This window comes from Salvia splendens, chromosome 3 (assembly GCF_004379255.2).
Source record: "Salvia splendens isolate huo1 chromosome 3, SspV2, whole genome shotgun sequence".
NCBI classification, from domain to species: domain Eukaryota; kingdom Viridiplantae; phylum Streptophyta; class Magnoliopsida; order Lamiales; family Lamiaceae; genus Salvia; species Salvia splendens.
Window position 1 is genome coordinate 32,149,707 of NC_056034.1, and position 144,179 is coordinate 32,293,885.

Below are 144,179 nucleotides of genomic sequence, written 5' to 3' on the forward strand. Positions count from 1 at the left end.
AAGTATGAGCAGATCAAGTGATAAGAAGATGCGTTCCTGACTGGGACCAGAGGGATGTACTAACACATTGTCATTCCTTGGCTTGTGGAGGACACTTCGGTCCCAAGAAAATGGCAAGAAAGATTCTGGACAGCGGATTTTATTGGCCAATTCTCAACAAAGATGCTTATGAATTCTGTAGAAGTTGTGAATGTTGCCAACTGACCGGTGGGATCTCTGCACGAGATGAAATGCCACAAGTACTGGTTATTGTTTGTGAGTTGTTCGATATATGGGGAATGGACTTCATGGGTCCCTTTCCTCGTCCTATGGAAACCTGTATATTTTAGTCGCAGTTGACTACGTCTCTAAGTGGGTAGAAGCCAAGGCCACGAGCACGTGTGAGGCGAAAGAGGTGGCTAAGTTCCTCAAGAGCAATATTTTAAGTCGGTTCGGAGTACCAAGGGCCATCATATCTGATCAGGGAACCAACTTCTATAACCACACTATCGAAGCCCTGATAAAGAAGTACGGTGTTCACCACAGATTATCTAGCCCCTACCACCCACAAGCGAATGGCCAAGCAGAGATCTCTAACCGAGAGATAAAGAACATTCTGGAAAAAACTGTCAACCCTTCCAGGAAGGACTGGAGTGTGAGGCTAGAGGATGCTCTGTGGGCGTATCGGACAACCTACAAAACTCCTATAGGAATGTCCCCGAATCATTTTTGGGAAGATGTGCCACTTACCAGTGGGGATCGAACATCGAGCATACTGGGCAGTACAACAAGTTAATATGGATGCTAAGACCTGTGAGGAGGAAAGGAAGCTGCAGCTACAGGAGTTAGAGGAACTTAGATTGGAGTCGTTCGATTCTGCCATGTGGTATAAAGAGAGAACTAAATTGTGGCACGACAGAAATATAAGGACCAAAGACCTCCATGTTGGCCAGAAAGTACTACTCTTCCAGTCCAGATTGAAGCTAATGCCTGGGAAGCTCAAGTCGAAGTGGACCGGACCATATGTCATAACTGCACTCCGTTCTAATAGAGCAGTGGAGATTTCAGGGAGTACTCTTAACTCTGAACCCTTTATCGTAAATGGACATAGGCTGAAAGTGTTTAGGGATAATACTGATATGTGTGTAGTGGAAGAGATTCCACTACAATCACATACTTAGGTCTCGTAATGACCAGTAGGATGGGAATTTGGAGTTCCACTGGGCTAGTTTTCTTTTGGCAAGGTTTGCATATGCTGGCCAAGTAGAATTCCAAATTACCAAGAGTAAAATGTAAATATTGTAAGTACTTGGTAGTTAATAGTTTAATTTCTGCATCCAATTAGAAATTAAAATCCAAAAAATATTTTTCGGACCTTAAATATTAATTTGGAGTACATACTGACCACAAGAATACCAATTCGGTGAAACTCCAAATTATATTTAAGTGTCATTTTTACTCTGTTTCCATACTTAGAAAATATGGGGGGGAAATGATAAGGGGGAGATTTGAAAAAGATAGGATGAAATTTGAATTTAGTGTTTGGTGCAGCTTTGCAGGAGAGGACTGCGACTGGGAGGGCGCGTGGTGCAGAGACCAGGCAGGCGACGTCCAATCAGAAGGCAGCACTCCCAACCGTCTCCCACATGAAGCGGCGCGACCTGGAAACCGCCTATTGCCGGTTAAAACCCTCAACTGCTCAATTCCACTCTAAAACGCAAAACGCCCATTCCCCTTTACCTCACAAACCCTTACCTGCATTCTCTCTTCCAAAATACCCACCGTTATTCACGAAATCAACACCCACACTACCACCAAAATTCACCAAAAACCACCGACTCAAACCATGGGGAAGAAGAAGATGGCCAGAAAACAAGCCGAGGAGACACCCCCTTCAATCCTCCGAGATGAAACCCCCGAGTTACAACCGCCGACTGAAGAGCGGCCGCCAAACCCACAACCACAACCACAACCACAAGAGCCGATTCCTCAGGCTCCGGCGATGGTTCCCTTGAACGTACTGGCGGAGTTCCTCAGGTAGCAGGACCCGAATAAAGATTGGGCGGTTGCGTTGGCGGGTTTTAGCCAAATTGGAGGCGGATCAAGCATGACCGGAGGAACCCCGGTAGTACCAAACCCAGAAACAAATGTTCAGCCCATGGTGCACCCACAAACCTCCATTCCGACTTCCTCAACAACCGCACCAGAAAAGAAATCTCCCTCGACGACCGCACCATCAGAATCCTCGAAACCCTTCCCAACTCACCAACAAATCGAACCAATGGATGTTGACCCCCTTTCCGCCTATTATGACTCGGACCTAGAGGAAACCGAAGGGAAAGAAAGCGAAGGGAAGAAGAGCCGGGAGGAAGGAGATGAATCGGAGAGAACACCGGTAGCGGGACCCATTCCCCAAGGAATGGGAAGAGAGGAGATAGATCTGAACGAAATGGCTAGAAAGCAGGGCCTTATGACTGATGAGGAGTTTGAGGCGCTTTTAGATGAGGTGACCAGGATGGAAGATGGCACTGCTGAGATGGCTGAGGGTCTGGACCTCGCATCAAAGGCAGTAGGAGGAGGTGAAGAAGCTAGCACGGTAAGCGACTCAGAAGGCATTGCCCACCAACCAGGAGACAAGGTGGAAGAGAAACAGGCCGAAGATGAAGAGCCGAAGTCAGTGACTCCCCAGCCAGAAGCAGGGGAGAGTGATACACACATCGAGGAGTATGAGACCGAGGTACAACCAGCGGAACCAGAGCAGGTGGTACCACCAGTATTGAAACCGAAGGTAGTTAAAAGAAAATTGGTGTTGAAGGATGATCCGAAGGAAGAACGACCAAGGCTAAAGAGAGTATCGCAAAGATGCCTCGGGAAATGGACATCCAGCAAGGCATGAGCAAACACGGCAGCAAGTGCAGTGGAGATCTCTAGTGAAGAAGAAAGGACTACTCCTACAAAACCTGGGGATGAATCCTTGTCAGCTACCAACTTGAAAGATGCCTCGACAGCAACCGAAGTGGTCTCACCTACGCCGAGTGACCAGAGAGAGGAAACTGACAAGATGGCTGAGGGTCTAGACCTCGCATCGGAGTCAGTAGGTCACGCAGAGCCAGTAGATGACAGTACCCATATCCGCGTGGAGACCCAGCCTGCTGCCTAGAAGGACCCTTCGACACCAATAGAGGAGAGACTGGAGGAAGACGAAGACGGAGATGAAGATAGGTACCTCCAGGAGAGGAAAAGGAAGGGGAAAGCCCCTGTTACAAAGAAGCCAAGCAACAAGAAGCAACGCACGGTCAACACCGGCATCGTCATCACAGAGTCAGATCAGAGAGCCCCAACGCGCCGAAGGGAGCCGAGTGACAGTGAGTATACCGCCAGTGAAGAATCAGGGTCAAAAAGTGAAGTCTCCCTAGAGGACGAGGAGTATGGTGAAAAGTAGCTCCCACACAACCATCGTGAGTTGATGCATCCTCCAGTGGAACGATTGAAGTACCAGCGTTGGAAAGTGAAGCTCACTGACGAGCTAATTGAAGACATGAAGCATTTCAACACCAAAAAGCTTCAGGATGCGTTTGATGACAAAGATGATGGCAGCAAGCAGATTAAGAGCGGGAAGAGACCCGAGTATACCTATTAGGTTGGCAAAGGAATTTTTCACCACCTTTAGATTCAGGGTCACTACTGACCTGGATGAAGAGTCCATAACCTTTAGGGTATTCGGGAGAGAAGTGAGGATGAGCTTGATCGAGTGGACGGTCAGATTGGGAATGTGTAGCTTAGAAGAGGCCATAGGGCCAGAATGGAGAAGTAGGGAGATGGGGATTCCCCGGAGGCACATCGAATTTGAACCCCAGGAAGCGTGGGTGGAACTAACTCACCCAGTTGCTGGGCAGTTTTCATCTACCATGTCCCACTCTATTCATTTAAACAACCCCATCTTGCACCTGGTCCAACTCTACCTGGACTTCAATCTGCTAGGGCAGTCAAATTCGGCCGTCCGTACGTCCATGACCAAACTCTACCTCCTCTGGTGCGCCAAGCGCGGGAGGAGAGTGCATCTGGGTTCTGGACCGCTTATCAATGCCACCTCATTGCCACACACCCTGCAAGAAATTTGCCTCTCTGCCACATATTGGGAGTCTTTGTGAGAAACAACATTACTATTTTGGAGACCGGAGGTTTATCTCCCTTGTATATGGTGGACCCTCCTGGCCCGTTTGATACGCCTTTCTTCGTCCGCACGAATACTGTCTTCATCAGAGAAGGAGCCTCGCATTTTTACGCCATGGGTGAAGAAGCTATTCGTGCTGGATGCGTAGCAGCAGGCCAAGGCACGCAGGTTCAGGCTCAGAGGCAAGCGAACCTGGAAAGGGCGGTAGCAGAGTTAGCAGAGGAGAACAGGCAAGCCAGAGCGGAGTTGTGAAGTGGGGGGGAGACAATGGCCAGTATGACATGTATATATGTGAGGGCAGACACTTGTGAAGTGGGGGGGAGACACTTGTGAAGTGGGGGGGAGACAATGGCCAGTATGACATGTATATATGTGTGGTCTGTGTTAACTTTATGTGCTAGTGTTTGTCTAGGTCTAGGATTTGTATATACGTGTTGATTGGGCTTAAAACTCAACTGCCTCGAACTGACGGTGAGGGGAATTGAGGGAGATAAGGCACGCTGGACAATGGAAACCACCCCCCTTAGTATCTCCTAGTCAGTATAGATGATGCAAGTATGAGAGAAAAACTCATCCTTAGAGCCAGATACAAAAGTCCTCTTAAATGGTGAGTTATAAGCCTAAGTGGAACCACATTCTACCAATTTAGAAAAGAAAAGAGTGGTTGCCACATGATGCCAAGGGTAAGGTGACCGCGGGTAGCAAGTCCTGAAGGCAGTAGGAACCCCCTATTCAAAAAAAAAACCACCCTTAGAACCCCTCTTTCTAGCCAAATCTATACCCAGATATAACCCACTAGCCACTGGGACTGTGTGTGTGCGAGGCATAAGGCAAGAAGGCGACTGGCCAGGAGGACATACAGGAAAAACCAACTGGAGAAAGAATTCGATGGGCAAGGAGAAAATCGACCAGGAAAAAATCTCAGGTCCAAAAAAATAAGAAGGAATAAGGGTGGCGAAGCCACATAAAAAAACGTTGAAGAAAATGGTCAAAAACACTTGACCACAAAAAGAAGGAAGAAGGAATAAGGGTGGCGAAGCTACAAAGAAGCTACTGACCAGTTGAAGTCCAATATCAGGAAACGTCCAGCCAAAAAAAAGTAACAGCCAAGAGCCCAAATGCACACAGTTCCCCCACATCAAAATAAAGTAGTAGTTTTTGAACCTTAGAGCCTTGGGAACATCCACCCCAAACACTACAAACCAATAACCCCATTACAAGCCTTAAAGCCCTTCAGGAGCCGCACGTGAGATCTGAGTCCGAAGCATCTGTGGTTCAGCATTTTGAGAGAAGACAGTCCTGACATCCCCGGTGAGGAATGAGTGACTGAGCGAATCTGGTGTTTGGGTGATCTTGACGAGCATATATACTGACTGGGAAGGAAAAAGGGGCCGGCAGAAGTTCAAGGCTGTCTAAGGCCGGATTGCACCTGAACCCAAGGGGAGGGATGGTTGAAAATATAACCCGTTCAATGTGTTTAAGTGCTTGTGTGTCTGTTTATATGTGTTTGTACGTCGTTTATGTGTTTTTCTTTGCGTCAAAGTTTAGAGTCTAGTATACGATAGAGTCGGTCAGCGGAAGCGTGCGTAAAGTCCGATCACATAATTTGATCTATTTAGCAGATTATTTAGACAAATTCTATTCACGTAATATCACATGTATCATGCTCATAACTTGAATTAAAACATGCTTTAGCATATAAAATCCCTAAAACATGCTTACTACGGAATTAGCCAATTAACCTCGTTGATTCAATCAAGAATCGATGATGGCTTGCTCCGTCTCCATGTGAAGATCTTCAGTACTCGACCTCGGATCTTCTGACTGGTGTCCCGGACTGTACACTGATATTTGTGTGGGCAAATCTCACCAGCGTACTAGAACTTGAATAACGAAGACAGAACTCTGCTCACGGAGGAAGCAATTTTCGAACTCTCTCTTTCTCTAGAGGGGGACGAAAATTCTAGCAATAATAATTATTGTTATTGTCGTTGTTGTCTGTTTCTGTCTCCTTTATTCTCCTATTTATATAAGTCACATATTGGGCCCAGTCAGGGATCTAAGGAAGAATTTGGATCAGGCCTCACCCAATTAGCTTTTTACTAATTAAATTGAACCCACAATTTAGTATAAGTTTATATTGGAATATTACAAGCAGTCACTACAGAAGTAATATTGCACTGCCTCTACGAGTGTTCCGGGTTTCCTTTTTAAGTAAGTAATTTATTTCCCGTGCTTAAGATGGAAACATCCATTAATTAATTAATGTCTGCTATGGACTTAATTAATTAACATATTTTAATCTCCAAGAGTGGACTCATCAAGAAACTCTTATTTATTATTCATAGAGTAAATAAACTCCAACTAGCTTGGTTCCGAATAATAAAACCTTGTTTCGAGCTCCTCTCGTGGATGTTATCAAACGAGACTCTCCTCGCGCACGATTCAACGTAATGGCAATCCTAGCACCGCTAGATAACGATCACCACTACCCAATATACCTGGATCGTTGGGTGACGAAAAACCCGCACCTTTGGTAAGTCAAAGTAGTAGATACTCAATATCGTATGCTCAATGCTAACGTACATTGATTAAGAAATTAATTATCAAGACCTCGTCTTTCAGTAGATAGCATAAAGACATGTCTTGCTGTTAGATCCATTCAGTGTTATACCACACCAACGTCATCTTATTTCAATAAGGCTTAGAAATAATCGGACTGACATTGCAACCTTTCACGATAGGTAGTCTAGGCCTATCTGGGTTGTGAAATTATACTTTTTCTTTGTTCAGAACTGACCGTGTTACCTTAAATTGGACGACGCCCACAACCGGTCTACTAGAACAAAGACTTAGACTTTGTTACGTTCTTATACATTTAAATATGCAATAAACAACCATTAAATATAAAACATAACAACATTATAACAAAAATAATATGTTTTATTTATTGGAAAATAGCTTATAGAGTTTTACAGTATTCAATCACTCGAAAGGTGATTTCTAGTATACAAACTCTAACAAAAGCAAGGGCCGGCCTCCTTATAAAAGGAAGCCACTTGGAGAAAAAAAGAGATCATCATCATCATCGACTTTCACATTTAGTTAGAGTATTCTCTCTCGGTAGATCAGTTTCTTCAGCATAATCCAAGATCTTCTTATTCCTCGCCACAACTATGGTCACCTGAAGTTCCATCAGTCTACCGGAGATTCGCCTTCCACCGTTCCAGCCAGTTAATTTCGTAGTTATAGCAGTTTCATCGCCCGGAGTGGCAAAACAATCTTTACTCGATTTCCTAGTTACTCTTTACTTGTTATCGTTTCGTTGGATCTGTTGCATTTTCCGTACTTGCTATCATTTTGAAGTGTTTTGTGTGATCCAAACGTTTTACGCAATGAAGTTGTTTTTATGCATCTCTTTCGGTTTGAATCTGTTTCATTCTACCTAGGTAGCTTAGATCTAGTTGTTGCAGTAATTTCTAAGTGTTGAAAGCATGATTTCATTTGGAGTTGCTTGATCTGAGATTGTTAGTTAAGTTGTTGTTTAGATTTAATTTCTGTAGTGATTAAGTGCGAAATCTGAGTTTACGTGATTCTACCACCTTGCATGTCGTCCAGTATGTGTAGTTCTTGCTTTCACTCGTTTAATCTTTAAATTTTAGTGAGTTAATTGTGGATCTGAATTGTGGAGTTGTTAATCTGTAATTTCATCTATGGAATCTGAGTTTGTTTGATTTTGTTCATGCTTGTTGAAGAAGACAACATCCACATCCAAGTTTGTGACCACTTTTGCTTTTTAGTTGCTTTTGCTTCTGTCATTTGCTTTTCTGCTGGTACCCTACAGATCTGACAGTGTAGCCACCCAACCACCACTTTTTTCTTTGATATTCCGTTTAGCCTTTTATAGTAACCGAGTACTTTCCACATGTCCCTGAAACACCTTGTCCCCCACTCTCACGTACACAGCCACATGTCGTTCACTTTCACACCACCCAGTCAGTAGAGTACCACCTTTAATTCCTGTCTAGGTAGAATCTCAACCCAAGCGTGGTAGCTAACCAACCACCTCCAAACTATCACCACAATTACCCAAAGCGCATCCATCTCCGTGGGATTCGACCCTTATCTCCACTATACTAGCCAGTAGAACTGGGTTGAGGAATTTCTTTGATGCCAGGTTCAGGTTGGCTGGGACTTCTATCCTGATCAGGTGGATACACCCTTGCTTGACACGACACCTGCAAGCCTGCGAGCTTTCATTCATCACCGGTCCCTCAACCTATTAAAGCTATAGTCCCTACGGAAGAAAAGAGGGTTCAATATTTTAAGTGCAATGGGGTATGATCATTATGCACGTGAGTGACCCAACCAACGGTAATGGTTATTGGGAAAGATGGTAGCGTGTATAGTGAGGAGGACGAATGGGAAGGAGAAGTTGTGGGAACCAAAGATGTGAGCCCAGACACCGACATAACTTTCTCTAGTGGTGAGGATGAAGATGCACCCTTGAGGGCCTTGGTTGTACTTCGAATGCTAAATGTGCAACCTAACCTTGAGGAGCATAAGGAGCAAAGGTGCAACATCTTTCATATGAAGTGTAAGGTGAAGTCCAAGACGTGCTTGGTTATCATAGATGGAGGGAGTTGTACCAATGTGGTGTGTGACCGGTTGGTGACTAAATTGGGATTGAAGGTCCTTAACCACCCAAACCCCTACAAATTGCAACGGTTAGGGGATTCCGGGGAGTTAAGGGTGAAGGCTCAATGCAAGGTTCTGTTGAAGATTGGGGAAGTTGAAGAAGAAATCCTATGTGACATGAATCATATGACGACATGTCATGTTTTGCTAGGAAGGCCATGAGAGTATGATAGAAGGGCCTACAAAAATGGCTTCACAAATGAGTATTTCTACATGCTTAACGGGGTGAAGGTTCGGTTGAAACCTTTGCTACCAAGTGCCTTGTTTGAGGCAAGTCAACATCTATAAAAGGAAAGAGAGAGAGATAGGGGAAAAAGGCTAGAAAAAGAATGTGAGCTGAAAAAGCCAAGTAAGAGTGGGGGTGGTGAGAGAAAAATAAAAACAGCCAAAGGAGAGCACCCACAAACAAGAGATGGCAAAGAGTGTTTGTTAGCTAGTAAAACCGACCTTGGGTGGGCACTAAACAATCACCTCTTCGTTCTCCTTATGATCCGTAAGGATTTGTGCTTATCTACTGACTTTGACCCTTGTCCTTTGAGTGTCCAAAGTGTGTTGCAGGAATTTGAAGATGTATTCCCGGAGGAACTCCCAAGCGAACTTCCTCCCATGAGGGAGATCGAGCATCAAATTGATTTTGTGCCAGGCTCGTCACTTCCAAACCGGGCCGCATACAAGGAGAATCCCAAGGAGACACAAGAGCTACAAAGGCAAGTCGAGGAATTCCTTGCCAATGGTCTAATAGTGAATCTCTATCTCCTTGTGTCGTACCTGTCATTCTTGTACCTAAGAAAGACGGTAGTAGGAGAATGTGTGTAGATTGTAGGTGTCATTAACAAAATCACCATCAAGTATAGGCACCAAATTCGCATGAAAGAAGGAGATGAATGGAAAACCGCTTTTAAAACCAAATTTGGCTTATATGAATGGTTTGTGATGCCTTTTGGTTTGACTAATGCCCCTTCTACATTCATGCGTTTGATGAATCATGTGCTTCGTCCTTTTATTGGGAAATTTGTGGTGGTATATTTTGATGATATCTTGATTTATAGTCATAGTGTTGAAGAGCATGCTAGTCATCTTAGGGATGTGCTTGAAGTGTTGAGGATGCATACTTTATATGCCAAGTTGTCTAAATGCACTTTTTGTATTGATAAAGCTGTGTTTCTTGGTTTTGTTGTGGGAAAAGAAGGGGTACGGGTAGATGAAGAGAAGGTGAAAGTCATTAGGGAATGGCCAACACCAAGGAATGTGAGTGAGGTTAGGTCTTTTCTTGGCCTTGCTAGTTTCTATAGGAGGTTTGTTTGGGATTTTCCACAAAAGCTTCAACCTTGAACCATCTTGTTAAAAACAATGTTGAGTTTAAGTGGGGGGAAGGGCAAGAAAGGGCGTTTAACACTTTGAAAAATGATCTCACACATGCTCCCTTACTTGCACTTTTGAACTTGAATGTGATGCAAGTGGTGTGGAAATTGAGGGAGTTCTCATGTAAGAGGGTAAGCCCATAGCTTACTTCTCGGAAAAACTAAATCAAGCCCAATTGAACTACCCCACATACGACAAGGAGTTGTATGCTATAGTCCGTTGCCTTGAGAATTGGCAACACTATTTGATGCATAAGGAGTTTGTGATACACACGAATCATGAGTCTATTAAGTTCCTAGGAGGGAAACATAAACTTGATAAGAGGCGGGCTAAGTGGAGTGTTTTCCTTGAGACTTTTCCCTATATTATTGTATAAAAAAGGAAAAGAAAATGTGGTTGTCGACGCTCTTTCTAGGAAACCTTTTGAAGCCTTGCATGATGGTGTTCTACTTGTGAGTGATACCATGTGTTTGCCACGTGTGCCTCCGATTATGTTGGTTTTGAGTTTATTAAAGACCTTTATGAGCATGATCATGACTTTTCTTCTATTTATGAAGCTTGTGAAAAAGGTGTTTTTGATAAATACTATAAATTGGTTGGCTATCTTCTTAGTGAAAATAGGGTGTGCATACCTTCATGCTCGTTGAGAAATTTGTTGATTAAGGAGGCTCACCTAGGGTGGCCAAATTGCTTAAAACTTTTGACATACTAAGTGAGCATTTCTTTTGGCCTTGCATAAAGAAACATGTTGAGAAGTTTTGTAGTAGTTGCTTAGAGTGTAGGCAAGCCAAGTCTAAATCTAACAATTATGGTCTCTACACCCGTTTGCCTACTCCTACACATCCTTGGGTAGATTTGTCCATGGACTTTGTTTTGGGTCTCCCAATGTCTACTAGAAAAAATGATAGCATTTTCGTAGTGGTGGATAGATTTTCTAAAATAGCTCACTTCATTACATGTCAGAAGACAAGTGATGCCAAATTCATTGCTAGTTTGTTTTCCAAAGAGGTGGTAAGAATCCATGGGGTCCCAAGAACTATTGTGAGTGATAGAGACATCAAATTTTTGAGTTTCTTTTGGAAAACACTTTGGGGTATGATGGGTACCAAACTTCTTTTCTCTACCACCGCACACCCCAAACAAATGGTCAAACGGAAGATGTAAACCGTTTCTTGGGTGCTCTTCTCCGTGCCTTGGTTTTTGAAAATAAAACTTCTTGAGAAGAATGTTTACCTATATCCGAATTTGCTTATAATAGGACCATTCATTCTACTACCCAACAATCCCCTTTTGAGGTTGTCTATGGTTTCAATCCACTCACCCCGTTGGACTTGTCCATGGCCGATTTGCCTTTGTCTTATATGGTTAATGTAGGTGGGATGGAGAAGGTCAAATTTTTACAAGACTTGCACATCCGAGTGCAAGAGCGAATCTGCAAGATGAGAGAACAAGTAGCTCAAAGGGTGAACAAAGGGCGGAAGAAAATGTTGTTCAACCCCGGAGATTGAGTGTGGGTGAACCTCCGAAAAATACATTTTCCCTACAAGGAAAGATCCAAGCTCGCCCCACGAGGGGATGGTCCTAGAGCTAGTGAACAACAATGCTTACATTATTGACCTTCCAGGCGTTTGCACGTTGAGCACCGTCGCCATTTCAGAATGTTCGCCCGGTCGGGACAATCCACATCCCCCGAACGCCCGACCCGACGTTTGAGCAAAAGTCCGCGGAATCCAAAGAGTTCGCCCCGGCATTTTTACTGCTTTACTCGTTTTTCACTTATTTTGGACCCTTTTCTTGGGATTCCAACCCTAGCTATAAATATTATTTTGTAAGACTTTTGTTGGCAGACTATGATGAATGATATTTTGAAGACTCCTTTGAGAGCATCTCCCTTATGAGATTTTTATCCAAATTCCTACTTGTAGGTTGTTTGATTTGGTCTTTTAGATTAAGTCAGGTAAAGGAATGAATTATGAATAATTAATATGTTGATTCTGCCAAAAAAATATTTATTCAAAAATATTTTTGCCAAATATTTTTCTTGTGTGCGTATATGTGGTGTGGTGGTAGTGTGCGCGTGCATGTGTTAGTGTGCGTGCGTGTGTGTGTGGTGTGTGTGTGTGCATATGTGTTAGTATGTGTGTGTGTGTGTGTGGTGGTGGTGGTGTGTGTGTGTATGTGCGCATGTGTGCGTGTGTATTTTTCAACTATTAAGAATTTTATTTTTATTATAAAATTGAGATGATATTAAATTTGAATATAATATTAAATAATATTTATATAATTTTGTTAAATTTTAGAATAAGAAGAAAGGAAAATGAAATGAAATGGAATGGTCATTCCTTAGCTAAATGGATGGAATGGTGACTCCTAAGAAAAAAATTTACCAAACAAAGGAATGGAATGGAGGTAGGAATGTCATTCCATTCCCCCATTGCATTCCACCATACCAAGTAGGGCCTAAGTATCAACTGTAGATGTGAACTACAAATATGCAGTCCCAAGTTGGTCAACTAGCTGCAACATCCAATATTAGACAGCCCAAAGACTTACCTAGTGATATTGTGACAAACAGGGGCAGACGCAGAAAAAATTTGTTGTAGGGGCTGGGCTCCACTATATATATATTCCCTACGTCCAATATAAATAAGTCATTTATGATTGACAAGGGTTTTAAAGCGTAATTAATAAAGTAAGAGACAGAGAGAAAAAATAGTTGAAAATGTGTCATAGATAGTGGAACATATAAATAATAAAGCAAAAGAGAAGGAGAAAAAAATCGTCAATCGCAATCCTAACAACTACTGTATAAAAAAATGCATATGTATTTACAAACTAGTCCAAAATATATCTAATAAAAATAACAAAAAGACTATATCATTAACTAAAAAAAATAAAACTCAACTTCAAAATAACCATTGTTATAATTGTTTTACAAGCTTGCAACTATTCTCTCAAAATTTTAAAAATAAGAGATGGAATACAAAATTAACAAGTTTAATAAATTCTTTACCCCACAATTTGTGTAGAATTTGAAATTTAATTCTCTAATGTCTCAAAAGGCTAAAACCCTCCTGTTCACCATTTTGTATGCCGCTCCTCTAAACTCTTTGCTTTTTTTTTAAATTGCAATATACAAGTAGAGTACTTAAATTTTATTAAGAAGACAAATTTAATTGAAAAAGGAACAAAATTGATAGCACTTTATAAGTTTGAAGTCTCTTTTCAAAAAGTAAAATACTTGTCAAAGTTATTAATGTGGGTCAATTTGACTTTTTTTTATATTAGTTAATTTAATTTTAAGTTAGTCATCTTCTTCCACACATCCAGCAGCGCTATTATTATACATTTTCTCTGCAATTTTTCACTTTTTCCTTCTTTAAATTTTCAGCCCCTTACAATCATTCGTTCCAAGAGAATTTGTTCTTCAGTAGCATTATTTGGTAAGGGCTTAACATCAATTTCTAAAATTTTAAAAAATTTAGAAGTAGAAAATTACAAAAAATGAAAATTGGGTAAGGGCATAAGCCCTACCCTTCTCACCATGTGCGTCCGCCCCTGGTGACAAATGTAAAGGACGTGGAGCATTGTAAGGCATTAAGAAGTGCAAGAGAGTTAGAGGCAACCTCAGTTAGTCCAAACACTTCACACGTGGGTGGACTACTGCTGTGCCGCATGGAGAGGAGCACATGCAAGAAAAGGTTGCAGCTGCAGCAAGGGAAAAGAAGAAGTTGAGCCCAACACGAGATCCAAATTTCCTAATCATTTTCCACTCCCATTGTTCCCTTTCGCAAATAAAAAGCAGCCGCACGGTTTTTTATGGATGAACGAGATTCTAAGAAAGGTGAATGTTGAAGTCTCCCTTATTAATTGACGCATTTTCCAAAAGTTTTTACCATGCGCAAAGACTTCATTTCAAGCAAATGAAAATTGTCAAAAGGAAGGTATGGTTCAATTAAGTGCTCATTATTCACAAATTTTGACTAGCTAGATACCTTCAACCTCCAAAATTGAGAGATTCGGGAAGCTGCCATATCCCATGTGACAGAGATAATAATAAGCAGTTTTCGACTGTTTACTTGATCAAGAATCTAACACTTTGTCGATGGCTCTAAAGACTGCAGAAGAAATTGGTCTTCTTAAAAGAATGAAGAAGTCAACAAACATACATCTCCAGCTAGCTGATCAGTCTATTATCAAGCTGAGAGGAATGCTGAAAGATGTCCTACTGAAAGTTGATAAGCTCATTCTATATGTGGAAATTTAAATTTGGATATGGAGGAAGACAACAAACACATGCTTATTCTGTTTAGGCAACCATTCTTGGCTATTGGGGATGTGACACTTCATGCAAGAGAAAAAACACTGACATTTAGAATAAATGGAGATGAGGTAACGTTGAAGGGAGAAGAGGCTATGAAAAAGCCCATGGATGCTAAAGCTTGTTCTACAATAGAAGGTTGATCCTGAACCTGATTACGATGATGACATGCTAAAATCAAACCTTTTTTTGTTGAAAAATCAAATGAAGAATCCTCCAAGCTTCAGATTAAGCCTCTAAAAAATTTAAAATATTTGTTTCTGGCACGGCACAGTGTAGTCAAATTGCATACTTGGAAGTGAATGAGACTATTCTGCCCTTTTATATGCAACATGTGTTTTCTTGTTTGGTAGCTCCCCATAAAGGATTCAGATTTGGGTTCCAGAGGCTTGTGGATTTCGCAACTGGGGTTGACAACATAAGAGCATCAATAACGCTAGGGGCCGGGCTGCAAAAAGCGAGTCCTAGCCCGGGCATTGCGTTGGACGAGCGGAAGTTGCGGCCTGGGCCGGTCCCGGGGTCCGGCCCGGGCTAGCGTTGGAGGGTTCGGGACGGGCCGCAAACCCCCAAAAAAAATTTTCTTTTTCTTTTTTTTTTTATTTTTTTGCCCATTTATACCCATTTCTTCAACATTCTTCCACAAATTTCTCAATTTCTATCCTCTAAATTATTTCAATATATTTTCTAGGACTTGTAATTTTTTTATTTTTTAGGGCTTAATAAATTTTTTTTCTAGGATTTGTAATTTTTTTTCCTAGGATTTGTAATTTTCTTTTTTCGACTGAACAATAAATTTTCCCGGTTTGAATTATTCAACGTATTGCATTTACAAGTAAAATAGGTTGAAGTTGTGAATAGTGTCATTTATTAGTTGTGGCCCGGGTTGGAGCCTGCAGGGTTAAAGCAGTTGGGGCCTGGGCCGCAACTATAGGGGAATGATGACGTGGAGGGGACTTGGGGCCTGAAATGGGGATGGGGTTAATGATGCTCTAAGAGATGCAATACCCTTCCCTCGAGCACCTTGATCAGCTGATTTTTTTTATTTTTTTTTTGACATTTCAATTAGAATTATTGTAACTACGTCCTCATTGGAACACCAAGATTTTGCAATTTGCTGTAAAATACGTCAAATGCCTACTATCTTAAATGTAATCGGTATCACTTCTTGTACCTGTCAGGGAGTGAATGAAACAAAATGTTACCTCTTATTGAACTGTTATAACTTACCAAAAATTTCGATTATTCTTCTCTCAAATAAATAAACAAATCAAATGTACAGATCACACACTATTACTTTCCCGATACTGTAGGTTACCAGGTAACAAACTAACATTTAACATACAATGTTAAAAGCATTACACATATAATTGGAGAATTTTGGGTATAAAGAAACTATAAAAGAAAATAAAAAAGAAAGAAAATTTGTGGATCTGTGAATTGAGCAGGCTCGGCGGCTGTATGGCAAAATTTGTTATGTACATCTCGAGGGGTTCAGAGTTTGATTTCATACTATTATTCTCCGAAACCACCACCATTCACGGAGGAATCTACTAATAAAGTGTCATTTGGCATGAAAGAAGGAGGACGCATACTCACCGACTCTCCTGCAGGTTGCGTCCTATTTGGAGGGCTCATTGCATCATTTATGCTCCCTCCCCACGAAACAGTACGCCGTGAGTCTGACGCAAAGGAACTATCACTTGCCCCTTTGTTGTATATGTTATTCATGCTTCCAAATCTTGGCATGGGCGCCATGGGAGATGAGGGACGAGGCGAATAGAATGTCTCATTTGGAGGGGAGGAAGAAGCATCTTCGTAAGTAGTGAATGAAGTGTTTTGCTTTTGTTCTACATGCGTGTCAACAACTGGCTGCTCACCATGGGATACTGGTGCCGGAACAAAGAATTTTGGGTTGGCACCACCCGCAGGTTTTGCAGAAGGTACAGAAGGCGAGAACCCACTTACTGTATTCCCACCACCTCTGTTGAAAGTGTCAACATACCTGGCCATTGAAAGAGAGAACTAATCAGATTGAGCTCAGTACTTGATAGCTTCTCTTTCAAACAATTGCAACATTAGTTCTCTTGGTATCAGAAGAACGTTGCTACCTAGAAAGCAATGGTTCAATAGAATGCCCATGAGTTTTTGGGAATACTAGCAATACAACTCCGACATCCCAGAATAACAATAACATGGAAGATAAAAGCTGTGAGTGAAGCTAAATATAAGTTCAGTCCCAGATGCCTGAGCACCAAACAAGTCCTTACCTGAGCATTATTCTGCAGTTTTGTTCTGTTTCACGATGAAGTATAAAAGTAGTGGTAAGAATTTACCTAGAGCGAACACCCATCCTTCCACGTGCTGAGTACTGATTGGCTGTCGGAGGAAGTGGGGGCATTCCTGAACTGTTATCCATAGTGCTTGGGCTTATAAATTCTTGATTCCCATTGTTATGAGGAGGTTCACTTTGCAAGAAACTCTTTTCTGATGCTCCATTCTGAAAAACAGAAGCCTTGGGTGGTGGTGGAAGAGCTGCTTCAGGTGCAGGAGGTTCAACACCTTCCTCCACCCATCTCTTGAGTTTTTCATCATAATAAAACTTATTTGTATCACCCAATTTTGCCTAGGAAAAAGTGCAAATAGGGATCAACCAATCAATAAATGTATATTCACATTATAAAATAAATCCCAAGACATCTTTTGGGAACAGGGAGCTCATTCAATACCTGACGGCCTCGTGGTTTGAGTACTAAACCAACAGTCTTCTGAAATAGCTGAGATCCAAAACTAAAACGACCCAAGCGAGACGTATTGCCTGCAGCTGGTGCTTTGTCCTGTGTGCTAGCAGAACTAGTTTCTTTTGGTGGTTCAGCCTGACTCTACATGTCAAGAAAAGGTAAAATGACATTATTTGTAGAAACATGACATCATAAATCTATCTGAACAAGCCTCTACGGGAAAAATAACAAATATAAGGTTGAGAGAAACCTGCATTGGACTCCTTTTAAAGTCAGGTGCTGAAACACTTCTTGTGTGCATAGTCTTTTTGTTATCAGCTGCCCATTCATTTATAGGCTCCATAGATTGAGAAACTAATGAAGACATAGCCATTGTTGATTGACTACTTGATACTCTGGGTCCGGCGGACTGATAATTATTCTCATTACCATGAACTGCACCGCCTTGTGTTGGTATAGGGGGTGGCAGGCCCCCAACAACCCGATGTGCAGTGCTATCAAAAAGGTTTAGCAATTTACCGATAAATTCCTTGGGAGCTGAGTTTACAGAGAATCCTCCCTGCATCACAAGAAGTTCCGGTTCTAAGAATCTACCAAAATTTACTGATGTAAAGAAGAGGAAGCACAGACTACCTGTTGATGAGCTTTAATCCTTTCCTCAAGGGATGAAACTAAATTCCTCAGATTCTCCAGCTCCGGTGTTCGACCAGTTTTAAGCGATTTTAGTACCGCTTGACAGTACCTACATCAAAATCAAAATAATTTTTAGAAAACAAAGACAAAATTAATAAAACAAAGATATGGGCATTTAGGTATAAGATATAAATACTTCAGTGCATCGGTCGTCCTTCCAACTTCAGCCAACATGAGTGCATATACATACTTATAAGGTTGAAATGGAAGTAGGAAGAACTGAGAGTTCCCAAGTGTCTTTGAATACTCATATATCTCCGTTCTCTGATCAAATACACAAAGGTCAAACAAGCATTTGGGGCTAATATCAATATGCTAAACACAAATCGAGAACAAAACTATCATTTATTATGCTTCTGCAAGTGCCTAGAAGAAACAGTTTGCATGGCCTTGAGAAATTCTACCCACACGGAATAACTCAAACAGAAAAAAAAACTTCAAATTTGTTAACACTACAAATAGTTGACCTATATTGATATGTACATTCTTGGTGCATTAAAAAGAACCCCTGCTTTAAAGGGAAGTGCTAAAAGATAATACTACATACTCAACACCCAGCAACACAAATGTAAGAAAAGTGGAATTTTAAACTCCGATATTTGTACTTTTCAAATAGAACTCCAGCCAGGCTAATTTGAAAACTCAGGACCCTAGGTAGTAGGTTACATGTTGTCAAAGTTAAAGACTGCTCTGTCCAGTAATGGTGACTCAGGCAAACCTGAATTGCTTCTGGACTTGCGTACGTCCGTGGCATTTTCCAGTGATCTGCACCGATGAGACACAATCTTGCACTGTCTGAATACGGCTCAAAGCTAGCTTCCGCAACCAAATAGCATATATGAGCAGCAATTGTCTAAACAAAAGCAATTCCATGAGTTAGGAAGGATTGAAAGAACGTCCTAAAGTAAAAAAGGAATAGTTTGAGAGATGCTAGGCATACATCAGTTCTTTCCTTCCACAAACAATCACCAAGATGAATAAGCACAAGTTCGTCGTCCTTTGTTCTATTTGCAGTTATCACAGCCAAATTTTCTTCCCAGTCATCCAGCATGCAATTAGCTCCAAACTGGGTATTTGGAAATACAAAACAAAGGAGATATCGATTTTACCTTAATACGCTGCCAAAATCTAGGAAGATAAGAAACAGAGGGAAATAGATCAAATATCCAACTAGATCTTCTAGCAATTCATAACAGCACACTTTCAACCCTTAGAAATAAAAATATAGTAGCTAACAATTCCAAACTTATATCAAGTTATTCAAAGCATCTACTCCACACCTGTGTAGGTTGTTGAGGCACATTTACAGAACCAGCCATGTTGTTAACAGCTGTAGTATCTGCAGAAAAGACATCAGCTGGTTGGCCAGCAATGAGCAGGCACAATGTTCGCAAGGGTGATCCAGCCATTAATTGGCAAAGTGCCATTTGCTTGACAGTTTCACCATAGAACTGCATAGGGTTATTTCATCAAAATGTTATCATAAAGATACATAAATAGGACAAGAGAGGATTCTACTACCTCCGTCCCGCATTAACTGTCACATTTACTTTTCTGCACTCGTTTTGTAAAAATGATAATAAATAGTTAAAGTTGAGAAATAATAAAATAAGACAGAGAATAAAGTAGAAAAGAGTCTTCTTTACATTATTCTCTCTTTTACTTTACTATTTCTCCACTTTAACTATTTATTATTACTTTTACAAAACGAGTGCAGAAAAGTAAATGTGTCAGTTAATGTGGGACGGAGGTAGCAATTTTTATCAACTGGAAACAGGTTTGAGGTGCTTATGAACTAACTTGATCACTAAGTTGAGCAGCAAGAACAAGGGCAGGACCCCACAACTGTCCCTCCTGTGCACATTGTAAAGCCTCCTTCTTTCTTCCAGAAACCAGAAGATTTTGAACCTCGGCAGCAGTGGCCTGAAACAGAACTATATCTGTCATATATAGAACTATTGATTAATGAATTGTCATGCATTTGCATGGTAAGGGATTGAATACCTGCAACTGTCCTTCAGATGGAAGTTGCTGCAGGCATTGGGTAACATTGCCATACTGATTAAACTGTAAAGCATTTCTTTTAGCAGAAGCAAACAGTTTGGCAACTGCCGATTCTGGGGCATCGTTTTCCTGCTGGATAAAAACAATGAAAATACTGTCAAACAAACCGAGACAATGACATGCATCAATGCCCCAAATGTATAAGCAACTAATTACTGTAAATTTGTAATAGAACAAATGTTATAGAAGGACGTAACAAATAAATACCACCCAATTTGATTCAGTGGCTGTATAGAAACATAATGTTGATATCTTCAGTATACATAAGGCTTAGCCACCACAATAGTTTATTACAATTGACAGGTTATCCATGACCAACAGAGGTGATGAAAGAATAATTACAGAAATTACCATAGCTGACATGGTATTACCCACTACACTGCTAAGCTAAATGGTTTCTTAGGACAGGGCTTAAGATTTCATTTCTTTTTATGTTTAACTGGTTGAAATATATAACTATCCTGTTACATAAAAAAACAGACAAATCACTCCCCGAGAGAAATGTGAACATCATGAGAGCTACAACGTACATACAGCAGATATCATTGTCAAGCAGCTGCTACGAAGTATATTCATGGAATTAGTGAAAAAATTTCAGAGACTACCTCATTTCTGAAACAGAAATTGATGACATAAAGAAGCAAGGTTATGCATATAATTCTAAATAATCAAAAGCAAATCAATTCCTCGTTCACTAGTAATCTACCTTCATCACAGCATCCGTGCCATAAGGAGATCGAAGTTTTCCATAATACTGACAGGCTATTTTTAATAGTGACAGGAGCAGCCTCAATACTTCAGCCTTTCTGTAATCCATATCTGCAGGCTCAGAATTTGATAACCTTTCCTCAATCCATTTATTCAACTCCTTAGTGGCCACACTTCCACCAGTTAGAGGACCTGGAAGAGTGTGCTGGTAGAGAGCCTGGAAATAAGTACTTACACCCCTTCCATGGTTTACAGTATCAATGTTTCCAGTCAAAACTTCTGATAAGTTGAGAACAGATATTGAGCCGGCCAAAGGATTCTTCATATAAAATAAAATTTTATAAGCACACAATGCTAGGTCAGTTATTAATAGAACCTATGAGAATGGCAGACACATACCTGGCTCCCAAAATTCAAATTTTCATTAGAGCAGTTATGTTTCATCATAATGAGCTTGCCACCAAAACCAAAGGCAACTAAAGCATGAGCCGGACGACCAGCAGATGACCTTCCCAACGCTGGATTGTATGTCACTTGAGGATTCTGATTCTGTTGCTGAGAGAAGTTCAAGGGGTTTTGATTATAATAGTCATTTGAAAAGTATCTCTGGTCATTTTGCTTGACTTTGGAGTCATTGAAATGTTGACTGAAGTTTCCACCAACAAACTGGGAAGGCATGGAATAGTCGTTTTGATGCTGGCTTAGATTCTCATAATATTGGACATTACTTTGTTGACTTCCATGCAGACTTGAGTTCTGTTGGTTGTAGTTGTTGACTGATCCCAACCAATTCTGATCTGGGCTTTTGCTGCCAAAGCCTAGAGGATTGTAATTATTACCTTGATCATACAAACTGCTTGCCTTCAGAGTGTTGTTTTGAGAAAATGTATCAGTAGATGAATTATCATCCTTACTCATCTGATCGTGAACTTGTGCATTAGACTGCGCTGATTGGGTGTATGACTCCAAAGCCCGCCATTCTTGGGCAATAGTATCATAGTACCATCCAGGGTACTGAGGATCAAAGACCATATGAGCTGGGTAACCATTATTATAATTAGAAGCCTGATTCCAGTGTGCTGAAACCACACTGCTATCACCACCAACTTCTGACACCTTATTCCAGTTTGTCGTTTCCATGGCATCACTTGCCAGAGAGGTCTGATTCCAATTAGAAACAGTCTCAGTTATAGCGGCCTCTTCCCATGTAGAAGTTACATAAGAGTCGGCATTTCCTTGCACACTAGAAACACCATCATAGCCATCAATCTGATACCATTGTCCAGTATTGTGGTCGTACTTCCAACCTGGATATTGATTTTCCCAGTACAGGGTGCTATTCAAATCCTGCACAGATGAACTCTGATCTGCTTCAACACCACCATTCTGTGCATTATTGTACTGCCCGCAACTGTCTACATTACCCATATAATTGGATCCCTGTACATCATTTCCAATGGCATCCTGTGTCCCATTCTTTGAAGTAACCCCTGATGTGTTGCTAAATGCATCAATGGGACGGTCCCCTTCAAATTCAGTGAAAAAGTCTGAGTATGATCCAAAGGCATTACTATCCTTCTGAACCAAATCCTCCTCCAAGGAACCCCAAGCAACTTCTTTCACTCCAGTAGCTTCTAATCCGCTACTAGTCTCGCTCAGCATTGGCATGTCAGAGACACCCACATTATTAGTATTACCAGTATCAGCATTGTGCGAAACATTAGCACCGTCATCTTCATTTCCCACTTTTTGTACCAAGTTACTAAATTCAAATGAATCAGCTGATACTAAAGGAATTCCCTTTTCATCCCATGTTTCCACTTTGCTAATCTGTTCAACAGTCTCCCCTTTTGCACTTAAATCATCAACTGCGCTAAGATCACTACTGGAGACCTGTTCAACATTGACCTCACCATGATCTTCAAGCTCATTGATACTCAAATTGGCAAAAGCATTAGCCTCATCTGATTCATTCCCGTCCGTGAAGGCATGATGGCCCCCAGATTCCGGCGATGTGGTGGCTTTAAAATCCACATCGTCGTCGTCATTCACTAATTTATCGAAAAAATCTTCGTCTGTATTATCCTCCACCGAAAATGGAGGATTCGAAGCCATCCAATCAGACCTAACCTTAATTGATCCGAGCTAGCTAATAAAGCGTAATTCCACAGAACACAACCCGAACCAATCCAAATCGAACAGGATCCGGGGTTTTACCACTCCATCAACACGTGACGGAAATTCTGCAAAATTGTGAATCAATTCAACACACACGACCTAAAAAAATACAGAATTGGTGCAGAAAAGTTTGGACTTACAGATCAAAAATGAAAATTGAGGAAACGGAAGGAATCGCCTATACATACATACATACATACATGCCGTTAAACGTTTATATCTAGAGAGAGTGTGTGTGTGTTTGTGTCTGTAAACTCAGAAGAGAAGAGAAGAGAAGAGAAGAGATTGGCTCTATTCCGATCCCCACCGAAAACATCATTTATTTTACCCCTAAATTATATAAACACAGCTTTTTTTGGCAGCGAATATATTTTGATTGAGAAATGTTTTAGAGACATAATGGTAATGCCATTATGAGGTTAAAATAGTAATTTGGTATTATATTATATGTATTATTAAATCTATGTTTTACATAAATACTATTTTACCCTTATAGTTATAAAACGTGTATTTCTTTTTAATTAAGGAATGTGAGTGTTTTAATGAGATTTGTTAAATTAAGTGTCTTGCATTTAATTACATTTCAAACATTTTTATTTCATTAGTTGTCAAGTTCCCTCTCCTCTTCTCTAATTATATGCCTATCAATATATTATCACTTTCTTCTTCTTCAATTATAATTCTTTTATTAATGAATTATAATTTTCTTCTTCTCCAAATATAATTCTCTATCAACAAAATATCTCTTTTCCAATTTTCTCAATATTGATTTTCTATAGTAATTAAAAAAAATTATTTACATCAATTTATCACATACAGATTACGCATTTGATAAACTCCCTTTGCTTTGTCTCTTCCCAAATTAAAATTCTTTATGTAAATTAAAAATCCGATTTGATCTATTCATTTCCCTCTGTAGCTTCTACTGCAAATTTCTAAATATGATTCCCATAAACAAATTTTGTCATATTTGATTCTCAATTATAATTTTTTTTATAACAATAAAAAAACTCATTCACATAATTTGTATCTCATAGTACAATTTATAATATGCATGATCAATTCTCTTTGTATTATTTTTTCTTAATTAAAATTTTCTGTATAAATTACAATACTCCTAATCTAGTCATTTTCCTATGTAGCTTCTAGAGCAGTTTTTAATAATTACTATTATTTTGTCCAACTTATAATAACTTGATTCTAAATTTTTTGAGTGCACGTTCGAAACTCTACCATAAAACTAATCACATGTTGTTAACCCATTTATTTAATATTTTAAGTTATATAGTTAATATATTTGCTTTTCTTTAAATAATAGAGCTTTTAGCTCAATTCATAAAATTATGAAACAAATTAAAATTTGATGTACGATATGTTAATACTAATTGAGTTTACAGTTTCAATTTATGAATTTCATAATTTTTACTCATTTGAATTCTTTGCTTTCCGAAACTATAATTTCTTTAAATTCTCAACTTTTTGGAATGTTACAGTCATACCTGATAAAAAAAATAATGACATGTTCTTGACTCATCTATTTAATATTTAATAAATGAATTAATATTTTTTGTTATAAAATATTAGAATTCTTAGCTCAGTTCAATATAACATGCAACACATTTATATTTGATATATGATTTATTAATTCTAAATGAGTTTACAATTTTGATTTTAAGAATTCATAATTTTGATTCTTATTATTTACGTTCCAAAATTTTAATATCTTTAAATGTCTAGTTTTTTGGAACATTACAATTGGACATCAATCAAAAAATATAATCACATGATCTTAACTTGTGTATTTAATATCTTAAAAATATTAGTTAACAGTTTTCATTTATTTATAAAATAGCGTTATTGGCTCAATTCATATGATGCAACTAAAAATTGATAGTATATGATTTATTAATACTAATTGAATTTACGGTTTTAAGTTTACGAATTTCATAATTTTATATTTAATTCTTTACTTTCCAAAATATTAAATTCTATAAAGTCTTGATTTTGGAACGTTACGGCGAACCTCTACCAAAAAATTGTCACATATAATTTTAACTCATTTATTAAATATTTTAAAGCTTTATAGTTTATATTTACTCTTTTTATAAAATATAGTAGTACTACAGTCTTAGCTTAATTCATCATGCAATAAATTATAATTTGATATATGATACTTAGTATATTAATAATAATTGAATTCACACTTTTAATTATAAGAATTTTCTAATTTTGATTTTAATTTTTAGTTTTTATATTTTTAGTTTTTAATTCTTAAAATTTAAAAAAAGGAGAAAGATTGTAGTATACAAAATTGTAGAATAGTACATACTAAAAAAATACGAATAAAAATATAAAGAGAAAATGAAAAAATATGTAGTTACATTAATTAGATACCACTTTAATTTATCATATTAATTGAAATTTTCTTCACATTAAAATTCCCTAAATTAGAATCATCCATAATTACTTTATAAAGGATATATTAGTCAAGATATAAATTATACTTATGGAAAAATGCCATAGGGGTATTATGGCATGGATACATTATGTCTCTAAATCACTACTCATTTTGATTTTTCAACTTGTATTAACTTCTTATTCTAATTTTAGTTTGTCTTCTTTTTTCACTTTAGAACTTTGTTTAGTTTGGTTAATAGAGTATGCTACTACAAGTTAGTTGTGTACATTTAAGTTTATAAGCAATTGTTTTTTACGTAACAAGGAAAGTAAACTAAGGAAAATGAGATCCTAACTATATTTTGCCATTTCCAACAAAATCCTAGCGAATATTAGGAAAAATTCTATTTTTGGTAATGCATGTTAATGGAATTCCGTTTTAATGAAGGGTTTTAGTCGTATTCCGACTGAGGGAGTGACGCATAACCCTTATGCGTCGTTAATAGAGAGACGCATAACCATCATGCGTCTTTCCCTAGCGACGCATAACAATTATGCGTCTTTCGCTAGCGACGCATAACACTTATGCATCTTTCAGTAGCGACGCATAACCCTTGTGCGTCTTTGCCTAGAGACGCATAACACTTATGCGTCTTCGATCGGGTTTTAAAACAAGCATAAGGCTTCGCACATAGCAGAAGCAGCGAAGCAGGAGCAGCGAACGAACAGGCGTCTAGGGTCGACAATTTCCGACGAATCCCAGTAATTTCCGGCGAATTTCCCTCATTTTCGAACATATTCTGGTAATTGTTCTTCAATTTGGCTACATACATCCTTTATTGCTTAATTTGTGTAGGTTTTCCGTAATTTAGTAAAATTAGGGTTTATGATGAAATTGATGGATTTTTGCTCGATTTTTGTTATTTTGTTGCCTATTTGTGTATTTCATATGCATATAATTTAATGGGTAGAAGTAAGTGATTAAGTTTTTGTAATTGCGCCCCTTTTCTTGCCTATTTGAATCTTGATTATGTCTCCAAATTGGAATATAGCTTGCCGTTGTCAATTGAAGTTGCAATTTAGTTAGATTGTTGAGTTTTTATAAAAAAAATTTAATCTTAGGTGAATGTTTTGAAGTAGATGGCATTTGCAAGTTCCCAACAGTTATGTTATGGACCTGAGGATCCATCATTACTATTTCATCAAAACGAACACATTTCAGCCTCATTGTTGGCAAATGGCACAGCAAATGTGTTGAGAGTTCGTAGGACGGAAAGTAAGGTTTGGGCAGTGCCAATACATGAAAATGTGAAGTATTGGCTTGATGTATGGGGTTTCAAAGGCGTGGTGGAATGTGGAAGGCCGATGAGGATGGACAACGAGCTTATAACTGCCGTGATCGAGCGCTGGAGGCCTGAGACACACTGTTTCCACCTACCAGTTGGAGAAGTGACCGTAACCTTACAGGATGTGCAAAGTCTGTGGGGTTTGAGAGCAGACAGTCGTGTTTTCACTGGCCGTGACTACCCTATGAAGATTGGCCCAGCAAGTGTCGAGATGTCTTGGGATGGATACCTGACGCAGAAACAGAAACGAAGCAGGGTGGTTTGTTGATGACATCTCTGATCCACCAAGCGACGATACCTTTGGGTGATGGGCTGCATGAGTATGCATACATCCAAAGAGCACGTATACATGCTCTGATCTTGTTAGGGGGGCTTATTATACCGGACACCACAGGGTGCAAGGTCCCCTTTATGTGGTTAAATGCCTTTGACGATCCGGAAGAAGTGGCTAATATCAGTTGGGGTAGTGCTGCTTTAGCCTTTCTGTATCATTATTTGTGCGAGGCTTCTGTAGGCAGGCAGAAAAGAGATGTGGGTGGACCTATGGTTCTTTTGCAGCTGTGGGCGTGGGAAAGAATGTCTACATTGAGGCCAGCCTTCTTGATATCGCATATGCACACGTCGTATACCCCGTGTGGAGCCAAGTAATGTATTTTTTACATTAACTCATCGCATCACAGATCATTGCTACCAATTCAGAATAGGAAACACATGAATTTAATATGATGGAGCTCCTCGCACGAGGTGGCTCATAACCAATACCCATATGTGGTAGTTGAACTACTCTACCACCCCAATACAAACTCACAAATACTTGCATGATTTCTGCATCAAAAACATTTAAAACAACAACAATTATGGACATTTTTCCTACAAGCCCTAATTTAATAAATTGGGTAAAACTAACAAATGAAAGCAAAATAAACATGAATAATGATGAATGTAGCTTAATTGATGAACAAATTACCGGATCTTATGGAGATAACGTTGGAAATCGCCGGAAACCCGAGAGAGGAATTGAAAGTGTATTATGTGCGCTGCTTCTGCCTTCTGTGTTAAAAGCTGACTGAAAGACGCACAACCCTTATGCGTCTTTCGTTAATGACGCATAAGGGTTATGCGCCATTAACGAAAGAAGCATAAGGGTTGTGCGTTTCATTAATAACGACGCATAATTCTTATGCGTCACTCCTCAATTCGGAATAAATCTAATCTCCTTCATTAAAATGGAATTCCATTAATGGGCTATAACAAAAATAGAAAGAACTCTGAATATTACAGAAATTGGCAAAATATTACTCATGTAAATAGCTTAAACACAATCAAACTAACTTAAAAAGTTTAAAAGAGTAAAAGCATCAAATGCATAAAAACAAGAACTAAAACAATCGAAGAGAAGTTTGAGTTCAAAAGGCATGATCACTTACCTAAAACATAAACATATCAATATTTCTATAAGCAATGAAACAACTCAAATTATATATTGTTTGGAAATCACAAGGATGAGAAATAGGACAAGGCATGCATGGTGTTAGGTAATAATATCGGAAATTATTCCTAGCACGCTCGCAATAGAATTGATCAGATCTCAAACTCTGATTGTTTAGGTTGTTGCTGACAATGTAGAAGCTTCGAACAGGGCTGTCGGCGTTAGACACCACAACAATGGAATTCGGAACCCTTTCTTCATGAGGAGGGTGATAATACGTTGGTTGCATCATGCACCTCGTCGGGTATGTGTACTCATTCTCATCATTTTCGCCAACTTGGTACATGAACTCTGCCCTATTAAGGACTCCTTTTATCCTCTTTTCTTGCTCAAACCATCCTCGCATAGCCTTATCCATGTCTCATTTTACGCCTTAAAACAAAGCAACCTTCTCACAACAAACTCAAGAGAAAAGAAAAGACAGACTCTACATAACTAAGTGAAAAAAGGCAAAAGACAAAACTAACCGCAAAGACTCGAGCAAGAAAATAACCCCAAGCACATGAAAAGTACTCAGCTCTCGAGTAATTTAAAATCTGAGCCATACCATCAACCTTTTCTCAACAAATTTTAGTAAAAGAAAACAGACAAAATACAAAACATAAAACAAGGAGTCGAGGAAGAAACAAAACAAAACACATGAAGTTTTACCTGCACCTGGGTGTGCACAAGGGTCACGAATCGCCGGTTCAGGGCCATGAACCGGCGGTTCAAGGTTCAGGAAATGCTTGAACCTGAACCGGCCCGCCTAGCTCCCGGCGATTCCGGTTCAGGTTCAACAAACCGGCGGTTTACGCGGCGGTTCAAAACCGCCGGTTTTCGGTGAGTTATCCGAGAGTTATTCTCATATGGGCTATACAATTAATTTATAAAAATATGCAATCATTCAAAATAAAGATAGGACACTCAGCGACTGCAACAGCCACAAAAACTTGTCCGTCCAGTCAGCACAGCCACAAAAAACTCTTCCGCCACATCATCACAACCACAAAATAAAATCACATTATTAATTAATAAAATTATAAAAATAAAAAATAAAAATGGGATCGGCGGCAGCCGCGTTGTGCTTGGCCGCCGCGGCACCGCCACCGCACCGTCCACGCCGCCTACGCGGCGATCGCGTTGTGCGCAATTGGCCGCCGCGGCGCCGCCACCGCACCGTCCACGCTGCCTACGCGGCTCTCTCCTCCGCCGCGGCGCCCTCCATCCCTGCAATAGACCGCCGATGCGCCCATGGCGGTCCCACTGTGGACACTCTTAGTAACTCATGTAGGTCTTTCACTCTAGGACGCAATGAGGCTTGGTAAGATATTTCAATATTGGCCAGACCCTAGATGTCCTAAGATAACCAAAGAAAAGTTACTTTTCTGTTGAAATCGTTGTATGTAAAATCATAAGGGTATCCACTATGGGGAGCCCGCGGCTATAGCCGCGGGTTGGGGCGGAGGGCGGGCGGCTATAGTGGAGAGCGCGGGCGGATACCGAAATGGGGGCGGTAGGGGGGCGGACGGGCTTCAGCCGACTCCGGGGCGAGGACGCGGCTATAGGCGCGGCGCCTATAGTGGCGGCTGTTAGAATTGGTATACTGAAAAACATATTTCGAGCATGTTGCACGGATAGAATTGCTTGTATACAATAAACTCTACAATCCACTTTTATCCCAAGGTGATAAGAAGTAATTTTGTCGCATTGATGTTTGCTTGTGCATTTATAAGATGTATCTCAAACATTTAAATGTATAAGAAGCAAATAAGCCTAATTCTTCTACATAGTAGACTGGTCGTGAACGACGTTCACAGAAGGTGACGCAGTCGGTCCTTTGTAGAAGAGAAATAGAATTTCACAACCTAGATAGGTTTTGGCTACCTATCGTGAAAGGTTGCAGTGTCAGTCCGCATGTTTCCTTACCTTAGGAAATAAACGACACTGGTGTGGTATAGCACTGAAGGATCTAACAGTTGAGATAAGTCTTTCTTGCTATTTACTGAAAGACGAGGTCTCGGTGATTGTTATTTCTTAATCATTGTTGATATAACATTGAGCATACGATATTGATTATGCACTACTTTGATTTATCAAATGGTGCGGATTTTTCACAATCCAAGAATCCTGATATCTTGGGTAGTGGTGATTAATGTCTAGAGGTGCTAGTATTGTTATTGCAATGAATCGTGTGCTGGGTGAATCCAGTTTGATAATATCCTCAAGAGGTGTTCGAAAAAGATTTTATTATTCAGAAACCCGGCCGGTTGGAATTTATTCCAGAATAATAAATAAAGATTTTGAACTAGACAACTCTTGGAAAAAGATATTAATTAATTAAAGTCAAATTGCAGGCTTAAATTAATTAATGGATATTTATATCTTAAACACGGGAAATAATAAATTAAAGAGGTAAAGCCCGGATTACTCGTAATTTGGGATTGGACGGGCAGTCAATATTATTATACTATAGTGGATGATAATAATATTCTGTTTGGATTTAAATTAAATTGGGGCTCAATTTGATTAGTAAAAGTCCAACAGGTTTGGCTCAAGTCCAACCTCCATGGATCCCTAATCTGGCCCATCATAACTCTTTATAAAAGGAGATTAGAAAGGAGATCAATTAAGATTTTTATCATTAATTTTCGTGCTCCCCTGTGGGAGTGGACGAAAAATCGGTTTTTGAGAAAACTGATATTCTGTCTTCTTTCTAATCTAGCCCTTTTCGATTCTGATAAGCTTTGCCCACCCAAAGGTCAGATTCTGAGTCCGGGATACAGATTAGAAGATTCGTGGTTGAGTACGAAGAACATCACGTGGAGAAGGCGCAAGCAATCGTCGATTCTTTGGAGAATCAGATCGGTAATTCTAAACCGTAGGAATTCATGTTTTAGGTTTTAATTCCTTTTACATGAATTATGTGCGTTCTTGGATGCAATTCTGTGTTTAACATGTAGTTAATTAATCTCATAATCGGTCAAATAGATCCGTAGATCTGATTTATTTGTGAATGCATGACTTCCGCTGTACAAGTGGCTCCAAACCCCAGCAATTGGTATCAGAGCCAATTTTTGGCTCTGATTATGTGGATTAATTTCATGTTATGTGAATTGCTTGAATGCCTGATTTTCTTCGTGGCTTGTTCGTTGTTTTTTTTATTTTGATTGAATGAACAATGAATGACGAAGAGTTGCAATTTGCCGTGTGTACGCGTTCGGTTATTTGGGAAACTAATTCCCATATATGTAATCTAAACTGATTTGTCTTTTTAATGTAATGATTACATGGAAAGATTGTTTCAATCACTTAATTCAATTGTGATTTGGTAACGTGAATTCGCTTTATGGATCTGTCCAATTGAATTGATCGCGTCTGTTCGGGATTGACGGCGATTCATTCGCGATGGCGGCGGCTGTTTTTGATGGCTGTTCATGGTCGAGAATCCGGAGGCATTGCAGCAGTGACGAGCACGACGCTGCAGCAACGGCAGTGTCGTCGTCACGCAGGCTGGAGTCCGGCGAGGCACGACGAGCGACGTCGACGCAGCAGCGTCGGAGGCGTCAGGCTCGTCGAACCCAGCGGCGGCTGTGGAGAAGTTACAGCAGCGGTGGCGGTTCGAGTGGGAGCCTTTCGTGGGCAGTTCCGGGGCTCGGATGAGGCTGTTTTCACAGCAGCTGCGAAGCAGTAGGTCCGATCAGCACTCCAGCAGCAGTGGCGGTCCGAGTGGGAGCTCGTTGGTGGCGTCTCCCGGGCTCGTGTGGGCGGTGCAACTTTCTGAAATTAGTTGGGGTTTCCTAAACCCTAGGAACTAACTTCGGAGAAATATTCAAAATTAGTTAGGATTTCATAATCCTAGGAATTAGTTTTGAATATATTTCAAGATATAATTTAGAATAAGTTTTGAATATATCAATTTAATTGGATTATCTATAAATATAATTTTTTAATTAAATTATGGATTAATGTGATTTTTATCCTTATTTTATGGATTTAGATAGATTAAATTCTATCTAAATAAATTCTAGATAAATTAGGATAATAATTAATTTTATTTTGTCTTATGGATTTATATAGATTTAATTCTATGTGAATAAATCCTAGATAGACTAGATAAATAATTAATTATATTTGGTTTTTATCCTTATTTTATGGATTTAGATATATTTAATTATATCTAGATAAATCCTGGATAAATTTGGATGATTAATTAAATTTATTTATGTCATATGGATTTAGATAGATTTTATTCTATCTTGTTGAATCCTTGATTGACTAAGATAAATATTAATTAAGTTTATCCATATCTTGTAGATATTGATAGATCTATATCTATCTAGAATATATCTTAGTAGATTTGGATAATAAAAATTCATGTTTATCTTTATCTTGTGGATATTTATAGAATTAATTCTATTTAGAAAATATCCTAGTAGATTTAGATAATTAAATGTATCTCTATCTTGTAGATATTGATAGATTTATATCTATCTAGAATATATCTTAGAAGATTTAGATAATTGTTAATCCAGTATTGTAATTATCTTTTGGATTTAAGATAGATTTAGTTCTATCTAGTTAAATCCTAGTTGAATTAATTAATATTAATTCTAGTTTATCCTAATTTTATGGATATAAATAGATTTATTTCTATTTAGAAAATATCCTAGATAAATTTAGATTAAGATAATACAAGATAATCCTTATCTAATTGGATTTTGATAAAGTTAATTTTATCTAGAATAAATCCTAATAGATAGTATGATATATTCTAGTTTCTTATTCAAATAATCTAAGATTTTCTTAAATCTTAGAGTGATTGGATTTTATCTTCATCTTATGGATTTGGATAAATTTGTTTCTATCCTGAAATATCCTAGTATGATTTAGATAATGATAATCTAAGATCAGTCTTATCTTGAATTTTAGGATTTGATTTTATCCATGTAAAATCTAGAATAATCCTAAGAGGATTTAGATAGATTCCATTCTATCTAGATAAATCCTAAATTAGTTTGGATAGTCATTATCCAAATAAATCGTATCAAATCCGAAATTCCTATTTTGGATAAGATAAGGAATTAATTATTTAATTAAATCTCCCTAGATTTATTAAATAATTTCAATAATTATCCAGTGTGATTAATTACCATAAAGTAAATAGATTTATCTGTTTATTTGGTGTTAATCTGGTTTAAGTGGATTATCTGCCTTTTCTGCTTATGTGATAATTATGCAAAAACCATGTTTAAAATGACTAAGCGATAATTACAACAGTGTGTTGTATATGGTCTTCATAAATTGGTCTATATATGAAGCCGTTTCTAATATTATCGCGACCCACCTTAGTGGGAGCAATAATCCTACGAAATAGCAAGTTCATATGATTAGACTTCTTAATAGTAAATTGTTTAAACTAGAAGCGAGTTTCTAATATTATCGCGACCCACCCTAGTGGGAGCCATAATCCTGTGAAATTGCAAGTTCATGTGTTTAAACATATTTATAAGATAGCTATGGAATTTTGTTAGTGGCGTACGACCTTCCCTAGAAGGAGTATCAAAACAGAAATGAAATTCCTAGATGCTAATATTTAGGGTAAACGCTTAGGCAATATTTGGCGGCCATGCCACCTTAGTGGTCTCTGGACTATCCGTCGGTATTGTGACCAGGAAATTGTTGGAATCCGAATTTGTATGACCTCCCTAGAGACGTACTTATTTTGGTTTTCACGGTTGCGAGATACATAAATTGTTTTGTGGTTGTTTGCAATTATGTATCAAGCATAGTATGCGATAAATAGTTTTATTTCTTCTCAGCCAAATTCTTAATAATGTCTGCGAACCTTAAAGAAATCAAACTCGAAGGCCAAAATTATATAGACTGGAAATATAAAATGGATAAGATTCTCATTGCTGAAAAATTAAAGTTTGTACTCACCAATTCATGTCCTCCATTTCCTTGACAAAATTCTAGAAAGAAAGTTTAAGAATGCATTTTATGCGTGCACTTGGCAAGTTCTTTGAGATAGAAGGTCAAACTACTTTCTTTTAAGTAGTAAGACACGTCTTGGTTTATATTGATGAAAGAGGGATATCCAATGAGGACGTTGTCCAGATTCTGTTGAAGCATCCAAAAGAGTTAGAATATTTTGAAGAATCTTCTGATTCAGTTACTCAAATAGTTTTTATACTCAGTTCATCGCCAAATGTAATAAGAAGTGAGTACAAGAAGGTTGTTACTGAAAAATTGGAAACCTTCAGCATTGTATTCACTTTATTACTTTTGGAGGAAGATAACATGATAGTTGACGAATTCATTAAGGCTGCATCTTTCCTATGTCTTAGTTCAATCGAACAGAAGACTAGCAATGGAAAGAGGGAAGAGCTGAATTGTCATCAATGCCTGCTAGAAAGCAAGAAAGGCAAGAAAAATTTGGTGAAAAAGCAAAGAGAAGATGCATTGTAAGTCGGATTGACCTCTTCTATAGAAGGACAATGACTTAGATAACAATGCAATTTCTAAAAGAGAGATCTAGATCCAGTTGGGCAGTTGTTGCAGTGGGAGCTATTTTTTTATGCTCACTTTATTGTTTTGTTTTTATGTATAAGACTTTGTTTTATTGGTACAGTTTAGTTTGGAAAGAATTCAGTTTCAGTTTCTAAACTTGTTAATGATTAAATGATGTTCGATGTCATTTGATAATGCGTGCATTATTGAGAAATGTGGATCGAATATCTATCATAGTACCATAGAAAAACTAATTATACATCATAGTATCTAAACAATATAATTGCAAAAGATTGAGTTTAACACCACAGTTCAGCTTCTTAAACAATGAATGATAAAGTATTTATGGTACTTAATCATAAGGCCAAGAAAGTACTTAGTAATTGTTCAAACTGATTTTGTCTAACTCAAGTGACTATCGAGATTTTAACAACTTACTTGTTAAATAGCTTGAAAGTCAGGTAAGTCTGGTTGATGCACAATAAGTTAGAATCTTTTGGTGGATCAAGGATTCAGAATACTTATAGAGGTGCGACATAGAAAGACTAGCAAGTCTTAATGGTTTATACCATAGGAGACGAGCAATGAGTTAAGATCAGTAGTGGGAGCTAAATCCTAGTTGACTACTCCAAGCATTCTTCTAAAGAATTGGATAGTCATATAAGAAGATATTGAAGTCTCTCGAAGACAAGTTCGATAAGTGAACAGTTTTACTCAATAACACCTTATCATTGATGGGATATACGTTGGAAACACCGAGTTATACCTTAAAGAAACTACCATAACATCAGTACCTTCTACAACACACGAGTTGTGGACTAGAGGTAAGTTTAGTCCAACACATCTCAAGGTGTGGAGTTATTCCAAGACATGTTTTGGAAAAGGTATCCAAGTAATTGGAGTTGTGTACTCAGGTATGTTTTAAAGTTGTCCCAAATTATAGAAAAGGTACAAGTTCTATAATCTTCACGTCAAGATATGTGTTTGTTTACACGAATACTAGATTCTTTGATGAAGATTATGAGGAGAACTACAAGCTTAACAAACATGATAATTCTCAAGATAATGAGAATATCTATTTTCCATCTTAACCAAGAAGTCATACCATTAGAAACTTATGCACTACGAAAATCAACGTTTGTACCTAAGATTGTAAGAGTCGTATCGTAGTGGGAGCGTTCTTAGCGAACATAATAAGTTCATGGGTCTAAAAGAGTCTTAAGACTCAGTCTTAGATCAACTTGGACATAATCCCTGTAACTACAAGGACGCAATGACTTTTTCAGATAATCATTCTTGATAAGATGATAGATTCTGAATAACAATCTTAAATAGACAAGAATGTTTGCAAGACTTGCGATACTACCCATAGACTATTTCAGTCAGTGGGAGCTAGTGTACCTGCAAGTGTAAGCATGGATCTCAAAATGCTAGAATAATGGCAAAGGGTTATACCCAGAGAGAATTATATTCTCGTCTGCCATTTTTGCCTAAGTCGATATGTATATTGTCTATTGTAGCCTACATAAATTAGGATGTATGTACTATGATTGTCAAGACAGTTTTCTTTAAGTAGAAGTCTTGAGGAGATCATCTGCATGGAACATCTTAATGGTTATGTAATACATGGCAAGAAAGTTGAAAGTGCCCTATATTTGGTATTCATGGTACTCTACGATGACGACATCTATAAAAGTTGATAAACAACTAAGAGGGTTATCTAGCGTAGGAAACTGGTCGTCTACCCAGTTTAAGGATGATGGATTTAAGATAATCTAGTTACATTCTAAGCATCTGTGTCATTAGATTGCTAGATAAAGAATGTATGTTTTCTTAAAGAATCCTACATCTACATAATACTTAGACACTTTAGCATTGAAAATTCCAAGAAAAGGTTTTTCTTTTTCTAGACGGAATTATTTTGTCTCTAGTCAAGTGTTTTTCGACATTGAATGAGATCAAGAAGAATGAGACAAGTTCCATAATTGGAAGTCTTATATATGCTATGAAGTGTATTAAGTTAGATATTAGCTTTGCCGTTGGCATAGAAGCATGATATCATTTTAATCATGGCCAAGGACATTGGATTGGGTAAAGAATATACTATAGTACTTGAAGAAGACTAAACGGTATGCTTTAGTTTACCAGACATCCATGTTATGTCCTTTAGGTTACATCAACTTGATTTTATAATTGATTGATGATCGAGTTATCCTCTGACTATGTGTTAACGTTAGGAGTTGAAAACTGAGTCATGAAGGAATGTGATTACATCACAGACTCTATCATGAAAATTACAAGTGTAGTTTCTTCAGAAACTACTAAGGTAGTTGTTCATCTCAGTAATTTCCTAATAGCTTTGACCGTGAATCCGAGTATGCCTATGAGTATTATATTTTATTATGATTACTCTAGCCGGGTGTCTAACTCGAGGGAAACACGATCTGATAAAGCTAAGCAATCACATTGAGATGAAGTATGAAATTAATTAAGGATTAATTGCGCAACAAGACGTTATGGTTTCCAAGATATATTCAGAGAACAACCTGGTAGAACTGTTCACAAAATGCCTATATGGCAACATGTTTTACACATGAGGTGAAAAGTACGGTAGTTCGATGTATAAGTGGGAGAGTTTTGGCAGTGGGTATACTCGAAAGCATGATTTTGAGTATAAGTGGGAGATTGTTAGAATTGGTATACTGAAAAGCATATTTCGAGCATGTTGCACGGATAGAATTGCTTGTATACAATAAACTCTACAATCCACTTTTATCCCGAGGTGAGAAGAAGTAATTTTGTCGCATTGATGTTTGCTTGTGCATTTATAAGATGTATCTCAAACATTTAAATGTATAAGAAGCAAATAAGCCTAATTCTTCTACATAGTAGACTGGTCGTGAACGACGTTCACAGAAGGTGATGCAGTCGGTCCTTTGTAGAAGAGAAATAGAATATCACAACCTAGATAGGCTTTGGCTACCTGTCGTGAAAGGTTGCAGTGTCAGTCCGCATGTTTCCTTACCTTAGGAAATAAACGACACTGGTGTGGTATAGCACTGAAGGATCTAACAGTTGAGATAAGTCTTTCTTGCTATTTACTGAAAGACGAGGTCTCGGTGATTGTTATTTCTTAATCAATGTTGATATAACATTGAGCATACGATATTGATTATGCACTACTTTGATTTATCAAATGGTGCGGATTTTTCACAATCCAAGAATCCTGATGTCTTGGGTAGTGGTGATTAATGTCTAGAGGTGCTAGTATTGTTATTGCAATGAATCGTGTGCTGGGTGAGTCCAGTTTGATAATATCCTCAAGAGGTGTTCGAAAAAGGTTTTATTATTCAGAAACCCGGTCGGTTGGAATTTATTCCAGAATAATAAATAAAGATTTTGAACTAGACAACTCTTGGAAAAAGATATTAATTAATTAAAGTCAAGTAGCAGGCTTAAATTAATTAATGGATATTTATATCTTAAACACGGGAAATAATAAATTAAAGAGGTAAAGCCCGGATTACTCGTAATTTGGGATTGGACGGGCAGTCAATATTATTATACTATAGTGGATGATAATAATATTCTGTTTGGATTTAAATTAAATTGGGACTCAATTTGATTAGTAAAAGTCCAACAGGTTTGGCCCAAGTCCAACCTCCATGGATCCCTAATCTGGCCCATCATAACTCTTTATAAAAGGAGATTAGAAAGGAGATTAAATGAGATTTTTATCATTAATTTTCGTGCTCCCCTGTGGGAGTGGACGAAAAATCGGTTTTTGAGAAAACTGATATTCTGTCTTCTTTCTAATCAAGCCCTTTTCGATTCTGATAAGCTTTGCCCACCCAAAGGTCAGATTCTGAGTCCGGGATACAGATTAGAAGATTCGTGGTTGAGTACGAAGAACATCACGTGGAGAAGGAGCAAGCAATCGTCGATTCTTTGGAGAATCAGATCGGTAATTCTAAACCGTAGGAATTCATGTTTTAGGTTTTAATTCCTTTTACATGAATTATGTGCGTTCTTGGATGCAATTCTATGTTTAACATGTAGTTAATTAATCCCATAATCGGTTAAATAGATCCGTAGATCTGATTTATTTGTGAATGCATGACTTCCGCTGTACAAGGGGCTCCAAACCCCAGCAGCGGCACCGACAACCGCGGCTATAGCCGATTTTTAATTTTTTTTTTTACATTTCAATTCACCTATAAATACACCCCACTTCATTCATTATTTTTACACCATTCCAACTCTACATCTATAAAAATTTCTCTCACTACAATTTGGGGTCGAAAATGAACAATTTGTAGAGAGACAGCTGGAATGCTCTGATTCAACAGGTGCAACACCAGGCCGCCCAGGAGGAAGCGGCCCGTTTGGCGGAGGAGGCGGAGGATGCGATCCCTCGTGCCATTACTCATCGGTGGACAATCCCACGAGACCACGTCGGTGCGCACCATCGTCTAATGGATGATTACTGTGTGGATAACCCCCGTTATCCACCCGAGATATTTCGCCGGAGATTCAGGATGTCGCGACGGCTGTTCAACTATATAGCGATGAATTTGGCGGAGCGTTACCGGTGCTTCACCCTCCGGCGTGATGCGGCTGGCCGGATCGAGCTGTCTACGCAACAGAAGTGCACCGCTGCAATCCGGCAGCTTGCCTACGCCGGACCAGCGGACATGTTCGATGAATACCTATAAATGGGTGAGAAGACTGGCCTCACGGTGCTCAGGCAGTTCTGTAAGGGGATCCGAGAAATTTTTGGTGGGGAGTTTCTACGGAAGCCCAACCCGGATGAGTGTCAGCGCCTACTGGATATGCACGGTTCGATGCACGGGTTCCCAGGAATGTTAAGAAGCATCGATTGCATGCATTGGGAGTGGAGGAACTGCCCCGTGGCATGGAAAGGCCAGTTCACTACTAGATTCAAAAGCAAACATCCAAGGATGATTCTGGAAGCCGTTGCGGACTACCGTCTGTGGATCTGGCATGCGTATTTCGGTGTGGCAGGTTCGAACAACGACATCAATGTTCTTCAGTCATCGCCGCTCTTCAACGAGGAGTGTCGGAGGGAGGGTCCAGAAATTAGCTTCGTAGCCAACGGTACGCAGTGCAGTAGTGCCTACTATTTGGCATATGGGATATATCCGCGGTGGCCCGTATTCGTGAAGACTGTCCGCCACCCGGTTGGACCGAAGAAACAATATTTTGCGCGCAAACAAGAGAGTGCTAGGAAGGATGTTGAGCAGGCTTTTGGTGTCCTCCAACCGCGGTGGGCTATTATACGGTGTCCGGCACGAGTTTGGCACGAAGATGATGTCGCGAATATTATGTTAGCATGTATCATATTGCATAATATGATAATAGAAGATAAAGGCTTTGCGGCAGAGCGATGGACACCAGAAGAAGGCGCAAGTACAAGTCACGGTGTTGCCTCCGCGCCGATCCAGATGGGCGTACCACGGAGCAATGAATATTTGATCCAACGCTTCGCTGATATGCGCAGGACCACATCACATAACACACTGCAGGCCGATTTGATTGAAGAAGTGTGGGCACGTAGGGGAGGTGGTGGCGCAGTGTAAACATGTTAGTGATTTGTACTAGATTAAATGTGGTGTGTAATTTTAATTTTAATTTTAATTTTAATTTTAATTCTACTTCGTATAGTCGTGTTCTTCTAATTACGTATAGCCCGATAAATTTGTTCATAATTACTTGAAACATTATAAAATGAAAGTTGATTATAAAATTTGGGGGCTATTGGAGGTGTCCACTATAGTGGCAAACACAAAATTTTGGGGCTATGGACAACAAAACTGGGGCTATGGACAAAAACTGGGGCGGGGCTATTGGGAGTGTCCGCCTTATAGTGGACACTCTAAGCATAGTGCTATATTGCTCACCTGAGGCTCATAGTGTAATATTGGTGATTATTTTAAAGAAAGGTTGAAAATCAATATAAAGGTTGAAAATCAATATATAGAGTATTTAATACTAATTTTCAATTAATACTCTATATATTGATTTTCAACCTTTTAGAGGAGAGTCTCTTTTATATTATTCTCTTTTTTATTTTACTTTCTCTCCACTTTAATTATATATTATGATTTTTCAAAACACATGAAAAAATGAATGGAGTTATCTTAACTGGGACGGAGGTAGTAGTATAATACAACATTTGTGCATTACCTCGGTCTAGAATAACTTTAAATGTTAGCTCATTCTGGTTGAAAATCCACCAAATTTTGAATTCATTGGACAGTTGTTGAAGAATTCATAAACTATTTATTATCCCTATGTCCCACAATAGGAGTCACACTTTGTCGTTTTGGTCCGTCCCATAATAAGAGTCACACTTCATTTTTACCATAAATGGTAAGTAGGTCCTACATTCCACTAACTCATTTCACTCACATTTTATTATAAAACCAATATAAAAAGGTGGGTCTCATATTTCACTAACTCTTTCAACCCACTATTCTATATATTTCTTAAAACCCGTGCCCACAATAAGGGTGTCCACAATATGATGGACTTGTCCAAGTCCAAGCCACAAAAACTTGGCCAAGGCCAAGAAAGGGGAAAATTATACAATAAAAATTATCGCATATAATGTTGTGCCTCCTCCCCTACGTGCCCAGAGCTCTTCAACCAAATTAGTCTGCAGTGTCGTATGTGATGTTTCCCTCCGCATATCGGTGAACCGTTGAATCAAGTATTGATGTGTATTTTTAGAGCTTTAAAGTCAATATAAATTTGACACTCAAGTTTAAAATAATAACTCTAAAACTACAACTTAACTGCAAGGATACAACTGTTGTTGTAATACTTAGGGTGTCGAACCACAGGGAGCCGTACGGTTATTTAATTAGAAAGCAAGTAATTTTGGAATTTTTAGATTAAGAAACTAAATTGAAACAAAAACAAGTGAAGAAATAAAACGACAACACAAAATATAACCAAGAGATTGAGAACATTGCTCCAATATGCTTCAGATGTGAATTAACTTAATGGACCAATTAACCTATGGATTAAAGATTAATCTAATGAAAGTTGTAATAATCTCGTTCATTCTACTCACACTGACATGTTCATAGAGCTTGAACTTAACCTTGCTGAACACTAAGATAAAATTCGTACTCATCGGATTATCACTCCTACTGAAGCCTAGTAAGCTTTAACCCAACTTCTAAGTTCCAACGTACATGATTCATTTAAAAAATCAATTGAATATTCCTACGAAAGCACAGTAAATGTCCAACAATTATTGTAACGACATATAAATTAACTTATCCAAAATTCATATGCTGAACACGATACAAATCTCAAACTCTTTATCTTCGTTTTCACCTTTTAACCAAGTTAAAGAGACATTGGCTAAAAGACCTGATTGAATAATAAATCAGGCCGGAATTATTGTTCAATGTAAAAAGCACCGTAGAAAAAGATTAAAAATTAATATTAATCCATAGAATCCAAGAGTAATTCACATCTTTCACAAATTAAGAGCAACGTAAGAGTTTAGTTACACATCCACAACCAATAAAGAAGAAGCATAGAACTCATGAAATTGATGTGTAGATAGTAGCAAAACTCCTCCGGGATGATGGAAGTTGAATAATTGCACCTCCAATCTTCCTCTCTTCCTTTCTCATCTCTTTTCCCCTCATTTGTCGTCTGGAATATCGGAATAACCCTACAGAAACTGCTCCAGAAACCAATTTGAAGACTAAATTCGGCACTTTCCAAGAACAACGCCCGACCCGGGCATTTTTTATGCCAAACCGGGCGTTTCTACTGGACCCGGGCATTTTCGCCGGGTTCGCACTACTTCGCACAACCTTTGTCAAATGGCCATAACTTCTTCATCCGAGCTCCAATTGAGGCGTACAAGGTACCCACGCGAAACTATTTCAAAAACGAAGATAACGGTGTTAGGATAAAAGAATTTGGACATTGTATTAATAGGCAACGAACACTTTGAATCAGACCCCACCGCTTTGGCTCATTGTAGTCACTCCACATGTACATCTATCAACTAATATATAATAATCACACTTTAATGATTAATTAATAGATGATTTTAATATAAAAAATAGGAGAAATCTTGGAGTAGAATTAGCATCATTTGATTTACATCAAGTATTCATTAGTACATGGTACACCCATTTGCAGGGGGGGCGGTGGTAATACCGTGACTTGTACTAGCACCCTCTTCCGGTGCCCAACGCTCTGCAGCAAATCCTTCATCATCTATTATCATATTGTGCAATATGATGCATGCATACATGATGTCAGCCACATCATTTTCGTGCCAAACTCGTACCAGACACCGTAGAATGACCCATCGATATTGGAGGACACCAAAAACTCGCTCAACATCCTTCCTAGCACCATCTTGTTTTCGCGCGTAATAGGATTGCCTCGGCCCAACCGGTTGTCGGATCGTCTTGACAAACACAGGCCAACGAGGGTATATCTCATCGGCCAAATAGTATGCCCTGTTGTACTGCGTGCCGTTGGCCACGAATCTGACCTCCGCATTGAAGAGATGAGATTACTGTAGAACGTTGATGTCGTTGTTCGACCCTGCGACACCAAAATACGAATGTCAGATTCCCAAACGGTACTCAGCAACGACTTCTAGGATGATCGTGGGGTGTTTCCCTTTGAATCTAGAAGTGAACTGCCCCTTCCAAGGCACCGAGCATTTCCTCCACTCCCAGTGCATGCATTCGATGCTGCCCAACATCCTTGGAAAATTGTGCATCCTCCCGTGCATATCTATCAATCTCTGGCATTCATTGGCATTTGGCTTCCGTAAATACTCCGAACCGAAGATAGCCTGGATGCCCGTACTAAACTGTCTCAGCACCTGTAGGGAAGTCGTTTAACCCATATGTAGGTATTCATCGAACATGTCAGCGGGCCCGACATAGGCAAGCTGCCTAATTACAGCGGTACACTTCTAATACGTCGACAATCCGAGCTGGCCGCTGCCTGTACCGCTGGTGAAGCGCCTGTACCGCTGGGCCAATGACGTCGCTATATGGATGAAGAGTCGTTGTGACATTCTGAATCGCCGACAGAAAATCTCTGGCGGATAACGGGGGTTATCGCCAAAGCAGTCTTCCATCAGCCGTCGGTCGGCCCCGGCATGGTCACGGCGGATTGTCCGCCGATGATGGATCGGCCGAGGGACCGCCGCCGCCGCCACTTCCTCGTTAGCTTCACGTTGCACCTCTTCAACCAGTTTATCAAACGCCCGATCGATCATTTGTTCATACTCATCGTCGGTATTCATTTTTTGAAAGTAGAAGTGAGATAAATTGAAAATAGTGGAGATTAGAATGGGGTAAAAAAATGACAAGAATAGGTATATTTATAAGAAATAAATAAGAAAAATAAAAAAAAAAACTTAAACTTGGCCTGGGTCGCGGTTCTCGGCCGCCACAATAGGGCGCCGCGGCTCGCGCCCAAGAGCCTGAGCCAGGCCGACTGCTCGGCGCGCCCATGGGCTACCCCCCCCATATGCATTTTCCAATTTTGAAAACTCTTTTCTCTCTAATGAGGTGAGACTCGTTCCTCACTAACAATACTATAATTACTTTTTCTCTCTACATTTCTCTTACTTTTCCAATTTTGCATTAAAACTCATGCTGAACCCAAAGTGCATATTCTTTAGGGACAGAAGAAGTATTACATAATTTGTAATTTAAATAATTATATTATAATTATTTGATATATAATTAATTATTAGTATAATAATGATGATAACAACTATAAATAATAGCAGCTTAATAATAATACTAATAATAATAATAATAAATTATCACTATTATAGGGAGTAATAATTATAGATATAATTATAATAATTATTGTAATTATGTGTGTGACACATAATTTTGAGTTATAATAAAAAAAAGCTAAATTAATTATTGTTTAAATAATAAAAACAATAATAGTAGAATGAAATAATTAAAATTATACTATTAAATACCTAAATATGTAAGTTTCCACAAATTGGGAAACATAATAATTATGAAAAGCTTGGGAATCACAATCCTGGAAAGTTGTACAACTTTCCTTGTTTTCAAAATTCTGATTACTTTCTTAGTTTCATTAAAAATCAAACAAACAATAAAATTTAAAAATTCAAGGAATCAAATTATTTCCCTGACAAAAATCCTGCAAACAAACATGGCATAAGGGATTGTTTGGAACAAGTTACAAGCATTATGTAGTTTTAATTGCATGGCTGGTACTCATATTAGCTAGAGTGAATAGCTCGTGTTATTTTTTATAGCCTGACAAAAACCATCTTGATGCTCATGTTTCAACATAGAAAATTAACCCACAATTTTGGTAGGTTATATTAACAACTTTGGAAATTGAACCAAGACGGTGGAATAAAGTTATTAGAGCATCAGCAATGGCGCCCGTCCCGACGGACGTCCGACCGGCGTGCCGGATGTCCACGCGGGAGAGGCACGGATACGGACGTCCGATGCGGACACCGGAGTTCCGCAGCGTTCCCGGGACGTCCGCGCGGACGTGGGCCATTGCGTTGACACGACGGACGTCCGCACGGACGTCCTAATTTTTTATTTTATTTTTTATTTTTTTAAAAAACTCTATATATGTTAGGGAGATTTGTAAGGAGTTTCGAAAATTGCAAATCAGTCCTTCGACTATCAGAAATTATATTTCCGGATGAATTTTCTACACAGCTCGACCCCAGTCAGGGGCTCTGCCCCTTGGACCCCGCAACTCGGGGGCGCTGCCCCCGAACCCCAGTCTAATCATAATGAATTCAAATAAGTGTGCACTCCGCACTTCCAAACTTATATGATGTCTCATTATGACAATATTGATCAATGAAGTTAATCCAATTACACTAAAATAACCAACACGACATGCGCAAAAAACAAGCTCATATTCGACTCCAGAACGATATAATTGAAGAAGTATGGCAGCGGAGGGGTCGTCGTTGATGGAATTTGTATTTATTGAAGTGTATTTTTTTACTTTTTTTTGTTGAAATGTACCTTTCTTTTTTTTATTTAATGAAAATTTTATTCCGTAATCGTGGCGAAATTTTAATTCCGTAAATTGTTTAATTCTGAAAATTGTTGAATTTGTGAATTTTTATTATTGTGGGAAGTCCGTCGGGATGTCCTTGGGGATGTCCGCCATTGTGCAGTGGGATGTCCGTATGACGTGGCATCCGCAGTGGGATGTTCGTATGACGTGGCAGGAGGTGTTTTTGGGATGTCCGCGGGGATGTCCGCCGGGACATCCGCACCACTGCTAATGCTCTTAAGTTGTTCTCTATCTTTCCAAATCTCACTTTGTGCAGATATAACATTGAGGTTATTTTAGTCCACGAAAAATAGAGCACATTTGCCATTTTTTGTTGTCCACAAAAAATAGAGCACATTTGAAAAATGAAAGTTTTCAACAACTTCTCTCTTACTTTTTTCCCTTCTCCCTTACTAATAAAATAGACCTCGCATTCCACTAACACTACTTCTCTCTTATTTTTTTCCCTTCTCTCTTACTAATACTCCCTCCGTCCCAGAAAGATTGTCACATTTCATTTTTTCACATTCGTTTTGCAATAATAATAATAAATAGTTAAAGTAGAGAGATAGTAAAGTAAAAGAGAGAATAATGTAGAAAATAGTCTTACCTACATTATTCTTTCTCATATTTTACTCTCTTTCAACTTTACCTATTTATTACTATTATTTTTGCAAAACTGAGTGCAAAAAATGAACTGGGACAATCTTTCTTGAACGGAGGGAGTAATATGCACCCCACATTCCACTAACACTACTTCTCTTTTACTTTTTCCATTCTCTCTTACTTTACCAATTCCACGTTAAAACTCGTGTCATTCACAATGTGTCCTATTTTTCGTGGACGGATGGAGTATGATATTGTATCTTTTGTACCAAACATATACCCCCTTCGTCACACTCAAAATGGCCACATTCTTAAGTGGCACGGGATTTTAGTAAGTGTTGTTTGGTGGAATAAAGTAGAGAGGAAAAAGGTAGTTGAATATTTTAATGAGGAGAGAGGAGGTTATTTCCAAAATTAGAAAGTGATTTTCTTAATTAGGACAAATAAAAAAAGGAAAGGTGATCATCTTGAATGGGACGGAGGGAGTACTATTAGAGATAGCTTAACATTTTAAATTAACTATCAAACACACCACTTAGAAATATACTCCGTAGTACAAAGCATGGTATATATCATAGTTATTATCCTAACTAGTTGTAATGTAGATAGTCTACTAAACGAGTCCTAACTATTTACATCAAACTCAAACTTAAAAGAATATTTGTTATACACTTATTTTTTATTCTCATAAAATTTTGAAAAAATGGTTTAGATTTTTAGTAGCGTAAACTCAAAAATGATTATATATATTTGAATAATCAAAAATGAGATAAATTTTGCAATATAAAAGATGTTTTTTTACTACTTTATTTTGGATTTTGCAGAACTATCACGGGATGGTAAAATAATAGAGAGGTATAAACTCTTACATCTTCGCACTCATATATTGAAGTACCCGGACACAAGACGAATATAATTTAAATTTCCAAAATAATTAACGAAAAATGTATGCCACATAAAATCTATAAAGTTCAGTAAGCGACCCGTTAAGTAGTACTTAGGGTCGAACGCAGAAATGAGCATTGTAGGGGCTATATATATTCAAAATATTGTTTGAAAACAATTTTCTATGTGATTTAGATTACTAACAAGGGCTTTAATATAATTATATGTATAAATTATGAATAAATTATAAAATTTTATAAAAGAAAACGTTAAAAATATAAATTCATTAGGGGCTAAAGCCCTACCCTCTCTCCACATGTGTCCGCCCTTGGTAGTACTTCCTCCATCTCACGAAAGATGACCACTTCTTTGGGCTGCATGAGATTTTATGCAGTTTTATTTTGTGTTAAGTGGAGTGAGTAAAGTAAGAGAGAAGAAATAAAGGAGTTTCTATTTTTAGTAATGTGTGGCATCTTGGATGGGATAAACAAAAAAGAAAAGTGGGTCATCTTCGGTGGGACGGATGGAGTATACAAGTGGCCATATAAGTTCATAATAATAACTATTTTGTTAAACTATAATTATTCTATTTTAATACTATCAAAAGTTAAATATATATAAAATTTACTATACATTTTACAAAATTTTAAAAAATCTAAAACTACTTTGAATGAACAGTTAGTCTTATCATAGTTATTAGAGCATGCGCAACTGCATCCCTTAGGGAGCCTAGTCTCGTCCCATCGAGATGAGCCAGTAAGAGATGACAATTGCATATGTCTTGTCCCATAGGGCTTCCCTTCGTGAGGGGTGAAACTCGATCCAGCAGGCCACACGCCCACCCCACGTGGATGCCTCAGATTGGCTCGTGAAACCACTTGCCCCCTTAATAGTGAGCTACTTTTTCCTTGATTAATATATATATATATATATATATATATATATATAGGGTTTTGATCTATGCAAAACTAGATTTAAATACAGAAACGCAGAACAATATCATAATTAGGTCACTTTTAGGTCATAATTAGGTAATTTTTAGGTCATGCTAACAAAGCATGACCTAAAACGATCTTAGCATGACATTAAACTCAAATATTATAATATGACCTAAAATTGCTTAATTATGACCTTCCGTGTTTTAGGTTAATTATTGACCATTAGATCATCTAATCCTAGGGCCAAGATTTGGTCTGCATTTCTGGATTTAAACACATACTTATTTTGATCATCTCCCTATATATATATATATATATATAGAGGAATGTGATCAAATGCAATTGTACAAACTCTAAACTATGATCTGGACCATTAGAAAATAGCAACAGATGATAAAATAATAGCAACATAAAATGTCAACACAATGTCAACGGTTGATGTTGTGTTGAAATTGTGTTAACATTGTACTGACATTGTGTTGACATTGTGTTGATATTGTGTTGATAAGTTTGGAGTTTGTACAATATATGAGTTTGCATTTTATCACTACCTTATATATATATATGAACAGATATTTTATAATAAAAATTACTCCCTCCGTTTCTTCATTAGTTGAGTCATTTTTCCATTTCGGGAAGTTTTTTCATAGTTGAGTCATTTCCATATATGATAACTTTCCTCTCTCTTACTTTATTCTCTCTACTTTATTCATTTTATACTTTATTCTCTTTATGTTTTCCTCTCTCTTACTTTTTTATCTATTTATTTAACATACTGATAAACTCGGATTTTAACTGTTTTATTGGACATTAAACATGATCTTTTGTGTGCTTTCATTGTATTATCTTAGAGTTTATGTCCATATTTCACTATAAATGTGCTTTGATGAGTTTATCTAGTGTTTGAAGTTAAAATAGGTAAAAAAGGATCAAAATGAGCCAAGATGAGGCTGGGGTCTGCTTCAAACATTAATCTGCCTATTAAGATGGGGTCCAAATCCTATTTTGAGATGACCGTTGTCTTCATCATCGAAAGAGCTTCGCGTGAGTACCTCACACGCCCCAATCGGAGTTCGGATGAGAGAGATATGGCCGATCTACGAAAGCCGCGCTTTCCAAAAAATCTCACGCGGCCGGGTGAATTATTACCCTATAATTCCACCCGGCCGGGTGTCGCAAATTGGTCAGAAACTAGTCGAAAATCATCACCCGGCCAGGTGATTTTTACCCTTTATAATTCCACCCGGCCGGGTACGTTGTTTTGGCGTATTTTTATGCCAAAAATGCGATTTTTTGATGGGGATTAAAAGGAGAAAAAGCCTAGGGTTCAAGCATTCTACACCTACCGCCTCCAGCACTCACACACACCCCAAGCACACCTTTGAGAGAGAGAATTGAAGATTGAAGACTTCCAATCGGGAGATTGAAGTCGCCTCTCCATCGATTGATCTCACAGGAGTCTTAGTATCTTTACTTCATGTATTTGTTGAATTCTTTTGTTTCGAACATGGTTTTCTCTATGAACATGAGTAGCTAAACATCTCTTGTAGAATTTTTGGTGATGATGCACTGATTTCATAGTTTTTATCTGATTGATTTTGTCCCTGCCTTGCTCTTGTAGTTATTTGATTATTCTTGGGTTTATTCATTTCAATTGCTTGATCACCAATTGCTTGTGTAGGATTAATTAGATTAATCGGGAGATGAAATAATTAATCTGGAAATAAGAATAATGCACACCTTAATACAATAGAACTCGGGAGAGTTGAGGTTTTGAGTGAGGTCATTGACCTAATCGAGCTTGTGGGAGTTAGGAGTTTAGGATTAGAAGGGGACTTCGATCCTAGAGCCTAATCTACAGGTTTCTCACCTCGGGAGGAGGTTTAATCTATAATTGTGGTCGGCTTAGTAACTCTAGAGACACCAAAAGGTAAGGCGAATCAATAGGATAAGAGCTTGGAATTGTGCATCGGATCCTTGAATTCTGCAATTTTCTCCATATTATCTTCTCACATCCTTTTCACACCGTGTTTCCTTGTTCTTAATTGTTACTTGCTTACTATATGTTTTTATTAGTTGTTAGAACAAACCAAACTTTTCTTGATTGTCTAGATAGTAGTTGATTTTTGTTCGTGGTAGTTAAGTTGATACAAAATTGTCTTTGCGGGATACGATACTCTTGCTTACTAATTGCTACACTAGCCCCGTACACTTGCAGGTATCACTTGTGTTAAAATAAGTTGAGTCACATACCCAACATTTCTTTCTAAAACTCTGTGCCGAAAAGTTTCGCCTCAACTATGAAGAACCGGAGGGAGTAATATTTAATTATAAACAATAATTTTTTATTTAAAAATTTAAAAAAATTATTATTTCACATTGATCCTCTTCTTAAAGTCAAATTTGTGAATAAGTGAAAGATTATATGTTGTTGTATATAATAATATAATCATTCATATTTGAGGAGTAGATTTTGCGTTGTTTGTGTGAACCTTTTATAGATTGGTTTTCAATTCTTTGCGATTTTGATTTGGGACAAATTGGTTCTTTTATAGATAGGTTTTCAACTCCAACACTCGTTGTAATTTCGATATAGGACAATTGGTTACACTTAATGCGAGTTTTTATTGTTTTATACTCCCCCCGTCCCATTGAAATAGACCATATTTAAATTTTGTCGGTCCTATAAAAATAGTCATTATCCATTTATGACAATCTTTTTCTTTTCTCTTTTTCTTTATCATTTATGGGTTCTACTTTTACACAATTTCAACTATTTTTTCTCATTCTCTCTTACTTTACCAATTACGTATTCCCGTGTCAATACTAAATGATCTATTTGCATGGGACGGATGGAGTATATATAGCATATGGTGGCGAAAGATGAATAGAATTAAGGGGGTACAACTATACCCTCAAACCTTAATAATAATAAGATGATTCATTTTTAATCAATTGACGATAATGGCCCAGTGGTAGTGTTCTCACCTCTCTACTTCTAGGCACGTGTCCAACCTACAACAATATCATTTTATAATTTCCTACTCTCTTGAGATTAATCTTTTCTTTTTTCCCTTACTAGTGCATTTAAAATATATAATGCCTCTAACGTTTTAGTATTATATAAATTTTTTAAATATTCTATTCATATAATAAATTTTATTGTCTTTTTCATTTTATTCTCGTTTAAGTCTTTTGATATATTTAATTTTTTATATTTTCTATTTGTCATGCATTAAATTTTTTAAGTGTTTTTTACTTCTTTTAATTTATTTATTTTTATTATTTTACAATTATTATATATTGTGGACAATGAATCTTCTTACTGAAAGAATAATGACAAAGGAAGATAAAAGATTAATTCTGAAGCTCTAAATCGGTATAATAATATCGTGCCTTTAGATCGAAAATTCTGGATCCGCCAATTGGTAATAGATAAATTTGTTTGATTCCAACATAAATTAATGTTTAGACTAGTGGTAAATATGCTTTGATGAATACTAGAGTTAATCGGTTCAAATACCAAACTAATATTTTGAAGTAGTATGGGATTTCTGAATAGTGTAATTAAGAGATTGATAAGGAATAAAAATTGAAAAGAGAGGTTGTTGTGGATGGTCTTAAGTTAACTCACTAATTTAACACACGCGTGCCGTACATTTCAACTTAAAAAAAGAGCTCAAACCACCAATCAAATTGACTACTAGTATCTCAAAATTGAACACTTGTATCAAAATTGAAAAGTTCAGCACGAGGAAATTATCAAAGTCAAATTAGGCTTTTATTAGCATTAGAAAAATCTCAACAATTAATATCTATAAAACCCACCACAGCCACTTGCTAGGTCTGAATCATTCTCAACAATCTATTTGTTCATCATGTCCAAAAATCTAGAGCCGTCGTATGGAAAGATCAAAGCAGTAGTATCTCCTTTGTTTTTTCAAGTTCGCTTAGTTTGGTAAATCACTTTTCACTCCTCCTTCCGTCCTCATAAATTTATTTTGAGCACGAAATTTAATAAATTCATATTTATTTAAATAAAAAGAAAATAAAAAAGAATTAATTAAATATGAGATAAAAAGAAAAATATAAAATAAAAGAAAGAATATGAGATATAAAGAAAATGTAAAAAAAGAAAATAAAGTTTTTTTTGCTAAAAAAAGAGTATTTTGGATGGTATGATAACAATTCTCTATCATATTAAAAATGAAACGTTTCGTAATAAATGGAAATAACACAATCTCTATTTTCTCCTCTTTCTTACTTTACTCTCTTTATTAACTCACAAAACAACACTGTATAGAATTTCATGCCAGAAACCAAATGTTTTCATCTGTCCCTTAACAATAGAAATTATTTTCATTTTGGGTTGTCCCTTAAAAATAGAAACTTTCTAAGCTTTCTATTTTAAGACGTGGACCCTATGATTTACTAACACCACTTTCACTTCTTTTTCTTTTATCCCGTCTTATTTTATCCATTTTCTCATCTTCCTTCTTTCTTTACCAATTATTTTATTTTATTTTATCAATTGTGCATAAAAATTCTATCTTGTTTCAAAAGTTTCTTTTAAAGACAAAATAGTAGAAGCATTTTTGGCATGATAGGAACATAGAGCAAGCTTGGAAGCAGATAATGAAGAGAGAGGAAACTTAGTGTTACTTTTTTAAATGCTTCTTTTTGCAGACTGAACAGAAATCAGAGATCCCAAATTATTAACAGCTGGAAACAAAGCACAAAACAATGCTTGCAGCTCTGGACACTCAAGATTCTTGTGCCTTAAGCCAGTCTCCAAATGCATGTTACTAAATCTCTGTTTCAAAGAAAAAGGAGAAGAAAACTTGGAGTCATAAATCACATGCAACATCAACTTGCTTCTATCTCCATCACAAAACAACCAATCACACAGAAAAAAATAATCTCTAACAAACAAACAAATAAATGCTCCAATTTTCCAAACAAATAAATGCTCCAATTTTCCCCTGAAATCCCCATCTCACCAAACAAAACAGAACAACCTAAAATAATTTTAAAACTAGTAAATGAGATAGCATATATCCAACCTCCAACAAAACTTATCGGTAGATTCAACCAAGAATTTCTTCATTTACAGCAGGTAGATTAAGATCCACCAAATTTCCGACAAATTTCGGCGCTGGCAAATGCGATCGCTTGTGGCCGCCGAGAGCAGCGGATTTGAAGATTCTAGGGCACATTGAACACTCCCCAACAACTTCTCCCTTCTCTCTCCCCTGAAACGAATTCCTCATCCTCTTGGAATGGCTAGCTTTGTGGCTCCCCAATCCCTGCGACGATTTGAACACCTTCTGGCATTCCTCGCATCTGTGGATTTTTCTACTCGAACAATCGGAATTCCTCCTCCACACATCTCTCGACAGCATAATCAGACACAACGCCACATCACGCTCTTCTTCCATCTCGAGATTGATTCGTCTCTGCCGCTTGAATCTCGAGCTGTTTTTGGATTTGGATTTGGATTTGCCTCCGCCGCCACTGCTGCTCTCGGTGTCGTCGGGGTGGTGCTTGGGGGGGAGAGGGAGGATGGCGTAGTGGGAACGCATGTGAGCGCCTAAGGCCTTTCCGTTTGAGAAGCTCTTGAAACAGAGCTTGCAATCCATGGTGGTGATGGTGATGCTACCTATCAATTGATCATTCAGCGAATCGGAGATCGGAATTGTGTGAAATGCGTGTTGTATGTATGTGAAGATGGGGTGTGTTGTGTTGGACGCCTACTCATGCCCCAGTCGTGCTCCTCTCTCTCTCTCTCGAATTGTGGTTTCTGTTTTTGTAAAAGCTTTTTGAAAGGGAAGGCTAAGAGCATCTCCAATAAGCACGGACGTCAAATAGCCATCAAATAGCCTTCACACTGCCACATCATCAGCACTACAATTCTCCTGCCACATCAGCTTGCCACATCAACTGGACATCAAATAGCCCTCACATAGCCTTCACACTACCTATCCACATCACTAATAACAATTATATAATTTAATTTACACTTGTATCAACATACGGAATTTAATTTACGAGACAAATACGGGAAATTCGAATAATACTATTAAATTTAGAAAGTACATTAATTTTAAAAAAAAAGTACAATAATTTAAAAAAAGTACAAAAATTAAAAAGTACAATTAAACAAGTACAATATTTCTATATGGAAACATAAAACATTCAATGATGTCTCTATAAAAGAGAGACAACCTAGAATGATTTTTGTCCCACATCGAATGTGAAACATAAAACATTCAAGGATGTCTCTATAAAAGAGATACAACCTAGAATGATTTTTGTCCCACATCGAATGTGGAACATAAAACATTCAAGGATATCTCTATAAAAGAGAGACAACCTAGAATGATTTTTGTCCCACATCGAATGTGAAACATAAAACATTCAAGGATGTCTCTATAAAAGAGATACAACCGGGAATGATTTTTGTCCCACATCGAATGTGGAACATAAAACATTCAAGGATGTCTCTATAAAGAGAGACAACCTAGAATGATTTTTGTCCCACATCGAATGTGGAACATAAAACATTCAAGGATGTCTCTATAAAAGAGAGACAACCGGGAATGATTTTTGTCCCACATCGAATGTGCAACATAAAACATTCAAGGATATCTCTATAAAAGAGAGACAACCTAGAATGATTTTTGTCCCACATCGAATGTGGAACATAAAACATTCAAGGATGTCTCTATAAAAGAGATACAACCTAGAATGATTTTTGTCCCACATCGAATGTGGAACATAAAACATTCAAGGATATCTCTATAAAAGAGAGACAACCTAGAATGATTTTTGTCCCACATCGAATGTGGAACATAAAACATTCAAGGATATCTCTATAAAAGAGAGACAACCTAGAATGATTTTTGTCCCACATCGAATGTGAAACATAAAACATTCAAGGATGTCTCTATAAAAGAGATACAACCGGGAATGATTTTTGTCCCACATCGAATGTGGAACATAAAACATTCAAGGATGTCTCTATAAAAGAGAGACAACCTAGAATGATTTTTGTCCCACATCGAATGTGGAACATAAAACATTCAAGGATGTCTCTATAAAAGAGAGACAACCGGGAATGATTTTTGTCCCACATCGAATGTGCAACATAAAACATTCAAGGATATCTCTATAAAAGAGAGACAACCTAGAATGATTTTTGTCCCACATCGAATGTGGAACATAAAACATTCAAGGATGTCTCTATAAAAGAGATACAACCTAGAATGATTTTTGTCCCACATCGAATGTGGAACATAAAACATTCAAGGATATCTCTATAAAAGAGAGACAACCTAGAATGATTTTTGTCCCACATCGAATGTGGAACATAAAACATTCAAGGATATCTCTATAAAAGAGAGACAAGCTAGAATGATTTTTGTCCCACATCGAATGTGGAACATAAAACATTCAAGGATGTCTCTATAAAAGAGAGACAACCGGGAATGATTTTTGTCCCACATCGAATGTGGAACATAAAACATTCAAGGATGTCTCTATAAAAGAGAGACTACCTAGAGTGGTTTTTGTCCCACATCGAATGTGGAACATAAAACATTCAAGGATGTCTCTATAAAAGAGAGACAACCTAGAATGGTTTCATAATTCGCAAGCCCATTAAATATATATGGGCTATTACGAATTTCTTGTATAAATTTATTTGTAAAAATTGTTTTTAAATATTAAAAACAATTTTCATAAATAAATAGTATTTTTAATTTTTTTTTAAATTCGAATTTTTAAAATTCGAATTAAAAAGAAATAAAAAATTGACGCCGGTTTGGCGCCGATCCGGGACGCACAATGGCGCCCGTGAGGATCGGCGTCGGAACCGGCGTCAACGCGGGAATCGGCATGGCGACGCCGATTTTGACGCTGATTTCGCCCACGCCGGTTCCAATGGTTCGGCGTCAAACCGGCGTGGGCGAAAAATCGGCGTCGCGGTGGTGACGCCGGTTATTGGAGATGCTCTAAGCCGTATAGCCCTCTCTATTGACAGCCATTCTTCACCTAAACAAATTGGTCTTTCCTTTTTTACTATACAAAATCAAGATTTATTATACACCCTCGTCCGCCAATAAAAGAAAAATAGTTAAAATTGTTTTAATGTGAAAATGATAAAGTAAGATATTTTTTTTAAGAAATATAATAGCTTCATTTTATGAAGGAAAGTGAATAAAAAAGTTAGTGGGGTGTGGATCCTACTTTTATATATATTTCATGTGTCCTATTAAAAATGATACTTTTTTTTTTATTTTCGGGTTGTTCATTACAGAAAAATGGTTTCTAAAATAGAAGCAACAATATCCAATTTTTTATATGTTCTTTTCATTAATTCACAAAATAACACTACATAAAATCTCATGCTGAAAAATAAACATTTCGTATTTAATGGGATGGAGTTAGTGGAATGTAGAGCCGCTTATTAAAATTAGTAAAAGTAAAATTAAAAATTTGTTGGGGTGCGTCCAAATAAGGACATATAAGACATTTAAGGTTTAAAGAAAGTATAAATGCGACTAATTTTGAGGGATGGGCAAAAATGAAGAATGGACTACTCTCTCCGTCCACAAAAAAATAGGGCACTTTGTGAATGATACGAGTTTTAATATAAAATTGGTAAAGTAAGAGAGAAGGAAAAAAGTAAGAGAAAAGTAATGTTAGTGGAATGTGAGGTCCATATTGTTAGTAAGAGAGAAGGGAAAAAAGTAATAGAGAATTGTTGAAAACTTTCCTTTTTTGAATGTGCCATATTTTTCGTGGACAACAAAAAATGGTAAAATGTGTCATATTTTTCGTGGACGGATGGAGTATTTTTTATGGATGGAAAGAACATTATGTTTTTATATAAGTTATATAGTATGAGCTTTATGTCATCTACAACTAGGGGTGACAAATCAGGGGGGTTGGGTTGTTATTGGGTAAACCTAATAACGACCCAACCCAATAAAGTCTACCAGAACTTGACCTATAAAGGGTTGGGTAGTTACTAGGTCACACTAACAACTCAACCCAATAAGGTCTAACATGCACCTGACTCGAATCAGTTACATATACATTATAATATGGATTGGCACGACACGATAATGACACAAACATGATTTACATTATTAAAATGCGATATTACACTATTAAACATGATTTATACTATTAAACCCCGATATTATTCTATTAAACCTAATTTTGTAACTTAATTTACACGATAAAAATACAATTTACATGATTTAAACCTAATTTACTTGAAACTAGAAAATAAAATTAAAATTTTTTTACAAAAAATAATAAACAATAGTTAAATTATAATACTCCCTCCGTTCAATAAAAATATATGCATTTGAAATGGCATGATAATTAATGATCAGTTGGTAAAGTAAGAGAGATGATGAGAAGGGTAGTTAAAATAGTGTTAGTGTATAGTGAGACCCGCATTATTATTAGTGTTTAATGAGTTGTAGTGGTGGGTCATAGTTAAGCATGCACAAGGGTCATGAACCGCCGGTTCAAGGTTCAAGAAATGCTTGAACCTGAACCGGCCTGCCTAGCTTCCGGCGGTTCCGGTTCCGGTTCAAAAAACCGGCGGTTTACGCGGCGGTTCAAAACCGCCGGTTTTTGGCTTGAACCGCCGGTTCGACGGTTCGTCGACCTTTTTTTTTTTACATTTTTCAACTATTCAATTTTTAATCAAATTACATTACACTTTCAAAGTTGTTTATGTATGAAATGTGAGTAAATAAAATTGAAAAAAATACGACTAAAGTTGCAATTTTATTGAAATTGCATGTTTACAAGTTACAACAATTACAAATCGAAAACATATGCCGGTCTTGAAGTCTTAAACAAAATTTAAATACAAATGAGACTACTAGTCAACAACTAATTACAAATGACAAGAACGACGTTGAAGTTCTTAAACGTATAAGTGTAATATATATATACTCTTAACCGGCGAAGAAGATCTTTCTACATAACTAAATTAAGGACACCTTTAGCAATTCAACTTTAAATGTTGAGTTTCGTCTAACAATCAACAATTATAGTAGAATTGTCAAAAGTTTCCCTCATTTAGTCGTATAGAGAAATATACTTCATCGACTAGAGTATATACAAATACAATTATGTAATTGTATTTGCATATTTTTAAAGTAGGAATTAATGGGAAAAAAAAAGAAATAAAAGAAAAAGGACTTGAGCTCAACTTAAATTTAAAATTTAAGTTGAGGTGCCTACGTATCCCAATTGCTCATTTGCATTAGGGAATCAAAGTCCACGTAGTTCTCTTACCTTACTTACCTATTTGGCTTGGCCGGCGGCGGTTGACGGTTGGCCTAAGCTTCATCCCCGGTGAATTCATCTTGTGATCCCTCTTGACGATCATCCCAATCATTTTCTTGTTCTCGGACGTCAGCTTTGGCCCAATCATCAAGTAACATCACGGCTTCCATATTTTTCGTCGAGAGCTTACTTCTTGATTCATCCAACACGCGCGAGCCAACACTAAAAGCGGACTCGACGGCTACGGTGGAAGCCGGAACAGAAAAAATCTCCTTGGCCATTGAAGCAAGGATGGGAAAATCTTTCTCGTGGGTTCCCCACCAATCGAGGACGCCGATTTGGGCGGGAGGAGTAGGACCTTCATCGCCAAAGGAAAAGAGTGAATCAAAATATAAATCTAATTCACTGACCATACCTGAGGACCTTCCGCCGGTGCTGTAGTTGTATAGGTCGGCTAGTTGGGATTGCGCGTCGGGGTCATCGTAATCGGCTTGAAATGCAAAGCCATAGTTATGTTGTAGAGGATGGGGTCTTCTGACTTGGTGAGTGGTGTTATACTTGGTTTCATATTCGGTATAGAGAGAGCGCAAGTTAAACTCGAGGTTTTGTTGCACCGGTCCGGGAGGTTTATTTGAAAGGTTTCTGAGAGGTCGACTCCAAATTCGTCACTGGTATCGGATTGGATTGCTTGAAGGGGACCAAGATCAATTGAACTCAAATTGTTATAATAAAAATCTAAAATTCTAGAGGTACCTGCTAATTTCCATTTTGGATCCAATACCTTTGCAATCAATAACACGTTATGAATCTCACTGAAATACTTGAGCCATTTTTCAATCATATAATACAAAATGCACATTAACTCGGGAGAAGAGGAAGCATTTTTCATTACAGTTTTAAAACCAAGGGATATGTACATGCAATGCTCCAAAACACGAACAACAGTGCAATAATAAACACCCGACAATTCAACAGTAGCATTTTTAAAATATTTGAACAACTTAAATAAAGCCAAACTGTTATCCCAACAACTATGCGAAAGATATAACTCACGGTAGGGATTAGTTCTATAAAAATCACATAAAGCATCTTTATGTGTCAAAGTAGAATTCAGACAATCATATGTCGAATTCCATCTATGAGACACATCCATAGTAAAATTCGTGTACCTGACATTCTTTTGATGGCAATATTTCTTCCATGCTTTGCCAATAGGTGGCTTTTGATGGATTAATCTAACTACATTTCTAATAGGAGAAACATGCTTTTGCCATAATTCAAGCGCATCCTGTACACATAAATTTAAAATATGGCAAATGCATCTTTGATGAAAATACTTACCTCCAATTACCGGTGTACAAGCCGCAATCAAATCGGCGATACTTGCGGTGTTGGCAGTTGCATTATCAAAACCAATAGAAAATATCTTGTTGCATAACTGAAACTCATTCAACACTTGTATAATCAAAGAAGCAATTTCGGGTGCATTGTGTGGAGTTTCAAATTCTCTAAAGCCAATTAAACGCTTGTTCAAAGTCCAACTATCATCCACAAAGTGAACCGTAATACCCATGTATGAATGACGGTTAAAACAATCCGTCCAAACATCTGAGCAAATGTTCACCCTGTGGCCCAAGTTAACTAAATAACGTGATAATTCTACCTTTTTCTCCAAGCATTGCCGAACGGTAGATCGTTGCACGGTCATTCTACCTATTCTTTTGATTGCTACATTCAAACCACTTTGCATAGTAACCTCAAAACTTTTGTCATAAAAAACATTAAAGGGCAAATGCTTCATAGCCGCCCATCTAGTCATTGTATCATCAAAATTCTTTTTCTCATATTTAAATAGAGGCGTACCTGACGAACCCGAGCCGGCAGGTTGGAAGTTTAGTTGGCTTTGGGTAGAGGTAGTGCCGCATTCTATCGAATGCTTTGTCACCAAATGGCGACGGAGGGTGCCATATCCACCACCGGCGGACCATTTGTACACTTTATCGCAATAGTTGCAGTAAACATGAAACTCCGAAGTCTCTTCTTGAGAGTTCGGATCGTGAGGACTTGGAATCACCACCGGGACCTTCTTGTAGTGTTTGACAAAAATGTCCGATTTCAAAGCTTTTGCCGGGTTAGCGGGTGGAGGGGGAGGCATCTCCTCATTTCCGCCGGTGCTAGAAGGAATACGAGAATGCGATCTATCCTCGTTGTTGTCCAAGTCCAACGATATAGTAACGTCGAACTCCTCATCTTGTTGGGAACGACCTCCCCTACCCTCACCTTGTTGCATTTCAGCAAGTAGCATGGCGTTCCTATGATCTTCTTCCATCTACAAATATTATGTACGTAGAAGTTAAAAGTATGAACGCAAAAAAAAATTATGAAATTTTGAAATATGAATTGGAAAACAAATTTTTCATTACTTACTTGCATGTGTTCAGCTTCCAGTCGGGAAACCTCTTCCATAACATCTTGACGACTAGGAGGTTGAGATTTTGAGAGACGCGAAGTACATTGATCTTGGGCTATTCCCTTGCCCCGATCACCACGTCCCGATCCACCACGAGAAGAAGACATATTGATAAATGAAAGTAGTATGGACTTGGAATGAAATATGTATGAAGTATAAAAGAAGTGGTAAATTATGAGCACAACAACAAATATAGTAGTGAGTAGAAAGTGTAGAATTGAAACGTAAACTTGCGCAATTAGAGAGAATGAGGAGAGAATAGAGAAATGAAGAAAAAATTGGAGTAAGGAAATATGAAGGAGAAGTGGGGTATTTATAGGAGTAAAATTGGATGAAAAAAAAATTTGAAATTTTGAAATCGGCCGAACCGCCGGTTTACCGCCGAAACTGGCGGTTCTAGCCTAAACCGGCGGTTCGTCCACGGTTTGGATCAGAAAACTGGCGGTTTATGACCGGTTTTTCAGGCCTAAACACTGCACCTACGACCTAGCCTCTGAAAAGTCACCGGAACCGGCGAAAACCGGCTGCCAAACCGGTGGTTTCTGACCGAAAACCAGCGGTTTCTGACGAAAACCGCCGGTTAACCTAAACCTTACCTGAACCCCTACGAACCCCTAGCCTACTGTACACTATTTGATTCGTTGAACCAGTGGTTCAAACGGCCGAAACGCCGGTTCACGGTTCAATAAATTGGCGAACCTGAACCGGCCCTTACGACCCGAAAAACCGCCGGACGGTTCAAACCGCCGGTTCCGGGCCCGGTTCCAGTTCATGAACCGGCGGGCCCGAACCGGCGGTTAACCGCCGGTCCGGTTCGGTTTGTGCACGTTTAGTCATAGTGGTATAAGTTGTAAATAAGCTGATATATAGGTTTAAGCTGATATATAAGTTTGAGTTGGGGACAACTTTCCATGAATGAAAATGTCCATATTTTTATGGGACGTGGGAAATGAAAAATGCACATATTTTTATGGGACGGAGAGAATATTCGTTTAGTAAGTTACCTGAACCCAATCCAAAATTATCGTGTTTCCAACGGGTCAAACCAATAGAGACAAAACCCAATAAGACATCACCCAAATCCATTAATTTCGAGGATGTTTGTGTCGGATTATCATGTTGTGTTGAAAATTAATATCCATATCAACAAGACTACAATCCTGTCAGGCTGTCACTATTCATGAGTCTCACATCACTATTGACTCCATTTCTTATTTAAGAAATAACATCTACAATCCACTACTATGTTTTTAATTTTTAGTGAGTCTCACTTATTCATTTTATATTTATTTTTTAATTTAAATTGATTTATTATGTAGTATTCTATTGATATTATTTTTTCAATTTAGTTAAAATACAAAAAATCATAAAATATAATTAAAATTTTAAAATAGATTCATGTACATAATACTTTTATATGTGAACATGATATTAAAAAAAACTAAGAAGAAACAAAAATACGGAGTACAAAATGAAAGAACATAAAAAATGGAATATAAAAAAATTAGAGAATTAGGTTTAAACTGTTACAACCACGCAACAAATGATAATGGGATGGCCGAGGGAACCAAGCGGTAGCCCTTGGTGCACCCCCACAGCCCATGCGGGCAAACGTCGTCGATGGTTGGTGTTGCTCGATTGAGGAAGTGTAATGGGTGCGGCTACTGCACCAGGATGAGCGCAAACCATGAGCATCATCGGGTGAACAATTAATGGATGACACTTAGTGAATGGGAGAAGTGGCCGGTAGCCAGTCTGAGGAAAGCGAAGGGTGCAACCTATGCGGTAGCACGAACACACGACCCACAAATGCTCTCAGCCGGATCTAATCGGGTGATCAAGCGAGAAAGCGAGCGTTGGGTTACCAAGTCCTCTCGTTAATGCCATTGCAGCCGCTCTTAAGAAACGATAGGGAAACGGACACTAGGAAGACATTGAACAAGAATCGTTTGGCCAACTTCAGTGACATGATCAGTTCATGGGTACGACAAACTTAGGCACCACACAAGAGTTGGCCAAGCATCGCTTGTCAGTAGCTCTCGGTGTCTTCAGCACGACGACGCTCAACAAGTCTTGGGAGACACGCTTGATCATTTTCGGCCACATGAACCTCGTCACCCAATGTCTCCTGGTGGATGAGAGATGTGGCTCGGCAGCGGTCAAACTACTTTTAGGATTAAAAACCACTCGCAAGTGTACGAGGCTAAGTTATTGGTGGCAAGTGAAATTATCGTATGCATAAGGACTAGATAGACAGTTACCGTGACTTGATTTCAAACACTATTTACACTACAAAATATTGTTTTTTGGTCTTACTACTTAACTAATTAGAGATACAAACAACTAAAGCCAATAAATCAAGTAAACGGTTTAACAAGTTGGAGAACGTAGGGTTTAGGATCCAGTTAGAACGGGAAAGACATGAGACCTACTCAATTATTGTTGCACCTCTAGGAAAGTCAATAATTTATATTAGGCCCTCTCTTGAGTGCATTCAAACCGTGGATTAACCTATAATATTGGAGTCTTCTCCTAATATGTCAAAGCTAACCCTTAAAATCCTAAGACTCATCCCTCTTGTAGGGATCAGATCATTCAGGGTTCACTAATTACCGGGACCTCTTTGATTACACCGCGTGTCGGAGATGGTCAATCTCCTAGGAACACAGACCAAATACAATCAAAGGCAATCTATACTATACTATCTAACAGTGAGATACAAGTTACAGAACCCTAGCTCTAGTCATAACCCTTGACCGGTCTTGATTCCGAGCTGCTACCGGCTGGAACTTCACTTGCACACTAGGAAGAAGTATTAGTATAACAATAAGTCAGATCTCTATAGATCTAAGTTAAACCCTAAGAAAGTAAAAGAGTCAGAAGATGTGGATCTGGGCTCAGGTTGCATATGCAACTTCACAAAGCCAACGATCTCCCATATCTTCACCAATATGTCAAAACCCTAAACCTTAGGGCACCTCTGATTGCTACTTCGCACCGGCTATCTTCAACACGAAACCGAACAATACACTTCACAACCACCATCGAAGCACTAAGAAGTCACAGATCTCTCAACACACATGAAACTACTCACAGATCTACACCGAAACAATAGATCAGAACTGTAACCATTCGATCACCACTAGATCCACCACATCAACACGGAAGTTGAAGGATCTCACTCGGATCTCACATAAAACAGAGAGAGTGTGACCGGAGGAGATGACCGGAGTCATTTTCAGAAGAGAGTGAGAGAGAGGGAGTTCTAGAGAGAAGGCGGAGGAATATCCAGAAGGAGAGAGAGAGTGTATCAATGAATGAATAAGGAAAAGAAAGGGAGGTGTTGCACTTATCTCAGCAAACCAACACACCCTGAATCTGACGGTCCTCATTCACAATCCTCGTGGAGTGTCACGCGGCAACAATCGGAGGTGTCTAGGTAAGTAATGGGTCAACACCCAGTTGGGCCATCACCAAGGATACGGGCCACATAATTAATTTAGCCCAGCCGAATTAATGCTTAGGCCCAATCCCAATTTGGGTCCGTTTATCTCACACCTCTCACAAGACATTCCTTCTCTTGAATGTAAATTAGCAAGGAGTTATCGGTTAATATATCACGCTCAATCAAAGTATCTCTCGATTATAAGTAATTAGGCAAGAAAACCCAATTGGTAGCTAGACAATTGAATTGTAAAAACTCAAATTAACCAACAAAGCGAGCACAAGAGACAGGCAAACACAAAACATTGATTCAACCCACAAATCCCATTTTAATCTTCACCAAAACCCTAAAGGAAACTTAGCTACTCATAATCAATCTAAAAACATAGAAAACACCCATGGAAATTGAAATAGACATGAATAATTATCTAAAATACACTCCCACGAGTGAATTGAATAGTGCTTGTTGATGTATAGGACTTCTTGGCATGTTAATCTTCTCTCAAAAGTGTGGAATTTGGATCTGGGTGTGTGGGTGAATGAATGGCATCGAAAAACTCGCCAACTCATTTAAATAGTAAATAAATGGATGAAAATTATGAAATGAGCTACAAATCACTAAGATATCCATGTTAAACATCGAATACGACATGAACCATGAGTTCAACAGTGGTACATTTTTATCAACCTTCATATCTAAAACCACAAAGTCAGTAGGAAAAATAAAATCATCTACTTTTGTCAATACATCTTCAATGGTTCCTACTGTCACTTTAGGCAGAGCTATCGGACTATAGTTCGCCCTATAGCCCATCCTATAGCAATTTATGTCATCCACGTCAGCATTCTATAATTCTACCCATTCACCTGCAATGGGACGAACTATAGCCCGCCCTATCTTTTTTAACAACTATTTTGTATTCATTTTAAATTTTTATATTTTTGAATATATAAAATAGCAAAATAAAATATCAAAACAGCACAAATTAAAGCCAAAACCTACATTTACTTAGTTTTAAAAAAAAGTTACAAACATTGGAAAAGAGGAAAAAAAGAAGTGCACTACGGATAATGTGGAAGAGCTGGTCCTGTCCATTCCCAGCTGGCGTTGGAGCTGGTCGATCATTTTCTCGAGTTACGAGGCTGGCGGTTTAAGCTTGCTGTAGCGTTCCACAATGTGTTCCCAGTATGCAACTTTCCTCTGGTTTGGAGTGGACCGGGTCCTCCAATATATCGATCCAACACTTCGTTAGAAGCATGGTCTCGTCGTCATTGTAGTTTTGCCACCCTGGGGCGTATTCGCCATTCTGCTCGACCTCCGGAAACTTCGGGCTTTCACCTTCACCTTTTTCTTTCTGGCCTGGGAAGTAGGGCTCAGCTCCATGTCATTGAGCCCGTACGAATCCGTGGTGAAGTTTGGATCGTACTAGTTTTTCAGATCAAAGTTGGACTAACCAGGTGTATCAAATGATCGGAAATCGTCAGGTTCATGGCCACCAGGCACCACCGCCGTCAAACATTGGCATTCCATCGGGCTATTCGGGTTTGGGACACCGCTGGGATTCATCTTCGAATAATGAGAGAAAATGAGATGGGTGAAGAGATTGGAGTGAAAGGTATGAGAATGAGATGAAAATTGGGGTATATATATTATATAGAGTAAAAAAAGAAAAAAAATCAGACAACCTATCGTCCGGACGCCCGCGATGGGGCGGGCGATAGGCCAGACAATGATCGTTATATAGAGTAAAAAAGAAAAAAAATCAGACGACCTATCGTCCGGATGCCCGCGATGGGGCGGACGATAGGCCAGACAATGATCGTTCGCCTCATTGTCCGCGGATTAATCGTCGGGCGTGGGCATAGGGCGCGACATCGTCCGCCCACCCACAATGGCAGACGATGCATCAGGCGCGACATAGTCCATCCCATTGTGGATGCCCTTAGGTATAGTAATTAACATATTTTCTTTGTCCGTCATTTAATGTCCCATTTTTTTCTTTTTTATCCGTCCGCAAATAAATATTTCATTTCACGTTTTACTATATTTGGCAAAGGGAACTCACATTCACTAACTCACTTCACTCAAATTTTATTATAAAATCAATATATAAATGTTGGACTTACATTCCACCAACTTTTTCTACCACTTTTTTTATAAAATCAAATAATTTCTTAAAATCTGAGCCGATAAAAAATGGGACATCTAATGACGGACGGAGGAAGTATTTAATATGCTATTTTTTATTTTGAGTAGTTGATTTAGTTTAGTAGATGCCGTAAATGTAAAATATTGAAAAAAATTATTAATTTGCATGATTGATTGATTTAATTTAGTAGTTTTTGGTTATAGTCTTTTTAATTCTTGTTAAAAGTTATAGTTATATTTGTTTAATAACAAATAAAATTAACTAATATATTAAAAAATTAACAAAAAAGTAATTAGAATAATAATTATGATTGATAAGAAAACTGACACGACATATGATAGGAATTAATATGAGATTAATTCCTATTGAATATATTATATGAAAAGAGAGCACAAAGGTAGATTGGCGGTTTCTCCAAGAGGGAGAGCCGAAGGAGAGAACGAGATTAATAATTTAATTCTTTATTCTGCTTGATATTAATAAAAGATTCCACACATATTTATAATATGTGTGGTACAAAAAGATCGCCTATAAAGCAAATCAAATCCTAACCACTATGGAAAATAAATAAAATCATAACAACTAAATAATACTAAAGCATAAATAAACTAAATAAATATACGGAGAGAATCCCTTCCGGAATAAAATAGAATATTATGTCCCTATCAACATATCACAAGCAACTAAATTATTTATGTGTTGTGTTCCTTATTTTTGCAAGACATGGATACTCGTTCTAATCAACTATTGTGTATAACAAAAATGTAAATATAAAATTGGTAAATAGTCCATCTGGTCCTTATAAAATTTCTCATTCTTTCTTATCTGCACAGTCCCAATAAATCTCTTATTTCACTTTTACTATATTTTTGTACTAAATTCCATATTCCACCAACTCATTCTACTCACAATTATTATAAAACTAATATTATACTCCCTCCGTCCCTGAAAATTTGTCACCTATTTCATTTTTCGTCCGTCCCTAAAAATTTGTCACCTTTCACTTTTACCATTTTTGGTAGTGGACCCTACATTCCACTAACTCATTCACACTCACATTTTATTATAAAACTAATATATAAAAGTATGACCCACATGCCACCAACTTTTTCAACCCACTTTCTATTATATTTCTTAAAACTCGTGCCGGGTCAAATGGTGACGAATTTTGGGGGACGGAGGGAGTACATAAAATTAGGGCTCACATTCCACTCACTTTCTTTAACAGAGTCAAACAATTTCTAAAAACTTGCACTGGTCAAATATATATGAGGCATTTAATATGGACCGAAGGGAGTATATATTTTATAACATACTCCCTCCGTCCGCGAATAGGAGTCTCGTTTTTCCATTTTAGTCCGTCCGCGAATAGGAGTCCCGGTTCACTTTTACCATAAATGGTAATAGGGTCCCACCTTCCACTAACTCATTCCACTCACATTTCATTTAAAACTAATATATACAAGTGGGACCTTTATTCCATTAACTTTTTTCCACCCATTTTTCTTAACATTTCTTAAAACCCGTGCCGCCAAGAAATGAGACTCCTAATGGCGGACGGAGGGAGTAATTAATAAAAATTATGTATATTAAATAATAATTATTATAATATTATACATATTATTAATTCTTCTGTCCGACCCCAGGAGCTCTATTTTCTGGATCTGACATTTGTTAAATGGGTTAAATGAAAATAAAATAAAATAGGAGAGAGAATAAAGTAAGAGTGATTAAATATTTTATTTTTTTAAAAAAAATAAAGGAACACGAGTCAACTTAGTTGGGACGGAGAGAGTATCGTATAAACTCAATGAAACTCTAATTAATGCAATTATATCTGTCAAAACAGAGAAAGTTCACTGATATACAATTTAACAAAAAGGGATCAACAAAGAGATGCACATACAAGAAGATAGAAAAACAACTAAAAATGTAGAGTTGAAAGAAAAGGCGTATACAAGTATATCATATGCATTATTCTTGTCATTGCAAGTAAATTATGTATTACTACATTCTGATGTATAAGAAGAAGACAATCAAAAAATGTATACTTTGACAAATGAGTATAACATAATAGTATATACGTATTAATTCAATAAAAAAGTGTTGAATTTGGGTTTAAATCCCATCATCATTACCATCAACTCATCTCAGTGGTTGAATGAATTCCCATCTGCAACCACCCTCCATCCAAGTTCACATCTCTCAAAACGCTTAGCTTCCTTAGCTTCATCCCACACCCCTCTTCGCCAGGTTTTGGTTGATGCAAGCACAGTCTTGTCGATGCCTCATTCTCACGAGCTTCCTCGGCATCAAGAAGATGATTAGGATCATCGCGTTTTTTATTATGCTGCGGTGGTGCAGGAGGGAGGTTGAGATTGAGATCGAGTTGATGATCATGATCAAGAATATTGTGGTGTTGTTGAGGTGGTTTTGGGAAGAGTGGTTTCTTGCAGAGTTGTTGGCTCCTGTGATCGTATTGGAAATCATGGAAATTTGGGATGAACGCATTGTCTGTGGAGGTTGTGAGCCAGTGGCATCGCTTGTGTCCGCCTAGGGCTTGGCCGGAGGAGAAGACACGACAGCACACAGAGCACTCGTGCATCTTGCTCCTCTTTCTAGTGGAGGGCGAGGGGCAGAGGAGGGTTGTGTCATGCTCGGGCGGTGGAGGCGCCTCTTGATTATTATTATTATTATTATTATTATTATTATTATTATTATTATTATTATTATTATTATTATTATCATCATCATCCTCTTGAATGATCGAGTCTTGATCGTCGATGTTGTTGTTGTCTTGGTCGTTGAGGCTGTCGTTCTTAGATGCGAAACAGCCTTTAACTTTCTTGTGGCTTGCTCTGTGGCCCCCTAATGCTTGGTGGGAATTGAACACTTTTTTACATGCTTTGCATTGGAAGGTGCTCTTTTCCTCTACTTCCTTCCCCTTGAAATTACTCATCTCCTCTTTCTCGTGGGCGCGGGATTTGTTTGACAGCATCACGAGGCAATTAGCAAGGTCTTCCTCTTCGCTTAAGCTCATGTAGTCCTCGAATAGTGTGTTTTTAGATGGTGGAGAGGGCAAGAAAGAGGAGCCTCTCTCTCTATCCATGCCTACTTTATTCACCGGGGACGGCTTCTTGAATTCCCCGTCCTCTTCGCCTGCATGAAACCCTAGAAATAGAGGCGTCTTGGCACGGAGGAAGTGGGAATGCTTATTGTTAGAAGGGTGATATTGTGGCTTCATCCATGTCCCTTGATTACCAGCATGATGCTCGTGGTTGTGGTTGTGGTTGTGGTCGTGATTGGTTGCGGTTGCATGAGGTCTCATTTGGCCCCCAAACCCTAACCCTAATAAAACTCACCTTGCAATATTACCTCAATTCATTCTTGTCATCTTGATGCTCATTCTCCATCATCTCTCCCCACACTCATCACTCTTTGTGTGAGTGTGTTGCTTTTGTTTCTCTAATTTTTATTCTAGAAGTATATGTGTGGATAGTGATAAATGGTGAGTGGAGATGGATGTGTGTAGTAGTGGGACCCGTGGTTATATATATAGAGAGAGTGTTGAGTAGTTAGTAGATTGAATGTATGTAAGAATGGGGAAGTCCTACTTTTTAGTTGAACTTTGGTTGCTTCTGTGGAGGAGAGGGAGAGACTGAAATGAGAGTGCTGAATAGACATTTGGTGGTAGAGAGGCGTTGTCTATTAGTGTGTGGTTGTGGATTCATTTTTCTAACGTTTAATTTGGTTACATGATTAACAATTGGTCAACGTAGACTTATATCAATATCAGTATATACTAGTCATTTATTTTCACTTAGTGTAAGGGTGTGTATATATTAACAATAATTACTCATTTTAAGGTACTCTATCCGTCTCATAATAGATGTCACACTTTTCTTTTTAGTTTGTCGCACAAAAGATGTCACATTTCCATTTTTAGAAAAAGTTATCTCTCACGCAAACATAAAAATTACATTTTCTCTCTTCATTTAAAACACAAAACAAAACCTCCTAAAATCATGTGCCGTCCCACAAGTGTGACATCTTTTGTGGGACAGAGCGAGTACTACTTTTATCTATATCTTTGAAAATGTGCATTACAACTCCATTTGTCTTAATCCTAGCTTTTAAGTAGTGATGTGACTTCAAACAAATTAAGAGAGGCGAAAATGACATACTGCATAAATATACTTGACTCTCAAGTAAATTTAAACTTTTTTTGCGTAGTTAATATAGAAACTGAAATATCAATAGCTTCATGATGTGAATTAGTCATATAATGTATTTTGGTACGTAAGATTGAAGATATTAAAATTAATGGTAATCAGGAGCGGAGCTAGAAATTTCTAGAGAGTGGGGCAAATTTTTATATGAAGGAATTTTAAGTATTTTTAAGGAGGGGCATTTAGTAAGAGATTGGATGAAATAAAATTTATAATAGGTAATATATATACATGTGTTGGAAAATGAGGAGGGGCAAATACCCCACCTAGGCATAATGTAGATTCCCCTGATGGTAATTTGAATTGGCATTTCATGTGTTTCTCATACTAATTGTTAAACTTAACGGTGATCTAATCTTTAAAGGTAATTTGTTTAATTTTTAATCTTTAAAGGTAATTTGTTTAATTTTTAAAATCAATTAGTAGTACTTCATCTATCCGCTATTATGAGTCTCATTTGAGTTTGACACGAGTTTTAAGAAATATATAGAAAAGTGAGAGAAAAGATAGTGGAATATGGAGCTCATTTTTATATATTAGTTTTATAATAGAATGTTAGTGGAAAGTGGAGTCGACCTACCATTTATAGTAAAAGTGAATTGGAATTCGGAGACTGAGAGTATCATTTTATTATTGGATTTTTTCTTAATTGAGTTAGAAATTTAGAAATGTAGACTTTACTGTAATCTCGTTTATCATCATAATTAGCTGGGAATCATTTTATTTTACACTCCCTTTGGTCCGCAATAGAAATCCCAATTTGACTGGTGTGGGGTTATTAAAAATTATCTGGCTAATCAGATTGTAATTTATTGGTTAGAAATTTTGAACCCTAACCCTGAACGTTTTGGTTCGGGCTAACCTAAAAGGCTAATCCAGTTGCTAGCGATAAAAAAAATTAACATGTGATCAATGCAATGCATAATGAGGAAAATAAGTTATATTTATAAAATATAAAATATTTAATTACGAGAAGTTTGGGATATATGTTTATACTCAAATCTGATTAAATATTAATCCCCCCGTCACTTTAAAAATAACTTTTGAAGGGACATGGATTTTAATGTATAATTGGTAAAGAGAAAGATAGAAAAAAAAATATTGCATCATGAATTGAACATCTAACTTTAAAATTTTAAAATTAAATTAAATAATAAATACATTTTGATAAATTTTAAAGTGTGTTTTAGAATTCGAAAATGTTTATTACAGTGAGTTTATTTTTCCAATTCATTCATATAATATTATAGTACTATTATATAAATTAAAATATACTAACATATATAATTTTTAAATAAAAACGAATGGTTAATTGTTTTGTATATTTACTTATATTATAAAAGTCATCATTAAATTGTCCAATTGGTTCAAACAATACATATGAATAGAAAAAATAGTGTACCTAACCTAGGTCCAACCTAGCAGTTCAACCCCTTGGATTCAAATAATGAATCACAATATATTTTTATGTACATTTGAACAAGAAAATTTGTTAACCTTTAAAAGTTTGAAAAGAAGTAACGAAGTCGAAAACTAAATAATGAGAATTAATTCATTTAGTCCCATTCCAATATGGCTTAGATTAAATTGGATTGCATGCTACATTGCTACTATAAAGTATAAATCCTGGTATTAAATTATCAGGTTGTGAGCTACTCCCTCCGCCCACGAAAAATAAAACACATTGTGAATTATACGAGTTTTAATGTGAAATTGGTAAAGTAGGAAAAGAGAAAAAAGTATAAGAGAGAAGTATTGTTAGTGGTATGTGAGATCCATATTATTAGTAAGAGAGAGAAGGGAAAAAAGTAAGAGAAAAGTTGTTGAAAACTTTCATTTTTTAAATGTGCTCTATTTTTTGTGGACAACCAAAAATGGTAAATGTGCTATATTTCTTATGGACGGATGGAGCATTTGATTTAAGGTTGCTAGTATTAACACATGTGTTATGCACGGGACATAAAAGTTTAAAATTATAAATACAAAATAAATGAATATATAAAACCATAAACCATGTATGGCTATATCTTTCACCCAACTATTACATTAGTACGCACAAAAATAAAATGCATATACAAAATGCACAAATACACACAAAGTGACAAATGACAAAAAAAACACTAAACAAACATCTAAATTTAATAGACGTTTTATTTTGTAAGAGATATATAACAAAGACACATTCAATAAAAACACGTGTAAGATGGGGAGAATCCTCTGTTGTGTTATACTATAACATAGCGGGGGTTGCTATGGTTAAACGTAACCACTGTCATATGAAAAGCAGTAGGATGGTAGATTGAGTGGCACATAGTACTCTAATTCTATTTCTCTCATTGTTTTTTTCTCCCTTAGATTATAAATTAAAATTGCACAAATGTTTCATTAACTGAGGAGTAGTAAATTCTTCATTTTGAGTGAGACAAGATAAGTACATTTCTGTTTTTTTAAATCTCCATATTGCTTTCAATTCTTATTTTCTATATATTTATTATATTTTATATTCATTATTTGAAACTCTTATGTCCCGTGCATAGCTCGGGTGTTAATGCTTGAATTTAAATTCTTACCTATGTAATGAGTATTAAATATCTAGTATTAACACTGGTGCTATACACGGGACATAAGAATTTTAAATAATAAAGTGCAAAATATAATGAATATATAGAAAATAAGAATTCAAAGCAATGTAAAGATTTACAAAAACAGAAATGTACTTATCTTGTCTCATTCTAAATGGAGAATTCACTACTTTTCAATGAATGAAACATTTCAAATTAGGCAAATAATTTTATACAATTTTAATTTATGATTTAAGTGGAGTAAAAATAATAAAATTTAAGATAAAGAGAAGATGTGTGACTAATAATAAAAAAATATCAGTTAATTAAAATAAGATATACAAATAAAGAAAATATGTGTAGGTAAAGATCTAAAGTTATTACTTTAAAATTTTGAATTATTTACAATGGCATTTACGTAAGTTTCTAGAAAATTCCCCCTTTATATATGCACATATATTTAAAACATTAAATGGAATAGAATACAATGTTTAATGTTATTTTCAAGAAGCAAAAGATAGTGAATTAAACGCATATTTTCTTCCTGCTTTTTTTTAATCTACATTTAATTTTTTTTACTTTTATAATGTACTACAGTACTATTTTAGTAATTTATAAAAAAAATTGTGTAATTAACAGCTTTCTTACCAATCATTTTAAGATTGATTCATATTTTTATTTCTTTATCCATATTTTTAAACACTTTTTTATTCTTTTAAATACTAAATTGTGTAGAATTTTTGTATAGGTTTATCTTTAATAATTACTTTCTTATGAGTATTTTTTAAGATTGACGACTTCATATACAAAATTGATGTGCCAAGCTTTGAAGCTTTTAAACATCAATTATAAAAATGATTAATACTTTAGAATATTCTGTTGGGTTACAAACCCATCCCACATCGGATGAGTAGGGGAAGTTGGAAGGTGTATATAATTCCTGTCCAACCCCAATTAGTCTGAGGCCATTTGGGAGTGACCCAAAAACAAATCCGTGCGGGCTTGACCCAAAGCGGACAATATCAAACTAATGTTGCAGTCGACGATCCTAACAAGTGGTATCAGAGCCCAGGTGGCTATGGGTTGTGCCTGGATGAGCCCCGGTTAGGGTCGGGCCCTGAAGGACTCAGAGTTAGAGTCGGGCCCAGGATGACCCAGGGGCCAGGGCTGGAACGACCCATGTTCGTGTCGACTGCGTTCCCGATGTGGTCTCGGTTTGAGGGGAGGTTTGTTGGGGTACAAACCCATCCCACATCGGATGAGTAGGGGAAGTTGGAAGGTGTATATAATTCCTGTCCAACCCCAATTAGTTTGAGGCCTTTTGGGAGTGACCCAAAAACAAATCCGTGCGGGCTTGACCCAAAGCGGACAATATCAAACTAATGTTGCAGTCGACGATCCTAACAAGTGGTATCAGAGCCCAGGTGGCTATGGGTTGTGCCTGGATGAGCCCCGGTTAGGGTCGGGCCCTGAAGGACTCAGAGTTAGAGTCGGGCCCAGGATGACCCAGGGGCCAGGGCTGGAACGACCCATGTTCATGTCGACTGCGTTCCCGATGTGGTCTCGGTTTGAGGGGAGGTTTGTTGGGTTACAAACCCATCCCACATCGGATGAGTAGGGGAAGTTGGAAGGTGTATATAATTCTTGTCCAACCCCAATTAGTCTGAGGCCTTTTGGGAGTGACCCAAAAATAAATCCGTGCGGGCTTGACCCAAAGCGGACAATATCAAACTAATGTTGCAGTCGACGATCCTAACATAATCAAGAATTCCTCCCACTCGCTCGCGTCGCCTTCCTCACCCGTTAGCTGCCATGCCTGCTCAACTGCGTCCCCAGCGAGCGACGCCAGCGATTCCCTCCATTCAATGACGGACCCAGAAAATCCAATTCGTGGGGTCGAAAAATAATTAATAAATATAATATATGTAAATAATTATTATATATTATATTAGTAAATTTTAAATATTGCATTATTTTTTTATTTTCAAGGTAATTAATAAATGTGAGTAACATATTTTTTAAAATAGAAAAAACACATTAAAAACTTTATAAAATTTAGTTGTTTAGACTGTTATAAATTTTTTTTAATGTTTCATGCATCATTTATATGATCTAAATATGCTTTTGCTAACGTCTAAGTTTACTACTCTCTCCGTCCCACACTGTTTGTCCCAGTTTGACCCGACAGTCCAGCACGCATTTTAAGAAATTGTTTGACTTTATATTAAATGGATGTGTGTAGTGGAATGAGGGTCCCACATGAAGGAGATTGAGAATGTATTTAATGTCTATTTTTGGAAAGGTTTTAATTGGGAAAAACTTTATGAGACAGACAAAAATGATAAAATGAGAACAACTTTATGGGACAGAGAAAATATTTAGTTTTAATTGTAATTTTACAAATATTATTATTATTTGCAAATCTAAATAATAATTAAACTCAAAATCAAATCCAATCAAATTAATGAATCATACTAATTTAGTAGTTATTGACAATTTTAAAAATATTTTACACGAATTTACTTGGACTGTAATGATAAAATACAATTTAAACTAATCAAACACATCTTATCTTATTAATTAAGTTTACACTTAAACAAAGAAATAAAATTACGCCGCATTAATCAACATTAAAATAAAAGTACTACCTAGGTTTACTAAACAAATTTAGTGAACTGTGTCGTCGTTCTTCTCCATTGTCTTCTCTTTTTTTCTTTTCAATTTTCTCAAGAAGCTTATTCTCCTTAGTGAAACTATTTCACCTCCCCCATTCTCTATTCTTCTAATTATCTTCCTCTTCTCTCTTCCATGTCGACGAAGCAGCCATAGCGCGGGGTAGGAGTCCGGCCGCCGCAAGGCACAATACCTCGCTCGCTGCCTCTCTCTCCCTCGCCGCCCCGCCTTCCTCACCCCTCGCGCTGCCCCGCCTGCACAGATGCGTCGCCGGCGAGCGACGCTAACTCTTCTCTTTATCTCTTTCTTCTCTTCTTCTCATCTCTCTCTCTCTTTCTTAAGCCAGAGCCGTTGTTGCCGTCCGCTTCCGCTGACGAAATTCCATGATAGGGAGATGGAGGTGGTGGGTCTGCACAGTCGTCGCCACCGGGCTTCTCTCTTCTCCCTTCCTATTCTTTTTCTTCTTCTCACCTCTCATTTGACAGCAAGCACAATTAACAGTGCTTTATTATGTGTAATTTCCTTGAGAAAGCTTTCATTCTATTGGATGATTATTTGCCCAACAAATTTTGGAGAAGTGAGTTATAATTCTGTAAAAAAAATAAAAAAGAATGATTATGCAGATTCGAGTCCATCTATTTAAAAGTGTTTCAAATCTTCTTTAAGAAGTTTGCATTTGGTTGGGCTATTTGAGAAGCCACTATTGCTCCATAGGAGCTGCCTTTTTCTATCCAATGGTTGTCATTTCTCAAAATGACCAAAAGGGCAAACAAAATTGCTTCACAATTTACCCCAAAAAGGGCAATATTGACTTTCCATCCAACTGGCACTTTAGATTAGTATAGATTCGGATTGTAATTTTTTCAAAGATGAGTATAAATTTTCAACCATAATACTACTATTACATTATCGAGCAATTCATTAGGTCAACCAGTGAATTTCATGTTAATTGATGGCCTTATTTACTATTGTACATTTAAAATGTCCATTTTTTTTACCATTGTTACGTTTATCGAAAAGCATGCAACATGTCGAAGCATGTTTTAAAATTACATCCATAATTTGGTTTTAGAAAATGCACACGCGTTAAACATTTTACATTACTCATAAACTTTAATAAATCATACCTCAACTTCATATCATCAATTCAAACAAGTTACAATGGACATCATACACATTTAGCTTTTTTTTATGAGTAAATGAACATAAAACTAAAGACCACGACAAAGAAGATTCAAACCTAAAACTTTTGACATAAGATATTACCTTTCTACCACTTGACAAACTCACACGCAAATAGACATTTAGCTTTTGTATCAAATATGGCCATACTTGTTTGATGTATGTGTATGAATTAACCACTTACCACAGAAAAATTTCAACTGCATCCCATCTATCGATATTCACCCGTACAAAATGACATGGTTCAAAGATTTTCCCGATAAAGGTTTATTAACGTTAACAATGTATTAAATTTAACTAATATCCTACCCACAAAAATGCAGATAACGAATGGGCAACTAAGCCTAAAGAGCAATCCAATAAAATGATCGAGTCAAAAGTTGGTTTTCCAAATAGCAGAATCAAACTGCTCTGTTTTTGGTAGAATCAAATAGCAGTGAGTTTGGATTTTGCCTTGTAGAATTCAGCTGAAATTATGAAGCAATAAAATATCCAGCCTAGCTTTCATCCCGGTCACACACGATGACAACTTCTCAACTCTGTAAGCAATTATCTCACCTTGGAACTGATAGACCAAGCTCTAGCATAAGAAACAAAAAAAGAAGCCAGTATCAGATCACTTGTTCCGTGCCACCAACCTGTGCTATAGAAATTTAAAACAGCAAGATACCTTGCGAATGTAATAAGAATGGTGCAATAATATTTATACACTTGTTGATAAACTACAAGCTAGGTCAATATGTGCCAATGGTCACTTAGTTGATTATCAAGACATGAAAGATAAGTATTGAGAGTATCTTCAGAAGCAACTCTAAAGCAGATGACTAAGCCACACCTTTGAGTAAGTTTCTCACGTCCCATCAGTTTCATCTGGAAAAAGGAGAACTGATGTTACCATGTTTGTTAACCCAGCACACATTTTGACAGGGAAAAGTAACTGACAAGACCAATTCAAGGGCTGAGACATTTGGACATTCAGAATGAATCAACGGAAGGGAAGTTGGGCACACTCGTTTTAGATAGCAATTGAAGTGGTTCACGGATGAATTTTTTCAATAGACTTCCTCTGACGTAAAATTTTTAACTTCATTCCAATATTAGGCTACGCACCATTACAAGAACCTAAAGTACACAGCAGTTTTCTAAATCTGCTAAATGGCTCCCAAGACTAATGGTTGAGTGCGATAATGAACTCAAACTTTACTAGTCAAATCCAACAATCACATTTTCAAGCATCAATGGACCTATAAAATGAATTGAGACTATAAAATCTGACCCATTGATCACATTGTTCAGGCATCAGAGAGACTAGATACGCACTCAGATATGAGACGAGCACAAATAATAACACTCATGAAAATCAAACACCTATCAAACTACAACCATCATACAAATATAAGTCCTAGCTTCGCATTTCATTTGCTTAATTTTCAAGATATAGATCATTCAACCAAGAATATTGCAGAAACAAATTATTAACAGCCCAATACTACAACATAAAAATAGATGCATCTTATTCTCTATTTTTTAAATGTATGCAGGTACTTTGGTTGGTAAGAGATTAATTTATTATCTATCACATCAATACTAACTAGCTGCTTTAGTACATTAATTAAAGCACCTATACATAGTGTGTAATTCAATGAATCATAATGGAAGACCTTGTAAATTTCTTGTGTTTCTTTCAACCATTGGAAACTCATGTGCCTGCAGGAATCAAATATCCCAGTCAGAGAGCTGATCATTACCTCCAGGTAAAAAAGAAAAGACCGAATTATTGTTAGGGAGGTCGTAGAAGAGATGAGGGTTGAGGTAAACAACCATGACTGAGAAAGATCCAACCAATAATCCAATTAAAAATCAAGGTGTATGCCAGGACTGAATTGATGTTTACTTCAGGAAATTAGAAATTTTCTAACAAGTTTCAGATGTTATTAGAACTTCAAGGAATTTCTTTATAATCTATAAGTGAAAGACTAAGAATTCTTGTAACTTAGCTTTCTGGTGATTTAATGACATGTGACAATAAGTAGATTTGTATCACTGAAAATTGGTACATGTATGGTAAGGTACTATTGAAACACCTTCTGGAATAGAAAGGTGTTATCAGCGAACTTCCATAGTTAGTCTACGCCTCCCATGAATCAAATAAACATAATAGTGCTTATTTGGGATTATGAAGGCACAAATAAATGAACATATAACATTCATCCAAACATAATTGTTCCAAGTCACAGATTGGCCACAGAAGTTCAAATTATAAAATGTTCTGTTTTCAGAACATATGAAGATTGAAAACATTCATAACTAGCACTAGTTTGAGATGAGCTATGGCTCACATGGTATCACAAAAAACTTAACACAGAAATCAAGCATTATGCATAGATTAGGCACTAACAGAAAAGAAGCAAAATAATCAAGATGAATGTCAACGTCATTCCATATTTATTAAAATGCAGACAAAAAACTGTAAAAATCTTAACACGCGTAGATATACAATGCAGGGAAATGGTCATAAACATAAATAACCCTCAACAAGGGTACATCAAAGCCACAAAACTAGGTAGATGTACAATAACAGAAACTGCATACATTAATAATGAGGGTTTTTGCAATATCTAGACGAAAAATAGTTACACCATTGCCTGAATTCCAATTTTTTAACAACTAAAATAATGAGATCACTGAAACTGCTACTTTCACAACCACCTTCCTTATGGTACCATACCCAAAACCAAAAACAAGAAAAGATAAGCTGTTGGAACAGATACAAGATTCCCAAGACTACACATAATGAATGAGGAGCTTGAATAAATAATCAACCAAAATCTAATCAGGGTTATATTTAGAACATATTCTAGGGTAATTTTTTATACTCCCTCCGTCCCACTCTATGTGAACCATTTTACATTTTGGGATGTCCCACTCTAAATGACACACTTCTAAAAATAGAAACATCACTCTCTCAACTTTTTCTCTCACTCTTACTTTTATTCTCTCCACCTAACTCACAGAACAACACTACTAAAATCACATGCTGTAATAGAAATGCTCCACTTAGAGTGGGAGTAGTAACGAACAAAAATCACTTAATATCACATTCCCTAGGTCATCATAATAGGATACTTACGCCATAGCTCCTTCAACTACTAGTTACCTGAATTATACTTTTCCCAGAATTAAGAAGCTTAATTTTAATAAAGTGTTCTGGACTAACATCCTACCGCAAGCTCAATCGTTTACATAAAGAAACACAAAGCAGCATGAACATTAACTACAAAAAATATTCATGACAAGTAAACAAAACAGCAAAAAAAACATACTAGAGATCTGGAGAAGTGCAGCAGAGTGTACCCTGAGAAAGAGCCCGACAACTCCTGGACGACGAGCTCAGGCACGACGTCATCCTCGCCGTAGCCACCGCACTGTGCAGTGGCAGCAACGACGCCACACCTCCCAACTCCGACGGCGCCCTATCACACCCTTATTCATTTCAATATTATAGCAAACAGAGACTAAGCAGGAAAATTGAGAATCTAGGGTCTACCTTGAGAGAGATAACCGGCGAAGGGGAGAGGCCACTGGAGTAGTGAATAGAGGTGGCCTATTGGATGGGGCGGTGGCTGATCTGTTGAAAGAAGAAGAAGCTGGCTTCGAAATGGCCGATTTTAGGGCAGAAACAGAAGATTTCTGGAAAATTCTGCTGCATCTGGATGCCATTTTGTTCGCACACCGACGATAGAGATAGAGATAGAGATAGAAATGTGATCGATTTTGGCGATAAAGATATTAGGGTTTAGGGTTTACATATAATTAGCTCGATAGTCCCTCAACAAAATGCCAATTACTCCCGGCATCCGCATTAGCCAGAGTTATGATTGAGTTATTATTTTTAGTTCAATATTCACACACAATCCTTGTGTTTAAGTAAGAGCATCCAGTGTTTAAGTAAGAGCATCCACTACGCTGTCCCATCACCGTCCCTTAACCATCCCTTAAACTACTATTAGAGGATTCCACTATACTTTTTTACTCCATTCTTAACTAAGAGCATCTCCAGTGGGCGGACATCCCACTAGGACATCCACTAGGACATCCCAAAAACACGGGACGTCTGTATCCGACCCTAAACGCCACAATGGCGGACGTCCCGGTCGCCCGTCGCGACGTCCGACCGGATGTCCGACCGGACGTCCGCCATTGGAGATGCTCTAAGGGACGGAACCTGCAACGCTCCGTCCGTTAACCGTCCCTTAAATTACTATTCATTCAATTTCATTTTTTATTTTTATTTCCTACTCAATTAAATTAAAACAAACACACTTCATTAAAATTAAAATAACATTACAACATAAAATAAAAATACAACTTAAAATTCAAAAAAAAGATATAATTAAAATCCTAAAAAATAAAAATGACATAATTTAAAATACAATTTTATAGAGACATCCTTGAATGTTTTATGTTTCACTTTCGACGTCGGACAAAATCATTCAACGATGTCTCTATAAAAGAGAAACAACCAAGAATGAGTTTGTCCCACATCGAAAGTGATACATAAAACATTCAAGGATGTCTCTATAAAAGAGAAACAACCAAGAATGATTTTGTCTCACATTGAAAGTGAAACATAAAACATTCAAGGATGTCTCTATAAAAGAGAAACAACCAAGAATGAGTTTGTCCTACATCGAAAGTGATAAAACATTAAAGGATGTCTCTATAAAAGAGAAACAACCAAGAATGATTTTGTCCCACGTCGAAAGTGAAACATAAAACATTCAAGGTTTTCTCTATAAAAGAGAAACAACCAATAATGAGTTTGTCCCACATCGAAAGTGAAACATAAAACATTCAAGGATGTCTCTATAAAAATCCTGGCCCCTTAGCTCAAGTGGTTGAGGGGTAAGGATACCGCTCCATCCTGGAGGTAACGTGTTCGACCCCTGATGGCGCATCTTGGGGATTAATTTCCCCTGGGGGATTCTTGAGTCACTGGCCTGGACCCAGGCGCTGGGGGAGGTAGCCTGTTCATGGCGTCGCCTGGACCCGTGCTTGGGGGAGGTTGGTTATACAGACTCGTTCCTTTCCAACCCGACAACGAAGCGCAGCTCGGTGGTAAGCTGCTTCACCTCCGACCAAGAATGAGTTTGTCCCACATTGAAAGTGAAACATAAAACATTCAAGGATGTCTCTATAAAAGAGAAACAACCAAGAATGATTTCATAAATTCGCTAGCCCATCAAATATATATGGGCTATTACGAATTTCTTGTATTCATTTATTTGTAAAAATTGTTTTTAAATATAAAAACAATTTTTATAAATAAAAAGTAATTTTTTTAAAAATTTAATTTTTTTAAAAAAAATTGATTTATTGCGTCAGCGTGACGACGCCCTGATAAGGTTCCTTGTGAGGGAAACCTTCCATGTGCCCAAGAAATACCCAAAGCGGTGTTTGATTTCAATTTTTTTGTGTTTTCAAAGATAAAGTAAAGATAAGTTGAGCTAGCCACAAAAACTAAACTCAAAATGGTTTTGGATGGAGAGAAAGAAGGTGAGAAGAAAGTGTAAAGAAGGAGGAATCCTCTTTGAGGACCTATGACCTCCCACAAAAAGATGTGGGCAACCCTAGGCTACTTTCACCCAAAGCAAATACTCCATTGGCTCCACATTAATGACTACACAACCATAAATGCATACCTATACTTGATTTAGCCAAATGAACATAAAACAAGCAACCTACAATGTAGGAATTTGGATAGAAATCTCACATGGGAGATGCTCTCAAAGGAGTCTTCATAATAACATTCATCAAAGTCTGCCCTTAAAGTCTTACAAAAAGGATATTTATAGTTAGGGTTGGAAACCCAAGAAAAGGGCTAAAAAAACAAGGAAAAACGGATGTAAAAGTTGAATCGTCCGGCCGGGCGTTTTGGGAAAGTGAAATCGCCCGGTCGGGCAAACTTTCTGGATTCGGCGCTGCTTCTTCAAACGCCCGGTCGGGCGTTCTGGGATGGTGAAATCGCCCGATCGGGCGAACTTTCTGGACTGTGGACGATGCTCAGCGCACAAACGCCCGGTCGGGCATTTTGGAGGTGTGGATTCGCCCGACCGGGCATTCCATCTGCCTCCTCCATTCCCCTCCTAATGAAGTTTGAAACGCCTTCCCGAAGCCTTTGTCTCATTGATCTCGTGACGGGTCTTCTGGGCAGCTTAAGGGGAGTCGTGGTCGGGTCAGCCCGAGCCTTGGACTTCCCGTTTGTATCATCCTCTCCCTCTTGAGAAGGATTTGTCCTCAAATCTGGGTCGTCCCCTACAAAATCAAACGGGCTCAAGTCAGCCACATTAAAAGTACAACTCACGTTATACTCACCGGGAAGATCAATGATGTAGGAATTGTCGTTCACACGCTCTAGGACCATAAATGGGCCATCCCCTCGCGGGGCAAGCTTGGATCTTGCTTTGTCCGGAAAACGTATTTTCCGAAAGTGTACCCACACCCAATCTCCGGGGTTGAACAACATTTTCTTTCGCCCTTTGTTCACCCTTTGAGCTACTTGTTCCCCCATCTTGCGGATTCGTTCTTGCACTCGAGTGTGCACGTCTTGTACAAACTTGGCCTTCTTCATCCCACCTACATCAACCATATAAGACAAAGGCAAATCGGCCGTGGACAAGTCCAACGGGGTGAGTGGATTGAAACCATAGACAACCTCAAAAGGGGATTGTTGGGTGGTGGAATGTATGGTCCTATTATAAGCAAATTCGGCTATAGGCAAACATTCTTCCCAAGAAGTTTTATTTTCAAAAACCAAGGCACGGAGAAGAGTTCCCAATGAGCGGTTTACAACTTCCGTTTGACCATCCGTTTGGGGATGTGCGGTGGTAGAGAAAAGAAGTTTGGTGCCCATCCTACCCCAAAGCGTTTTCCAAAAGAAACTCAAAAATTTGACGTCTCTATCACTTACAATAGTTCTCGGGACCCCATGGATTCTTACAACCTCCTTGAAAAATAAACTAGCAATGAATTTGGCATCACTTGTCTTCCGACATGGAATGAAGTGAGCCATTTTGGAAAACCTATCCACCACCACAAAGATGCTATCATTTTTCCGAGGAGACATTGGGAGACCTAGAACAAAGTCCATGGACAAGTCTACCCAAGGATGTGTAGGAGTAGGCAAAGGGGTGTAAAGACCATAATTGTTAGATTTAGACTTGGCTTGCCTACACTCTAAGCAACTACTACAAAACTTTTCAACATGCTTCTTCATGCAAGGCCAAAAGAAATGCTCACTTAATATGTCAAAAGTTTTAAGCAACCCAAAATGACCCATTAGGCCCCCTAGGTGAGCCTCCTTAATCAACAAGTTTCTCAAAGAGCATGAAGGTATGCACAACCTATTCTCTCTAAAAAGATAGCCATCCAACTTATAGTATTTATCAAAAGCACCTTTTTCACAAGCTCCGTAAATAGAAGAAAAGTCATGATCATGCTCATAAAGGTCTTTAATAAACTCAAATCCAACATATTTGGAGGCACACATAGTAAGCACACGCTTTCTCAAACACACGGTATCACTCACAAGTAAAGTGCCATCATGCAAGGTCTCAAAAGGCTTCCTAGAAAGAGCATCGGCAACCACATTGTCCTTTCCCTTCTTGTACCTAATGACATAGGGAAAAGTCTCTAGGAAAACACTCCACTTAGCATGCCTTTTATCAAGTTTATGTTGACCTCCTAAGAACTTAATAGACTCATGATCTGTGTGTATCACAAACTCCTTGTGCATCAAGTAGTGTTGCCAATTCTCAAGGCAACGGACTATAGCATACAACTCCTTGTCGTATGTGGGGTAGTTCAATTGGGCTTGATTTAGTTTTTCCGAGAAGTAAGCTATGGGCTTACCTTCTTGCATGAGAACTCCCCCGATCCCCACACCACTTGCATCACACTCAAGTTCAAAAGTTTTATCAAAATTAGGGAGTGCTAGTAAGGGAGCATGCGTGAGGTCATTTTTCAAAGTACTAAACGCTCTCTCTTGCTCCTCCCCCCACTTAAACTCAACATTTTTTTTGACAAGGTGGTTCAAGGGTGAAGCTTTTGTGGAAAAATCCCTAACAAACCTCCTATAGAAGCTAGCAAGGCCATGAAAGGACCTAACCTCACTCACATTCCTAGGTGTTGGCCATTCCCTAATGGCTTTCACCTTTTCCTCATCTACCCGCACTCCTTCCTTTCCCACAACAAAACCAAGAAACACAACTTCCTCAACACAAAAAGTGCATTTAGGTAACTTGGCATATAAAGTATGCATTCTCAACACTTCAAGCACATTCCTAAGATGACTAGCATGCTCTTCAACACTACGACTATAAATCAAGATATCATCAAAATATACCACCACAAATTTCCCAATAAAAGGACGAAGTACATGATTCATCAAACGCATGAATGTAGAAGGGGCATTAGTTAAACCAAAAGGCATCACAAGCCATTCATATAAGCAAAATTTGGTTTTGAAAGCGGTTTTCCATTCATCTCCCTCTTTCATGCGAATTTGGTGATATCCACTAGCCAAATCAATTTTAGAGAAACATATAGAGCCACAAAGATCCTCTAACATGTCGTCTAACCTAGGTATAGGGTGTCTATATTTGATGGTGATTTTGTTAATTGCCCTACAATCTACACACATCCTCCAACTTCCGTCCTTCTTAGGTACAAGAATGACGGGTACGGCACAAGGAGATAGAGATTCACGAATTAGACCTTTGGCAAGGAGTTCCTCGACTTGCCTTTGTAGCTCTTGTGTCTCCCTGGGGTTCGCCTTGTATGCGGCCCGGTTTGGGAGTGATGATCCCGGCAAAAGGTCAATTTGATGCTCGATCCCCCTCATGGGAGGGAGTTCACTCGGGAGTTCTTCCGGGAATACATCTTCAAATTCCTGCAACACACTTTGGACAATCAAAGGATACGGGTCAAGGTTAGTAGCTAAGCACAAATCCTTACGGACCACGAGGAGAACGGAGAGGTGATTGTTTAGTGCCCACCCAAGGCCGGTTTTACTAGCTATCAAACATTCCTTTCCCCCTCTTGTTTGTGGGTGCTCTCCTTTGGGCGCTTTTATTTTTCTCTCACCACCCCCACTCTCACTTGGCTTTTTTAGCTCACATTCTTCTACTAGCCTTTTTTCCCTATCTCTCTCTCTTTCCTTTTGTAGATGTTGGCTAGCCTCAAACACGGCACTAGGTAGCAATGGCTTCAAACGAACCTTCAACCCGTTGAGCATGTAGAAATACTCATTCGTGAAGCCATTTTTGTAGGCCCTTCTATCAAACTCCCATGGCCTCCCTAGCAAAACATGACATGCCGTCATAGGAATGATATCACATAGGATTTCTTCCTCAACTTCTCCAATCTTCAATGGAACCTTGCATTGAGCCTTCACCCTCAACTCTCCGGAGTCCCCTAACCATTGCAATTTGTAGGGGTTTGGGTGTTTAAGTACCTTCAATCCCAACTTGGCCACCAACCGGTCACACACCACATTTGTACAACTCCCTCCATCTATGATGACCAAGCACGTCTTGGACTTCACCTTACACTTCATATGAAAGATGTTGCACCTTTGCTCCTTATGCTCCTCAAGGTTGGGTTGTACATTGAGCATTCGGAGTACAACCATAGCCCTTAAGGGTGTATCTTCTTCTTCGCCACTAGAAAAAGCTATGTCGGTGTCCGGGCTCACTTCTTTAGTGCCCACACCCTCCCCATCTTCTTCATCTTCCTCACTATACACGCTACCATCTTGCCCGATAACCATTACCCGTTGGTTTGGGCACTCGCGTGCATAATGGCCATACCCCTTGCACTTGAAACATTGAACCTTCTTGTCTTCCATAGGGGCTATAGCTTTAATAGGTTGAGTACCCGGTAAAGCCTTCGCGATCGGCCTCCCTTGGGTGTTTGGATTGGCCATGTTTTCCACCTTCTTGCCGGGAGCACTCCACTTGCTAGTCCCCGTCCCTCCGGTTTGGCTAGACGCCCATTTAGCCCGGCTAGAAACTAACTCCTTACTTTGCCTCTCAAAAGTGTCGGCAAACCCAATCACCTCATCCAAGGAAATTCCCCTCAATGCCTCCACTTGCACCTTGTGCTTCAAGTTGATGTTAAGGCCATGGATAAATCGATCTTGAGTCGCCTCTTCTCGCTCCTCCACCCCTACCTTGCTCATCAATGATAGGAGTTCATAGTAGTACTCCATTACGCTCTTCGTCCCTTGCTTCAAATCTTGAAACTCCCCTCGAAGTCGGAGGAAATAGGACTTTGGTACAAAGGTAGTCCTCATGAGCTCACACAACTCCGCCCACGAACCCACTTCCCCTCCCCTAACCATCCTTCTCCTCCTCATCGTATCATTCCACCATGTATCCGCATTGCCACGAAACTCGGCTATTGCCACCTTCACCTTATCACCTTCCGAAAAGTTATGGAGTGAGAAAATTTTGCTCATTTGTGACTCCCATTCCAAGTAGGCCTCGGGATCAAACTTGCCGTGGAACTCGGGAAATGTGTGCTTGATAGACTTGGTGGGATCATCATACCGCGGCTCCATCTCCTCCTCATAGTTTCTATATCTTCCATGCCTACCATTCCACCCATGATGCCCCATGTTTCCATTCCCTCTTCCGCCCATCATGTTCCCGAACCTACCATTCCTATTCCCATTCCGTCCTCCTCCTTGTCCCCCACGCCCCCCATGATCGTACCAACCATATGGCTCTTCCTCTCCATTACTCCCCTCGGAGGCATCATGATGTGTGTGATTGCTCCTAGGGGTGTTTGACCTTGATAGTCGCACGGCCTTCAAAGCGTTGAGCTCGTCGTGGAGAAAAGTTTGGTTTTCATGGATGGATGCTTGGTTCACCTTGAGTTCCTTCAAATCCCCGAACATAGCATCTTGAGTGACATGCATTGTGGTTTGGCCTTCTTTTAGATCCCTCAAATCCGTCATAATTTTTTCCATCAAGTTTTTCAACTCATCCCCCGCCACACTAAGACTCGTGCTCGCACCCGGTTGCGGATCCCCCATCGTGGTGGATCTAGTACGAGGTGGCATTCACAATGGTACCTACAATAAGAAATAAAAAAAAACTAGGATCTAGTCCTAAGGGTTAGTAAAATCCACACTCACACACACAAGAAGGGGAGATTTTAGTAAGAACTCACTTCCCAATTGGTAATCCCACCCCCAATTCACTCACCAATGTCACTCGGAAAAAGGCTTAGAATATAGTGAGGGCTAGGTTCACTCACTCTCAATATCCAACTTCCAAAATGCAAGCGCTAAGACAAATCAATCAAGGTATACACATAGGCAATATAACCAAGCAAGTAAAGCCAATCAAGCATGTGAAAGTAAGGTTCAATGCCTAAGGAAGCTAACAAACAAACTTAGTTGAGCTGAAAATTTATGTAACACTTGGCTGATCTTTAGGAATTTTTTTTTGATATGGCTACCCAACCCCAAAATTGATGAAACTTGGTAGATAACAAGATTAAAGGGTTTAGAAAGAGGGAAAAATATCCCCAATATAGCAGGTTTTCGAGAAGACCCTCGATTTTACGTTTTCCCCAAATCTGACAAACTAGGGCACAAAACAGGGCAGCAACTTCACACATTAATTTGACCTATCAAATGATAGAATTTTTGGCTGAGATTTTTCAGGAAAATAGTTCATATATCAAGGTTCATGCACACCAAAAATCAGCTCAATCCTACAACAATTGACCAATAAACAAGCAAAGACTAAAACAAAAGAAATAAGGAAAAATAAGGAAAAGGAAATTTCATAGAGGTTTAAAATCAAACACTTGGTAGGCACCTAGGCTCTAGATACCAAATGATAAGGTTCCTTGTGAGGGAAACCTTCCATGTGCCCAAGAAATACCCAAAGCGGTGTTTGATTTCAATTTTTTTGTGTTTTCAAAGATAAAGTAAAGATAAGTTGAGCTAGCCACAAAAACTAAACTCAAAATGGTTTTGGATGGAGAGAAAGAAGGTGAGAAGAAAGTGTAAAGAAGGAGGAATCCTCTTTGAGGACCTATGACCTCCCACAAAAAGATGTGGGCAACCCTAGGCTACTTTCACCCAAAGCAAATACTCCATTGGCTCCACATTAATGACTACACAACCATAAATGCATACATATACTTGATTTAGCCAAATGAACATAAAACAAGCAACCTACAATGTAGGAATTTGGATAGAAATCTCACATGAGAGATGCTCTCAAAGGAGTCTTCATAATAACATTCATCAAAGTCTGCCCTTAAAGTCTTACAAAAAGGATATTTATAGTTAGGGTTGGAAACCCAAGAAAAGGGCTAAAAAAACAAGGAAAAACGGATGTAAAAGTTGAATCGCCCGGCCGGGCGTTTTGGGAAAGTGAAATCGCCCGGTCGGGCGAACTTTCTGGATTCGGCGCTGCTTCTTCAAACGCCCGGTCGGGCGTTCTGGGATGGTGAAATCGCCCGGTCGGGCGAACTTTCTGGACTGTGGACGATGCTCAGCGCACAAACGCCCGGTCGGGCGTTTTGGAGGTGTGGATTCGCCCGACCGGGCATTCCATCTGCCTCCTCCATTCCCCTCCTAATGAAGTTTGAAACGCCTTCCCGAAGCCTTTGTCTCATTGATCTCGTGACGGGTCTTCCGGGCAGCTTAAGGGGAGTCGTGGTCGGGTCAGCCCGGGCCTTGGACTTCCCGTTTGTATCACGCCCACTCGCCGGCCCGAGAGTGGGCGTCACGGGTGGCGCAGGGGCGCGCCACGTCGCCACGGCTCTTGGCGTGACAGCCCGTCCCGTGTCTCGCATGCACGGGTCGCGAGACAGGATCAGGACGGGCGCGTATTGTCAAAAAAGGATTGTCCTTCCAATGTCAAAGAAAGAAAACAACCCTAAAAGGATCTCATATGCTTCGGCCATATGATCTATTATGTATGCCATGATATTCTACTAGGTCAGATGGAGATTATGCGCTTAGCATGATAGACATTGGAAAAATGTGAACACTATTCGTCAGTATTACTCCCTCCGTCCGGGAATAGGAGTCCCGTTTTTCCATTTTAGTCCACCCATGAATAGGAGTCCCGTTTTTCCATTTTAGTCCACCCGCGAATAGGAGTCCCGGTTCACTTTTTTCATAAATGGTAATAGGGTCCCACATTCCACTAACTCGTTCCACTCGCATTTCATTTAAAACTAATATACACAAGTGGGACCCCTATTCCACTAACTTTTTCCACCCACTTTTCTTAACATTTTCTTAAAACTCGTGCCGCCAAGAAATGAGACTCCTAATGGCGGACGGATGGAGTACCTTAGAAGGACAATGACTAAAAAAATACTCCATCCGTCTCATGTTACTTGCACTTTTCTATTCCGGCTCATCCCAAACTACTTACACTATTTCTATTTTAAAAAAGAATTAGGGTCCGTCTCATAAAAATATGGGCATCTTCATTTATAGAAAATTATCCCAATTTATTACCTCTATACATCAAGTTATTTACTACTTATACCACCATTAAAACACTAACAATAACAGGGTCCCACTATCCACTGACATTACTTTAACTACCATTCTCCTCATCTCTCTTACTTTACCAAATTTGTGTGAATTCATGTGCCATATCATATGCCCATATTTTTATGGGACGGAGGGAGTAGTTAATTAAGTGTTCACTTATTAAGTGATTTCTCATTACGCTTAAAATACTAATTTAATTAAAAAAAAATCAATCTCAAATTTACGACCTAAAAAGAAAAGTGCGAATAAGGTGGGATGGAGGGAGTACTTCTTAGTCTATTGTGGACAACCAGAACGAAAATCCAAATGAAGAACGATGCATGAAATAAGAATCCCAAATCGAATTAATTGACCGACACTAAATACAACTCTCAATCGAATCAACCACACTTTGAATTAGTTCGGTGATATCTGGTTTAATGTTACCTGAATCGAGCTGAAATCAGGATGGAGAGCGATTTGGTATTAAAATTGAGTGAAGAACGAATCAAATGTCGTTCTTAGTTGTTTAAAATGTTAGGGCATGCAAAACAACGCTCATTCACAGTCATAAAATCGGTTTCCAAGTCATATTTACGGTTGTCCATGTTGGATAATTTTCCAACGAAAAATTTATATGTATTTAGGTCAGACTAGGAAGAAGCAAATAAATCAAAAGTTCAGTTTTAAAATCCAATTCCAAAACCAAATTTTAGAGTTTATAGTTTTTGGAGCCAAAAAACCCTTTTAATAACCAATATTGAAGTTTACTAAATAAACTAATAAACAGAGAAGTTCTCTAAATTCATGATATTACAGAGAATTGAATTGTTCGTTTTTCTTTCTTTTTTGAGAAAGATTCTGTATCCAGTATCCACTTTGTCAAATTTGAAGTCCAAATAATATTTATTTTTAGTGAGAATTAAATGCCACGTTAGGATTAAACTTTATGTTAGATTAAACATTATAATTCTCGCAATTAAATGAACCCTTAAGAGAAAAATCTCGTTATTAAATGAGAGTTAATAAATTGATTAATCAAGCTTTCTCATTTATTGAGATCCTCTCTCTCTCCCTCTCCCTCCTACTACTCTACACAGCTGCAATTTTCACTGCAACAAAAACGACATCAATTCGAGCAGGGTTTCCACCAATTAGCCGAGTCAAGTCATTTACACTGCTTGATTTTGTCCCTAATTACTATGAGAAGTTGCGGAGCAAGATGAAATGGGCGTGGCTAACAAGGCGTTGAGGTGCGGCGGCGGCGGCGGCGGCGTTCTCGTGAATAATGTCATTTTGCAGCAACAGAAGCAGAAGCAGAAGCTGCAGCAGTCTCCGCACAGCCAGCAGCATTATTGGACTTATATGCACCTCGGGCGACGGCAGGCGGTGCCATGGACGGTCGTGTGCGGGCTACTGCTCTTCGCCGTTGCCCTCATCTCTCTCTTCACAGGCCACGTTGCGTCGGATCTTGAGTGGTACTCTAATCGCTTCGTGAAACCGACTTGGTACAAGAAGGTAAGTGAGATTTTGAGTTTTAACCCTCAATGTGTGTTTCTGTGTGGAATTCGATTGTTTCTATCCTGATTTTCACCCCTTAATTGGAATGTAGATACGTTTAGCAATGCAGCTATTTTTTAGCAATGCTTTGTTGAATTGAACACTTAATTTTGACTGATTCGAGTTGTCTAAGTGGAACAATATTTTCTTCTCTTGAGATAATATGGTGTTTCTATCTTTGATCTTCCCTTCTTTCTGATTGCTATCCAACTTTGCATCTTTGATTAGTTTTCCAGCTGACTTTACTTTGGGGAAAAAGTTTTCTCTCAAATGCTAATCTTTCTGAGTTTTAGTTACTTTATTCTTAACCATGGAATTAAATGCAACCTAGTGTAGACACATTTCTGGTTCTGCATAAATCCATGCCTTCTCTTTTGTTTGCTAATATGAGAGGTGAGGGGCTACCGAGATGGACAAAAACCTTTGGCCTTCTAAATTTAGTGACGAGGAGACCTTTAGTGATATTAGACAAAATCTTTTAAACTAAGGGACTATGATGGTGCAGTAATTTAATTATGTCTTCTCCTTATACTTAAATCCATTGCTTTCGCTTTCACAATGTAGAGAACTATAAATGTAAGACAAGGTTATATTAATTGCAAAGCAAGACCAGTTAGCAGCACATTGTGCTTGTTTGAAAGGTTATTGGGGCTTTCTGTGTCTCATCGATTGTTTTCTATATGATCCTGATGTATTCTTTATGTCCTTAGGAAGTTTCGTTAACTATGCTATTATTCTTTTTAGATGTGTTTCCATGTAATTTTACTGATAAAAGGAACCCCATGAAATTAAATTTGTATGAGTGGAATGGAGAGGAGCAACCATGTTACATATCACATCCTCAGGTTATACTTACTTACAGTCAACACATAATTCAAGCTACTATGATGATCATTGTCGTGATTTATAGTACGTCATTCCTGCATTGTAGAGCATGGATGTTCATAGTAATTTTTTTCTGCTTGTATTTAAGAAAATTAGCGACCGAAATGTGATAAAAAGGATTATATTACTTTTAGTGTAGACAAATCATGTCTCTGTAAAAAGTGTGTTTTTGGGTTTATTTTACTGTTAATATGTATATATATATATACATTGTGTAAGTAGGTCTGGAAATAAAGTGCATGGTTTAAATAGAAGAAGACTTGCTAAATTTCATGGAATTAGCTGTCATTTATTGACTTCTCTTATTTATCTGGCAGTTGAATAAGTTTTATTAGTTGGTTTGTTCTCTTTACGCATATTAACATTGTTAGTCATTGTTTTTGCTAACATAAAGACATGAAACAGAGGTGAAGCTACAATTGATTCAAATGACATTGATTTTTTTCTTTCTAATCTATGGTTGGTCTCTATGAACTGTTTGATGATTTCATTTATTCTTATCCCTAAGACATGCCACTAAACTGAAGTACAGTGGCTGCAGTAATTAAGCATATTTTCTGATTGCATGTGTACATTACTTCTTCCCCTGTATAAGATACTTTTACCATTATTTGAGTATATAGAAATTGTGACGAAACTCTAGCTGCAGTAATTAAGCATATTTTACAATACTTCTTCTCCTCTGTTTCATTTATTCTTATCCCTAAGACATGCCACTATGTTAAATTGAATGTAGGATAAAAGTTATCAGGTTCCAGTTGATATATGGAAATCCAAGTTTTCAAGCTTTTATTATGGTTGCAGTGAAAGAGGACCCCACTTTGCACGTAAGTTTGTCTGAGTATTCTATATATTGCAAGATGGGTTTTTTTTGCCATTAGTATGAAGCTAGTTTTTTTGTTTGCACACAATTGCTATTGGTTAAAGCATTAAAGATAAAATTTACAATTTTGTCTGAATGTTGTAGCTGCTTTTGATATGGAGTGCTGATGTTGGCATTTGATTAAAAGTTGTTCAGTTGAGTTTTTGGTAATTATAAACAATCAAGTCTCAGATGCTTAGGATGGTTATAAAAGCTTTAGGAGATAATGGGCCATCTGGTATCATAAAAAAAACTACTAATATTTGGTTTCTTATTTAAATAAATGGTGCTTCACCTTTTTTTAACATATCAAGTTATTTCACTTTGGTTTTCAAGAATATCAAGGATATTTATCATGAACCAGATAACTTTTAGCTGAGTTAAGATATGATAACAAAATTTAATTCCTTCGCCAGCTTCAGCCTTTTCCCCTACATTTTTTTATATTATTATTATTATTATTATTATTATTATTATTATTATTATTATTGTTGTTATTGTTGTTGTTGTTGTTGTCGTTGTTTACCCTTTATTTAATGATGATCAATAATAGCTCCTGTACGGGAACGGTTTTCAAATGGATACTTACTTATTGCAACTAGTGGGGGGCTGAACCAACAAAGAACAGGAGTAAGTTGCCTCATATTTTTTATCGTTATGCATATATCTAATTTAGAGTATGAATTTGTTTGTGCTTATTAAATTTCTTCGTTTCAGTTACCTAAAATTGTCCTGTCCACTTTGCATTAGTTTTAGTTGTACGATTAAATGCCTATAATTTAATATTTTCTTTTGATCTACAGATAACTGATGCTGTGGTTGTTGCAAAGATTTTAAACGCTACTTTAGTTGTGCCAGAATTGGATCATAATTCGTTCTGGAAGGATGAAAGGTTGGTTGAGATGAAAACTGACTTATTTTAGGGAAATGAACTTCAGTTATCCGGGCATTATAATTTGCAACCTATTTCTTAAGTGCTGGGACTAAACAGTTCCTTTTCCTATTGGATTTCATTGTTTCAGTAATCTAGGTATGGTAGTTATTAACCCAGGGTTAGAAATGCCAATTGGCAATACTTACAGTATAAATAATGTAAGATATCAAATTTAGTTTCTTCTGACAACCTCCTTTGTTAAAGAGATTCAAATCCTGTTAGGTAAGATCCCTAACCTCACTTCTGGTAACTGAAGCATGATGCCAATTCTATACTAAGAGTAGTTTCTTTTCTTTTGACTTAACTAAGTGAATCCCCGTCTCATCCAGTTATTACTTTGTTATGCAGTGAGTTTGCCAACATTTTTGATGTTGATTGGTTCATCTCTTTCCTTGCAAAGGATGTACCTATTGTGAAAAGAGTTCCAGAAAAGGTGATGAGGTCAATGGATAAACCACCATATACCATGCGTGTTCCTCGAAAGTCAGAACCTGACTATTATCTGGAGCAAGTATTGCCCATTCTATTGAGAAGACGTGTAAGAGGATAAATTTATGCAATTACAATTGATTAATTTTATGATTGCTGCTTCTGAAATTCGATGCCTATATAGTAAAATCTAGCCTTTTTTATATTTTGCTGTCATGTGCTTGACATGAGTATCTCTTAGAGCTTTGGTAGAGCAAAAGTTCCACAATTGTCTATATGCTGAAGAATTGAGCAAATAAGAGTGTTTTATAAGTTTCCCCCTGCTTTTTCTTAGGCAGTAGGCACATGTCCCTTTTAGCTCCTTTCTCCTTTCCTCACCATCAAACAGGTCACTACTGCCCATCTTACAAACATTATCAATGAGGCACACATTATTTAGAGGCTGTACTATGTAGACAAGACCAATTGGATACTTGGATATCTAGGATGCACAAAAGTTCAACAATTGTCTATATGCTGAAGAATTGAGCAAATAAGAGTGTTTTATAAGTTTCCCTCTTCTTATTCTTAGGCAGTAGGCATATGTCCCTTTTACCTCCTCTCGCCTTTCCTCACCATCAAATAGGTCACTATTAGCCCAGCCCATCATCCAAACAGTATCAATGAGGCACACAACATTTAGAGGTTGTAGTATGTAGACGGGACCAGTTGGATACTTGGATATCTGGGATGCACAGTGCACTCCGGTAACCATGTATGTACTATATCTACTCTATACTGGAATGAATAATCAAGTATGATAATCCAACCAATGTTTCTTGGTTTATCAGTCATCATAACTAAGGTTGATAATTTTCCATCCTTAGTTCAACTTTGTTTCAAAGACTGCTACCAAGAAATTCAGAAGCATTGCATAGAGCTTAGATAAATAATGGTAATGACTTCAAACATCTGAATCTTTTAAGTTAGCATGGAAGTACGGATGCCGTTACAATGTTGTATTTTGACAGACTGTTCGGCTTATAGATTTTGCAATTCCATTTCCACTTGAAAATCACAAATGAGTGTCTGTTTCCTATAAATGTAAGAGTATATTCTTTCTTAAATGACAACTTTTGAAAAAAGAGCATATTGTGAAAAATTAAATGTGTACATAGAACTAAACCCTAAACGTCATCATCTCTCTGTTAATTATGGAGCCTAATTTATCTCCTACCATGTTTAGGATTTGTTTCCTTGAAGTATTTTTTCCTTGTGATATATGTTTCCTAGTTTGACTAGAATTAAGGCTCTCTAGTTGCTTATAAATAGAGGTGCTCCCTCATTGTTAAATTATGCTTATTCTGAAATTATATAGTGAAATTCCTGGCTTGGCTTCGCCCCCAGACGTAGATACACATTGTATCGAACTGGGTAAACAATTTCTTGTGTTCATTCTCTTTCATATTCGTGATTGAATGTGTTTATTTCCCAACAACTGGTATCAAGAGCCTAGGGTTTAAGAGCCAGAATCACGATGGGGATCAATGAGAAAATTGCTGTAGAGAAGTTCGACGGATCTGATTTCGGATTTTGGAAGATGCAGATTGAGGATTACCTGTACGGTAAAGATCTCTGGAAGCCTTTAAAAAACAAACCCGAAAAGATGGAACATGAGGAGTGGGAGCTGCTGGACAGAAAAGCGATGAGCGCGATTAGGCTATCGTTGTCCAAGGATGTGGCTTATCACACGACTGCAGCAAAGTCGACAAAGGAGATGATGAAGATCTTGGAGGACATGTATCAGAAACCATCAACGGCAAACAAGGTACATCTGATTAGACGATTGTTTAATTTTAGAATGCAAGAGGGAAAGCTGGTGCAACATCTCAACGAGTTCAACATGATTACTTCGCAACTGAACTCGGTTGATATAAAATTCGATGATGAAATTCGTGCCCTGATTTTGCTATTGTCTCTGCCTGAGAGTTGGGTTGGCACAGTGACAGCAGTTACTGCTGCAGAGACAAACCTAACAGTTGACAGAGTAAGAGATCTGATGATTGGTGAGGAAGTTCGCCGGAGAGAATTAGGATCTTCTACTTCGGGATCAGCACTGAATACAAAACAGAGAGGCAGATCGAAGGGAAAGCAAAATCGTGGAAGATCAAATTCCAGAGGAAGGAGCCAATCCAAGAAGGATTTGGATAAAGTTAAATGCTGGAATTGTGATGGGTTTGGGCATTTTAGAAATCAGTGTGAGGCACCGAAGAAGTATAAGAATAAGGATCAGAAGAACAAGAAGACAGCAAACGCTACCATGTCTGATGAGGATGGCGAGGCGTTGGTCTTGAGTGTCAGTAGTCTGATGGAATCGTGGGTATTGGATTCTGGAGCGTCGTTCCACTCCTGCAGCAATGTGGAAATAATGGAAGACTACGTTTCTGGCGATTTTGGGAAGGTACATCTGGCTGATGACGAGCCCTTAGATATCGTGGGAAAGGGAAACGTGAAGGTAGTGACGTCCAATGGATCCGTGATAAAACTGAATGGAGTCAGACACATTCCTGGATTGCAGAGAAGTTTGATTTCGATTGGGCAGCTTGATGCAGAAGGGTACACCGTGACGTTTGGCTGCAACAATTGGAAGATTACCAAGGGAGCTATGATAGTAGCTCGAGGTAAGAAGGAGGGTACGTTGTATACCACAACTAACTCCAAAGATTGCATTGATATTGCAAGTGAGGCAAATAATGCAGATTTGTGGCACTGTCGTCTTGGCCACATGAGCGAGAAAGGGATGAAGATAATGTGCTCAAGAGGTTTACTGCCTGGCCTGAAAACTGTTGAAGTTGGCCTGTGCGAGGATTGCGTGTTTGGGAAACAGAAAATGGTGAGTTTCTCAAGAGGAGGCAGAAAATTGAAGACACAGAAGTTGAAGATGGTCCACACGGATCTATGGGGACCAGCACCTGTGAAGTCCCTAGGAGGCTCTGAATATTATATGACTTTCATCGACGACTCTACTCGAAAGCTATGGGTTTATTTTCTGAAGAGTAAATCCGATGCGTTTGACGCTTTTAGGAAGTGGAAAGCCCTTGTTGAAACTGAAACCGGGCTGAAGGTGAAGTGTCTAAGATCCGATAATGGAGGAGAATATGAACTTACAAAGTTCAAGGAGTTCTGCGCCGAGAATGGAATCCGCATGGAGAAAACTGTGAAAGGAACTCCACAGCAGAATGGAATCGCAGAGCGCATGAACAGAACGTTGAACGAGCGAGCAAGATGCATGAGATTGAAAAGTGGATTGCCAAAGAGTTTTTGGGCAGATGCAGTCAACACAGCTGCATTCCTAATTAATAGAGGTCCATCAGTTCCCTTGGAGTTTCGGATACCCGAGGAGGTTTGGACAGGAAAAGAGGTAAATCTATCTTTCCTACACATCTTTGGTTGTGTTACTTATGCTCATGTTAGTTCCGTTGAGAGAAGTAAGTTGGATGCTAAATCTATTAAGTGTACGTTCATTGGTTATGGAGGCGATGAGTTCGGTTATAGACTCTGGGATGAGCAGAACCGTAAGGTTATTCGCAGTAGAGATGCCATTTTCAATGAACAAGTATTGTACAAGGATAGATTGGAGGCGTCGAGTCCCAGCAGTTCTGAGCCACAAGTGGTCGAGCTAGACATCTCAAACTCGAGTGGGAGCAAGGAGAGTCAGAATGCTGAAGAGATGCTTGAAGAAGAACCAATCACTCCACCACCGACTATTCCGCTGCCTAAATCGACTAGAGAGCGACGTGCACCTGATAGGTACTCGCCCTCTAATTTCTATTTGTTACTTACTGTTGGTGGTGAGCCCGAGTGTTATATAAAGGCAAGAGAAGGCCCTGATAAGCGAAGGTGGAAAATTGCCATGGATGATGAGTTTGCCTCTCTTCTCCTGAATGGCACATGGGAGCTTGTGGAACTTCCTAAAGGGAAAAAGGCATTGCATTGCAAGTGGGTCTATCGAATCAAATGTGAAGCTGATGGTAGCAAGCGCTACAAGGCTAGGCTGGTTGTCAAGGGATTTGAGCAACGATACGGTATTGATTATACAGATGTGTTCACTCCTGTTGTGAAACTAACTACTATTCGTCTAGTGTTGAGTATGGTAGTTGCAGAAAATCTATTGTTACATCAGATGGATGTAAAGACGGCATTCCTTCATGGTGATTTGGAGGATGAGTTGTACATGACACAACCTGAAGGATTCGTAGTAAAAGGAATGGAAAATCTTGTGTGCAAGTTGAAGAAGAGCTTGTATGGTTTAAAGCAAGCTCCAAAGCAGTGGTACAAGAAGTTTGATGGATTCATGATGGAGATTGACTATAAAAGATGCTACGCTGACCATGGTTGTTACTACTAGAGGTTTGACAAGAGCTATCTTATCCTGTTATTATATGTTGATGATATGTTGATCGCAGGAGGTGATCAAAAGGAGATGGATAAGTTGAAAAGGCAATTGTCTGAACGATTCTCCATGAAAGATCTTGGAGAGGCTAATCAAATTTTGGGCATGAGAATCGAGCGTGACAAGGCGGCAGGAAAATTGTATCTTTCACAAGCTGCTTACATTGGTAAGGTTTTGGAAAGATTCAACATGGATAATTCGAAGCCAGTAAATGTGCCTTTAGGCATTCACTTTAAGCTGTCAAAGAAGGAGTCGCCGAGTACAAAAGAAGAACGTGCTGAAATGAAGAAAATTCCTTATGCTTCAGCAATTGGCAGTATTATGTATGCAATGGTGTGTACGAGGCCTGATATTGCACAAGCAGTGGGAGTAGTGAGCCGGTTCATGGGTGATCCGGGCAAGCAACATTGGGAAGCAGTTAAATGGATCCTTCGATACTTGAGAGGTACTACAGAAAGTGTCTTATGTTTCAATGGCAAGTATGTCGAGCTGGCAGGTTATGTGGATGCAGACTTGGCGTCCAATGATCTTGATGGGAGAAGAAGCACAACCGGGTATGTATTTACTTATGGTGGTACTGCTATTTCATGGACTTCTAAGTTGCAGAAGACCGTTGCTTTGTCTACTACGGAGGCTGAATATGTAGCTGCGACAGAGGCAAGCAAGGAGATGGTGTGGTTGCAGAGTTTCTTAGATGAACTTGGGAAGGAGAACAAGAGTAGCATACTCTACAGTGATAGTCAGAGTGTTACTTTCTTGGCGAAGAATCCAGCGTTTCATTCTAGGACAAAGCATGTGGAGTTGAAGTATCATTACATCCGACACCTAGTGGAGATGAAAATCCTGCAACTTGTGAAGATACTTGGAAGTGAGAATCCTGCATACATGTTTACTAAGGTGGTGACCTTAGAGAAATTGAAGCTATGCATAGCTTCAATTGGCCTTGGAACTTGAAGAGAAGGTTAGGCGATGCTAAGCGGATGAAGGGATGAGATCACGAGGAAATGGTTGTTTAGGAGTTGTTAGTCTCCAAGTGGGAGATTGTTAATTATGGAGCCTAATTTATCTCCTACCATGTTTAGGATTTGTTTCCTTGAAGTATTTTTTCCTTGTGATATATGTTTCCTAGTTTGACTAGAATTAGGGCTCTCTAGTTGCTTATAAGTAGAGGTGCTCCCTCATTGTTAAATTATGCTTATTCTGAAATTATATAGTGAAATCCCTGGCTTGGCATCGCCCCCAGACGTAGATACACATTGTATCGAACTGGGTAAACAATTTCTTGTGTTCTATATGGGATACTAGATTTTTTTTAAAAATTTTATCTAACTTATTGTTTTATAACGGTGTACCTCTAAACAAAATGGCCTAATCATCTCCTTTTGCTTTAAAACGATCTCTTGGAAATATCTAGTGTGAGCCAGGTTTGGTTAACATATAAACCTATTAAGTTTTTCTGCAGGTTGTTCAGTTGACAAAGTTCGATTATAGGCTTGCTAACGACCTTGATGAAGAGCTACAGAAACTACGTTGCCGGGTTAACTATCATGCATTAAGATTTACTAAACCTATAAGGAGTCTAGGCCAGAAGGTTGTCACACGCATGCGGAAGATGACAGCACGCTTTATAGCTGTTCACTTGAGGTTTGAGATCCTTACTAAGCTATGAATACTCTTAATGCTCATGAACTTTTTATTTGCAAGCACTGGAAGCAGACTGTAAATGTGTATATTACCTTGATTAGTTGTTGAGATTGATGTCCAAGTTTATTACTTATGCAAGTCGTGTAATAGTAATACTAATGCCCCTTTGGACTTCAAAAGGTCAAGGTGGTTCTTTGAACACTTCAGAATTGATTTTTGCATATTATGGCCAATGTTGTGGAAAGCGTGCCTTGGGCACGGGGCGCACGAGGCGAGACTGGAATCGCCCCCGTATGGCTGGGGCGAGCAAGATCAGGGGGCACGGGTGGGGAGAGGCTGGGGGTGCTGTGACAGATAGTGAAGTACACATGCGTACCTTTTACCCTCCTTTATAATTTTATATTTAACCCTCCCAATCTCTCCCTCTCCTTCATTACTATGTCACACTATGGGGACCCTAAACTCATATATACCTCTGCACCCAACTTTATATTGATCCTCCCAATATTTCCTCTATCCGTCTAACTGGTTGACAGTATAGGTGTCATTACTCATTAATATGTGTTTTACTCCATTTTCGCCATTAATGTGTCAAACCATGAGGACTCTATATTCATTTATACCTTTGCAGTTTGCACCCTCATTAATGTTTGCTTACTCATTTATACCACCCTATATACATCCAAATTCGAACCATTAATAAATACTGTTGTTTCTTCCACAAATTGCATTAGTGCACCTCGATTTGGCTGTGTGCCCATATTTTACCTATTCACCTGACCTTGAGCGCCCCACGCTCCCAACATCACTGATTGAATGATAGAATTTGATATGCTTTCATCTTTTATAGAATTGAAAGAAGCTTTTTATGTAAGTAAATGAGTAATATCAGAAGCTCTTGTCAGTTCACCCTTTATTCATCAATGGAATGTAAATATTCCATGCTTGACCATCAGTAGCTTCTGATTAGATCTACTTATATTGGCTTTTGGTTAAGGATTTCTAATATATAAAAGTGGTACCCAGGTACCACTAACTTTATCCATCCACTTTCTCGCACCGGGTCAAATCGGGACTTCAAATCGTGGAGCGAGGGAGTATTGTTAATTTAGTTATCTTATAGAGTGAGAGTTCGATTAGGAGTCTAATTGTTATCTTTTGAGTTAAGAGTCTTCATTTGTCTTGAAAATGAATTCTGTGTGAATCTGATGTGTTGGGAATGAGTAATGGATAGCTGTTCATTTTGAATTTCTGTTTTATTGATTATCTATTCACCTCGGAATATCTGATATGGTTATATTGTAAAATGTAAATTGCCATTGTAGTGTGGCTTGCGTCATTATACGTGGAAAACTCTTCACCTTTTTATTTCCATGTTCCTAAATGCTGGGAACCTAGTGTACTGGATATTGTCCAATGCTTCATTCCTTGTGCATCAATGAAGTTGTATTACTGTATATAATCTGATATGTGCAGCTTACAATGCTTCATATTGTGACCTATGTATTGTAGGTTTGAACCTGATATGCTTGCATTTTCTGGATGTTACTATGGTGGGGGTGATAAAGAAAGACACGAACTAAGTGATATAAGAAAGCGATGGGAAACGTTACCTGTATGTTTTTGGAATTTTTTTGTTCTCATCTTTCTTTGAAGCATGATCCATTAACTGAAGCCTATTTATTTTATGACATATAACAACGATCTGCGATTTGCTTCTTCAGGAATTAAGCGCAGATGAAGAGCGAACTCGAGGGAAGTGCCCTTTGACCCCTCATGAGGTGGGATTGTTGCTGCGGGGCCTTGACTTTGACAATAACACATATCTATACGTTGCATCTGGAGAAATATATGGCGGAGAAGAAACTATGAGGCCGCTTAAAGAGTTGTTTCCAAATTTTTATACGAAAGAGATGCTGGCCAGTGAAGAGTTAAAATCACTTCTTCCATTTTCATCTCGATTGGCTGCCATTGACTACACTGTATGTGATGAAAGTGATGTCTTTGTCACTAATAACAACGGGAATATGGCAAAAATCCTAGCCGGTCGAAGGTAAATACTGAGGAAGATAAGCATATTTCACTTCAGCACACAAGTTCAGATTTATGCTATGATTTTTCTTATCTTTACAGCTTTGTGAAGCAGAACCAAGAGATATTCATGCAACTAGATTGACTTCTAGGGAAACACTAGAAACTAGAGGCCAACTCAAAATAAAAAAGAGGTGCCCATTAGATAAATGTTCAAACTAAAATGTTAGCTGTACTCAGACCAGTCTGGGTAACTGATCGAATACATCCTTGATATGTATGTCTAAATACTCCATATTTCGACTGCAGGACGGTTGATAGAGATCAATTGTTCCCCGCATATCCTTGCAGATGAGCTTTAAGTTATCCTTATTTGTTAGTTTTTTAATGTTTTAACGAGTCTAGTTGTTAAAGACATGTTTTATATTGTAGAGTTAGAATTGAATTAAGAGTGTTCTTCTGTGTAGGAGTCGCCTCTCAGTAGTTACCATAGTTCAAATTTTTGTTCAGTTTCTATCGAGTTCTGTTCGTTCTTTTTTTGTTCTTACTGTTCGTTTACAGTCATCCTCCACCTTTAACAAGATTTCTAAATCAATATGCAAATTAAGAATATTTTCAAAAAATTTCATTCACAGCGCCACGTGCAGGGTTGGAGTGAAATAGTTTGAAAATTGCATAAATTGATGTTCTGGTGCAACACAAGAGTTGGCCTTTAGTCGTTATAAAATGTTCTGTTTGTTCTCAAGTACATCAGTTTTAGTAGTTTCAAACTTGTTTGAATCCTTCGTCTCGTTTTTCTTGTTAAAGGAGGTATATGGGTCACAAGAGAACAATCAGACCGAATGCCAAAAGGCTCAGCTCTCTGTTTGCTGCACGCGACAAAATGGACTGGAGTTCTTTCTCAAGAAAGGTGAAACTATGCCAACGCGGGTTTATGGGAGAACCTGAAGAGATGAGACCTGGAAGAGGAGAGTTTCATGAATACCCTTCTACTTGCATATGCCAAAAACCATCTAAATATCTTGCTGCAATGAAAGATGGAACTACTTTTCTCAATGTTTCCGCAGGTGATGCTAGAGATGATGACATTGTCAGAGGACAGACTGTGCTGAGACGTGAAACGGTGCAGCAGCAGAAATACCACCGTTCTTCTGTCTAAGCAGAGCTTGTTTATATCGATGTGAAACAGTGTAGCTGCAGAAATAACACCATTTTTCTGTCTGAACAGAGCTTGCTCATCGACATTTCCCCCACCCGAACCTGGGTTGCCAGTGGAGTTATGTGACCCACCGGTGCTGCTGCTCTGCTGCAAGGAAGAAACAGCACTCTTGATCAACCTATGTAAGAATCAGTTAACACTGAAGGGATTCATGTACAGCCTCATCTGTAGCATGTGATCTTCACCTAATTGTCCATATTTATTTATTAATGCTGTGTCCCTTTTTTCAACTTTGTTGCTTTCATCTTTCAATTACGAACTGTAACCAACAAAATGACAACGCAGTTTTATTGTTGTTTTTTTTTCCGAAATGCAGAGAAGCTGAAATATTATTGATGATTATTTCTTTGTTTCTTTTTAGAAAAGTGTAGCTCCTTACTAATGTATAGAGTAGATTACGTAACCAAATTAGGACATCAATCCAATTTAAAGGGTGATTAGCTTATTTAAAGGCTACAAATTTAAAATGCCCATTTTTACAACGCGCCTATAAAAAAATGTCCATTTTTTGAACATATGTAAATCACTAATGCCTGTTACATAACTCTGTATTTTTAGTACAAAGTCATGTACTATTCGACATGTTCCATGTTTTTATTTCTTTGGTTTGAGAAACGAGGAAGATTATTCTCTTTGTATGACTTTGAAGTTGAAAGCAGAAATAACTCAATTTCAGAAAGAAAAAAAACTTGTAAAGCATGAGAACTATGGAGGGACCTATTGAGAAAGTGTCCAATTCATGGATTCGCCAAAGAGAAGCATGTGTGCATTTTCTAATCTTGTCATGGAATAAAAGGCATTTAACCGGAGGATTCCTTTTGAATATAGGATACGAGGCAACAATCAAGTGAGATGGGATATTGGTTCTTAAAACCACAAACTTTGACTCAATTTTGTTATATCCCTCCACCGTTTAAACTTGTCTAAAGACAAGTTAAAAGTTAAAACCAAGGTAGCTGAATCATTTCTTTTAGACACGAGATTTAAGAAATTGATGTGTTAAAAGTCCCACTGGAGAGAGTAAAGTATGAGAGATGATATAATTTTTACTAAAAAAGAAATGATCCAACTACCTTAGGACACCCGAAAAAAGAATACGACTCAACTGCATTGGGACAGAGGGAGTACAAATTTTATATTTTGTGAGTTATTTCCCAACCCGAATATGAGATCTTAGGTGAAAACCTATTCTACATGGGAAACCATGAAATGTAATTTTTTAGACTGCTTTTAAAGTTTATGTCAAGTAGGATAAAAAAACCACATAAGCCAGTCGGATATGACTATGACCAGCAGTGGAAAATAACACTATAAAATTTGGGGTATTATTAGACTACTTTTATAGTTCGTGGGATATATTATAACTGAGTCAAAGTTCAAGGTTTTAGAGATAAATATCCCTTGAAGATATAACCTCTAACACCCAGGCTTGGCAAAATGAAACGCAGATATATAAGATAAAAATTTAAAAAGTCCAAAATTTTGCATGGTAGGGAACACCAAATTCAGCTCAAACATCAAACGTAGTAGCATTGATTAGTCTCGTCTTGGCAGAAACAAAGGGAAACTGTAAAATAAACCTCATCAGTCATGATAGTAGCAAACATGCAAATTTGGTTAAATTAGACTTCTCTGCAAACATTTACGGCAAGCTAAGACATGTTCCATATACAGCAATCTATTCGCGCGAAATGGATAGTCGAAACCTATTTTCTGTATGCCAACTAAAACACCGATATTGACATCTACGGCCTAAATTTTACATCTGCAACATAGGAAACTGAGCATTTGCATCCTCAATTATTCATGACAAATAAATCTACAGAGAGAGCAACTACACGAGGACAATTCGGCCATTTACCAGCCACAAAGAGTTGTCGTGATAATGTCCCTGTCAGCCACGATTGTTATTCCCTAGCAAGAACAAAACAAAAATATTGATATTCTTCTCTAGAGATGTAAACAAGATACTTATCAGTAGAATGTGGTAAGCCTCAAGTATTTCTTACCTCTGACTGTAGCTTTGGTGCGACTCCTGTGCCCCTTGTCATGAGAAGACGATGGTATTTTTGAGATTATCAGCGAACTTTGCAAGCCTTCCAACAGCTGGTTAAGAAAAGGTTAAACTGATCAGCTTGCGATGACAAATTATTTATCATTGCACTAACCATCTGAAACATGAGGGGATCTGACAAGAGTGGCACTCCTGGCCAATATCATGATTCAATAAGGCATGATTTGAATTTCAAGTGAAAGATCCAGACTTAGTAATCCATATCACATGCAGCAGTTAGCTTTGAAAATTATTTACAAGAAGTTTATTGCAGTTTCTCTTCAACTTCAAAGTCAATAAAGATTGCCAAAAGATTCGAGTAAAGTGAAACAAACAATTGTGATGTGACCCCATTTACAATTGCATCCAATATAGTACGTTTGGAGGATGCCTAAACATGGCTATACATGCATACTCTAAAATCCTACAGAAGTAAACCTAAAATCTTCAGGAGGTTCTTAATAATGGAAACCAATATTCATGTTTTGGACAGTTATTAACACCAAGCATGATAGGCATATAAATGTGGAGCATATACACGAATGAACATATGAAAAACGTAATTACAAGCAAAAAAGAGTTTGCTACCCGTGATGTTGGCTGAATTCGGCGATTCGATCGGCGGGGTTCAGAGGCTTCAGATATTAACTTTTCAGTTGCTTCATCTTTTGCTAATTTCCTACTAGCAGGAGCAAGTTTCCCTTGGTTGAGACGTTCAGGTTTAATATTCCTCACTGCTTTCTTAAGGTTTTCTTGAGAAGGAGCTTGAGAAGAGAATACCATAGCTCCTTGTGTGGCCTCATCAACTTCAGCAAGGTTTTGTTCAGATGATTCATTCTCATCATTACTCATAGACTCTTTTGATATATGATCTGATGATGTAGTACGTGCATTAGATCGTGTAGAGGTAGAGTCATCTCTTCGTGCTAAAGTTCTACTTGGCACACTTGGTGGTTTCCCAGACTTAGGTGGTCTTATTTTAGAATCAGCTACTTGTTTTTCTTTGGAAGTACCTTTGAATCCCCGAGACCCTGATCCTTGAGGCATCAGAAATTTGGATAACTTCGCCGAATCATTAGGCACATTAGTCTTGGAGATTCTATCAGAAACATAATGCTTGCTTACTTCCATGAATTTTCTCTTCTTCCCAGGCTTAGGGACACCAAATACAACTTTGGATCCTTCTTTCTCCAAACCAGACCTCATTTTCCGAGCCATGTTCAATTTGTTCTCCTCCTTTGTACTACCAATAGTAAAAACCTTTTCATTAGCAGACAAAGGCAATTTCGGTTCTTCATTTCCACCAACTTCTGCAAAATCAATGTTTTTAACCATCTTAGCTTTCCCTTTTGCCTCAATACTGGTACTTCCCAGCTTTGGTCGCTTCTCAGCTGGTGTATCTCCCTGAATATAAGATGTACATCTGAGGTTTAGGACTGAAAGAAACAGGGAAGGAATGCTAATTACATACAGAAAACAAAATATAGGACCTTTTGAGTGTCATCGCGCTCTGCTTTGTGCCATTCAGTCCATTTGCCTTCACTCCAAACTAAAGATGGTCGAAGATGCCACAATTTGACCGGTAATGTCTCTCCTTGAGCTGTAGAAACGATGAAAGGGCATATTGCAGAAATTTGAAGTTGCAATTATAAATCAAAGTGAGTATAGACAATTATTTGCATTTGTAGTAGGCACTGGAATTATGCGTAATTTAGTAGTATTAGGTTTATAATTAGCTTTCCTAGAAATGTTAGGATTCCAGATTATATTAGTGTTAGAACTCTTGTATACTATAAAGAAAATACCTGGAAAATGGACACTGAATGAAGTCGCATCTGTCTTGTTCTTTTCTGCGATAATGCCTTCACGCCAGCTGAAGTTACATATATGATCAAGAATTCCAGATTCAGACAGTTTCCAGTAAAATAAAAATAATACATAACCAAATGTAGAAGATTATGACGTAACTGAATTAGATGAATTCAAAAGAAAAGTAAAGCATCACATTATTATTTCAGTGCATAATCTGATTAAAAGGTCTTTCAACAACAATATTGTATATGCAAAAAGGAGACCTTTGAGTAACACATAATAAGACCCAACCAAAGTGAAACAGAAATTCTAGTTTGGAGTTTGGTTTTGTTCCACTAGCAAATATACACACACACACACATATAGATATTATTTGCATCTTTGAAGTATTTTCTGTCGATAAGATGTGAATGAAACAAGTACCAGCCATTTTCCCCTGTATCGTAAATCTTCCACTACCAGGACAGAATATGAAGTGCTAATAGATTACAAAAATATTCAAGGTTTAATTAGATGTTATTTTAGTGCATATCAAGCTTGTCAGAACAAAAGCTAGTTCACTTACCAATCTTGCAACCATACGTCAACTTGGTCTCCAACAGACCAGGTGTAGTTTTTTACAGCAGAACGTCTCCTCTTCCTTGTTCCTTCAAGTTGCACACTAGTCATAAGAGGAACACGTATTTTAGGAGCATGACCATCTTTAGCTTCTATCATTATCCACTCCTTGAGTTGCTCAGATCCTAAAAAATAACATATTCATTAATGCAAACTGAAAAAACAAAAAACAACTCAATATATATACTCCATCTGTCCCAATTATATAGGCTTGTTTTCCTTTTCCGGATGTCCAAAATGTATAGGCTTGTTCCCATAAAAGGTAATGTTTTTTAACTAATCCCCATGTAAGTAACTTCTTTGAATAATTCTCTAGCAGATCATCAAAATAAATACAAGCATATTACGAAGTTTATTGTATAATTTCTTCCCCCATGATTTTATTATTAAGAAGTTTATTGTACTCCATAATTTTATTTTCCAGTGATTTTTTACCAGTAAGTGTTCCCATTGTTTAATCTTAGTTTGTCCCTCGAATGTGTTCCCATTCTACTTTTAGAAACTACAAACAAATAATCCTTATATTTTACCCTCATTCTACTTTTAGAAACTACCAATCAAATTTGTTGGAGGTTTATCAGAGTTGGATTTTATCTGTTAAGACTTACTGTTAAGACTTACCCATCCGTCCGCGAATAGGAGTCCCATTTTTCCATTTTGGTCGGTCCATGAATAGGAGTCCCGGTTCATAAAGAGGCCCACATTCCACTAACTCTCACTCACATATCATTTAAAACTAATATATACAAGTGGGACCCATCACCCATATTCCACCAACTTTCTTCCACTTATCTTAATATTTCTTAAAACCCGTGCCAAAAAGAAATGGGACTCCTATTCGCATGGAGGGAGTATGACTTAAGAGGTTATCAGGAGTTTATTCAGATTAGGAATCAGTAGTTCATTTAGAGTAGGAGTCAGGCCTGTTTTGCATGGATTTTAGAGATTAGGGTTATATTATATAGCTCCTCAATAAGTGAGAGGCATGTCTTTTGGCTTTGCGATTTGTGGACAGATTATTCGATAAGCCTCATTTGAGGATTTCTATACGGGTTCTTTTAATTTATTTAGATTATATTATGTTCCAGTCGACTTTACTTCATCAGCAGTAGTGAAGTACAAAACTACTATGCATTTCCTTACTACGAATACAAACACCAGTAACTGACCTTCATCCGATTGTAGTGTATCATAACAAACAAGCGCTTCAACATCCTTCAAACTAAGTACACGGGCTGAGAACCAGGCCTTCGTTGAGTCACCACGATCTTTAAGAACCTGCAGTATCAAAACAGATGATACTCTTTATTGATTATGAACTAGAATTCAAGCACAATAAATCACAAATTTTAATACATTACCACATTTATCATTTGAAATAGAACAAGCTGTGAAACAACTGTTCAGCATTAAGACCCTAATATATGTTCAAAGGAACTAAAAGGAAGTATAAGATAATTTAATAAAAGCAAGATCAGAAACCTCAACAAGAGAACCCTCTCTCATGCTTGTGGATGAAATGTTTGATCTTGACTCGAAATCTGGATAGCGATCAACAAACATAGTTTTAGCTGAGTCTAATAATGTTGTGTCATCGTGGGGCTTAATATTTGCAACCAGTGTGACACGATCACTAGTGTCTTTTGATGACCCTCTTTCAGTAGGAGACATATTATGACTTGTACCCCATACATCCTTATCAGGTTCTTTCTGTTGACTATTAACACCAGGCACTTCCACAGCATTTGTACTAATAGATTTACCATTATTCAAGTCATTTGATTTAGAACCAGTGATACCAACCACCTGTGGGGCTTTCCAATAATTGCTTGGCCCTGCCTCTGCTAGAGCAGTCAAAGAGAAAGGATCACCCATGGCAACAACTTTTCCAGCATGTGCAACAGCTTCTGCAGCCAATTCAGCTGCCTTGAGAATGGCATCAAGATTCTCTGCATGCCTGGTCGCAGCTGAAGCAGCCTCAATTCTCTTCCTAGCAGCTTCTCTAGCAGCAGATATCATTAAACTGGGAGTATTATTTCGATCCCCACCCTTTGAAATGGATGTAGGTAACGCACTTACCAAATTAATGGAATTATATAAGGAATTAGAATTATATTCAGTGGAAGTGGACGTTCCAGACTTGGTCAATACTTCATCAGCCATTTGTTTTGCTTGCACTGCAGCATCTGCTGCAATCTTAGCAGCTGCAGCTGCTGCCTTTGCAACAGATGCAGCAGCTGCTATAGCAGCAGCAGCAGACACCAATTTAGACTCAGCATCTAATGTCAAGCCATAACTTTTTTGCAGTTCCAACTGGCTCCAAACACCATCACAATGAGTTATGGCAGTAGCAGCATGAGCAGCAGCCTCCTGTGCTTGCAACTTAGCCTGCTCAACTTTGCTAAAACCCTCAGCACTGAAAGCCCTCTTATCCATATTTATATCGCCTTTACTGAGATGACCACTTGAAATTGAAGGTGTTGCCACAGGAAAAGCCTGGTTGGAGGGAGGGCCTTTAGGCGAAAAGGTTGAAGGTGTTGAGACGGCAACAGATGTAGAATAATAACTTCCAACAACAGGTCTCGGCAATAATCCTACTTGATTCTGAGCTATAAAAGATACCCGACTAAGATCTTCGACTGTAGGAGCCTTGTTAGATATCTGGCTAGGTACTGATTGAGCAGAGACAGCATCTGATAGAGCAGTGGCAGTAACCTGTACAACATCCTCGGAACCAGAAGACTTCTTCCTCTTTCTAGTTTTCGTCTCACAAGTCTTTCTAGATGATGCTTTAACCTTTTTCAAGTCAAGTGGAGAAGCCCCAACTAACACAGCGGTTGCTCCAGTATTAGTTGTAGGAATAGGAGGACCATGCTTCAGGCCAGAGGTAATAGGCAAAGGTGATTCTTTAACTGCTGTCAGTTTTACTGGTTCCGTACTTTGGAATGCAGGATAGCTAGTACTGATTTCAAAAGGAGAACTTTGTGAAGAAGCAAGCCACGGCACAGGGAAGGGAGCAGGAGGGGCTTGCGCTGCCCAAGTAGAATGTGTAACATAATTCCGCAAAGGTGGTGTCTGGTAAGGATTCAAAGGAGAAACAGCCTGATAATCAATCACAGCACTTCTAGACATGCTACCTGGAGGCAGAGCTTCCCCAGAAGGAGTAGATACATTCCACAAGGGAGACGAGAGAGGGATCGCTGAGTGAACTGGAGAAGGGATAGCTTTGATACTTGGCCGAGCTGCTGTTGAGGAAAGAACGTCACTTTGAGGGAAACCTTGTCTATTATTTTGATCTGGAGATTTAGCACCTACATCTTTAACTACAATTCATGATCAGCCAAAGTTAAATATTATGATGCAAATACCTGGGAGCAGGATAACATACCAGAACGCGAGGGTACAGGAGTTCCAGTATTATTTCCCTGGGATTTTTTACCATGAAATCTTTCTACACACGCACGCCAAGACCGCTCCCAAGAGCTCCTACCTCCATCTTCTCCCATGGAAAAAACGCAGAATATTCAGCAGTAGTGACAAACCTACCAAACACAGAGTTGGAGGGAGAGGGAGAAGAAATGTGCAACTAACCAGACATACCAAAGGCTGAAACCATACAAGCTTCATCAGGTGCTGCTCCTTGTCTACAATCAAAATAAATTAATTTAACTATTTAAAAAAAACACATTTCACATATTCGTGAAAAAGGTAGATTTGAGAAGGATAACTTCATAGTTCATGCACTCTCAGAAGAATGTCTGATGAACATCTGATTCACAAATATATGCTTATAGAAAACACAATCCACTAAACAATTATTTCCAGTTTCATAATGCAAAGCAAACAAAACTCCAGAAAGAATAAGTAGACTCACATAAGAGATCCGTAAACAAAGATTTGTGCTCGAAGTTGCACTTGTTGCAAATCTGTAAAAGGCTGCTGAAAGAACGAAGATGATGGAGCAGAGGTGTTAAGATCAGGCATACTGGATGTAGGAATTGTAACATGCCCTCTCGGCTTCACACCACTTTCAAACACCATGAGTTTACCAGCTGCTGATGGACTCATAAATGGAGATGATTTCTCCCCCTTTTCAGTCTGCTTCAGAGCAGATGTTTCTTTTGCTAGATTTCCCTTTTTTAAACTTACCTTTCCAGATCTACTGCCGCCACGTCTTGATTTACGCTCAGAGGTAGCTCCAACACCTCCAGATGGAGGGCAAACACCAGGTGTTGAAGAACCAACATGAGAAGTTTCCTTCACAACGATTGGATCCGTCTGGCTGCAAACAGCAGCTTCAGGCAATCCTTCACCAGTCTTCAGCAAATCCCATGGCAAGAGTGTAGAATATTAATTATATAGGTGAAAACAAAATAGTAAATGGGAAAAAATAAAGGTCAATGATCAGAACATGGGCAGAGAGTGAGGGTGGAGAGTGAAGGTACCGGCATTTTACAAGCTTGAAGTGCCGGAAATGATTGCATACTCTTGTCAGCATCTTCAGTAGATCGACTTTCCAAAGGCCTGGTGTCAAAAGTAAAGGTCTCATCTTCTTTGCACGGCTCGTTAACTCCTGAAGTCTGAGATCTATTTGATAATTTGCCAGGATTTTCAAGATTGATCTTCTTAGGAGAAGCATGCTCGTTTACTTCAATTTGTGAAAGGTCAGTACAGCTAGCACCAGGGGCAGGGACATCATCCTTGTTTGATATATCAATTTCTACAGTACTGCTGGTTACTGAAATTATACAATAGAAGAACTTTTTTTAGTTATTATTAGAAATCCAGGCTGTGATAATTCGTTAATTACTTGATTGATGAAGTGTTTTTTATAATTAAGACTGCAAAGAGGATTTAGGGTATCAATTTATCATAGGAAACACAAAAGAATAACATCCTCCAAGATGGCAATCTCTATAGCACCTTCAATGGACAAGAAACACAACAGCTAGAGAGGGGTCTAGGTCCTCATTGAATATGATTTCATAACATAAGAGATGAATCACCTGACAATTTTGAAGAATTATCTGTGATGTCTCTTTCTGATTCTGCTATCATTTGTTCTTTAGAAGGTGCGGCTTCAATTCCATCATTTTGAGCTACCAAAGCATTGGCAGGATCATCCATTAGTTTATTTAACTCCTTGGAGGCTTCATCAGGAATGTTGTCACTGGAAATCTCTAAGAGGAAACCAGATTGATGGCTTGTCTTTATTTCTCCTGTTACAGAAGCAGCAATTGTATCGTTATCAATTTCAGTAGCAGGGCAAAGCTCATTATTATCTAGTGCCTCCTTTGGATCTGAATGACTTGGTTGTTTAAGAGCAACAGACTCGGTTTCTCTACTTTGATCCTTGTGCTCCGTATCAGATAGTGGTGGGATATGCTCGCGAGAGTAAGCGAACTGATCTCCTTCAGCAGGTGATGCTGCCAAGATTTTACCTTCAACTTCAGAATTCAATGCTACAAGGAAGTTAACAGAGAGCGATAATCAAGATTTCATAGTGGATAAAGTAGCAGAGTACAAATCATAATCCTAGTTCATACTGACATATACAAGATGAGGAACATAAAATGGAATTTTGGGATAAAATACCTGGATCATACCCAATAGGACTACCAGGTTTTGATCCAGTAGGTTTCTGGACTTCAACTGCCTCTGCAGGACAACTGGATCCAACTTCTTTTTCAACATCATCAAGGACCATCTCATGTGAATCAAAAGGCAACTTTTCACTTTCTTCCTCATGGGCAGAACCATTTACAGCACTTTCATGAGCATCAATCTGCATAGAGATAATATCTTTCTTGGATGTCCATATGCTCTCACCCTGTAATGGAGGGTTCACACTATCCTCTTCCTCTTTTGGTGGTGCAGGAATGTTTTGAGAATCTTCCATACCATCATTGACTGATTTCTCAGAACATTCTCTAGAAACTATTGAACCTATTGATTGACCAGATTCACCTACTGTATCATCAGTTTTGCGGTCATTGTCTTTCTCAGAAGGATTATCTAGCACGTCATGTAATATAGTGGGCTCATATGCAGCAGATGGAGTCTCAGGAGAGCTGTTACTTTCAGCAGAGACATCTTCCTTTCCAACAAGTGTTTTGTGCATTTCTGATGATTGAATAACAGTACCCTGCTTCAGATCATTACCGCCATTAAATGCAGGGGTGGCAGCATCATTGCCTCCTATACCAAGATCCTGAATACCTTCTTCCGGAAGCACTATAGATGACCTCTCATGTAACATGATACAACTTTCAGACAGCTGCTTAGTCTCTGGGCCTGAGACATCACCATGTTGACTTGCTGCAGGTTCAACAACTACTGCAACCTTATTGCACACATTATCATTGGATACAGAGTCGTCTATTGTATGCCCTTTGGATACTTCCAACATACTAACAATACAAGTATCAACTCCATCCTCTTGTTTCTGGGACTGTGCACCTGAAGTGGTTTCACGAGAACACTGATTCTCAATATGTTCGATTTCAAGAGAAATCCCACTCAATCTTGTTTCAGTTTCATTGCATCCTATGTCTTGCTCCTCGACAGGATTAAAAGTACTTTTTGCTGTACAACTTGAACTAAAATTGGCACTGCTAGTCTTATCCTGTTCCACATATTCCCTAGCATTAACATCAAAATTCATAGAAGAGCTATTAGAATTGTCAATCTCTTTTCCGTGAACTGGTAGGTCTTCTTGCATTTGATGGGGCAGAGACTCATCCACCAAACCACAAGTTTCCCCTTGATTATTGTCAGCCCTCTTCACTGCAATGCTCAAGTTTTCTGCCACAGTTAAACTACTATCTTTGTTATCAATACCTACTGCATAAGAGGAAAGTTTTGTCTCCTGGACCTGTAAAGTACATTCAGTCTGATTGATTTCAACTCCTGAAGATTGATTTGAACTAAAAGAAAATTCAACAACTTCAGCTGGGGGTAATGAAGGAATCCCATCATTGACATCATCAACTTTACAAGCACCCCTCGAATCGTTCTCTACTACTATTGTTGAGCTACCCAGCTGATCACCTGGATCTGATTCCTCAACCATCTTTTCACCATGTACCATTTCTTCCTGTCCAACTGCCTTTAACAACATTTCAACAGATTCAGATGATGTTGCCTCAGACCAGACATTGATATGCCTCCGCAAAGCACAAGATTCTGTTGCACTGGAGCTGAACTCTATTCCATTACCTCCCCGAGAGAAATCTTCTATCCAATGGTTGTTTTCCTGACTTGGAATACCAAGGAAAACTTCGTTTTCAACTAAACTGTCAAATCTCAGATGCCCGTGAAGACTGTCATCAAAATCAAACTTTGGTAGAGCAAAGGGTCTCAAAACAGAAATTTTAGAGCTCTCTTCACCAGCTAAGTCAAGATTCTGGCCTTCATAGTCATTGTCATTGTAGTCCATCTGTTTATCCCTAAAAGAAAATTTAAAATCAGGTGCACATGGAAACCAATATAAATAAACTATTCAGCTTCACATGAGGCAATAGAAAGAGTAGTAAACGCATAGCATTTAAATTAAAACAAGCATCTACCGTCTAGTGAATCAAAGCCAAGCGCAATTACACTAAAAACCTAGGTCATAAAAAATTTGTACAACGTCGTACATTTTAATAAGTACTTATATACTATATCAACCCTGCAGATAAAATCTTCAGAAAAGGGAACCTTTCAACTATAAACATCACAAAGTTCCAATAAGAGAATTTTTTTTTAATTTTCTTTTCATTTCCTTGAACCTATACCTGACATGATTTTTAAAATTTAAAAGTTATAATTACAAATTATCAAATGAATGAAACTATTATTTTCCAAGACTATGGATACATGAAAAGTCCTGATTGACAAAGCTTATACATTCATACATTGCAATAACAATTGTGAAACTAGCTACCGTTTTACGCTTCTACATAGTACATTACAAATGCGTAGAGTTCATTTTTGCCATTGGCAGAGGTTAACACTCTCCCACTGTTCATATTGTAACTTAACATTACTTGAAGAAGTCTGCCATCAACAAATTTCCAGTATAATGTTGAATAGGACACTTTTTTTCTACCAGAACAGCATTGAGAGTGTGGTCCCAAATTTTTAGTAAACAATAAAGCAGGCGATCTCAATAAACCCTTACATGTGTCAATGTTAAAAGTATATGTCCTACAAAATGCACTCCAATTTTAATCAAAACAAGGAAGAAAGACAGAAAATTCCATACATTTTGCAAATCCTAATCCAGTTGTTTCAGGTCTGAAATAAACCCAAATAATAACCCTAATAAATACCAATAATGATTCCAGGTTTGAAACTCAAAATCGAAAACCCTAGAAATGCTCTAAAATAGCTGAGATGTTAAAAATTCCCTTCATTTCTTCAACAAAACCCAGAGGAAAGCGACTAATTTCACCAATGGAACAACAATTAGAGAACACGCCCAATATAACTTCGGCATAACCCACTCCTCCGCTCACAAGCACCCTGACAGCAGCTAACAATGACCCCTACCATAACTAACTTCTACCTACAACTAGGTTTTCTCTAAAAGTAAATCAATAAATTCCAAAGCCTCGGAAAATAAGGTAAGAAAAGAGAACCTAAACAAAAAAAAAGAGGAAATGAAGAGTACCAGAAGAAGTAAGTGTAGACACGCTACCTCCCTCCATCCGAAGACGAAATCCTCACCGTTGATTCCCCTCAAATCAACCCTAATCGGACGGCCACGCTCTCCTTCATAACCCTAGGCCACGAACACTCTAAAATCTCCGGAGTCGGAAACCGTCAACAACACAAAACTCCGCCCAACAACTGGTAAAAAAATTCACACAGTACAGAAGCAGAGCTGCACGTATACGTACATGTACAGACAAAGGCGCGCAGAGAGAAGGAGAGTGAAAGAAAGTGGTGTGTGAACTGCGTCTGTTTATATCTGATGTACACCAAATCGGGGGTCTCTCTTACCGCCTGTGACGAAGCTTGTGTCAATGTTGCTGTGCTCTCTTGACGCGTGTATGAGAAGAGGGGTATATCTGTAATTCTAAAGCTTTTTTGAAGATACGAGACGATGAAATTCTATGCCGCGAAACACTCCATTTATTTTAGATACAGTAAATTTTCTAATTTTGAAATTTTTTTAATCTTTTGTCAAGGTGGATTAATTCTTCACTCTAATTATTTTTTCTTTTTATCTATTTTTTACTTTATTAATTGTGTATCAAAATACATGTTCAAATCAAAAGTGTATGCTTTTGTCGGACGGAGAGAGTATTTTATCTAAAAATATATTCTTTTCGTCTAAGCTTAAATAATGAATTTTATTAAATGAAAAAAAATGAGTGGAAAGAGTTAGTAAAACGTGAATAAAATAAGTAAGCAGAATGTGAGAATTTATTTCGCAAAAAACTATAGTCTAAAATTGGCCTTAAACATAAATTCATTTTATGATTTCGATCTTTAATGCTCCCTCTATCCCAGCTAATGTGATTGACTTGTTTTTTGCACGTATTTTGAATTAATTTACTTCAGAAAAGAATATGTTTTTCTATTGAAAATAGACCATTTGAAAATATAGCTGTGAGCCTTGTATTTGTGTATGTATTTTGTCTCCCTTTTTTGAATTTTGACAGAACCGTAAAAAACTAATGGTCAATTCGTTTTTGACCGACTTAGTATACTAATCCACCTAAATAGACACTTATACATTCCTAACTAATTATTTTATTTTTTTGAAAAATGAAAATTCCGAATTCTTCTTCTATATCTCCACACAATCATTCTCTCTTATTTTAGAAATATAGAGAGGTCCTGAACATTTCTATCATAATCAGATACAGTCCTAAATATTTGGTAGGTTGAGCAAAATAATCTATTCCCCAACGACAATGGATGCTTAGACGGTTCAACATGTAAAATTCCATGAAAGGACCTACTGAGCATTGAATTACATTGTCTCAATATATGTGTTGTAAGGGTCTGTTTGATAGATTGGTAATGCTTAGATACATATGCTCATTTGTAAGTGTTTGATGACAAATTAGACTACCATACCAATCCTTGATATTTTCCTAAAGCTTGGGTCGACCCGCTGATTTCTCAATGAAATACAGCGATATGTATCTTCAAAATTTTGTGGGTTAGCAACTCTACATTGATTAGACATTATTGTATGAGGTGCCGAGTTTGAGCCCTCACGATATCAGTTGTAATTTTCCTCCTTTTTATAGGAGTTTATTTGTAATTTCCTCCTTCATATAGGAGTTTATTTATATATAAAAAAAGCATAACCAGTTTCAAAAAATATCACTTTCATACCGCTCTTTTTCAAGTACTCGTTTTGTGAAACTTTCTTCCAAGTCCGGTGATCTCCATCGAAATTACTTCACTGACTGGTAAGAATTCAAAATGGTGAGACTGACAAAGTTGGTTGTGGTATTCTGGGCATCGTTTTTTTGGAAATTATTTTGTGATATTCACTCTGATGGTCAGCGCGTTTTCTATTTATCTACGAGGCAAATGTCAGAATTTTTTGGGGAGGGGTGCTGGGGGATGAGCACCCCTGCTTCGGGGCGCCCAGTTGCCTATGAGGTCTAGAGTGAAGAAGTGGATGAGTTTTGTTGGTGATTATAATTGGAACAGTTTTGTGCCTTGTAGTTGAACTGTTGCTTAGTGCTTTAGCAAAGGAAAGGTTTGATTACACTTCTCATCAAATATTAGGAAGAAGTTTGGCTCACTGCTTGCGGGTATGATTATCTATCTTATGAACATTATTACTTGTTTCTCTCAGTGTTTAGATTCCCATAAAAATTAATTTACTTCATAAAAGAACATGTTTTTCTATTGAAAATGGACCATTTGAAAATGCAGCAGTGAGCCTTGTATTTGTGTATGTATTTTTATCTCCCTTTGATTGATTTCTGTGGTTAGATCGCATGTGTATATTCATATCCTTATTTGATTGCTAGTGTTATTGTGGATTTATAGTACTTTATGTGAAATTTCTGACAATTAATATTCCTCATATATTAGTATCATTCATTTTGTTGGAATTTTGTCATTGGAATTGTGTGAAGCTTGAACCTCTCTTCATACCTTAAATGAGATCAAAGAATATTAAGATGTGTATATCTATGTACTTCACAATTTTTTGTTTTTTTGTTTCCAATTTGGACAGTGTGTAGGATAGATAAATTTTGTATGGCAATAATTTATTTGTGAACTATGAAAAGTTTTAGGCACATTGTTAATTTGTACTACCTTCTTCCCACATTAACAGTCACATTTACTTTTCTGAACTCGTTTTGTAAAAATGATAATAAATAGTTAAAGTGGAAAAATAGTAAAGAGAGAGAATAACGTAAAGAAGACTCTTCTCTACTTTATTCTCTCTCTTATTTTACTATTTCTAGACTTTAACTATTTATTACCATTTCTACAAAACGAGTGCCGAAGAATAAATGTGACAGTTAATGCGGGACGGATGTAGTATTTCATATGGCAGTGTAATGGATACAAATAATGTTATATCTAATGCATCCATCGCCTTGATACTAGAGGACATCTTGCATATCTACAAGTTCGAGATAATTTGTAGTATTCTTTATATAATAGCTACGAGGTCCCGTAGAATGGTACATAGGCGACGGGCAGCCCCTAGGCAGTCTTTCACCTTAATTAATAGGATCCCAGATAAATTGAATCATATGAATAGGTTAATGGGAGTGACAAACGTCGATTGTGTTAATAACCACAAAATGGATCGTAACACATTTGGGAGGTTATGTCAGCTAATTAGACAAGTGGAAGGGCGTAAGGACAGAAGATATGTATTTGTGGAAGAGCAAATAGCAATGTTCTTGGCATCTTAGCACACCTTAAAAAAATAGGGTTGTTGGCTTTGATTTTTGGAAATCAGGCCAAACAATATCTCATTACTTTCATCATGTACTAAATGCGATTCTGAAGCTGAATACCCATTTTCATGTAAAACCCACTACTAGAACATTCACATATTATCAACTAGAAAACTATTATATTGACACTTTACGGGTAATAGCTAGTACTTATTGCATGTGCTGGAAAAAAAAGTGTGATAACAAACAAAGTGTGAAGATAGACCCTTCTTTATTACACTAAAAAAGTGTCAAGAAAAAACTCTTCTCGTCACAATGCATAGTGTCACAAACTATTCTTTTAAACTACACTATATAAATGCACAGAAATTTACAAAATAACCCCACAAATATATATGATTACAATTTCCCACCTATATTTTATTTGATTTATACTTTTGATCTACAAATTGCTATGATTTGTATTTTCATCCTATAAATATTTATAAATTACATTTAGTCCTTCAAACTTTTATATTTACATCTTTATTAAATATAGAGTGAAGGTCAATTTTAGTCCTAAACATATTATCAAAATACGAATTTGGTCCAAAACATTCACTTTTTGAAAAACAGGTCCATAACAAATGAAATTCCTGTCGGAGTGGTCCTTTTTTTACGGTTCCGTCACAAAACTAACGGTCATGCCACTGTACAATTAGTGTTGACCATTAGTTTTTTGACGGAACCATAAAAAAAGGACTACTTTGTCGACAATTTCATTTGTTATGGACCTATTTTTCAAAAAACGAATGTTTTGAACCAAATTTGTATTTTAGTCATATGTTTAGGACCAAAACCGACCTTTATTATATACTCCCTCCGTCCCATTAAATATGCAACATTTGCTTTTTGGCACCGGATTTTATGTAATGTTGTTTTGTGAGTTAATGAAGAGAGAGTAAAGTAAGAGAAAAGAAAAAGTAGAGAGAGTATTGTTTCCATTTTTAGAAACGTTTCATTTTTAATGGGACAGACCAAAAAAGAAAACGTTTCATTTCTAATAGGTTAGATGGAGTATATAATTACATTTCCATTTTCAATATAAAAAAATCATATTAAATTGCTATTAACCATCCAAAAAAAATTATATAAACAACTAATTCAAATAAAATGCTAAATCTGAATAGCAAAAATCCGATGTCATAATGATCTTACATCAAATTCCTATGTGCATATACAGTAACAGTACTAAAAATTGAGGTCCAAATATTTCTAAAAGTGCAATTTGAAACATAATACTTCAGCTTGCAAATCTGCTAACCTGCAAATCTGCAATAGAGAAGAGAAGCAGCAACATCAAATAACAGAAACAAGCAATAATATCCACATACAAAGGCCGGGCAAAACAATACATGTAGAGCTCTTATCTGGTGAATTAAAATACAAATATCCAACTGAAATTGAATGCAATAATAATAAGTCCACACACAGAGAGAATGCAAATGTCCACTAAAAAGTAGTATAAATCAAGACGAGTAGTTCAAGCTGTTAGAGTTTGTATACTAGAAATCACATTTCGAGTGATTGAATACTGTAAAACTCCATATGATATTTTCCAAAGGAATAAAACAGATTATTTTTGTCATAATGTTGTTATGTTTTACATTTAATGGATGTTTATTACATATTTAAATGTATAAGCAACGTAACAAAGTCTAAGTCTTTGTTTTAGTAGACCGGTTGTGGGCGTCGTCCACTTTAAGGTAACACGGTCGGTTCTAAACAAAGAAAAAGAAGAATTTCACAACCTAGATAGGCCTAGACTACCTATCGTGAAAGGTTGCAATGTCAGTTCGCATATTTCTAAGCCTTACTGAAATAAGATGACATTGGTGTGGTATAGCACTGAATTGGATCTAACGGCAAGACGAGTCTTTATGCTATCTACTGAAAGATGAGGTCTTGATAATTAATTTCTTAATCAATGTACGTTAGCATTGAGCATACGGTATTGATTATGCACTACTTTGACTTACCAAAAGGTGCGGGTTTTTTCGCAACCCAAGAATCCTGGTATATTGGGTAGTGGTGATTAATATCTAGCGGTGCTAGGATTGCTATTATATTGAATCGTGCGCGAAGTGAGTCTCGTTTGATAACGTCCACAAGAGGAGCTCGAAACAAGGTTTTATTATTCGGAACCTAGCTAGTTGGAGTTTGATTACTCTATGAATAATGAATAAGCGTTTCGTGCTAAGTCCACCCTTGAAGTTAATAATATGTTAATTAATTAAGTCCATAGCAGACATTAATTAATTAATGGATGTTTCTATCTTAAGCACGAGAAATAAATGACAAACAAATGAATACCCGGAATACTTGTAATTTCGGATTTAGATGGGCAGTGCAATATTACTTCTGTAGTGGTTGCTCGTAATATTCCAATGTAAGCTTATATTAAATTGTGGGTTCAATTTAATTAGTAAAAAGCTAATTGGGGGATGTCATATCCAAATTCTTCCATAGATCCTTGACTGGGTCCAATATGTGACTTATTATAAATAGGAGAATAAAGGAGACAGAAAATAGGCACTTGTATTTTCATAAAAAATTTCGTCCCCCTCTCTTTCTCTAAGAGGGACGATTTTCAGCTCCCTTCGTGAGCAGTGTCCGTCTTCTTTATTCATGTCCTAATATTCTGGTGAGATCAGCCCACATTGATATCAGATTACAGTCAGGGAACCAGTCAGAAGATCCGTGGTTTAGTACTCAAGATCTTCACGTGGAGAAGACGCGAGCCTTCTTTGATTCTTTGGAGAATCAACGAGGTAAATTGGCTACCTCCGCAGTAAGCATGTTTTAGGTGTTAATTGCACTAAAACATGTTTAAATTCAAGTTATGAGCATGATACATGTGAGATTTACGCGAATAGAATTTGTCTAAATAATGTGCTAAATAGATCAGAATTTATGTAATCCGTTATGAACGCACGCTTCCGCTGCCAACCCCAATAATTGGTATCAGAGCCAGTCTTTGGAAATAATACAATAATATAATTTCTCTTCCTTATCTTGAACATGGAAATAATATGAATTTAATTTTTCATGTCTAATTAAGATTTAAATAATTCCTTTATTTTAGAATATCTTATAGAAGACATGAATAAGAATTAAATTCTAGAACAATTAATTTCCTAAACTAAGATACTAAAAGATAATGAATGATTTAATTATCCAGTCAATTAAATGCCAACAAAATTTAATTAAGCCTTTATCTGCCTCAAGGCTAAGGATAATTAAAGAAAAACCATAACACAAATATCTAAGCTATAATTACGAACTTAATGTTTGTATATGGTCTCCATCGATTGGTCTGCTATTTGTGAAGCTAATTTCTAATATTATCGCCACTCATTATGTGGGTACAATAATCCTAAGAAATAGTAAGTTCATGAGGGCGGACTTCTCAAATATAAATAGTATGAATTGGAATGTGGTTTCCAATATTATAGCCACCTATTATGTGGGGACAATAATCCTAAGAAACTACGAGATTCAGGAGTTCACACAGAATTTATGAGAAGCTTGATTTTATTAGCAGCACATGAACATTGTTATGAGAGTGTGTTGTAGAAATAAGATACTGTAGTGCTAAATTTGGTGGTCTTGATTAGAAAACATTAGGCGGCCATGCCATTATGTCGTCTCTGGACTATTCGTCGGTGTTGTGACCAGTAAAATTGTAAAAAATTAATGCGTATTGACCTCTTATGGAGAGTACAAAATTTTAATGTTACAGTTGTAAGATTGTGAAAAGTTTTATGGTTAATCTACTCAAACTTCTTACATAAGTTTATGACAAATGGTAAATACTATGTTTTACAGTGCAAACTAAATCGTCAAGATGTCATTCAATCCTCTTTCTGCAATTCTTAAAGAAAACAAACTGGAGGGCCAAAATTACATAGAATGGAAACAAAACTTGGACATCGTTCTCACAACAGAAGAGTACAGCTTTGTGCTCACAACCCCACAACCTCCAGTGCCAGCGGCTAACGCCGCGACAGGAGTTAGAGATGCGCATAGACGATGGCATAAGGTGAATGAGATGGCTAAGTGCTACATGTTGGCTTCTATGTCTTCACTACTCAAGCATCAGCATTCTGCCATGGCGACTGCCACCGAGATTATGTAAAATTTCACAAATCTTTTAGGTACTCTGAATCGAACGGCTAAGTCTCAAGCCTTTCAGAGTATCATGACGAAGACAATGAAGGAAGGCACATCTGTGAGGGACCATGTCCTCGAGATGATGGGCCACCTCAACCAAATTGAGGTTTTGGGAGGGACGATCGATCCCGAGTCCCAAGTAACTATCATCCTTTAATGTCTTCCCCTAGCTTCCAGCAGTTCAAGCTCAATTTTGAGATGAACAAAAGGAATTACACCTTGGCATAATTGTTGACTGAACTTCAGTCAGCAGAGGACCTTATGGTTCAGGCTAAGGCAGCCATGTTGAGTATGACGCCCCGTTCCTCTGGCTCCAAGCCTAGCGTAGGAAAGAAGAGGGCACCGAACTCTGTTTCGGCTAAGATAGCTAAGGGAAAGAAGAAGAAGGCTAACAAGAAGCCTTCGGGGAAGTGTTTCAAGTGTGGAGAGAAGGGGCATTGGAAGCTAGATTGTCCTAAAAAGGGCAAGGCTACATGTATGCACCAAGCTCAATGGTCGAGTCATGTTTGACTTCGACATCTACTCATACTTGGGTTATAGACACTGGAGCCACTGATCATATTTGTTTTGATCCTGACTTATTGCAGGTGATAAGACGACTATATGATCGCGAGATCGAAGTCCAGCTGGGCGACGCTACAAAAGTGGCGGCCGTTGCAGTGGGAGACGTTTATTTGCATTTTAGTAGTGATAGAATTTTGATTTTGAAGAATGTTTTGTTGATACCTTCTTTTAGAAGAAATTTAATTTTAGTTTCTAAATTGGTTTTTGATGGATATTCGATTTCTTTTTATGACAATTGTGTTATTAAGAAAGATGGTTCTTATATCTGTCGTGGTATCATGGAAAACAATCTGTACACAATCACATCTACACAGTTTAATAATCGCAAATCAGAACTCAATACAACATCGAAAATTTCAACGAAAAGAAAAGAACCTTCAAGTTCAATGAACGAAACGTACGTATGGCACCTTAGACTTGGTCATGCCAATGAAAGGAGGATCCATTCTCTTGTGGAATAAGACCTTATTAAAGGACTAGAGAAGGAACCTTTTCGTAAGTGTGAATCATGCTTAGAAGGCAAGATGACCAAGAGGTCTTTTAAGACTAAGGGCAATTGGGCCAAGGAAGTACTTGAGCTCGTTCATACCGATGTGTGTGGACCAATGTCAACAGAGGCGAGAGGTGGTTTTCGACACTTCATCACTTTTATTGACGACTTCTCGAAAATTGGATATGTCTATTTGATGCGCCACAAGTCTGAATCTTTTGGCAAGTTCAAAGAGTTTAAGTCATATGTGGAGACGTATAATGGAAAGAGTATCAAAAGCCTGCGATCTGATCGCGGAGGCGAATACCTTAGTGCCGAGTTTTTGGACTACTTATCGGTGGCGGGAATTGAATCCCAACTGACCGCGCCGGGCACGCCCCAGCAGAACGGCGTGGTTGAAAGAAGGAATAGGACCTTGTTGAACATGGTCCGGTCGATGATGAGTTTCGCACGACTACCTATTTCGTTTTGGGGACATGCCTTGCTTTCTGCAAGTCATATTTTAGACAACTTACCGTCAAAATCCATACCTACTACTCCTTATGAGTTGTGGACTGGGCGCAAGCCTAATCTAGCACATCTCAAAATTTGGGGTTGCTCGGCTCATGTATTGGAAAAAGGATCCAACTAAGCTGGGATCGAGAACGGAGGTATGTGTGTTTATAGGGTACCCTAGAGGATTGAAAGCTTATGAATTCTATAGTCTCCGAGACAAGAAAGTCACTGTGAGTACTCACGCGACATTCTTAGAGAAAGATTATGTAATGAATCATAAACCCAGCAGTGAAGTGGCTCTTGACGAGCTAACTTCTGTCACAAGTTCCATTAACCAATAACCCGTACATAATGTACAAACAATTCCCGAAATTTCAACTTCTACTCCAAGAATTGTAGTGCCGCGCCGCAGTGGGAGGGTCTCTCATGAGCCCAATAGATACATTGGTTTGGGGGAATCTATGGATCACTCCTCGGACAGCAAGGTATTAGATCCGTGGAACTTCGCAGAGGCGCAGGTAGATATCGATCATTGCGAATGGGTGAAATCAATGGATTCGGAACTACAATCTATGATAGACAAAGACGTGTACGATTCGTCCGTCCCACCCGAAGGCTGTACTGCTATTGGGAGCAAGTGGATTGATAAGTCGTATTCTAGGCCTTGGTTACTGGTCAGTATGATGTGCATAATTGAATTATATCTGCAAAACAGTTGCTTAAGTGTGCAGGTTGAGTGTTCTAGCTAGTAGGCAAAGCTTCGGATACTTCAGGCGAAAAGGGCGCCAGGAGGGTGCAATACTGGCCAGGATGCATGCAAATAAAGGTTCGAGATGGAGAAGAAGGATAGCTGGGACTGGTCAACCGCAATTAAGGGCAGAGAAGTCATTTCGCAATGAGGTTTTACCCTAAAATCAAGGGCAAGCCTCCCTATAAAAGGAAGTCACTTAGAGAGATAAAGGGGAGGATCTAGACACCATCATCACTCTTAGGTAGAAATCTCTCGGTAGTTCGGTTCTTCAGCCCAGTCCAGATTCCCATTCCTCACCACAACCATGATTACCTGAGTTCCAGAAGTTCGCCGGAGTTCCAATTGTTCTCATTTCAGCCAGTGTGATCGTGGTTTAGCTGTTTCATCGCCTGGAGTGGCAAACAATCTTTAATCGCTTTCGTAGTTTATTTTCACTTGCTTTTCTTACGTTGGATCTGTGAAATTTTCTCTATTTTATGACTTGAAGTATTTTGGTTGTGATCCAAACGTTTAATTGCTATGAATTTGCTCTTGATGTTTTCTTGCGTTTGATTTCCTTTCCTCCTGCCTAGATAACTTAGATTTAGCTGCATTAGTAATTTTCAAGTGTTACAAGCATGTTTTCATTCCCGATTGGTAGATCTGAGTTTATAAGTCTAGATAACTTTTAGATTTTGGTTCTAAAATGGTTAAGTGTGGAAATCTAGTTTACGTGAGTTTCGCCACCTTGCATGTCATCCAGTTCACTGGTGTAATTTTTGGATTTGATGTTTAAATCGGTGGATCTGAGTTGTGATTTGTTGAATCTGAAGTTGTTCATAGAGTCTGGATTGTTGTTTGATTTTCGATCATGTTGTTTGGAGAAGATGATGTCCACATCCTAGTTTTGGGACCACTTTTACTTTTTGGGTTACTTTATGCTTTTGTCATTTACTTTTTCTACCTTTTCAGCTGCTACCCTACAGATCTGTCAGTCTAGTCACCTAACTATCTCTTTTCCTCTGATATTCCGTTTAGCTTTTTATAGTAATCCCGTACCTTACACATATTTTCAGAGACATAATGTCCCCTACTCTCACGTACACAGCTGCTTATCAGACGTCTCTCACACCTTCTAATCAGTAGAGTAACATCTTAACTTCCAGCCTAGATAAAGTCTCAACCCAAAGCGTGGTAGCTAACCAAACCCTTCCAGAATATCACCGCAATCACTCCAAATCGTCACCATCTCTGTGGGATTCGACCCCTACCTTCACTATACTACCCAGTAGAAGAGGGTTGAGGATTTATTGATACCAGGTTCAGGCTTAGCCAGGGATTCCATACTGATCAGTAGGATATACCTTCGCTTTAACGACATCTGACCGAAACCTGCTCTTTCAAATGGCGCCGTTGCCGGGGATGAATGGTGTTATTTATTGTTATTGTGTGTGATACTTTGGCGTATATATTGTGGATAATTTTTCTCTTTCTTTTTATTTCAGTTTATGAGAAGCAGTTCGGCTCCTGACCAGTGGAGACCGAAGATACTTCAACGAGGATCTATACTCGTAACCACTCGATCCGGCCTGTCGACGGCTTTGTCTGACTTAGGTTCGAGTAGTGACGAGGAGCAATACACCATAGAAGGGTCAATACCAGAAGAGATACCACTGTTGGAAGGCAACCCAAGGGAGATGGCTGCCAACGTAGATGATGATCCAGAGATCGGAACGCTGAATGCGCATACCGTGGGAGAACCACCGCAAGCTATAGTAGTCACCACGGGGCAGACTGCATGTGATGTGAAGCCCCAAGTTATCGCAATTCTGCCTACGTACTGCGGGAAGAGCTATGAAGGCCCTTACGAGTTCCTTCATGAGTTTTGTAAGATTTGTAGGGCGCAGAGGAGGAGGGCGCAGAGGAGGCCAGCAGGGGCAACCGAGGATGACTACAGATAGAAGGCTTTGCCGTTCGTTTTGAAAGGGGAGGCAAACACCTGGTTCATGCGACTGCCTCCTAATTCCATCGAGAGTTGGGCCGACTTCAAGTCAGCTTTCCTAGGAGAATTTTTCCCGTAATCGAAGACGAGCGCGCTGAAGAGAGAGATCACTAGTGTGAAGCAAGGGTACGATGAGCCCTTGAGTGATTATTGGGAGAAGTACATGAGCCTCTTGGATGCGTGTCCCAACCATCGCATGGCGGATATAGAGGTACATCATACCTTTTATGAGGGAATGAACAAGGCAACAAAGAACCTAGCAAACTCCTCGTCATGAGGAATGATAAGTCGTATTCTAGGCCTTGGTTACTGGTCAGTATGATGTGCATAATTGGATTATATCTGCAAAATAGTTGCTTAAGTGTGCAGGATGAGTGTTCTAGCCAGTAGGCAAAGCTTCGGATACTTCAGGTGAAAAGGGCATCAGAACGATTACATACTGACCAGGATGCATGCAAAAAAATATGGCTCGAGATGGAGAAGAAGGATAGTTGGGGCTGGTCAACCGCAATTAAGGGCAGAGAAGTCATTTCACAATGAGGTTTTACCCTAAAATCAAGGGCAAGCCTCCCTATAAAAGGAAGCCACTTGGAGAGATAAAAAGAATCATCATCATCCACTCTTAGGTAGAAATCTCTCGGGAGTTCAGTTCTTCAGTCTAGTCCAGTCCAGTCCAGAGTCTCATTCCTCGCCATAGCCATGATCACCTGAGTTCCAAAAACCTCCGGAGTTCCAGACGTTCTCTTTCCAGTCAGCACGATCGTAGTTAGCAGTTCCATCGCCCGGAGTGGCAAAAATAATCTTTATTTGCTTTCTAGTTAATCTTGTTTGTTTTCTCTACGTTGGATCTTTCGTATTTCCAGTATTTTGCTTATTTTGAAGTCTAGGTTGTGATCCAACGTTTTCTAAATGCTATGAAGTTGTTTCGTTTCGGTTGTATCGTTGTTCTTTCTTCTTTCTGCCTAGTTAGCGTAGATCTAGCATTTTCGGTTGTCTCTAGTGTTAAATCGCATATTTCAGTTTAGTAGTTAATTTCTCTAAGTTAGCTGGTTGTTTACTGTTTGATCGCGTTTGAAGATTGTTACATGCGAAGCTCAGTTTACGTGATTCTTACCACCTTGCATGTTGGCCGGTAGGCGAAGTTTCATTTTCAGTGTTTGAGTTAGAGTTGGAATTTTGGTAGTAGATCTGTGTTCTGAAGCTGTTAATCTGTGTTTTCATGGCGTTGAATCTGGTTGGTGATCTGATTATTTTCATGTTGAAGAAGATGACATCTCCATCAAGTTTTGGCCTGTACCCTACAGATCTGTCAGCCCAGTCACCATAACTACCACTTATTCTCTGACCTTCAGTTTAGTCTTTTATAGAAACCCAGTACTTTTCACATATTTTTTCTGTTACACCCCATAAACCAATTTCCACGTACGCAACCACATGTCGACCATCCTTCACCCGTCCTAGTCAGTAGAGTACCATCTTAATTTCTCGTCTAGGTAGAAACTTAACCCAAGCGTGGTAGCTAACCAAACCTTCCAGAATATCACCACAATCACTCCAAATCATCACCATCTCTGTGGGATTCGACCCCTACCTTCACTATACTACCCAACAGAAGAGGGTTGCGGAATTATTGATACCAGGTTCAGGATTAGCCGGGGCTTGTTTTATCCTGATCAGTAGGATACACCTGGGCTTGAACGACACCTGATGCAAACCTGCTCTTTCAAATGGCGCCGTTGCCGGGGATGAATGCCGTTATTAACTGTTATTGTGAGTGATACTTTGGCGTATATACTGTGCATAATTTTTCTCTTTTCCTTTCGTTTCAGTTTATGAGCAGCAGCTCGACTCCTGACCATCGGGGACCGAAGATACTCTAGCGAGGGACTATACTCGTGGCCACTCGTTCTGGCCTGTCAACAACTTTGTCTGACTTAGGTTCGAGTAGTGACGAGGAGCAATACACCATAGAAGGACCAATATTGGAAGAGATACCAAGGATAGAGGGAAACCCGAGAAGGATGGCCGCTCAAGGAGAAGAAGATCCTGAGATCGGGACGCTGAACGCACATACCGAGGGAGAACCACCTAATGCCATAGTTGTGACCCTAGGGCAAACTGCCTGTGATGTGAAGCCTCATGTGATCGCAATTCTGCCTACATACTGCGGGAAGAGTTACGAGGGTCGTATGAGTTCCTTCATGAGTTTGGTAAAATTTGTAGGGCACAGAGAAGGCCAGCAGGAGCGACTGAGGATGATTATAGACAGAAGGCCTTGCCGTTCGTACTGAAAGGGGAGGCTAACACCTGGTTCATGCGCCTGCCCCCCGACTCCATTGAGAGTTGGGTTGATTTCAAGTCAGTATTCCTAGGCGAGTTTTTCCCGTCATCCAAGACAAGCGCGCTGAAAAGGGAAATAACTAGTGCGAAGCAAGGGTACGATGAACCTTCGAGCGATTATTGGGCGAGGTATATGGGCCTTTTAGATGCATGTCCCAATCATCGCATGGCGGACATTGAGATACATCATACCTTCTATGAGGGGATGAACATAACAACCAAGGACCTGGCCAATTCGTCGTCGGGAGGAAGCTTCACGCAGCTACGGGTCAGCGAAGCGAAGAGGGTCCTAAGGAAACTACTGAGTGCGAAGAAGGAGTATGACCATTCAAGGGATGGATACAACCGAGAAAGGGTTGCAAGTGCCTCGTCTACTGACCAGGAGCAGAAGCTTGAACAGAAGATGGATTTGAAGATGGATGAGTTGAAGAAGTCACTCCTGAGCGCAATCGAGAAGAATACACCGCCGACTTCCCCAGTTGGGAACTACAAGGGTGCAGAACAGGGAAACCAAGAACCGAGCTATGATCAACCAAACGACTCGGTCAGTATGGAGCAGGCTAATGCTGCCGGGTATTTTAACTCAAATGGGTATTGGATCCAGGGGAGACAACGGGACGCACCATGGAGGGATCACCCAAATTTTCGATGGGGAGATGAGAACCAAAATCAAAACCAAGGTCAAGGTCAAGGTCAGAACCAATATAACCCCCACTCGAACCAAAACCCCAACCGTCGGCCAGCAAACCCGGACCACCAGTTCAACTGGTCAGGAAGGAACCAACAATCCCAAAACCAAAACCCACAACACCAAAACCCAAACCCTGTCTACATACCACCCCACCAGAGAAACTTCCAAAATTACCAAAATCAGCCAAATCAAGCACCCCAACACCATCAGAACCAAAATCATTTCCAAAACCAGAACCAGAACCAATATCACCAAGACCAGTATAACCCTCCTGGCCAGTATAACCAATACCCACCTAACCAGAACCAGCAAAACTTCCAAAATTTCCAGCCCAACCAAAGTTCCCAGTATAACCAACACCAAGGTCCAAATCAGTCACAATATTCTAACAGGACCAGACGATCCATGGAGGACATGATGGGAGAATTGCTCGCGTCGCAGCAAGGTATCAAGGGCGAGTTGCTATCCCACAACGAAGTAGTGCAGGGGATGCAAAATGCCCAGAAGGAACATAAAGCGAACATGGATATGATGAATAGGCAGTTGGCCCAGCTGGCCAGTTCGGTGGGTGATTTGAAAGGAAATGCAGGGAAACTCCCGTCTACAGTCCAAATACCCGAAAAGACGAATGTGAGTAAGGTTACATTGAGGTCAGGAACTACTTATGATGGACCTCGAACGAAACAACCAAGTGGAGAGCCGAGTGGAACGAAGATAGGGGGCGACACCATCACAGTGGAAGAGCTTAATAGATCCATACCTCGGATGCAAGACCCATTTTTCTTGGGGGAGACGCCATGTGGAGGAGGTGAACCCGAGAACGTACTGGTCAGGAAGGAACCCCATCAAGAGGTAGAATCCAGAACGGAGGCTCAGTTCCAGAATTTGCCCAAGGAAGATTCCAAGGAGGTTGTTGAGGGACCGGTAGAGGAGAGAAAAGGGGAGAAACCATTCCCTTTCCACTTTGTTACAAAAAGAAAGAAGGAGAACCCGGTGGATTACTTGTCGATTTTTGGGAAATTGGATGTCACCATACCATTCCTCCAAGCCGTGAAGCTACCCCCTCTTGGGAAATTCATTAAGGATTTCATAGCCGGGTAAGCCCAGGAGGATGGGAAGATCATGGTGGAAGGGATAGCGTCGGCGATTGTGCAGGAAAAACTACCACCCAAGAGAGCCGACCCAGGTATGTTCACTCTACCCATAACTGTAGGAGATGTAAAAGTCGAGCATGCAATGTGTGACCTGGGGGCATCTATAAATCTTATGCCATTGTCAATCTATAACCGATTGAAGAGAGTTAGATTGTCGAGTACTAGGGTGTTGATCCAACTGGCTGATAGGTCATGCATAAGTCCTGAGGGTGTTTTAGAGAATGTGTTGGTTAGAGTGCATGATTTTACCTACCCTGCTGACTTTTATGTGATTAAAATGAGTGAGTCCGAGGCTAAAAAATCTAGTGGCATATTATTAGGGAGACCATTTTTGAGAACGACCAAGACAATAGTAGACATGGCTGAGGGGACAATTTGCATTGATTTCCATGGGGAGAAATTTACTTTTGATATCAATGAGGCCATGAAGAAGCCTATTGATTCTGAAAACTTATGCTATGTTGATGTGATTGACCCCTTAGTCCAAGATTTTCTTGAGACCGAAGTATTGCAGGAGAAACTTCAAGCTTTAGGTGTGTATGAGCAGGCTGACGTAGAAGCTGCTGCATGGTGCGATCTGATCAGTAGCCAAGGGTTGACTGATGAAGAAATAGAAGGAGCGATCAAGGAATTTTGCCAGAAATCAGAGTTCATTGGAGCCACAGGGGCTCAGCTACCAGCTAGTATAGAGGAATTCCCAGGGGGAGAATTAGAAAAAGAAGGAGAAGCTGAAAGAAACCCTCTACCCGAAGACACACTTCCACCCCAAGTCGAGGTGAAGAAACTGCCATAAAATCTGAAGTATGCTTTCCTCGGAGAGAAGAACTCATATCCAGTGATCATCAGCAGCAGCCTTACAAAGGAACAAGAGGCGAGGCTACTGACTGTGCTGAGCAGGAACAAGAAAGTGATTGGATTGGTGGGGATAAGCCCCGACGTCTGCATGCACCATGTTAGGCTGGAGGAAGGAGCAAAAGCGCATCGAGATGCTCAAAGGAAGGTAAACCCTAACATGCGAGAAGAAATATTGAAGGAAATCTTGAAATTGTTGTCGCTAGGGATTATCTATTCAGTGCCGGACAGTGAGTGGGTCAGCCCAATCCACATGGTTCCAAAGAAGTCAGGAATCCAAGTCATTCAAAATGAGAGGAGTGAGCTGATCCCAACGAGGCTAGTCACGGGTTGGCGAATGTGCATCGATTACCGAAAGCTGAACAATGCAACGAGGAAGGACCATTTCCCTTTGCCTTTCATCGACCAAATGTTGGAGAGACTAGCTGGTAAGAAGTACTTTTGCTTTTTGGATGGATACAACGGATATTTCCAAATTTACGTGGATCCTGAGGACCAGGACAAGACTACATTCACTTGCCCATTCGGAACCTATGCATACAGACGCATGCCTTTCGGCCTATGCAACGCTCCAGGTACGTTTCAAAGATGTATGATGAGCATATTATCCGATCTAATTGAGGACTGTTTAGAGATATTTATGGATGACTTTACGGTCTACGGAGATTCTTTCGACTCATGCCTTCATCACTTAGACATAGTTCTCGAAAGGTGTCAAGCAAAGAGTTTGGCTTTGAACTTTGAGAAGTGTCATTTTATGGTCACCGATGGGATTGTTCTAGGACACGTGGTCTCAGAGAGAGGAATCCAGGTGGATCGAGCCAAGGTGGACGTTATATCCAAATTGCCATTTCCTACTGATCAGAAGGGGATAAGGGGCTTTCTGGGGCACGCCGGATTTTATCGAAGATTTATCAAGGATTTCTCCAAGATCGCCCAACCCCTTACCCGACTTCTTCAGAATGAAGTGGAGTTCGTTTTTGATGAGCAATGCAAGGCTGCTTTCAACCTTCTCAAGGAAAAGCTGATATCCGCACCTATCATACGGGCTCCTGACTGGGACTATCCTTTCGAAGTAATGTGTGATGCCAGCGACTATGCAGTGGGAGCCGTACTGGGTCAGAAGATCGATGGGAAGAGGTACATAATTTTTTATGCATCTAAGACTCTGAATCAAGCCCAGCGGAATTACGATACCACTGAAAAGGAGATGCTGGCAGTGGTGTATTCTTTCGAGAAGTTCCGGCCATACTTGTTGGGATCCAAGGTCATTTTATATACTGACCATGCAGCGATTAAGTATCTGATTGCCAAGAAAGAATCCAAACCCCGTTTGATCTGATGGGTACTCTTGTTACAAGAATTTGATTGAGAAGTGGAAGATAAGAAAGGAGTCGAGAACAAGTTGGCGGATCATTTGAGTAGAATAGTGCAAGATGGAAACAGCGAAGAGGTGCACGACAAGTTTCCAGAGGAGCATTTATGTGAGGTGATTTTTGAGGTCAGGAAAATTGACTGGGAAGAAGTGATGAAGCTTACTGGCCAGTACGATACAGCAAGAGGGAAAGAAAAGGTAGGGCAAGAACCATGGTATGCAGACCTAGCCAACTACCTAGTGACTGGAGAGCTTCCAGAAGTGTCGAGTATTACCAAGGCCCAATGAATGAAGATTAAGAGTGAAGCAAAATACTACTTTTGGGACGACCCCTACCTGTGGAGAGTGGGATCCGATCAAGTGATAAGGAGGTGCAATCCTGACTGGGAGCAGCGGGATGTCTTGATCCATTGCCATTCGTTAGCGTGTGGAGGACATTTTGGGTCCAAGAAGACGACAAGGAAGATTCTGGATAGCGGTTTTTATTGGCCAACCCTCAACAAGGATGCATACGAATTCTGCAGAAGCTGTGAATGTTGTCAACTAACCGGAGGAATATCTGCCCGGGATGAAATGCCGCAGGTACCCATCATCGTTTGTGAGCTGTTCGACATATGGGGAATGGATTTCATGGGGCCTTTTCCTTCATCCTATGGCAATCTGTATATCCTAGTCGCGGTGGATTACGTTTCCAAATGGGTAGAAGCAAAGGCCACGAGCACGTGTGAAGCAAAGGAGGTGGCCAAGTTCTTAAAGAGTCAGATCTTCAGCCGGTTTGGAGTTCCGAGGGCGATCATATCTGATCAAGGTACACACTTTTGTAACCGTACAATTGAAGCTGTAATGAAAAAGTACGGTGTGCACCATAGACTTTCGAGCCCCTATCATCAGCAAGATAATGGTCAAGCGGAGATTTCTAACCGAGAGATAAAGAAGATTCTAGAGAAGACTCCTTCTAGGAAGGATTGGAGTGTGAGGTTAGAGGATGCTCTATGGGCCTATCGTACAGTCTACAAGAACCCCATAGGAATGTCCCCGTACCAGATCATTTTTGGGAAGATGTGCCATTTACCGGTTGGAATTGAACACCGGGCATACTGGGCAGTACAGAAAGTGAATATGGATACTACAACCTGTGAAGAGGAAAGGAGCGAACCAAATTGTGGCACGACAGGAATCTGAGGACCAAGTATCTCCATGTTGGGCAGAGAGTACTACTTTTCTAGTCAAGACTGAAGCTCATGCCTGGGAAACTCAAGTCGAAATGGACGGGGCCTTATGTCATCACCTCACTCCGTTCCAATGGAGCAGTAGAAATTTTAGGGAGTCCTTCTAACTCTGAACCTTTTGTTGTGAATGGGCATAGACTAAAAGTATTTAGGGAGAATAGTGAGGTGGGTGTAGTGGATGAGATTCCACTACAACCACATACTTTAGCCGCATACTGACCCAGTAGGATAGGAATTTGGAATTCCACTGGGCCAATTCTTTTGAAAGTCTACATATACTGGCCAAGTAGAGTTCCAAATTGCCTAAGAGAAATGTAAATATTGTAAATACATAGTTAATTTTCGTTTGCAAAATAAATTTTAGAAAATCCAAAAATATTTTCGGGCCTTAATTATTTTGGAGTATGCATTGACCACAAGATTACTTATCTGGTGCAACTTCAATTTTATTTAAGTGCCTATTTCAACTATTTTCCGTATTAGGTAAGAATAGGAGGAAATTTGAATTATGGCTGTTGCAGCTTTGCAGGGTGAGGCAGCAAAAGGATGGGCATTGTCCAATCAGAAGGCAGCCCGCCCAACCGTCTCCGACACGTGATAAGGGCGACCTGGAACCGCCAAGTGCCGGTTAAATTGACCTACAACCGCACTCTCCCTCCCAAATAACCATACCGTCTCACCCATTCTCCCTCACAAACCCTCATTTCCATTTTCTCTCTTCCAAATTTCCCTTCCATCTCCACCAACAGATCACCACTTTGAAACCATGGGAAAGAAGGCGTTTGCAACCAAAATTAAACCCCCTTCAACCCGCCGAGAAGAACCACCACCGAACCCACAACCATCAGAGCCGGCTCCGCAAGCACCAGCGATGGTCTCTTTAGACGCAATGGCAGAGTTTCTTAGGCTGCAAGATCTGACCAGAAATTGGGCGGCGTAATTGGCAAATTTCAGCCGAATCGGAGGACAGAGGAGCGTCATCGGAGCGGGCCCGGCAGTAACCGCATCAGAGACAAGCGCGCAGCCTACGACACAACCTCCATCTACCATGCCGACTTCCCCAACGACTCCACAAGAAGAGGAATCTCCCACTGAAGCAACACCGTCAGAACCCTCGGAACCCTCTCCGAACCACCGAGAGGCAGAGCCCATGGATGTTAACCCTATTGCGGCCTATTATGATTCTGATCCACAAGAAGAGGGAGGAAGTGCAGCTAAGGAGACGCCGGTCACAGAAACCGTCCATCATGAAGTGGCTAGGGGAGAAATAGATCTGAATGAGACGGCCAAGAAGTAGGGCATGATGACGGATGACGAATTTTAGGCGATTATGGATGGAATGAACCAAAGAGCAGAAAGCACTGCCTCGATGGCCGAGGATTTGAACCTCACTTCGAGGGCAGTAGGAGAGAGCGAAGAGACATGGGTAGTACGTGTACCAGAAGGCCCAGCCTACTAGCCTGGAGACCGAGCAGACGAAAGCCAAGCTAGGGACGATGAGATGCAAGTAGAGGATGAAGAGCCAGTAACAGAAATCTAAGAACCAGCACCAGCGGCGCCTCCTATCTTGAAACCGAAAATAGTCAAGAGGTAGTTGATTTTGAAGAGCGGTCCAGCGGCAGAGCGGCAGAAACCAACATGGGTGTCTCAGAGATGCCTGGGTAAATGGGCAGCAAGTAAAGCCAAGGCAAACACGACAGATAATCCGGTGGAAATTGTAAGCGAAGAGGAAAAGGACACTCCCAAAAAGTCTGGAGATGAGCCTATACATGCTACTGGCTTAGAAGATACAGCGGTTTCTCTAGCACAGAGCGAGCAAGGTGAAGAAACTAAAAGGGTGGCTGAGGGTCTGGACCTCGCACCCGAGTCAGTAGGGCCTGATGGATCTGACAAAATCGATGCTCGTGTCCACGGAGAGACCACTTCTACTGCCCAAGATGAGCCTCTACTTCAAGCGAAGGAGGAAGCCAGATACCAACAAGCCAGACAGAGGAAGGAATGGCCGAGGTGCCGGCGGATGCCGAGGAGCCGGTGAAGTCTGATGAGAACCAGTCTGGAACTGAGAAGGAACAACCGGAGGAACCACCTGCACCACCTGCGCCGCGAAGGAGCAGACGACACCAATAGACCCCCCATGACGAGTTAGTTTTCTTTTTAGTTTTTAGTTTTTAGTTTTTCGTATTTTAATTGTGTTTTGCTTTGTTTAGGTAGTATAATTTGTGTATGTGCGCAACCCCCATTCATAACACTTAGCCTATTCTATAGTCTAAGTGTGAGAAGTAAAGGGTTTGTTTCTGTAACGCATGTTCTGTTGTTTTTATGCTTTCGTAAGCATGTTGGCTCACACTTAGCCCATTGCATGGTCTAAGTGTAAGAAGTTTATGAATATATGTGTTTTGTAATTGTTGGTTTCTGTTTAGGTTTTACATTCTCCCACTTAGCCTATTCTATAGTCTAAGTGTGAGAAGTTTTCAGTTTTAGTATGTCGTTGTGCTTGTTTTGTCTGTGTGTCAACATACTGGCCATTACCTTTTCCACTTCACAGCCTTATCTGAGGGCAGACACTTGTGAAGTGGGAGGGGGGACGCAATGGCCTGTATGATGTATGTGTATATGTGTGGTTTGTGTTTATGCTTGTGTTAGTGTCTTGTTAGGTCTAGTTTTTGTGTGTTCATTGAGCTTAAAACTCAATTGTCCTGAGCTGACGGTGAGGGGAATTGAGGGAGATACGACATGCTGGAAAACAGAAACCACCCTCCTTAGTACCTCCTAGCCAGGATAGATGATGCGAGTATGAAAGAAAAGCCCATCCTCAGAGCCAAACACGAAAGCCCTCTTAAAATGTGAGTTATAAGCCTTAAGTGGAACCACTTTCCACAAATCCAGAAAAGAAAAGAGTGGGTGCCACAATTTGCCTAGGGCGAAGTGACCACAGGTAGCAAATACTGAAGGCAGTAGGAACCCCCCCCAAAAAAAACCACCTTTAGAACCCCTTTTCCTAACTTTTTTTACCCAGATATACACCCCTAGCCACTGGGACTGTGTGCGTGCAAGGCATAAGACGAGTAAAGCTCACTGGCCAGAAAGGTGTACAAGAAAGCAGAATCCAACTGGGCAAGAGGGATTGAAGGCTCAAGGAAGAAAATCGACCAGGGAGTCATCCCAGGTCCAAAAAAAGAAGGAATAAGGGCGGCAAAGCCACAAGGGAAAAAGAAAAAGAAGAATATGAAGAAGAATGGTCAGAAAAACTTGACCACAAAAAAAAGAATGAGAAGGAATAAGGGTGGCGAAGCCACAAGAAGCTACTGACCAGTTGGAGATCAAAGACAGAAGCGCCATCCAAGAGAAGCAACAACCAAGAGCCCAAATGCACACAGTTCCCCCACATCAAATAAAGTAGAAGTTTTTGAACCTTAGAGCCTTAGGAACATCTACCCAAAACACTACAAACCAATAGCCCCGTTACAAGCCTTTAAGCCCTTCAGTAGCTGAACGTGAAATCTAAGTCCGAAGCAATTGTGGTTGAGCACTATGAGAGAATGCAGACCTAACATTCCCGGTGAAGGTATGAGTGACTGAGTGAACCTAGTGTTTTGCCGAGAGTTTGGGCGATCTTGACGAACGGATATACTGACTGGAAAGAAAGGGAGGGAGAAGTTCAAGGCTGTCTAAGGCCGGATTGCACCTGATCCCGAGGGGAGGGATGGTTGAAAATATAGCCCAATCTTTGTGTTTAGTCCTTCTGTGTTCGTTTATGTGTTTTCTCTTCTGTGCTTGTTTTTGTGTTTTTTTTCTTTCCGTTGTAGTCTAGGGTCTAGTTTAGGATTGAGTCGGTCTGGGGAGTAACCAGGCTAGAATTCGACTTATTTCTTTTTGTTTGTTCTTCACGCTTGAGGACAAGCATGTGGTAAGTGTGAGCAGTTTGATAAGTCGTATTCTAGGTCTTGGTTACTGGTCAGTATGATGTGCATAATTGGATTATATCTGCAAAACAGTTGCTTAAGTGTGCAGGATGAGTGTTCTAGCTAGTAGGCAAAGCTTCAGATACTACAGGTGAAAAGGACGTCAGAACGATTACATACTGACCAGGATGCATGCAAAAAAATATGGCTCGAGATGGAGAAGAAGGATAGCTGGGGCTGGTCAACCGCAATTAAGGGCAGAGAAGTCATTTTGCAATGAGGTTTTACCCTAAAATCAAGGGCAAGCCTCCCTATAAAAGGAAGCCACTTGGAGTTATAAAAAGAATCATCATCATCTACTCTTAGGTAGAAATCTCTCGGGAGTTCAGTTCTTCAGTCCAGTCCAGAGTCTCATTCCTCGCCATAGCCATGATCACCTGAGTTCCACAAACCTCCGGAGTTCCAGACGTTCTCTTTCCAGTCAGCACGATCGTAGTTGGCAGTTCCATCGCCCGGAGTGGCTAAAACAATCTTTATTTGCTTTCTAGTTAATCTTGTTTGTTTTCTCTACGTTGGATCTTTCGCATTTCCAGTATTTTGCTTATTTTGAAGTCTTGGTTGTGATCCAAACGTTTTCTAAATGCTATGAAGTTGTTTCGTTTCGGTTGTATTGTTGTTCTTTCTTCTTTCTGCCTAGTTAGCGTAGATCTAGCATTTCGGTTGTCTCTAGTGTTAAATCGCAAATTTCAGTTTAGTAGTTAATTTCTCTAAGTTAGCTGGTTGTTTACTGTTTGATCGCGTTTGAAGATTGTTACATGCGAAGCTCAGTTTACGTGATTCTTACCACCTTGCATGTTGGCCGGTAGGCGAAGTTTCATTTTCAGTGTTTGAGTTAGAGTTGGAATTTTGGTAGTAGATCTGTGTTCTGAAGCTGTTAATCTGTGTTTTCATGGCGTTGAATCTGGTTGGTGATCTGATTATTTTCATGTTGAAGAAGATGACATCTCCATCAAGTTTTGGGACCACTTTGCTTTTTAGTTGCTTTTTACTTTTGCCCTTCACTTTTTAGCTTGTACCCTACAGATCTGTCAACCCAGTCACCATAACTACCACTTATTCTCTGACCTTCAGTTTAGTCTTTTATAGAAACCCAGTACTTTTCACATATTTTTTCTGTTACACCCCATAAACCAATTTCCACGTACGCAACCACATGTCGAGTACCATCTTAATTTCTCGTCTAGGTAGAAACTCAACCCAAGCATGGTAGCTAACCAAACCTTCCAGAATATCACCACAATCACTCCAAATCGTCACCATCTCTGTGGGATTCGACCCCTACCTTCACTATACTACCCAGTAGAAGAGGGTTGAGAAATTATTGATACCAGGTTCAGGATTAGCTGGGGCTTGTTTTATCCTGATCAGTAGGATACACCTGGGCTTGAACGACACCTGACGCAAACCTGCTCTTTCAAGGAAGCTTCACGCAGTTGAGGGTCAGCGAAGCTAAGAGATGATTACAACAGAGAAAGGATTGCCAGCGCCTTGTCTACTGACCAGAAGCAGAAGATAGAGCAGAAGATGGATTTGAAGATGGACGAATTGAAGAAGACATTCCTGAGTGCAATCGAGAAGAATGCACCACCGACTTCCCCAGCTGGGAACTACAAGGGTGCAGAACAGGGAAACCAAGGACCGAGCTATGACCAGCCTAATGACTTCGTGAATATGGAGCAAGTCAATGCTGCTGGGTATTACAATTCTAGTGGGCATTGGATCCAGGGGAGACAATGGGATGCACCATGGAGGGACCATCCGAACTTTCGATGGGGAGATGGGGGCCAAAATCAAAACCAAGGTCCAAGTCAGAACCAATACCACTCTCACCCTAACCAGAATTTCAACCGGAGCCCAGAAAATCCAAACAACCAGTTCAACTGGTCAGGAAGGAACCAACAATCCCATAGTCAACAACCTCAAAACCAACACCCACAAAACCAGAACCAAAACCCTGTTTATGTACCACCCCACCAGAGAAACTTTCAAAATTACTAGAATCAGCCTAACTAGGGTCCGCAACATCAGCAAAACCAAAACCAGTTCCAAAACTAGAACCAGAACCAATATCACCATGACCAGTACAACCCTCCTGGCCAGTATAACCAATACCCACCTAACCAGAACCAACAAAACTTCCAAAATTTCCAGCCCAACCAAAGTTCCCAGTATAACCAGCACCAATGCCCAAATCAGTCACAATATCCCAACAGGACAAGACGATCCATGGAGGACATGATGGGAGAATTGCTCGCGTCGCAACAAGGTATCAAGGGCGAGTTGCAATCCCACAACGAAGTAGTGCACGGGATGCAAAATGCCCAGAAGGAACATAAAGCGAACATGGATATGATGAACAGGCAGTTGGCCCAACTGGCCAGTTCGGTGGGTGATTTGAGAGGAAATTCAGGGAAACTCCCTTCTACAGTCCATATACCCGAAAAAGAGAATGTTAGTAAGGTGACACTGAGGTCCGGCACAACCTATGAAGGACCCCAACCGAAAAAGCCAATGGAGAACCGAGTGGGATGAAAAAAATGGGCGATACCATTTCGTTGGAAGAGCTAAAGAAACCCATGCCTCGGATGCACGATCCGTTTTTCTTGGATGAAGAACCATCGAGGAACAGTGAAACCGGAGGCATGCAGCCCAAGGTGGACTCATCTAAGGAGAAGGAACTGACAAAGGAAACTCCAGCCCAGAATGCACCCGAGAAGGACTCCGGGAAGGCTATTGAGGGACCGACGGAAGGAACTAAAAGGGAGAAGCCATTCCCTTTCCGTTTTGTTACCAAGAGAAAGAAAGAAAACCCAGTGGACTACATGTCAATTTTTGGGAAGCTGGATGTCACCATACCATTCCTCCAAGCCGTGAAGTTACTCCCGCTTGGGAAGTTCATCAAAGAGTTCATAGCTGAGAAGGCCCAGGAGAATGGAAAAATCATGGTGGAAGGGATAGCGTCAG

General features: G+C 38.8%; 6 protein-coding genes, 1 long non-coding RNA gene and 1 other non-coding gene across 20 annotated transcripts; 2 read left to right on the forward strand and 6 right to left on the reverse strand.

Annotated features, from left to right (window-relative positions):
• Nucleotides 1-15,757: 15,757 nt before the first annotated feature.
• Nucleotides 15,758-23,254, reverse strand: LOC121795683 (protein transport protein SEC16B homolog). Of its 2 annotated transcripts, none has more exons than XM_042194248.1 (14): nucleotides 23,056-23,254; nucleotides 21,137-22,980; nucleotides 20,736-21,056; nucleotides 19,970-20,098; nucleotides 19,766-19,888; nucleotides 19,246-19,416; nucleotides 18,906-19,031; nucleotides 18,684-18,818; nucleotides 18,102-18,229; nucleotides 17,906-18,014; nucleotides 17,523-17,831; nucleotides 17,261-17,413; nucleotides 16,868-17,157; nucleotides 15,758-16,536 (listed from the first exon to the last, which is right to left on the reverse strand). In XM_042194248.1, the coding sequence occupies exons 2-14, from the start codon at nucleotides 22,850-22,852 to the stop codon at nucleotides 16,047-16,049; spliced, it is 4,200 nt and encodes a 1,399-aa protein (XP_042050182.1). In that variant the 5' UTR covers nucleotides 22,853-22,980; nucleotides 23,056-23,254; the 3' UTR covers nucleotides 15,758-16,046. The 2 variants fall into 2 exon arrangements, with proteins under 2 accessions (XP_042050182.1, XP_042050181.1); XM_042194247.1 differs by having other exon boundaries at nucleotides 19,970-20,101.
• Nucleotides 23,255-52,850: 29,596 nt separating this feature from the next.
• On the reverse strand, nucleotides 52,851-65,963 carry LOC121796874 (zinc finger protein ZAT1-like). The gene is made up of 4 exons (XM_042195645.1): nucleotides 65,852-65,963; nucleotides 65,614-65,756; nucleotides 53,149-53,918; nucleotides 52,851-53,098 (listed from the first exon to the last, which is right to left on the reverse strand). The coding sequence occupies exons 1-3, from the start codon at nucleotides 65,961-65,963 to the stop codon at nucleotides 53,256-53,258; spliced, it is 918 nt and encodes a 305-aa protein (XP_042051579.1). The 3' UTR covers nucleotides 52,851-53,098; nucleotides 53,149-53,255.
• Nucleotides 65,964-68,686: 2,723 nt separating this feature from the next.
• On the reverse strand, nucleotides 68,687-69,874 carry LOC121796875. The gene is made up of 2 exons (XM_042195647.1): nucleotides 69,289-69,874; nucleotides 68,687-69,222 (listed from the first exon to the last, which is right to left on the reverse strand). Exons 1-2 carry the CDS (start codon nucleotides 69,872-69,874, stop codon nucleotides 68,687-68,689), a joined length of 1,122 nt encoding a protein of 373 aa, XP_042051581.1.
• Nucleotides 69,875-77,371: 7,497 nt separating this feature from the next.
• On the reverse strand, nucleotides 77,372-81,083 carry LOC121795685 (protein NONRESPONDING TO OXYLIPINS 2, mitochondrial-like). Of its 3 annotated transcripts, none has more exons than XM_042194251.1 (3): nucleotides 80,739-81,082; nucleotides 80,546-80,664; nucleotides 77,372-77,771 (listed from the first exon to the last, which is right to left on the reverse strand). In XM_042194251.1, exons 1-3 carry the CDS (start codon nucleotides 80,909-80,911, stop codon nucleotides 77,746-77,748), a joined length of 318 nt encoding a protein of 105 aa, XP_042050185.1. In that variant the 5' UTR covers nucleotides 80,912-81,082; the 3' UTR covers nucleotides 77,372-77,745. The 3 variants fall into 3 exon arrangements, with proteins under 3 accessions (XP_042050185.1, XP_042050186.1, XP_042050184.1); XM_042194252.1 differs by lacking the exon at nucleotides 77,372-77,771 and adding an exon at nucleotides 78,682-78,898; XM_042194250.1 differs by lacking the exon at nucleotides 77,372-77,771 and having other exon boundaries at nucleotides 80,514-80,664; nucleotides 80,739-81,083.
• LOC121797508 lies at nucleotides 79,247-79,366 on the reverse strand. Its single transcript, XR_006049874.1, has one exon. It is a non-coding gene; the product is annotated as a small nucleolar RNA snoR83 (small nucleolar RNA).
• Nucleotides 81,084-91,807: 10,724 nt separating the features above from the next.
• Nucleotides 91,808-105,102, forward strand: LOC121795686 (O-fucosyltransferase 29-like). Its single transcript, XM_042194253.1, has 9 exons — nucleotides 91,808-92,282; nucleotides 93,946-94,036; nucleotides 94,625-94,701; nucleotides 94,875-94,963; nucleotides 95,354-95,543; nucleotides 101,329-101,510; nucleotides 103,023-103,125; nucleotides 103,235-103,563; nucleotides 104,349-105,102. Exons 1-9 carry the CDS (start codon nucleotides 91,992-91,994, stop codon nucleotides 104,698-104,700), a joined length of 1,704 nt encoding a protein of 567 aa, XP_042050187.1. The 5' UTR covers nucleotides 91,808-91,991; the 3' UTR covers nucleotides 104,701-105,102.
• Nucleotides 103,570-104,243, forward strand: LOC121795688. The gene is made up of 2 exons (XR_006049602.1): nucleotides 103,570-103,735; nucleotides 103,851-104,243. It is a non-coding gene; the product is annotated as an uncharacterized LOC121795688 (long non-coding RNA).
• Nucleotides 105,103-106,351: 1,249 nt separating the features above from the next.
• Nucleotides 106,352-118,171, reverse strand: LOC121795689. 10 transcript variants are annotated; one of them, XM_042194256.1, is made up of 15 exons: nucleotides 117,927-118,171; nucleotides 114,839-116,691; nucleotides 114,250-114,705; nucleotides 113,689-113,981; nucleotides 113,118-113,560; nucleotides 112,835-112,887; nucleotides 112,632-112,739; nucleotides 110,726-112,566; nucleotides 110,413-110,521; nucleotides 109,191-109,368; nucleotides 108,619-108,686; nucleotides 108,304-108,413; nucleotides 107,402-108,217; nucleotides 106,770-106,866; nucleotides 106,352-106,674 (listed from the first exon to the last, which is right to left on the reverse strand). In XM_042194256.1, exons 2-15 carry the CDS (start codon nucleotides 116,679-116,681, stop codon nucleotides 106,655-106,657), a joined length of 6,435 nt encoding a protein of 2,144 aa, XP_042050190.1. In that variant the 5' UTR covers nucleotides 116,682-116,691; nucleotides 117,927-118,171; the 3' UTR covers nucleotides 106,352-106,654. The 10 variants fall into 10 exon arrangements, with proteins under 10 accessions (XP_042050190.1, XP_042050189.1, XP_042050198.1 ...); XM_042194255.1 differs by having other exon boundaries at nucleotides 114,839-116,681; nucleotides 117,900-118,171; XM_042194264.1 differs by having other exon boundaries at nucleotides 110,726-112,488; nucleotides 112,844-112,887; nucleotides 117,900-118,171.
• Between the last annotated feature and the right edge of the window lie 26,008 nt (nucleotides 118,172-144,179).

What these genes read in the sequence shown, in the direction of transcription:
- LOC121795683 (XM_042194247.1), bottom strand. Translation starts at nt 22,852, where the DNA reads ATGGCTTCGAATCCTCCATTTTCGGTGGAGGATAATACAGACGAAGAT. An exon ending in CATCTGAAGGACAGTTGCAG is followed by an intron (nt 19,889 to 19,969) that starts GTATTCAATCCC and finishes GTTCTGTTTCAG; the next exon opens with GCCACTGCTGCCGAGGTTCA. An exon ending in TCAAACCACGAGGCCGTCAG is followed by an intron (nt 17,158 to 17,260) that starts GTATTGAATGAG and finishes ACTTTTTCCTAG; the next exon opens with GCAAAATTGGGTGATACAAA.
- LOC121796874 (XM_042195645.1), bottom strand. Translation starts at nt 65,963, where the DNA reads ATGAATCCCAGCGGTGTCCCAAACCCGAATAGCCCGATGGAATGCCAA. An exon ending in CCGATCATTTGATACACCTG is followed by an intron (nt 65,757 to 65,851) that starts GTTAGTCCAACT and finishes CCTACTTCCCAG; the next exon opens with GCCAGAAAGAAAAAGGTGAA. An exon ending in TCGATATATTGGAGGACCCG is followed by an intron (nt 53,919 to 65,613) that starts GTCCACTCCAAA and finishes GGGCATGAGTAG; the next exon opens with GCGTCCAACACAACACACCC.
- LOC121796875 (XM_042195647.1), bottom strand. Translation starts at nt 69,874, where the DNA reads ATGAGACCTCATGCAACCGCAACCAATCACGACCACAACCACAACCAC. An exon ending in TCAAGAGGATGATGATGATA is followed by an intron (nt 69,223 to 69,288) that starts ATAATAATAATA and finishes ATAATAATCAAG; the next exon opens with AGGCGCCTCCACCGCCCGAG.
- LOC121795685 (XM_042194250.1), bottom strand. Translation starts at nt 80,911, where the DNA reads ATGGCATCCAGATGCAGCAGAATTTTCCAGAAATCTTCTGTTTCTGCC. An exon ending in CGCCGGTTATCTCTCTCAAG is followed by an intron (nt 80,665 to 80,738) that starts GTAGACCCTAGA and finishes AGGGTGTGATAG; the next exon opens with GGCGCCGTCGGAGTTGGGAG.
- LOC121795686 (XM_042194253.1), top strand. Translation starts at nt 91,992, where the DNA reads ATGGGCGTGGCTAACAAGGCGTTGAGGTGCGGCGGCGGCGGCGGCGGC. An exon ending in TTTATAGCTGTTCACTTGAG is followed by an intron (nt 101,511 to 103,022) that starts GTTTGAGATCCT and finishes TATGTATTGTAG; the next exon opens with GTTTGAACCTGATATGCTTG. An exon ending in AAAATCCTAGCCGGTCGAAG is followed by an intron (nt 103,564 to 104,348) that starts GTAAATACTGAG and finishes TTCTTGTTAAAG; the next exon opens with GAGGTATATGGGTCACAAGA.
- LOC121795689 (XM_042194256.1), bottom strand. Translation starts at nt 116,681, where the DNA reads ATGGACTACAATGACAATGACTATGAAGGCCAGAATCTTGACTTAGCT. An exon ending in TAATTCTTCAAAATTGTCAG is followed by an intron (nt 113,982 to 114,249) that starts GTGATTCATCTC and finishes GTATAATTTCAG; the next exon opens with TAACCAGCAGTACTGTAGAA. An exon ending in GACGTATGGTTGCAAGATTG is followed by an intron (nt 108,687 to 109,190) that starts GTAAGTGAACTA and finishes ATGTAACTTCAG; the next exon opens with CTGGCGTGAAGGCATTATCG.